The sequence below is a fragment of the Tauraco erythrolophus genome, chromosome 31 (assembly GCF_009769465.1).
Source record: "Tauraco erythrolophus isolate bTauEry1 chromosome 31, bTauEry1.pri, whole genome shotgun sequence".
Taxonomy (NCBI): domain Eukaryota; kingdom Metazoa; phylum Chordata; class Aves; order Musophagiformes; family Musophagidae; genus Tauraco; species Tauraco erythrolophus.
In genome coordinates, this window is record NC_141495.1 from 365,868 (window position 1) to 495,702 (window position 129,835).

General features: G+C 51.6%; 7 protein-coding genes across 24 annotated transcripts; 5 read left to right on the top strand and 2 right to left on the bottom strand.

Annotated features, from left to right (window-relative positions):
• The first annotated feature begins 6,649 nt into the window (after positions 1-6,649).
• ASIC1 (acid sensing ion channel subunit 1) lies at positions 6,650-23,588 on the top strand. 3 transcript variants are annotated; one of them, XM_086628479.1, is made up of 11 exons: positions 6,650-7,014; positions 8,060-8,255; positions 21,083-21,233; positions 21,678-21,805; positions 22,001-22,151; positions 22,238-22,294; positions 22,374-22,527; positions 22,616-22,707; positions 22,965-23,044; positions 23,161-23,265; positions 23,484-23,588. In XM_086628479.1, the coding sequence occupies exons 1-11, from the start codon at positions 6,650-6,652 to the stop codon at positions 23,586-23,588; spliced, it is 1,584 nt and encodes a 527-aa protein (XP_086484605.1). The 3 variants fall into 3 exon arrangements, with proteins under 3 accessions (XP_086484605.1, XP_086484603.1, XP_086484604.1); XM_086628477.1 differs by having other exon boundaries at positions 6,653-7,014; positions 22,616-22,809; XM_086628478.1 differs by lacking the exons at positions 6,650-7,014; positions 8,060-8,255 and adding an exon at positions 19,718-20,341.
• A 5,770-nt stretch (positions 23,589-29,358) lies between these two features.
• Positions 29,359-35,573, top strand: SMARCD1 (SWI/SNF related BAF chromatin remodeling complex subunit D1). Of its 5 annotated transcripts, none has more exons than XM_086628471.1 (13): positions 29,359-29,526; positions 29,638-29,825; positions 31,073-31,115; positions 31,212-31,334; positions 31,588-31,710; positions 32,200-32,316; positions 32,646-32,747; positions 32,831-32,992; positions 33,094-33,191; positions 33,624-33,759; positions 34,762-34,914; positions 35,155-35,256; positions 35,481-35,573. In XM_086628471.1, exons 1-13 carry the CDS (start codon positions 29,359-29,361, stop codon positions 35,532-35,534), a joined length of 1,569 nt encoding a protein of 522 aa, XP_086484597.1. In that variant the 3' UTR covers positions 35,535-35,573. The 5 variants fall into 5 exon arrangements, with proteins under 5 accessions (XP_086484597.1, XP_086484599.1, XP_086484601.1 ...); XM_086628473.1 differs by having other exon boundaries at positions 34,792-34,914; XM_086628475.1 differs by lacking the exon at positions 34,762-34,914.
• Positions 35,574-38,117: 2,544 nt separating this feature from the next.
• GPD1 (glycerol-3-phosphate dehydrogenase 1) lies at positions 38,118-43,298 on the top strand. 2 transcript variants are annotated; one of them, XM_086628517.1, is made up of 8 exons: positions 38,118-38,158; positions 38,322-38,499; positions 39,082-39,222; positions 39,571-39,709; positions 40,587-40,699; positions 41,011-41,244; positions 41,424-41,530; positions 41,804-43,298. In XM_086628517.1, the coding sequence occupies exons 1-8, from the start codon at positions 38,118-38,120 to the stop codon at positions 41,898-41,900; spliced, it is 1,050 nt and encodes a 349-aa protein (XP_086484643.1). In that variant the 3' UTR covers positions 41,901-43,298. The 2 variants fall into 2 exon arrangements, with proteins under 2 accessions (XP_086484643.1, XP_086484644.1); XM_086628518.1 differs by having other exon boundaries at positions 39,151-39,222.
• A 2,259-nt stretch (positions 43,299-45,557) lies between these two features.
• Positions 45,558-46,264, top strand: COX14 (cytochrome c oxidase assembly factor COX14). Its single transcript, XM_086628496.1, has 2 exons — positions 45,558-45,583; positions 46,098-46,264. Exon 2 carries the CDS (start codon positions 46,106-46,108, stop codon positions 46,262-46,264), a length of 159 nt encoding a protein of 52 aa, XP_086484622.1. The 5' UTR covers positions 45,558-45,583; positions 46,098-46,105.
• Positions 46,265-46,554: 290 nt separating this feature from the next.
• CERS5 (ceramide synthase 5) lies at positions 46,555-65,431 on the bottom strand. 2 transcript variants are annotated; one of them, XM_086628520.1, is made up of 11 exons: positions 65,232-65,431; positions 59,425-59,530; positions 57,191-57,321; positions 56,142-56,199; positions 55,496-55,546; positions 54,704-54,796; positions 53,241-53,369; positions 52,849-52,955; positions 50,807-50,963; positions 49,491-49,520; positions 46,555-47,819 (listed from the first exon to the last, which is right to left on the bottom strand). In XM_086628520.1, exons 1-11 carry the CDS (start codon positions 65,429-65,431, stop codon positions 47,667-47,669), a joined length of 1,215 nt encoding a protein of 404 aa, XP_086484646.1. In that variant the 3' UTR covers positions 46,555-47,666. The 2 variants fall into 2 exon arrangements, with proteins under 2 accessions (XP_086484646.1, XP_086484645.1); XM_086628519.1 differs by lacking the exon at positions 49,491-49,520.
• A 3,184-nt stretch (positions 65,432-68,615) lies between these two features.
• LIMA1 (LIM domain and actin binding 1) lies at positions 68,616-94,697 on the bottom strand. Of its 7 annotated transcripts, none has more exons than XM_009982788.2 (11): positions 94,687-94,697; positions 91,771-91,890; positions 89,091-89,136; positions 86,606-87,064; positions 80,189-80,297; positions 78,670-78,794; positions 76,242-76,349; positions 73,925-73,982; positions 73,084-73,199; positions 70,010-70,143; positions 68,616-69,615 (listed from the first exon to the last, which is right to left on the bottom strand). In XM_009982788.2, the coding sequence occupies exons 2-11, from the start codon at positions 91,887-91,889 to the stop codon at positions 68,616-68,618; spliced, it is 2,274 nt and encodes a 757-aa protein (XP_009981090.2). In that variant the 5' UTR covers position 91,890; positions 94,687-94,697. The 7 variants fall into 7 exon arrangements, with proteins under 7 accessions (XP_009981090.2, XP_086484656.1, XP_009981066.2 ...); XM_086628530.1 differs by lacking the exon at positions 94,687-94,697 and having other exon boundaries at positions 73,084-73,182; positions 73,911-73,982; positions 78,670-78,841; ... (3 more) ...; positions 89,093-89,136; positions 91,771-91,889; XM_009982764.2 differs by lacking the exon at positions 94,687-94,697 and adding an exon at positions 73,501-73,517 and having other exon boundaries at positions 73,084-73,176; positions 78,670-78,818; positions 80,198-80,297; positions 91,771-91,889.
• Positions 94,698-107,203: 12,506 nt separating this feature from the next.
• On the top strand, positions 107,204-126,205 carry LARP4 (La ribonucleoprotein 4). 4 transcript variants are annotated; one of them, XM_086628640.1, is made up of 16 exons: positions 107,204-107,248; positions 112,499-112,640; positions 114,190-114,348; positions 114,704-114,779; positions 115,432-115,568; positions 116,292-116,395; positions 117,434-117,544; positions 117,931-117,984; positions 118,611-118,820; positions 119,315-119,418; positions 123,017-123,250; positions 123,993-124,041; positions 124,528-124,686; positions 125,019-125,140; positions 125,419-125,587; positions 125,799-126,205. In XM_086628640.1, exons 1-16 carry the CDS (start codon positions 107,231-107,233, stop codon positions 126,135-126,137), a joined length of 2,187 nt encoding a protein of 728 aa, XP_086484766.1. In that variant the 5' UTR covers positions 107,204-107,230; the 3' UTR covers positions 126,138-126,205. The 4 variants fall into 4 exon arrangements, with proteins under 4 accessions (XP_086484766.1, XP_086484765.1, XP_086484768.1 ...); XM_086628639.1 differs by lacking the exon at positions 107,204-107,248 and adding an exon at positions 112,141-112,307; XM_086628642.1 differs by lacking the exons at positions 107,204-107,248; positions 112,499-112,640 and adding an exon at positions 113,601-113,736.
• Positions 126,206-129,835: the final 3,630 nt, after the last annotated feature.

The window sequence follows — 129,835 nt, forward strand, 5'->3', positions numbered from 1 at the left end:
ACGGGCTCTGTGGCAGTGACAAGGACATGGGGACGCGCAGCCATTAGCGAAGCCGGGGCGGCGTGAGCACGGAAGTGGTATCGGACGAGCGGGACAGCACGAGGGGACGGGCTGGATCCGCACCCAGGGAGGAGCTGGGGGGGATCCTGTTGCCCTGCGCATCCCAGCATCTCACCTCCGCGTCCTCGCGCGCGACGCCGGTACCCGCACACGGCCTGGCACCGTAGTGAGGGGGTTGCCTTTGCCGGGCACGCTGCAGGAACGCCAGCGTGGGGCATTTTTCCTTACAGCTTCTGATCCAGATATCAGAGCAGCAAAGAGAGCACGGAGCCAGGAGGGATGGCCTCGGGCAGCGCTGCAGGACCGCTGGCAACCCCACAGATCCCGGCTTGACCTGGCCACGGGTCAGTGTCCTGTGAAATGAGTTTGTTTGGCCTCTGCCCCACGCTTCCAGATATGGGTCCTGTCCAGCCTGAGCATCTTCAGAGCCTCCAGACCAGGGCACAGCCCCTGGGCTGTGCGTGTCCCAGATGAGAGGGGTTTTCTGGACACAGGGTGAAACAAGTGAGGACAGCAGGAGGCAGCCAGGGTGGTTTCCATGAGGAAAGTGCTTCAGGACAGTCACTGAGCAGTAGCCAGTGGTTTTGCATTGCCTCACGCTAATTGCTGGAGCTAATGAAGCCGCACGCTCAGCTCAGTGGCTTTCCGCAGAGTTTTCATCCACCTTCCGTTTGCACTGTGCCATTCACAACTCTGGAAAACCACAGCTGATCAATGGCGAGATTTCCAGGGTGGCAAAAGAGCAGAGACAGCCCCGAAGGGCTGCAAAAAACGCAGCAGCCTCGAAGCAGGTGAGGGGCACCCAGATCCGAGGGTGATGAGCAGCAAGAGGAGGAAACCCCAGATATTCAGACCCGGGAGCGCAGTGTCGGTGCGGCGCAGATGCAGCGGTATGGTTCTTCCCAAGGCTGCCGGTGAGGCAGTGCGCCTGCCCTCCTGCAGAAGATGGGATTGGGGGAGTTTATCTCCTGGTCCATGGGGACAGCTCCCACTGCCAAAACCCCAGGAGATCCTGAGCCACCTTCCTCATGGCTCCCCATGTCTCCAGGTCGCCTGTGCCAGCCCTGCAAGGTGCCTGGTTGTTAAGCGACTCAGCCTCCTTTTTATCCCGAGCTCAGTTCTGAAGGTTTAAATAGAAAGATATCAAAATAAAAGATAATTGTTGGGAAAGATGAATAGTGGGGAGGGAAAAAAAAAAAAAACCAACAAAAAACAACAAACCACATCAGCATGGAGGAACTCTTGTCTAATTTCTCACCCACGCAGAGCACAGCGATATTAGTGCCTTCAACTCCGGTTCGTAAAAGCTTTCATGGCTTTATTACAGCTCCCCGAACAGCTTGTCCTTTTAATAAGCCAAGGCCTCCAGATAGCGTATCTGCCCACGGGAGATCCCATCAGGACGTGGTTAATCCGGGCAGAAATAGCACAGAGCATCATCGCACTCACCTGACCAAGGCAGCCCTCGTCTGAGGCAGGAAAAGGTTAAAAACCACCCCAAAACGCAAAGGGGAGAGAGGAGCCGAGTCTCCGCCGTGGCGGTGGCACCCGATGAATCGGTGCTGCCGGGTGTCCTCGCCTTCCTCGGCAGCCCTGCTCTCCGCAGCCGCTGGCTCTGGCCACGGAGGCCTTTAATTATCCAAACTGCTGCCCCTCACAAAATTAAATGCCGCTGAGGATGACTCAGTGTTTAATGGACTGGCTGCTCCTCGCGCCGGGAGAGCCAAGCGGGTGCAAGCGGGAGCACGGCACAACACGGCATAAATCAGGCAGAGACGCTCTGCGCCGGGGCGAGCGACCCGGCAGCTGGGAGCGGGGAGGAAAGCGAACTGCTCATTTCCAACAGTCGCGTTTTCCACTCGGGATAACCCCGGTGGTGAGTCCTGCGGCTCGACCCTCCGCCCAGGCTGTCTTTGACCCTTGGGCATCGCCGTCACTTGAGCGACGGGGTTGTGCTTGAGTTAGAAGTTCCACAGCATCGCCGCGCCGGTCACGCTGGGGTGTCTTTTCTCAGGGTTTTGATATGGTGGTTTCCTTCAGAAAGGTCTTGGAAATGGTCAGGAATGGTTTAAACAGCAAGAGCAAAGAGGAGCCAAAAGATGCAACACAAGGCTTGTCTCTTCCTCCGTTTGCCAACCGAGAACGGCAACGTGCCCCGGGCCAGCCAGAGCCAGCCATGGCAAGAGGCAGCTCTGCTAATAGCCTCGTTAGTCTCACCAAGATGCTGAAGCTTTGGCTTCCATCATCAATGATGTGCCCATGAATTAGGAAGCCCTGGACCTCTACCAGGACCTACGTGGAGGCAACAGAGCTGCTCTTGGTTCAGAGCTGGAGCAAAGCAGTGCCTTGAGGAGCTGCCCAGAGCTATGGGGACGGCCAACCGGGACCGGCCCTCGGGACTGGGAGCAGCGAGCGGTACCAGCCCCATGTGGTGCCACAGCCCCACAATGCTGGAGCCACCCCACCAGCAAGGAAGGCAGACGTAACAAGTCCTAGTAAGGCCCCACAGTTCCTCATTTGAATACAATTTACTGTTGCTAATGATGCTGATGGTTATTTCCCCAAGCTAGGAAGTGTTTGGCCCCAAAATGGGCTCCTGGAAGCAATTTCAGATGAGCAATCTGTAATACCGGAGCTGATGGAAGCAATTTGCAACCCATTAGCAGAGATCGACTGTGAAGATATTTAACATGTCACTCAGCCCAGGTTCGAGGGGGGCTTGAATTTTTCCCCTTCTCCCCTGGGATTTCTGGCTGGCATGGCATGGCATGGAATGGCATGGCATGGCAGGAAGGGATGCAAGGCTGGACACTGCACCAGCCTTGCAAAACCCACCAACACCAAGGGTTAGAGCAACACCTGGCACGGGGCAAACAACAGCACCGTCCCCCGACTGAGCAGCTGAACACCAAAACCACGTTGGTGACCTTTTAATTAAAACCCTCACCTTAAACACACGATGCAAATCCTGGAGATTGCAGGGCCAGTCACCCCCAGAGCCGTCACACCCTGCGAAGGGAAGCGTTGGCGCCCGGCGCCTCCAGCACCCACAGCACTTAATAGACCATTATGAATTAAATTGCCTCCCAGCAGCAGCTGGGCTGCGGGTGCAGATAAAGAAGCAATTTGCAAACCACGGCTGCCTCGATGGAGGGAGCGATAGCAGGGCACGACCCCGAAAAAGCATGGAAAAGCATCGCTTACCTGTCCTTGCAAACCCATCCTTACCCTGGGGACGCTCTTCCAAGAAGCAGGTTGGGAGTTTGTTTCCAGAACAGGGGTGTTTGTGGTGGAACAGGGACAAACACTGCTCGGAAGGTGAGAAAACCAGCCCAGGGCTTGAGCTGCCCCTCGGCTCCGGCTCCGAGGTGATCCCGAGACCCGCTGGTGCCTGTCTGCGTGCTGGAGCCTGCGCTGGGAGCCTCAGCACTGCAGCACCTTTCTCTTAATTACCTTTTTCATGCTAATTAAATCTGTAGGCATGCCTGAGGGGAGCTGGAGCTGAGTCGGGACTGAGCACCCCTCTTGCACAGGAAGGATACGGCCACAGCCGCTCACCTCCTCTTCCTCACACCCCACTGCCCATCACTCAGGTCCCAGCCCACCCCGTGGCTACTGGCCTTTAAGCCTTCGTGCCTGGTGTCTTGCTGTTATCAATTATCACCTGGGGTTAATTGCTAGCTCCTTACCCATCCCTCAGCCCTCTGCCGGCCCCGCTGCCTCTCCCAGCAGGAATTAACACAACCCTCACGCGGCTCCACCAAAAAATAACACGGAAACGCTGGCACTCCCCACGCTCCGCTCGCCTCCAAGGATGCAGCTGCATCCTTCCTGGCCGGGGGCCAGCACCAGGAAGTTTCCTCCGACCGCTCGCCTCCTCCCCAGCTCCTGCAGGAAAGGGTTCCAAGGCGTTTGGGTGCCCCGAGACCCCCCCAGGAAAGGTGCTTTCCAGCCAGGGTGGCTCGGAGATGCGGAACCTCTTCACTGGGGTTTTCCACTGGGTGGAACGTGTGGGCTTGTGAGTACGTCCACGTGCGCATCCGCTCCGGCCTGAAACCCCATCCCTCCCCGCGCGCAGCCCTGCCGCTGCCGCTGGATTTACTGTCAATAAAACCACTGCGGAGAATGACTTGTCATCTGGGAGGGAAAAAAGGAAAAAGAGGGTGGGGGAGGAAAAAAACAACCTGTTTTTAAATGTTCTTATCTTTTATCCAAGCAGCACATCCTCTCCGGGCTTCTCTCGGGAGCCCTGGCGGAGGGACGGGAATCAGCGGGCGGTTGTCGTCCAGGCAAGGACTCGCTGCGGAGTGGAGCGGGGAAGGGAAAGGCAGAGCTGGTGCCAACTGGAAACACCTCCTCTACTCTCCCGGCCTTGCAGCCACTTTTCCAAGCGCTGGCAGGGTCGTCCCTGTGCCCAGCAGTGAGAAATGGGGGCCACTGGCTCACGGGGGTGTCCCTGGGCCCCATCTGCCCCCACGTCCCCCAGCAGGTCGCACTGCAAGACCCTGGGCGCCTGCTCCGACGAGGAATGGGTGAGGACCCGCTTTGGGAGAGGATGCTCCAGGAAAGGACCGAACCAAGCGTGTCCAAGACACAGGAGCAGGGGACGAGGCACACGTGCCTGACCCCGCTGTGCCCCCCAAACTGCCCATGCTGCTGTTAGCCACAGCTGAGGCAGGGATGCACGTGCTGGGATGGCACCTTTGGGCAGGGACACGGCTTGTGGGAACGCCCCCGGGCTCTGGCTGTCCATTCCCAACACCACACTTGTACAGGACGTTGAAATGCTCTTTTCCATCTGACTGGAGCTGCCTCAGCAGGAGCAGCGGGCAGGTACTGGGCAGGTGCCCGCTGCTGGTGCCACAGCTGGGCGAAGGGCTGCAGCGGGGTGCACATTCCCTGGCTTGGCTCGGGTGAGGAGGGCACCCCACAGTCCGAGGCACTTGTGGGGAGCAGGTGGAGGAGAAGCAGGGCTGGAGATGCAGTGGTGCTGGGGCGAGCTGGGCAGAACTGTGCAACCCTCGTGCTCTGCCCTGGGAGGAGGAGAGCACCCAGCACCAGAGCACCCCAGGGACGCTGGCGCCTTTCCGATGACTCTGTGAATGGCAGAAGGCGAGTAGTGGGACAGGGGCGACACGTCTTGTGCGGGGCAGGAGCACAGGGTCTTGTCTCCATCGTGGTGACCATCACGGTGGGGACCATGCTGCAGGAAGCAGGGCTGCACCTGGCAAGCCCGTGGCACCATGGTGCCCCACTGCCGCCTTCGGTCCTCCCGAAAGGGACCAACCCGAGTGTGTCTGAGCACCCACCCGTGGGTGCAGCCTGCGAGGGCGATGGGGGCCGTGGCAGGGGGAGCCGGGTCAGGGCTGCGTGGGGGGGCCGGGGGGGCTCCGGCGGAGCGAGGAGCCGGAGCATCAGCGGCAGGCGCTGGGGGATGGGAGCGGCACACGCACGCACACGCACACACACATTACCCACATGCACACGGCAGCAGCACCAACAGCCCCTGCCAGCAGCCTGCAATCGCTGGAGCGCCCCGCTCCTCCGCCTCTCCCTCCTCCTCCTCCTCCTCCTCCTCCTCCTTCTCCTTCTCCTTCTCCTCCTCCCCGCTGCCCACCGGCCTGCGGCACCCCTCCGCACCCCTCCGCGGCCTCCGGCCCCACGGGCGCACAGACAATGACTTCATGCGGATTATGCATCTGAAGAACCCACCAGCTCCCAGATAGCCACAGGGGGAGGTATCCATGTGGTTGGCAGGGAAGCAGCCTCCCGCTCGCCTGCCTTCTCCTCCTCCTTCCTCCTCGCACCCGGCAGCTGCCTCCTCTCCGGCGATGGTCGCCTCCGGTCCCCCCGCCCGGCGCTGAGCGAGGCCCCGGCGCATCCCCGCTCCCACGCTTGCACCAAGGTACCATCCAGGCTATTTTTATTCCCCCCTCCCTTCTTTTCCGGTTCGCCCGCCGCTGCCGGGCTCGGTGCTTCTCGCACCCTCCGTGCCCGCACGTCTCCCGGTCCCCGTTTTCCCACCCAGCAGCGAGAGGTGGAGGGAGGCTCGTCCCAGCCCCGGCACCCGCGTCGCAGCGGCAGCCGCCGTCGCGGAGCGGAACGAACCCGGCTCCGGCCCCGGCTGCCGGCCCTGATTCCAGGTTTGCATCCTCGATTCCTTCATCCGCTTCGCGATGCGCCGGTGCCATTTGGAGGAGGTGGATGAGGAGCGAGGAGGAGGGGGAAGGTGGGAGGGGAAGGGAGGGGTAGATACTGTGGGGTGCTGGGGGGACATGGCACCCCGGACCTGCCACGGGATGAGGAGGGCAGAGAGGGGGTGGGAGGGAAGGAAATGCAAGAGGCTGCACCCAAATAAATAAATATATATATATACATGTATGTGTGTGTATATATATAGGGTTGTGGGGAAGAGCAGGGCACAGCAAAGCACCTGCCCTGTGCCAGGGCTGCCAGGGGCACCCCGAGCATCCCTTCACGGGGGTGCCACGGGCCAGGCAGCGGCAGCACCCACCACGCCGCCGCAGCACCGGGCACCCACGAGCTCCCTTCTCAGCAGAGTGGCCACCCCGGGGTGCCGGCGCGGACCATGATGGACCTGAAGGTGGACGAGGAGGAGGTGGACAGCGGGCAGCCGGTGAGCATCCAGGCCTTCGCCAGCAGCTCCACCCTCCACGGGCTCTCGCACATCTTCTCGTACGAGCGGCTGTCGCTGAAGCGCGTGGTCTGGGCGCTGTGCTTCCTGGGCTCGCTGGCCCTGCTCGCCCTCGTCTGCACCAACCGCATCCAGTACTACTTCCTCTACCCCCACGTCACCAAGCTGGATGAAGTGGCGGCCACCAGGCTCACCTTCCCCGCCGTCACCTTCTGCAACCTCAACGAGTTTCGGTTCAGCCGGGTCACCAAGAACGACCTGTACCACGCCGGCGAGCTCCTTGCCCTGCTCAATAACAGGTAGGTGCTGGTGCGTTGAGGTGGCCCCAGGTCATGGGCAGGGAGCACTGGAGTGGTGCACGCCGTGACCGGCGCGGGCAGCATCTCCCTGGTCTCCATGAGGAAGTGGATCCTGAGTTAGTTCAGCTCCAGCAACACCGGCAGCTGAGAGTGAGGAGCTGCCGGGTCCTGCTACTGCTCCTGGGCACGCTGGCACGCTGGCACCTTCTCGCTCCCAACTCTGGTGCCCAGCACACACTGTGAGGCCAGGGTGACCCTGGGATGCCTGTGTGCCAGATCCAGCACGTGCCACTCCAGCACCATATCGGGGTGCCCGCACACGCAGTAAGGCCAGGGATGCCTCAGGTGAAGCTGTCAAGCATCACCCACGCACCAGGACCGCAGATCGGTGCCATCCCTTGAGCCGTGGGACCCTGCGGTGGCAGAGTTCACGGGGAAGCCCCTTGCCCACCCTCCCCAGGCCATCCTCATGGCCATAGGGGCTCCTCAGTGCTGCTGAGCCACTGCCACGAGCCCAGTGCCAGCAGCGAGATGCTCTCCTCACTCGTGCCCTTTGCCAAGGGGCTTCACCGCCGCCTCCGCTCGTGCCCCAGGGTCTGACATTCCTGCAGAGCGGAGGGGTCCGCAGCCACCAGGGGCTGGAGATGGTGCGAGAGCTGAGAGGTAGTGCACTCAGCCCATGTCCTGGCCAGGCCACTGCCTGCAGCCGTGCCACCACGGCCAGCCCGCCACCAACGGCACGGGGCACGCGGCTGAGCCGGGCCGGTGCTGCGGGACCAATGCTGGGCTTGCAGCCGGGTTTGGTTCGTGGCCATGCTCAGCTTCCCCTCCTTGCCCATCCTCCCGTGGCCTCTCGCGTGCCTCTGGGCCACTTTGTGCTGTTGGATGTTCTGAAAATGCCACGTGCAAAGTGCCCGGGACTTTCCTGAGCCCACCCCGGGGTCGGGGCCGGGCAGAAGCAGCTCGTGTGAAGCCCAAATGGCTTTCGCCAGCGGGAGCAGCTGCCATGGTCAGGCCTGAGCTCCTGCCTGCTCTTTCCCCTAAGATACGAGATCCCAGACACCCAGACGGCCGACGAGAAGCAGCTGGAAATCCTGCAGGACAAGGCGAACTTCCGAAACTTCAAGCCCAAACCTTTCAACATGCTGGAGTTTTACGACCGGGCTGGCCACGACATCCGGGAGATGCTGCTGTCCTGCTTCTTCCGCGGGGAGCTCTGCACCCCCGAAGACTTCAAAGTGGTGAGTGCCCCCGCGGCCCCGAATCCATGAACCCCCTGTGCCAGGAGGGTGTTCGACTGCCCGTAGCCGCTCCTGCCTCCTTTCAGTTTGGAAAGGACTGGCATCGGTGTCATTAAGGGGATGCCAGGGGGTGCCGCTGGGTTTTAGAGGTGCGGGTTCTCCCCAGGAGCGGGTGCTGCTCGGTGTGGCTGCACGGGGTGCTCCCGCGTGGGCGAAGCTCCCCGGGATCACCGGGGCTCTGCACAGCAGGGTCACGCACGCCGGGCTGGAAACCACCAGCGGCAAAGCAGGGAGAGCGGCGGCGATGGCCGGCTGGGACCCAGGGGACCCCCGCGATCCCTCGGGGAAGGCAGCTCCCGGTGGCGCGGCGCAGCGTCGTGCCGAGGTTGCGTCTCGCGCCGGTGCGCGGACCCGGCGCACAATAAAGCCTTTATCCCGCCGCGGCTGCCTCTCCCCCATCCAGCTGGGAACGACACAGTGCCGGCTATTCGGGTGCTGCCTAAGAAATTCAGCAGCCGGGGTGGCCGTTTGCGCGCCGGCTCCATGCTGCTCGGGATCTCATCCGCCTCCCCGGCCCGAGGGTGTCCCGCTCGCATCCCGTGCGGAGCGAGGGTGAAGCCAAGGTGCCAGCTGGGTGCCCGCGGAGCTGCTGCCCAGATCCCAGCACCGTCATCTGCACTAAATTCCCGTGACAGGCTCCGTACACGGAGCGGTTCCTGCTGTCAACCGTCGGGTGTTTTATTTGTTAAATGGAGGCGAGTGGGAGCCCAGAGGGGGCTGGGTGCTCTGCGGCGGGGCTGGGAGCGGGGTCGGGTCCCAGCCTGCGCGTGGCTCCAACGCTGGGCTCTTCCCGGTGCACGGTCGTGTTTTCTGCGCCGAAGCATCCTCAGGGACCCGTCTCTCTTCCTTCATCCATCGGGGTCCAAATATTCTGCTTTCTGCATCTCCTCTGACCAGCAAAAGCAAAATAGACTCGCAGCTGGTTTGTTATTCCTGCCTGGGTTGCTCCTTGCGAGGTTGGGATGATTTAATGGATTTGATTAGAAAAAGCTGGCTCGGAGCTGTGTTTATGCTGCTCTCCGGGTTCCCCTTGCAGCCTTGCACAGGCAGCTCCGGGGACGGTGCTGCCAACACGCGGGGTCCCGGCAGCCGCCCCGTCCTGCTGAGCTGTTTAGGACCTTTGCCCCATCCCTGCCCAGGGTCTCGGGGTTGGCAGAAGCTTTTCGAGGGGTTTGTTTGACAGGTTAATTCCCACCGCCTCCCTCCTCCCAGCTCGGACCACATCCGCCCGAGCTGAGCCGGGCGCGGTGCTGCTCTGCGCCCCGTGGCACTGGTCACGGCTGGTGGGTGCTGGGGAAGGTCACCCGGGATGCACCGTTGTCCCCCAGCCCGCGCCGCCTCCATGGGGTTGATGGGGACAACCGCGGCCGCGCGGGCGATGCCGGCTGCATGCTGATGCCGGCCGGCGCAGGAGGCGCCGGGAAGGACCGTGGCTCTGCCGCCAGCGCCGTGGCCCCGACACGCCGCGGCTGCCGCGTTATCTGTCTCCGGCAGAAGGGAGGGCTCGGGGGAGCCGCGGCGAATGCAAATAAGGGGCTGCGTAAGCGAAAGATCCGGGGTGGCAATAAGGTGGCAGGAGCTGCCTCCTGCCCTTGTGCCCCCTGGCGTTGCCGGACGGTGGGAGAGCATGGCCGGGGGGGGCAGCTGCAGCAGCCCAGCGTTCCCCCAGTGCTGGGAGCACTGTCCATGTGCCCCTCCATGATGCACCCACCCAGGAGCGTCCCAGGGGGGCTGTGGGCTGCGGATCAGCCCCCACCCCCCCAGCACAGCATCGCCCTGCAGCTGGGACAGGATTCCCCGGCACACAGGGCACGTGTTGGACACCCACCATGGGGAAGCCCATCCTGGGATTCTATGGGATTTTCCCACCTCCTCTTTCACCCTGCGTCATCACCAGGCCACAGCAGGGGGTCCCTGGCATTGTTCATCTCTCTCCATCTCCCCCCAGCCTGGCTGGCACACCGCAGGGGCTGGGTGCTCCCCAGCAGCATCCCTGTGCAGGGATGCTCCAGGGACCAGGGTGGGGCTGATGGGGCTCAGACTCATCCCATATCAGGAACTGATAGAAGACCCAGGGGGAAATAATTGGCCCACCCCAACTCTGCCCTGGCTCTTCACAGCCCCTCCAGCACCATGGGGGTGTCTGGCATCCACCAGAGCCCCCCCCTCTGCAGCAGTCCAGGACAGGGAGGAGGATGGACAGGGATGAGGATGCAAAAGGAGGTGCAGCCATCTCCTCCCCCCAGCCTCAAAATCCTGGCACGGCCTTAAAGCCCAGAGGGACAAACATGAGGCTGGGGGGCAAGTCCTGGCCCCCCTCAGGGTATGGCCTTGCCAGCCTTGAGGGACACGGGCTGAGGATGTCCCTGTCACCGGGGCTGTCCCACGGCCACGTGTGTGACGGGCTGGGGGCAGCTGCCCTGGTCCTCTCTGTGGGGAAGGGGGAATCGCCCTCCCTGTCGCCTCCGTTTCGGGACCGCGCTCCCGACGTGCTCGTTAGCGGCAGAGATCAATGTTTCACACTTGCTACTTCATTATTTATAAGTTCGAGCCCTCGCTCCGCTGCGGGAACGCGCAGCCCCGCCGGCTCCCAGCCTGCGCTTCCTCTCCCTCTGCACATGGCAAAGGGCCCCTGGAGTCTTCCTCGCTCCCTGCGGATCTGCTCCTCGCCCAGCATGGGAAAGGCCCAGGAGTCCTGTCTCCGGGCTCTAAACCCCGACAATTTTCTTTCCATCCCAGGGAAAAAGGAGTAACCCAAAGGATAAGCTTCCCCTCCACACCCCAGTACAGCCCGTGGGATGGGAATTGGGGCTGCCCCGTGTAAAACCGGCATTAAACGTTGGGACGGTGCCCCACGGGCATGAAACCCCTTCTCAGGGGTCAGTGCAGCCCAGGGTGCCACGAGCAGCCGTGCCCGGCGTGGTGCCATGTGCCTCTGCAGCTTTCCCTTTTCCTACGCTGCTCCTTGTCACCATCCTGCTCCCGGGCACGGAGGCTGAGCCTGGCACCGGAGCCAGGAGCCCCGGGGCAGAGCGCACGGGACAGCCTCCATAAACTGCAGAGGATTAAGACCTCTGGAGCGTTTCCATGAGGCTCCGGGGCTGAGCTGGCACTCGGGAGAATTGAGTTTGACATGGAGATCATGCCGCTGCCTTTTGCATTGGATTCTGCATCCTCTGCCCTGGAAATACCGAGTGCACAGAGGAAGAGCAAAGGGCGGGACAGGAAAGGTCTGGAGCAACCCCAGCACACCCCAAGCACAGTCTTCCTCGCCTCCTTCCTCCCGTCTCTGGAGCAATGCAGGAGCTGCTGTGATGGAGAATGGACTCAGTGGCAGCTCGCTGTACCCCATGGCACCCCATCGCACCCCGCTGAGCCTCCCCACCATCCCTCCGAACCCCACTGAGCCTTGGTGAACCCCACTGGACTCCACCACATCCCGCTGTGCCCCCTGGACCCTGCTAAACCCCAACACATGCCCCTCTGCACCCCCAAAGCCTCCCTGCACCCCCCGTGCTCCCTGCGCAGCCCCCAGCCCACCTCACTCCAGCCGGTGGGCTTTGGGGGGCAGCTCCTGCCACCTCAACAACACCGTAGCTTTCCCTCCCTGGAAAAAAAAAATCCCTGGTGTCATTCAAACCTGCTCCATTGGTGGGTGCCGGGGTGTCCTCCTGCACCCATGGGAGCTCAGAGGGAGGGTGCAAGGGGCACGCTCGGGCTGCTGCTCTCAGGGCACTCAACCAAGGGATGCTGCTGGTCTCCCCGCTCCACCTCGACCCTCAGCACCACGGGACCCACATCCTAGCACCCATCGGGGGACCCAGGCGTCCATCCCATGGCCCCGCCAGGAGCTGCGGCAGTCACGAGCCCGGGAGCCCCGCGGCGATCAGAGCTCCCCTGCGGCGCAGCCTCAGTGGGTAATCATGGAGCCGGAGCGAAAAGCATCTCCAGCACAGCTGGAGAGACCTGGCACGGGAATTACTGATACCCAGATATTTCCTGGAGCTTTACACAGTTCATAAACAAACCCCATGGGCCCGTCTGGCTCTGGAAAAACAACCTGGGGACCACACTGGTCACTGGTCCTGAATAGCATCATCCCCCCGGCTTGGTCCCAGTCTCTGGCAGCGCACGGAGCCGCGGCAGCTCCCGCCGCGGTGCCCGGCAGAGCCGGTGTGTTTATAAATTCTGTAAGACATTCAAGTGATTTATGTAAATCACTTTTTAAAGCGGCACACGGGCTCCTAAATAACTCATAAGCGTTGGAAGCTCCTCGCACGTACCCGTTATTTCCCAGCAGCGGTTCACCTCCGGCATCCCGGCGCTTCTCCCCGGGGCCCGGCCGTGCCGTTCCCACCTGTGTTATCCGCAAACTCCCGGCCGGGCTCACCCGGAGCATCGGCCTCTCTCTGCTGTCGAACAGCAGCATCGTTTGACCCCAGAGGATGCATCATTTTCCAGATGAGCAAAGCAAACCCAGCGGGACGTGGGCTGCCTGGTGCAAAATAATTGGAGGTGATGGAGCAGAGGAGCAGCCGCGGACGGGACCGCAGCCGTTCGCTGGTGGTGACTGGGCTCTCCTGGGACGCGCGGCAGACTGGGAGCACCCCGGCTCTGTCGGCTCAGCGGCAGCTCAGGGGCTTTCAAGTATCACAGTATTTTTGCTCAAAGCAAAACAGCCAGGAAGCAGCCGGGAGCCGTTTAGCCCTCAGGCGCGGAGCAGAGATGCCGGAGCGGAGCGGTGCTCCTCGGCTGCCTCCTTTCCCCAGCCTCATCCAAGCTTTTCAAGATGCGGGAAGAGAATCAGGGATCCCTCGGCCGCTGCGCCGACACCAAGGCAGCGACTCTCGTTGGAAGCCAGCTGCAGGATGGCGATTCCTGCATGGAAGCGGTGCCACCAAACCCGCCGCGATCCCGGCTGAGCCGGTGCAGAAAAGGGTCGGGACATCGGCACGGCGGGAGGCCGCCACGTGCCTGTGCCTCGCGGCCGCTTCGTTAGCAGCTCTGCAACAGAGCAGGTAAATCATTGGGCGCCTCGAAGCTCTGAGCAGCGTCACTCCCACCCACCCTGGGAAGCGATGAGCAAAGGAGAGAGGAGGACACGGACCATCAGGATCAGACCCAGCCGGGGGTCGTTTAGTCTCTGTCCAGCCCTGAGCCGTCCCGGAGCCACAGCACACACCGGCGCAGGAGCACCGTGCACACCCGGAGGGGTCGTGCACACCCAAAGCACTTTGCACACTCGGATATACCGCACACACCTGGAGGCGGCACACACGCACACGGAGCACTTTGCACACCCGGGCACACCGGGCACACCCGGAGGTGTCGTGCCAAGAGCTCGGAGCGGCTCGGATGCACCTCAGGCCATTCCTGCTCCTCTCGTGATGCCTTTGCACATAAAGAATCATTAACAAATAAATTATTAATTATTATTAATAAGGTTTAATGGCATCTGTGGCTGCTGGAAGAGATGAGGAGCCTTCTGAGTGCTATCCAGCCGCAGTGGGGCTGCGGACGGGGTACCCCGGGCACATGTGCCCCTGCAGGAGCCACAGGCTGGAAACAGCCCCAGAACCCCTCCAGCACATGGGATTTTCCCAAATTTTTCCCCCTTAATCTCCCTTCAGACGCTATCCGAGCCCCAGCCAGGCATGCAGCACCTTCCCCCACTGCGGGTATTCCAAAATCTGCCCAGGAAACCTCCTGGTGCCCTTTTCGCTCTCTGCCCCTGATGTCAAGCGAGGAGAAGCTGGGATGGAGCAGAGCGGGTCCCCGGAGCGTGCGGAGCCACACAGGAGGCAGAGGTGTCCCCAGGGAGATGCGGAAAATTAACCATCTCAAGGCCTTTTGCCTCGGTTTTAATTTATCTGCCTTTTTAAGATGCCTTTGTTTTGTCACCCGCAGAGGTTTTGGCCGGAGCCGGGGCTCTCTAAGCAGCCAGCACCACTGCAATTCCCGAAACCACCATGACTCAAGGAGCTCCTCACCATCTCAGGCTCTTATTTATTTATACAAGCCCCAACACTTGGATATTATAACCTTTTATTTATTTTTTGAGCCTGTTTTTTTGGCTGCCCAGAGAATTCAGTGCATTTGCATCCAGGCTCTTACCGTAAGGACAGAGACGGAGCACGGGACAGCACTGGGGCAGGATGCATCCCACGCCCTCCGGTTTATCAGGGATTGTAAGCCCCCTTCTCCGTGCTCTCCCGGCAGCACCGTAGCCTGGTAAAGCGTCGAGGAGACCCATCCGGAGCAGCTGCACGCCGGGGCTGCGTAACCACCCTGCTTGGATTAGATTAGATTTGAAAACCGTGATGTGCGCAGAGCCAGAGCGAGCGAACGCAGCAAGAAAAACCAGATAGGAATACAATTATTTTTTTCCCCCCCACACCAATCCAACCGTCGGCTTGAATCTGCCTGCACAAACTGCCTAAGCAATCGTGAAGGATGTCGGAAAAAATCCCAACCTGCTTATGGGTAATTCGTGATGGGCAGAAAACATGGAAAGGCGTCGGGATAAGTGTCTGCACAGAATAATCCCATCCTGGTACCCAGGAATCATCGGCACCTCAGCAGCATCCTCCGCATGCCAGCGGGGCGGGAGCTGGCACAGCCCCGGTGACCCCTCCGTGGCACAACGCGACACCGCCGACGGGTGAATCACCCGGAAAGCTCTCAGCGTTACAAACTGTTTCAATTACAGGAGCGTAAATAGATCCCTGGGAAAAGGACAAGGTGGCCGTGGGAGATGCACAGCGAAGGGCCCGGCTGTGGGTACACGCTCCATCACCCACGGAGCTGCGAGGGGTCCCGGCTGAGTCCCACGGAGACCCCGAGCCGGCGGGGCTGCAGGTGGCCCCTGCACCCAGGGCAGCAGCACCAGTACCCAGCTGGGCGGCACTCACCCAGGGAAGCTTTGAAAGATTAATGGAGTTTAAATGGAAGCGTTTGGAGAGGAGATAAGGCTCGTCTGATATGAAATCATACGGAACAACGGGAGCCAGGGAGGCCCCGGGTCCGTAATGAAGTCCACTTAGCGCATTACTCACCATAATGTGCTTTTTATTAAAGTCCTGCGCTGCAGATGCCGGGTCTGCAGCTGATAACCCGAGGCAGGATGGCACAGGGACCCGGAGCACCCAGCCCCTCCGCCAAAACCAGCCAGGACAGAGCACGCCAGCCCTGCACAGCCCCAAAAAGGGCCATTTGGTTGCCCACCCCCCGTGCAAGCAAAGGACAGGGCTCCCGCAGCGCCACAGCATCACTGGTCCCTGGGGCTGGGCTGCCTGGGCCCACGGGGATGGGGTGGAGAGGAGGCGGAGGTGGGGAATAATACAGAGGAAAAACTCCTTTTTAATCATCAATTTTTCTGCATTAGAATGTGACATGCTAATCCACTGTGAAGCATCTAATCTGGGGGATAAAGGGCCGGATAACACAGGCTGCGGCTGGCTTGGCTGGCGGAGCGAGCCCAGGCAAGGTGGCAGCATCTGATAAGGGGCAGCAGGATTAGTCCCGGCAGAGATGCCGCCTGCCCGGGCAATCCCACCTTGCTTGGCTGCCCCGACTCCGCTCTCGCCAGGGTCAGGGAGGGGATGTGCAGCCCCGGAGCCACCCCGAATGGGCTCACCCTGCCCAGAGCAGCGCTGGAGGCACCGCCGGTGCCACCATCACCACCATCTCGGCAGCTCTGGGAGCTGCAAAGCACATTCGTGGGCCAGGGCACGTTGCAAACCTGATTTTTCTCCCCTGCGATGCAATACAGGAGCAGGACAGCCCGGCTGCGGGGTGCCCATCTACCCCATTGAGCATCCAGCCCCCGAATCCTGCTCCCAGTCGCACCCCATCTCATCCTTCCCCTCCGCTCAGCTCCGACACCTGGGTACCCCCAGGGATGACGCAGGCAGCTCGGGCACTCCTTGGCAGGGATGGGCAGCACCCGGTTAGGAGAACTGAGCGGGTCCAGCTCCCGGGGTGCTTTCTGCGCCGTCCCCCCCCGGGGCTGGGCTGCTGCTCGCGGGCGCGGGATAACAGAGCTTGCAATGTTGTTTTCTCCTCGCCTCCTCGGGGATTGGTTTATCTCTATGAATAACTCCATTCCGGCTTTGATCTCTCCTGCCATTAAAGCGTGACAGGCTGTGAAATGTGCTGCTGCTGCCGTCAAATCCCCCTCCCGCTTCCACCCCCCCCACCACCACCGCCGCCGCCTCCGTGCTCCCCAGCTCCCGGGAACCTCCTTTCCCAGGCCCGTGACGAGCTGCAGAGCAGCGAGCGGGGCCGAACCGCCCCGGGACAGCGGCCAAACATTATGCTGGAGCCAGGAAAAACCAGTTCCTTCCACCATGCTGCGGCCCTCGCTGCAGTGGGGAGGATGGCATGGAGCATCCCTGGCATGGAGCATCCCCGGTGCCCCGCGGTGGGTCGGGGTGCGGCGGCATCATCCCGGCACGCGTCGCCACAGGAGCTGATGTCACAGCTAATTATAGCATCCCCCGTCCCTCTCCCCCGCCAAAGCGTTACCTGCGAGAGGGTAAAAATAACTCCTGGCGAGGGAGGAGCTGGAACGAGCCCAAGGACTCCTCCAGCATCTCCAAAACTTACACAAACTGGGACGGCACCCCTCTCACCTGCAAAGCGGGGACGTGGCCACGGCTTGTCCCCAGTTACGGAGTCAGGACACACGTCCCTAAGTGCCGGTGCCACCGTGATTCTGGCTGTGACCATCCTTGGTCACCTTCACCCTGGCTCGAGTGTCGGCTCCGGTAACCGGAGCCGGAGCAGTGCCCGTCCTTGCCACCCTGCGTGGCTGCCGGGAACCAGCCCGGTGCTCTCCGCAGGCTGTTTAAGCCCAGCGAGGCGGGTTAATGGCCCCAGGTGATGATGGAGTGTTTTCATGACAGCACCTCCCTCTCCCTCCTGGGATCGCTCCCCAGAAGGCACACCAACCCCCCCCACCCCCCAGGGATCAGCCCCTTGCTCGCCCCATCAGGGACCGACCCGTGGGCAGCACCGCTCGCCCGCTGCTGCCCTGCCAGAGCTAAACATGCCCCTTCAGGCTTCTCCTCCATTTTCCTTCTCCTCTCCCTCCTACAGACATCCCACAGAAAATCCCTGTCCCAGAGCCAGGAAACACCAGAAATCCCACCCCGATCTCAGGCAGCTCAGACCTGCTCGCTCCCTGCCAAAAGCATCCTCCAGCACCAGTTTGGGTGTGATCCTGGTGTGATCCCAGCAGGCTGACCCAGCCCAACACTCCGGACCCCCTCCCAGGTGCAGCCCTGGTGCCTTTATAGCCTGGCACTGCCCGTGGCGCAGCTGCAGCTCGTCTCCATCAAAGGCAAAGGGTCGGGATGTGCCCTGATCCCCACGACATGGTGACTCCCAGCCTCCCAATCCACCTCCCCGGCCCGGTTTCCCAGGATGAGTTTCAAGCTCAGATTCTCTCAGTTGCTTCCCCAAAGGTGTGACCTTGCTCTCAGCTTTATGAAATTTCATCCTGTGGCTCTGGCGCTCGTCCCCAAGGTCACCCCCCCCTTTCTCCTCGGTGCTGACAGCATCCCCAGCTCTGTGGCAACCGCCAGCGTCCCTCTTACACAAGGAACTGGTTGGGAATACTGAGCTTTGGGAGCCCCAGGATGGACCCTTGAGGGACAACTTGCTGTCACATCATCGGTCATAACCTCTCGATGTGCCAGCTGAGCCTGCCCTGGCAGGGATCCCCAGCACATGCCCTGCCCTTCACACTGGCATCACTTGCTTGGGAAGAGCAGATAACTTTGCACCACTATCAGATCAGAGTCGTACAAGTTTTCTGGTCGTGTTTGTCCACCCGGTTTGGTGGTGCCCACGTCCACGAGCTGGGATGTGCTGAGGGACTGGGGGCCCTGGGGTGCATGCGGGAAGGAGGTACAACAGCCGAACCAGTGGGCTGGGATGTGCTCACGGCACCCGGGCATCAGCCAAAACCTCCCGTCCAGCTCTTGCACAACAAAGTGCTGCCATATTTAGATGCTCCCCTTCCCCTCGGGCTGGCGACGGTGGCTGCGGTGCTGGGATGGGGCTGGAGATTGCTCTGTGGTCGCGTCGGATGCTTTTATGAAGTGCTGAGTGCAGGAAAAAAGCAAACCGCGAGAAGGGGCTGTGCTGCGGCAGGGCTGCAGGGAGGAGACGCCTTTGCTCCGGGCAGCCAGCCCGGCTGCCGGCTCCATCCCACCACCCCACACCGGGGCTGCCTCCCCGGGACCCCCGGTCCCAGCCGGCTCAGCAGCACGAGCCCAGGACACCGTCCCCCGGGGGAAGCGATGGACAATGCCCGTGGGGATCCAGAGCAGGAGGCGATGCTCTGTGTGCCAGCTGGGCTTTGCAGGAGGGATCGTCATCCAAAGCATGGCAGCACCCAAATCCTGCCAAAACCAGCCCTGGCTTGGAGGAGGACAGACCTCACATCACTCAGGACATCGCCTTCGCCAGGTGCCCCTGCGCACACGCCGCTGCCCCATGGCACGGGGAGATGAGCCCGCAGGGACGGGAGCTGCCAGGGCAGGATGAGCACCGTGAGAGCTTGGGGACACCATGGCACCCTTCTGCTCCTGTTGGCACCACCTGGGCAGCACTGCAGCAGGACGGTGTCACAGGCATTTTGGGAAAACCTCTGGCTCCAGCTGCCCTGATGAAGAACCCGGAGAGTCTGGCATATGGCAGCTCCGGAACAGCCTGGCAGCCGGTGGGAAGGACCTGGCGGAGCAGTCGGTCGGGCTGCCAGGGCCGTGCTGTCCCGCAGTGAGGATGGAGGATGCGGTGTGGGTACGCAGCATGGCGGGCACCTGCACACGCACCCCTGTGCACCCGTGTTCGCCGCACCGGGCAGCCCCTCTGGCCCCCCGGGCAGCACCAGGAGCTCCCAAATTGTTGGTGCTTCTGGAGCCGGCGACGTCTCTGCACTGTCCTGCCAGCCGCAGCCGGCCGCTCCCGGGGGACCTGGGGAGCCCGCAGAACCGCCCCTCGCTCCTCCTCTCCTCCTCCCCAGTCCTGATATACCCTCCTCTCTCCGTCCCCTCGGAGCATCCCTCTGCTCCTCTCCCTCACTCCCGTGCACCTCTCGCTCCTTTTCCCTTCTCCGTTTCTCCTCCCTGAACTTTCTTCTTCCTCCTTCCCTGCTCTCCCCCAGCCCCTCTCACCCACACTCTGAGGAACCGACCCACCCTCGCAGACCCCCAGGCTGTGGCAGGGCAGGGGCCAGGACCCCCACACCGGAGCCAGGACCCCCACGCCGGAGCCAGGACCCCCACATCAGAGCAGAGACCCCCACACTGAAGCAGAGGCCCCCACGCCAGAGCAGAGGCCCCCACGCCAGAGCAGAGACCCCCACGCCAGAGCAGAGACCCCCACGCTGGACAATGCCTCTCCAGATATTCTGCACCATCTCCTTCTCCAACGAGGAAGGACCAGGAGACACTGCAGCCACTGGGAGGGGAGAGGATGGAGCAGACGAGTTCCTGTATGGGCAGGAGGAGGATGAAGAGGAGGAGGAGGATGCGGGGGCAGCCACAGACTTCGTGGCCTTTGCCAGCAGCTGCACGTTGCACGGACTGAACCACATCTTCGTGGAGGGCAGCCTGGGCGCTCGGCAGGCACTCTGGGCACTGGCCTTCCTCCTCTCCCTCTCCGTCTTCCTCTACCAGGTGGCCGACCGCATCGTCTACTACCTGGAGTACCACCACGTCACGCTGCTCAGCGAAGAAGACAGCCCCGAGATGACTTTCCCCGCCGTCACCTTCTGCAACATCAACCGTGTGCGGGTCTCGCAGCTCAGCCACGAGGACCTGCTCTACCTGGCCCCCCTGGTGGACTACGAGCCCGGGATGGAGCTGGGCTTCTCCCCGGCTCAGCCTGGCCCCGGGGATGAGGATGAGCCCCTAAATTTGTTCGGGTTTTTTAACCGTACTTGCCACCAGCTGGAGGACATGCTGCTGAGCTGCAGCTACCGGGGCGAGCGGTGTGGCCCCGGCGACTTCGCGGCGGTGAGTAGCCCCAGATCTGCCTGGCACGGATCGGGCACGGTGGGCAGTGCTGTCCTTGCCAGCTCGCTCAGGGACGGGCTGATATTTCAGCCTCATCCACCAGCACCTGGGCGTCTCGCTGGAGTCAGGGACGGCACCGGCTGCGGAGACCCGCTGGTGGGACGTGGAGAGCAGCCCCAGGGCTGTGCTTGCAGAGGTGCCTGGCACCTCCCTGGCATCACCACCACCACCCGTGGGGCACCATGCGGTCTGCAACCCACTGGCCTCGCGTGCCCCTTGCCCAGGCTGGCAGCAGCTCAGCAGCGTGGAGACGTGCCGGCTGCCGGAGGTGTTAGCTGGAACGGCCGAGGAGGGACGGGGGGTCCGGGATCCTGCCCAGCCCTGTCCTCTGCAGGGGCTGAGGAGGGCTTGGAGGCGGCGCTGGTGCAGGTGTGGGGCTGAGCGCCGCCGTCGCGGGGAGCCGGGGCTGCCGTGGGTCGTCTGCGGGGTTGAGGTGCCATAAATCTGCAAAGTGTCTCCCCCGAGCCCGTGCCATCCCTGCGCCTCCGTGGAGAGCATCGCCTCCTGCACCAGGGCAAAGACGGGCAGTTCCAACAGTGAGAGGCACCCCGCAGGGCAGGAGCCTGGCTCCCATCACAGCCCCGGGCAGGGGAGGGCTGTTTCGGGCTGGTGATGCCCTCCCTGCTCCAGTATGGTGCTGGTAGAGGGGCCCCAGCCTCAGCCCCACGTCCTCTCCTGCAGGTCTTCACCCGCTACGGGAAGTGCTACACCTTCAACGCGGGGCAGGACGGGAAGCCGCGGCGCATCACCATGAAGGGGGGCACCGGCAACGGCCTGGAGATCATGCTGGACATTCAGCAGGACGAGTACCTGCCAGTGTGGGGGGAAACAGGTAACCCACCGCCCCCGCAGCTCTGCCAGCAGGTCCGCTCGGTCACTGGCAGCTCCTGGGATGATTCCCAGCCCCTTCCCAGCTTCCCACCCCACTCCACGTCCATCAGGCTCCCTCCTCTTCCTCCCTTCCATTTTTCATCACTTTGGGTCCTTTTCTTTTCCCTTTCCTCCTTGTCTTCTCTCCTCGCCATGGCAACTCCCCATGGGTTTAGAGGAGCAGCCATCACTTGTTTATAAATAGAGGCAAACACTTTCCCTGCTGCTCTCCCCGGGTGCTGGAGCAGGAGGGTCAGAGGCGGAGGGGACAAGGACACGGTGTAGCAAACAGATGGACAGATGGACGGACATGTGAACGAATGAATTTGCCCAGGGGAAGGGTGGGAGACAGGAGAAGTTCTGGACCCCCTTGCCGCAGGGCTCACCCCGCTTCTCTCTGCCACAGACGAGACCTCGTTCGAAGCCGGGATCAAGGTGCAGATCCACAGCCAGGACGAGCCCCCGCTGATCGACCAGCTGGGCTTCGGGGTGGCTCCCGGCTTCCAGACCTTCGTGTCCTGCCAGGAGCAGCGGGTAGGAACTGGGGGGGGGGGGGGCTGGGATGCTGCCTCCCACCCCGGGCTGTGGGTTAGACCTGCTGTGGGACGCTGAGCCCCCGTCCCCCACTCCCATGTCAGATGGAGAGGGTGACCCGGCCCTGGGGACCGATGCAGTGGGGGGCTGGTGGGCTGGGGGCTGTCCTCACTCCTGGCATCTGCCCTCTCCCAGCTCATCTACCTGCCACCTCCCTGGGGCGACTGCAAGGCCGTGGCGGGCGACTCGGAGTTCTACGACACCTACAGCATCACCGCCTGCCGCATCGACTGCGAGACCCGCTACCTGGTGGAGAACTGCAACTGCCGCATGGTGCACATGCCCGGTGAGCCCCGCGCCGCGGTCCAGCCCCCGCCGGGCTCAGCCCACCAGCACGGTCCCACGGGAACCCCTGCTTTCTGTCTCCTCCAGGCGATGCCCCTTACTGCACCCCGGAGCAGTACAAGGAGTGCGCGGACCCGGCCCTAGGTGAGGCTGCCCGGCCCCGCGGGATGAGCTGCGGGTGTTGGGTTTCTCCATCTCTCCATCTCCTTCTCTTCCTGCTCAGATTTTCTGGTGGAGAAGGACAACGACTACTGCGTCTGCGAGATGCCCTGCAACATGACGCGCTACGGCAAAGAGCTCTCCATGGTGAAGATCCCCAGCAAAGCCTCCGCCAAGTACCTGGCCAAGAAATACAACAAGTCGGAGCAGTACATCGGGTAACAACGCGCTGCAGCCGCGGGGACGGGGCGGCGTCTCGTCCCTCCATCCCAAACCTCATCCTGACGCTGCTTCTGCCCTGTGCAGGGAGAACATCCTGGTGCTGGATATCTTCTTTGAAGCCCTGAACTACGAGACGATCGAGCAGAAGAAGGCGTACGAGGTGGCCGGCTTGCTGGGTGAGTGCTGCGGGTCGGTGATGGTGTTGGGGACCCCCTGGCAGCACCCAGCCAACAAGGTGGTCTCGTGTTGGCATCGTGCACCACGGCCCTGCTGCCGAGGCACTGGGATGTGCAACAGCGTGGATGCAGAGCCGGGCGCCACGCTGCCATGGCCAGGCACCGGCCACAGCGGTGATGAGTTCTGCCCTTTCTCTGCTCCTTCTGCCAGTGGGCACTGGACTGTGCCACCCTGATGGCTTCGCTTTCCTCTGCAGGTGACATTGGAGGGCAGATGGGGCTGTTCATTGGGGCCAGTATCCTCACAGTACTGGAGATCTTCGACTACGCCTACGAGGTGAGCGTCTCCGCCGTCCCACAGCTGCCAAGCGGCCCAGGTTACCCTGGAGCACTGAGATGCTCGTGCAGGACGTGGGGCAGAGCCCCCACGGGGCTGAAATCCGGCTCTCACAGGTGATAAAGCACCGGCTGTGCCGGCGGGGCAAGTGCCACAAGGGCCACAAGAGGAACAACACGGACAAGGGCGTCGCGCTCAGCATGGACGACGTGAAACGCCACGTAAGTGCCAGGGACGCCGCAGCAGCCGCCGCTCCCCTCTCGCAGCTGAAGGCTGCCCCAGATGTGCTGTGGGGTGGGGGCGGCCCCCTTTTTGGGGAACACTTGGGAACGGAGCGGAGGCATCAGGCAGAGGTGCTGTGGGGGGACGGGACTTGCTCTCTGCAGTGATCCGGGCGAAACCGGTGCCCGCAGCATCGTGCCCGTCCTCTGCTCCGCAGAATCCCTGTGAAAGCATACGGAGCCACCCGGCAGGCATGACGTACGCAGCCAACATCCTACCTCACCACCCGGCCCGGGGCACCTTTGAGGACTTCACCTGCTAACCGACGTCTGGATGTACCACCTGAGCTACCAAAGCCCTCCGCAGAGCTGCCCTTCTCCCTGCGAGCGCCAGCGGAGAGACACACCACGGGCACCTTGCTCCTCGCCGCGGCGGGACACGGACACGAGCGACGGCCTCGGATTTCGGGGCGGGCGGTCGGGTCGGGTGATGCTGGAACCCGGCGCGCAGCCCCCGCTGGGTCAGAGACTCGAGGACGCTCCCGCCCGGCCATCCTGGCGGCGCGGGGAGCGACACGCACAGCGGGCTGGGGCACGGGGCTGCCCCGTCTCCTCCCCTCGGCTCCCCTCGGCCTTTTTAACTAGAAACCCAGAAGCCAAGAAGAAGCAGCCGTTTGGCCGCAGAGTCTCCATCCACAGCCCTGTCCGTCTGTCCGTCCATTGTCTCCATGCCCATCCTGCTCCTACGTCTTGGCCGGCGCTTGCTGGGACCCCCGTGCCTGGCAGGAGGGATCACCAAGGAGCCTCGTGGCGTGCCCGGCGGGCATGGCAGAGAGTTCGGCAGTGCTGTCCCCTGGGATCGTGGTGGCCCACAGCCCGTCCTCGCCCGGGCACTCCTGGCCACTCCATGCGGCAGACGGGCCACCTCCACCTCTCCGAAACGTCTTCCTCGACACCCTGCCCCAGGAACGGCGGTGCCCAGCCACCGAGCTCGCTGGCCAGCTGCCAGCACCCGAGGGGTCTCGGCTGGGGGGTGCCACCCTGGCACTGAAGACCCCACTGCCTGGGTGCTCTCACCCGGCTGTGTCGGGTCGGGCGATGGTGCGGTCTCCCTGCCCATCTCACCCGGGTTCCACGCAGCCTGGCTGGTCCCAGGGGTGCCCTGCAGTCCCTCCTGTCCCCGGGGAACCTGGGGCTACGCCGTGTGACCCCAAAAACAGCCATCCTCGGGGAGAAAGGCAGAAGGGAAACTCCTGCCCCCCCATCTCAGCTGCGGCCGCTGGCCCGGCTCGGCCAGGGGCACCACAAGGGACAGCCCCTTGGCACCGCGTTGGCCAGGTGGGCACTGGAGCCCTGACACCGAAACGGTTCATAGGTTGAGGGACACCCTGTGGCACAGGGTGCTGTGGTTGGCAGAACCGTGGGCTCCCACCCCGCTGAACCCCCCAACAGCAGCTGCCCCCGGGCACCGCGAGCCCTGGGCATCTCCGCTGTGCCCACCGGCTCGCTGCCCTGGGACCACCGCTGCTCCTCCCGTCGCTGCCCTCTCCCTGGCACGTGGAGACCCTCCCCGGCAGCCGGGGTCCGGCCGTCCGGCACTGGCCGAGTCTCTGCTGCCCGCGCCCACCAGTGCCCCACCATTTCGCTCCAGGGTGGGTGGAAATTGGCCTCCCCCAGCCCCTGCCAGCCCCTGCCAGCCCCTGCCAGCCCCCACACGTCAAGCCAGAGCCCTCCCAGGGCTGAAGTGCTACTTATCTTTAAGAGCTTCTGCAATAATTTAGTAATTATTATTTCTAAACTGCAGTTTTGGTTTTGTTATTGTTGTTATTATTATTATTAATTATTTGCTTCCTGACCAAAATTAGGAACTGGGGGTCAGTCCTTTCTATCCAGCGATCGCCCAAAGATGACGAGTCGGCCACATCCATAAATTTTCTTATGGATTTTTCCTAATGTTTCATTGCGTTTCATTTATTTATTTTCTTTTCTTTCTCTTTCCCATGAAAGCTTTTAAAGATGGGGCTGGGCTTCGACCTTGACGCTCACCTGTTGAAGCATACACTTTTTTGTTTGTTTCTATCGTGTCATCCGCATTTTCTATTTCTTATATATAATATATATGACTATATATATATGTGTACATATATATATATCTCTATATGCATCATATCAGTGTAGATACCCATCTAGGAGCATTTAGGCCTTGTTCTTGTGCCATTTTTTTTTCCGTTACTGATCTCTGAATGCCTTCAAGTGTATAAAGTGTTGAATTCTCTCTGGTATCTGTACTATGTACACACATTTTCATAGGAAGCACAATGAGATGACAGATGCATTGTACATCAATACCTGCTACTCTTGACGATGATATAAAGAATGATATAACTCCTGAACACTGAGCCTTTCTCTCTCTGAGCTGCTGGAAATGCTCCCCAAGGAGGCAGGTGGGGATGGCATCATCCCAGGATGTTCTTGAAGGCATCACCAAGATCCTGGAGCCAAGACCAGAAGGAAGGGGGGGGAGGATAAAGCTTTGGCCCAGACTTCCAGTACTGGCTTTAAAAGTGCAGGTGGACACCACCAGCAGCATCAGGTCTGATGTTGAACGTGAAAACATCCCCTTGCCAAGCACTGTGTTAACGTGGGGGTGGCTCTGGGTACCCCAGTGAGCTCCAGCACCACTGCCCGGCCCTGCTGCCATGTGAACACGCCCCACGGGACACTCAGGACTGGAGGATGGGAACTGCTTTTTGCTCCCAAGCAGGGGGAAGGAGAATTAACACATGCACAGCTGCTAAACGTGGACACCTCTGGCAGCGCTGTGGTTTGCGACAGACACCTGAGCTTCAGCAGAAATGAGTCACGAGCTCGGCTGTCACCTGGGTTTAATTTAACCAAGTTAGTCGTAGCACGAGCCATACGTAAACACACTCCTTGTCCTCAAAATTTCCAGCTACAACGGGCGAAAGTAACATGCCAGATCCAACGCTGGGCATCCCAGAAAGCCCTCAGGACCTCATGGAGACTGAGTAACAGTGAGTGGGCAACGGGCAGGGAATACTGAAATGCCAAACTCCCCGCGGTCACTTGGCTCTGACCATGTCCCTGTTGCTCCTGGAAATGGCAGCCGGGTGCTTTGCATTTAAACTGGAACGGTCCTGCTGCTATTCTGGTCCTTCTCTGCCAGGGCTGGTGCTGCAAAGGCCACAGGGTGGGCTTTGAGCAGGAGCAAGATAATACAGCAAAGCCCAGAAGGGAGTTAATGAACCTAAATTAATTGCAGTACTAGCCAGAGCAGCTGACCATGCCTGCTCCCTCCAGAGTGGCATTCACAGCAGGTCCTGTTGCAGGGGCCAGACGGTGACCCTCCCTCTGCAAGCTGCACTCTTTTCCACAGCTCCCCAGTAACCTGCTGGGAGCAGCTCACCCCATCCATCTGCCGCAGCCTCACGCTGCACAGGCGCATCCTCATCCTCAGCACGGCTGCCTGAGGGTCCTGCTGCCGCTGGACACGATGTCTGGGAGCCACAGCCTGGAACGGGCTTGTCGAGGAGGTCCCTGGACCCCAGAGGCAGCACAGCCGAGGCAGGTCCCACGGGAGCACAGCGGGGAGCAGACAGGGCACCGACACGAGCAGTTCTCAGACAGGAAGCGGAAAAGCTGCACGTTTCCAGGCTCGAGGACGTACCGTGCACACCCGGGCAGCGCGCGTGGGCCGGGGACCTGCGCCCCTTGGGATGGGCGCTGCGCGGGGCACGGCGCAGCGTGTGCATCCACGTCTGGCACTCGGCGGCGCGGGACTCGCGCTGTGCACCAGGCGAGGAGTTAATTACACCTCGCTGGCAGCACCTTCGACGACGCACACGAGGATGAGATGCTGGGAAGCACCTGCTTGCACGCCGCCGTGTTTACCTTGCGGACTGGTGGCTGCTGGAACCCTACAGAGCGAGGATTAATCATGCAACACGCGCAGAACCACGGCAGAGACGGCATCACCTCTTCTCCCTGGCAATAATTCCCAGTTACCGCTCGCTCACTGCTGAAGCTGCCAGCAGAAACAGGCGCTGAGATATAATTACACAGTCCTGGATGCTGCTGGGAGCCTGAGCCATACTGGTTGAGGAAGGAGGTTTCGGAGGAGCTGCCCTGTGCCAGCGGGCGCAGGAGAATGAGGGTGGATGGGGTAGTGTTTCGCAAACTGTTTCCATCGAGAGATGAGAACCAACCAAACCCCGAGGGAACAGGAAAGGAGGAAGGACAAGTGTAAGGAAACACTGAGCCAGGGAAGCTGGGGTTATTTTTTCTCCCTGTGTTTACGAAACACAGCTGGTATCAGGGGACTGGTGAGACAGCCCCCTGGGACAGAGGGCTGGGGTCGCTCCCGGCTCAGTTCATCCAGTCTGGGGTCTCTCAAGCCCCTGAAGCCCACCTGCTCCCTGCGTCAAGCTGAGCAGCTCTTTCAGTTCCACGTCCCTCTCCCTGCTTCTTAGATCAGCCCTTGCGTTCTCCCGCTCTGCGTGTCCCTCCCAGGAGAGCCAGGCAGCTTTCCAGCCTCCCAAAAGGCTCCCGTCAGGCTTTCAGTCTCGGCCGAAGTCGCATCCGAACAATACGGAGCAGATAAGTTCCACTGCTTTTCCTCCCCATGAATATTTCATCAGGCTGCTGGGCGCCAAGCCTGGCGGAGGTGGCATTAAATTAACTGCCCGGACACACGGGCGCTGAGACAACAGTTGTGCTCAAAGCTTCGTGCTCCTCACCGAGGGTGGGAAATGCTGTATCCGGCAGGAAAGGTGCCGACACGTCCCCACTTCTTCGCTCGGTCAACAACGCCAGGCACTGTGCACGACAGCCTCCAAAATGGCCCGTGATCGCCGTTAATTGCTTAATTATTACTTGCGGTGTGACTGCTCGCTTGGCTTTTTTTCACGGATTAATGATGGGGGTTCGTGTCCCTTTTTCTCTCCGAGCAGCTGCGAGGGTAGGTGCTCCAGGGAACGGGGAATTTAATGCAAATACTTGCAGAAAGTGGCCTTTAACTCAAACGTCGTGCTTCCTGCAGCAGCCCAAGTCCCTGTCAAGGGAGACAGGAACCCTTTTCCAGGGTGCTCAGCCTGAACCTGGACAAACGGACCCCGTTGGTGTCCATCTGCACCCCCATGAGCTCCCTTCTTGGGGTGTCACGGACAGGTCTGTGAGAGGTGTCACCACCATGTCTGCACACTGGAGTGCTCCATCCCTGGGGCGGGCAAAGCCGCCTTCTTCCCAGCACATCCCAGAGCAAGGGAGGCTCCAGCACCAGCATCTCCTGCAACAGGCGCATGTTTGTAACAGTGAGTGCCGCAGTCGTGGCGTGGCGAGCGCGGGGCTGACACCCCAACCCTCGACTGCAGCGCAGCTCTGACCGTAACAGCTCTGGGGGCTGCAGTGGAAACCAAGGAGAGGTCAGAACAAGTGCGATGTCAGCTGAAGTCCTTTCCAGGACCCGCTCCTGCACCCCTCACACCCTGTACCCTGCCAGGACCCGCTCCAGCACCCCTCACACCCCGCACCCTGCCAGGACCTGCTCCAGCACCCCTCACACCCCGCACCCTGCCAGGACCCGGCTCCAGCACCCCTCACACCCCGCACCCTGCCAGGACCCGGCTCCAGCACCCCTCACACCCTGTACCCTGCCAGGACCCGCTCCAGCACCCCTCACACCCCTCACCCTGCCAGGACCCGCTCCAGCACCCCTCACACCCCTCACCCTGCCAGGACCCGCTCCAGCACCCCTCACACCCCTCACCCTGCCAGGACCCGCTCCAGCACCCCTCACACCCCTCACCCTGCCAGGACCCGCTCCAGCACCCCTCACACCCCTCACCCTGCCAGGACCCGCTCCAGCACCCCTCACACCCCGCACCCTGCCAGGACCCGGCTCCAGCACCCTTCACCCTGCCAGGACCCCGCGCCCGCACGGCCCCCGCCCCTCGGCCGGGCCTCCAGCCAGCAGGGGGCGCCAGTTGCGGGCGGCGCCTCTCTAGCGCGCCCCCGCGCGCCGTCTCTATGACGGGCGTCCGGTTCCGGCCCGCTCCCCTTTGTGCTGGAGAGAAGATGGCGGCGCGGGCGGGATTCCAGTCGGTGACTCCCAGCGGCGGCGGCGGTGGGGCCGCTGCCGGGGCCGGCGCGCTGGGCCCGGGCACGCCGGGCGGGCCGGTCCGCATGGGCCCGGCTCCCGGACAGGGCCTGTACCGCTCGCCGCTGCCGGGAGCCGCCTACCCGGTGAGGCGGGGGAGGGGCCGGCGGGGGCGCGCGGGGCGGGGCGGGAGGGAGCGGGGCCGGCGAGACCGGCCGCTGCTGGTGGGCGCTGGACCGGTTTTCTTCTCTCCGCAGCGCCCCGGAATGTTACCGGGCAGCCGGCTGGCGCCGCAGGGCCCCTCCATGGGGCCTCCCGGTTACGGCGGGAGCCCGGCGGTGCGGCCCGGGATGGCGCAGGCCGGCCTGGATCAGGCCCGCAAGAGGCCGGCGCCGCAGCAGCTCCAGCAGGTGCAGCCGCAGGCGGTGCCCAACCGCAACCACAAGTAAGGGCCGCAGCCCCGGGCGGGGGCAGCCCCGGGGTGGCGGGGGCGGCCCGGGGCATCTCAGGGCATCCTGGGGCGGCGGGGCCATCCCGGGGCATCCTCGGGGTGGCGGGGGCGGCCCGGGGCATCTCAGGGCATCCCCGGGGCGGTGGGGCCATCCCGGGGCATCCCCGGGGTGGTGGAGGCGTCCCGGGGCGTCTCAGGGCATCCTCGGGAGGCAGGGCCATCCCGGGGTATCACAGGATGGGGACATCCCAGGGCATCCCCGGGGCGGTGGGGACACCCTGGAGCATCCTGGGATGGCAGGGGCATCCCAGGGCACCCTCGGGCATCGAGGCGTCTTGGAGCACCCCCAGGGCGGAGGTGCTGCCTCTCTCCCCAGACGCCCCCCAGGGAACCCCCAAAACCGGAATCCCCACCACAGGGGGGGCCGTGTGGGCGCAGGGCAGCGGAAAGCAGCAGCCGCTGCCCGGGTGGAACCAGACGGCCGCGCTCAGCAGCACAGAGCTGCTCCGGGCAGCGGCGCCCGGGGCGCTCCGCCTTCGTGCCGCACTCGGGCTTCTCTGGGCTTGTGGGGTGGCTGGAAGGGACATCGGTGTCCTGGGCGTCCTTGTGCGGCTCTGCTGGGAGAGGGAGGCTGCGAGGGGATGAGTAACGTGCAGCTGCTGGGCAAGAGCAGGTTTATGTTTCTGGCAGCATAACGTGGTGCCTCAGTGACGTTGGTGATTCATTCCTTGATTTAAAATGCACCTCGTGGAAAAGCCACCCTAAAGTCACCCTGAGAAGTCACCCTAATTGAGGCTAAAGAATCATTTTGATTAGGCTAAACCAGAGAATGAGCCGTCCTTTCCCTACAGGAAAGATAGGGAGGGACTTTTTACAAGGGCATGGAGTGACAGGACACGGGGCAATGGCTTTAAACTGGAAAAGGGGAGATTTTGATGCGATCTAAGGAAGAAATTTTTCCCTCTGAGGGTGCTGAGGCACTGGCACAGGTTGCCCAGAGAAGCTGTGGCTGCCCCATCCCTGGAAGTGGTCAAGGCCAGGTTGGATGGGGCTTTGGGCAACCTGGTGTAGTGGAGGGTGTCCCTGCCCATGGCAGGGGGGTTGGAACTGGATGATCTTTGAGGTCCCTTCCAACCCAAACCATTCCATGATTCTATCTCGCTCCCTCCATGAATGCCTACGGCTAATTTGCAGAGCAACTGCCGTTTTAATGCCTGCCTGTGCATCTTCTTCCTTCCCAGCGCTAAAAAGAAGAAGATGGCTGACAAAATCCTACCTCAGAGGGTGAGTGGCACGGGCGGTTGCAGCCCCTGTTGGCACGAAGTAGGCCGGAGGAGGGCAGGTGAGCTGACAGTGGTTTGTGTTCTTCGTTGGCTGCAGATCCGTGAGCTCGTACCTGAGTCTCAGGCCTACATGGACCTGCTGGCCTTTGAAAGGAAACTGGACCAGACCATCATGAGGAAACGCCTGGATATCCAGGAGGCTTTGAAGCGACCCATCAAGGTAGGGGAGGGCTGCTGCCCGTGGTGATCACGGGAGGGCACTAAACAGGGTCGTGTCCCTGTAAGCGTGTCGGGAATCCTAATAGTCCGGGCATAACCGAGGAGCGGAACCGGGAATGCCTCTTTGCTGCCTGCCCCGGGAGAGGGGGAGTAGGAGGCAGCTGTAAACATTAAGCTTAGTTTCAGCAAGACGTAAGCAAGATGGTCAGCCCTTTATTGCAGGATTAACGCTGAGCTGATGCTTTTTCTCCCAGCAAAAACGAAAGCTGCGTATTTTTATCTCCAATACCTTCAATCCAGCCAAGTCAGATGCGGAGGATGGTGAAGGAACAGTCGCCTCCTGGGAACTTCGGGTGGAAGGACGGCTGCTGGAAGATGTAAGTGTGAAATACCAAACCACAGGGCTCACTATGGATCTGGAATTGGCGATGAAACCAGTTTCTTAGTGTCTGAGAGTGTAGCTAGGGGCTTGATTATCCTCCTTCATCTCTGTTTTCCAAGGAGTCTGATGGTGAAGAGACCGAGAGCCCAACTTGGAGACCGATGGGTATCCCCGTGGCAGGACATGAGTTGTACAAAGTTCTTGTAGCTATGAGAAGTGATGGTGAGAGCAGACCAGTGGCACCCATGTACCCTGGCTCTGAGAACCAGGGCGCTTGCACTGTGTGTAACTGCTGAGTGATTTAATTCCTGCAAGCTCATCTTTAACTCCAGTCTGTCACTTTCTGACTCGGAACTTGATTTGCAAGCACATGTTGGATGAGTTTAGGTGGTCAGAACTCAAAGGAACGCTGTTGTGCACGGTGGCTGTGCTTGACTGCCGAGACTTGCTGTCCTAACGCTTTTCCCTCCTGTGTTGCTTGCAGTCTGCTTTGTCCAAATACGATGCCACCAAGCAGAAAAGAAAGTTCTCATCCTTCTTTAAATCTCTGGTCATTGAACTCGATAAAGACCTGTATGGCCCTGACAATCACCTGGTAGAGGTGAGCTTCTTTTCGCTGCGTTACCTCTAAAAATGGGTTGGTGTTTCAGCACAGGGGGTTAGTATCTCGTGTGTAACTGGAGAGGTGGGGACGCTTAAGGCTTGAACAAGTGGCTGGGAGCCAGGAGCTTGTGAATTCTTGTCTTAGCTCTTCCTTTGACTTGCTGAGGCTCTGAACAAATGTATTAACTCTTATTTCAAGCTGTAAATGGGAGTAAGGTGAACTCTCTCTAGGTGGGTTGGATTTACTGGCAAGCTTGTTGAGTGCCAAGCAGCAGGAGCAAAGAGAACCAAGCACGTGGGTGCTTCTAAATGCCCTCTCCCGTTCAGTGGCACAGGACTGCGACAACTCAGGAGACGGACGGCTTCCAGGTGAAGAGGCCGGGAGACGTAAACGTGCGCTGCACTGTCCTGCTGATGCTGGATTACCAGGTGGGAGGTGGGGAGTGACGGCGCAGGGCAGGTGCCGTTGGCTGTTTCCGCGGCCACCTCACCGTCCCGCGCTCTGCGTTCAGCCTCCGCAGTTCAAACTGGATCCCCGCTTGGCTCGTCTCTTGGGGATTCACACCCAGACCCGGCCGGTGATCATCCAGGCCCTGTGGCAGTACATCAAGACCCACAAGCTGCAGGACCCCCACGAGCGGGAGTATGTCATCTGTGACAAATACCTCCAGCAGGTAACTGGAACCAGCGACCGCTTCGGCGTTTCTCTGTCAGCAGCCAGCGACGCTGGCACCGAGCTCCCAGTCCTTTCCTCAGCCCTGTGTTTCTGCCGCAGATCTTCGAATCTCAGCGGATGAAGTTCTCCGAAATCCCACAGAGACTTCACGCGCTGCTGATGCCCCCCGAACCGATCATCATTAACCACGTGATCAGGTGAGACTGGTCCACTCGACTTCATGTTCCTAGGAAGAGTGGGAGGGAGGGATGAGGCAGGCACAGGAAGACGATGTTAACACGTTCTGATTTTCAGCAGCGGTTCCCATGTTGCCTGTCATTGTTTCTTCACACAAGAACAGCCGCCTCTTTCCGTTCACCACATCCCTCTTTTCCACAAGGCAGCTCCCACGTTCATTCTGTCCTTTGCGTTCCACTTTTGGAGACAGAAATCTGCTTGGAACAATTGCTGGCTCCTCGTGCTGCAGAGCCATCAGTGGAGCTTTGCTGCCTGGTGGTAGAGTGGAAGCTGACACTGGCGTGGCTCGTCCCTGCCTGTAGCTCCGCTGCACCGTCCTAGAGGAGCTACAACTCGGTGCTTTCTTGAGCTACTCACTTATTTTGTTGTATTTTTCTTGTGGATGCCCCTAGTGTTGACCCAAATGACCAGAAGAAAACAGCTTGCTATGACATTGATGTGGAGGTGGATGATACCTTGAAAACTCAGATGAATTCCTTCCTGCTGTCCACAGCCAGTCAACAGGAAATTGCTGCTCTGGATAACAAGGTAGGAAGATCTCTGTCTCCGATTAGCCAGTATCCAGAGCTAAACAACAGCCACCTGTTCTGTTACCCAGTGACCCCTCCCCATTCCAGAAGAGGAATTGAGAAAAGGAAGGCTCATGGGTAGGGATAAGAACTATTTAATAAATTGAAATAAAATGGAAAATAATAATGATGATGATGATGATGATGATAGATACAGACAAGTGATGCACAGTACAGTTGCTCACCACCCCTTGACCAATGTCCAGCCCATTCCTGGCTGGTGATCCCAGAGCAGGAAAATCCTGAAAACCGCAGTCCCAGAAGAAGGAGAGTAGGTCTTGGGAGCAGATGACAGGCAAGACCCTCCAGGGATTGTGACCACTGAGAAAGAGAGAGTGTCCCCAACAAACTTCCCAGTTTATAGTCAGCATGACGTCACATGGTGTAGAATACCCGTTTGCCACTTTAAGCATCCATCGCCCTGGCTGCTCCTGCTGGGTTCTTGGAGTCTGGATCCTTAGGAAAAACAAGTTGAAAAGTCCTTGATCACTATGGATACCTGCATACCACGGCAGGCTACAAACTAGAACAAAATGTCTTATCAACTCTGTTCTCACCGCGTCGGGTGCTGCATTCTTCTTAAAAATGCAGCTTACTTCAGAAACGTAGCTTTTTCTGGACAGAAAATTGGTTCTGCGATTCTATCCCAGCAAAACCAGGACAATCTCCTTCAGGTCTGCCCTCCTCGTTGTTCAGGGGTGGGCCCTGAACTGAACAGGAGTGCAGCTTTGCTCTGCTGTGCACTTGGAGGCTGGAGCGGGGTCAGCCACGCTTACAAACAGGTGGTTTACCTGGAAGTGTCGTTTTAAAGCAGATGGTCAGTGGGAAGATTGGTAGTTCCTTAGAGAGGAAACTGGGAACTGAAAATCCTGTCTGATAGGTGTAAGTCAGCCCAGGAGTGCAGGAATTCACCTTGATGTGTTGGGTCTCCATGTTTCTGTCTGACTTTTCCCCTGTTCAGCAGTTTAGTTGCTGTGCTTGTCTCCTTCAGATCCATGAAACCATCGAGACAATTAACCAGCTGAAGACCCAGCGGGAGTTCATGCTGAGCTTTGCCCGAGATCCTCAGGGCTTCATCAACGACTGGCTGCAGTCCCAGTGCCGAGATTTAAAGGTAAAAGCCTTGGCTTGTGTGGAAGGTGGATCCAGTGGCACGCTTCCCTCATCTACCCAGCTCCCACGGAGAGAGAGGCAATTTCCTGCCCAGAAAGCAAGACGAGGATTGGAGTCAAGCGCGAGAACGTGACCTGACTGCGCTGAAATGGCTTTGAGGACCGGGGAGGGGGTGTGGGATGGCTCAGCACAGCCAGAGCCGTTGCACTCCCCGAACCGTGTTGTTCTTTGTGCTCCCCAGACGATGACTGATGTTGTTGGGAATCCTGAAGAGGAGCGTAGAGCCGAGTTCTACTTCCAGCCGTGGGCTCAGGAAGCTGTGTGCAGATACTTCTACTCCAAGGTGAGCGTCCCCGAGCAGGGATCCCTCTCCGCACCCGGTGGCTCAGAGTAGCTGTCACTCCTTGCTGAGGGTGGAGAGAGGCAGTGCTAAGCTTCTCTGGTAGATGCTGCTGATGCATCCTGGTCCCAGTTTGAGTTCACCCTGTTCCAGCTGGGTCTTGTGTTACTCGGATGCTGTGGTGCTTCACTGTAAGTATGTTAATGCTGCGATTCTGGCTTTTCCAGGTGCAGCAAAGACGGCAGGAATTGGAGCAGGCTCTGGGAATCCGTAACACATAGACTGCTCCACGCCTCCCCGACCAGAAGGCATCACAGCTATTTGTGGAGACAGAGCTCTGCAGAGTTCACTGTTAAAGCTTATATAATCCCACTCCGGCAGCGAGGCCCGCCTCATTATTCATCCTGGCATTGTCCCTGTGGGGGCAACTCCAGAACACCCGCGGTCTTCTGCGGTGTGGTGAGCAGACAGGCTCCAATGAACACACATTTCTACCTGGTTTTCTTTCTGACTGTTGCCTTGTCAGTCCCAAGGCTTCCGAGAGCGTCCCCTTGACTCCGCACTGCCTGTAGCATCCCCAGTAGCCAGTACGACTGCTGACTCGGAGCCTTTCTCAAGTTCAGAAACCACAGCCCGTTCCTCCCCAACTAGCATCTAGTTGTGGCGCGCAAGACCTGGGTCTGGGAAGCCTGGATCTGCTGTAAGGGTGGAGTTCTGTGGCTGGTCTGTTCCCTGCCTCATTTCCTAGCAAGGTACCAGGAGACGTAGTGGACAGGATGCCATGAGCTGACATACCTCCCTGCCCTTACTCCCTCGCTCCGAGGGTGCTGCTGCACTGGGCTGCCTCACAGGTCACTCTCCTCCTTGAGGAAGTTCCTGGACTGTGTAGAGAATTGCTTCTCCCCTTGTTCCTTTTGCCCTTCCCTGTTCCCTTCGTGTTCTCCGACGGACTGTGCTAGGCCGGGATCACGAGGCGTTGGCTTCCTGCAGGGATGTGAAAGCTTCGGAGCGGTGAGACTTCTCTGCACTTCGGAAGACCTACACTTGCGGTTCCAGCAAACCATCTGGCTGCTTGTTTGCCCTGCAGCAGGGAGAGGGGATGCAGCAACTCCCTGGTGGAATTGTCCAGGAGTGCAGTGTTGCAGGCTCTTGCCTTTGGGACAGCTATCCCGTGTCACTCGCTGTGGGGACCAGTCTCCTTCGTGTGGATCCTCATGAGGGTGCAACGGGACAGTCCTTGGGAGCGGACGTGGCTCCAAGCATATGTGAGTTAGCAGGTGCTTCCATGCTGAAGCTCCTGTGATTTTTAGTGAAGTTTTAGGTTCTGGGGCTGCCATAAGGCCCAGCATGGTTCAGGAATGTACGAGTAGATTTTCTCTACTGTGGGGAGTAGCAGCCCAGATGCTTCTTCATGGAATGAGTTACTGGTGAGCTAGTGGTCAAGTGTAAGAGAATGACTTCTCTTAACTGGGATCTCAGTGTTTCTGCTCGGGACTGTCATGCAAATGGACTTGCAAGTTGGTCATATTTTCTTGGAATAGCTGCAAAACATCACTGACAAACAGCCCCCCCTCATCCCCACCCCCGTGTGGCTGGGAAGGCGGCTCTGAACTGGGAGCCTGGGTGGCCCTACTCCTCGTGTCTGTGTTACTACATGTCTGTGAGTAATAGACTCTCCACTTCCCTCCTCCTGTGCCCCATTGTGAAACGGCTCCTCCGTGGTACCGGGGTGAAGGTCTTGGTGCTGGTCAAGCAGCCCCCTGACTGCTCAGGGTGGTCACGCGCGAGGGATGCCGAGTACTGCGTAGGCAAACGTAGCTGTTGCAGCGTAACTGCTTTTCTTAACTGAATATTACGTTTTTTTCCATGGACCAAATTTTTTTTTTTTTTTGTACTGTATCCTTGTAGACGTCACCCAGTTTTAATAAAAGCCTCCTGTGAAGGAAGCTGTCCTCCCTCCTTCTGTGCTGGCAGCTGCCTCGCTGGATGACACTTGATGTACTTGCCTGGAAAGGGACGGGATTATCTCTGCTTTGCTTTCTGCTGCTTCTTTTTAAAACCAAACCCAACTGGGTTAAGAGACTGGAGAGAAAAATGTTCTTCGTGTTTTGGCCTTTTATAGAGCCTTTCATGTGAGGATCTCCTGGCTTGCAGAGGCTGCTGCGCCTTGGCAAAGGGCTTTTGTGGTAAAGTAAGGAGCAAAACTGGGAATCCAGTGGCCAAGCGGCTGATAAAACCTTAAGACGGGCCAGTTTGCACCCTCTGCTGCCTGGCGGAATCGTGACGGCCCGTTACAAGCCCCAGGGCAGCCAGGCATAATTTTGAGGAACCCGTATTATGCATCCAAGGGTTTAAAGCCGTGCAAAAGGGGCATCGCCCCCTTCACCTGCCTCCTTTATAAAACTGGGAATGTAATTAAAACTGGGAATGTAATGCTTGAAAAAAACCCCTGTAAGCCCCTGTTGGGAGGGAAGGAGACCCACTGGGAGAGCGAGTGCTGCTGCGTAGGGCTGCAGTGAGATTAGGCAGGAGCTGCAGCTGCTGGTTCATGTTTCTTCCCAGGGGGGACCCAGCGCTTCTTGGGAAGGGGGAGATAAACCACGGAGAAAGCAGGGAGAGAGGCTCTGCGCTGAGATTTGGGATCTGAGCTGTTCCACCGTTGCTTCCGTGGAGCGGTTTGCACCGGGAGCACCGGCTGTGCCTGGGGAAGCACGGCTCTGGCACTGGCACCCCTGGGCACGGGTGCACCGTTCCCCCCCGGGGTGAGGCGGGGCTGGAGGCGGGACGGGGCCGCCCCCACGGCGGGCAGCCTTGAAATACCAGCGGCGGGCTCAGCGCTGGGCAATGCCCCGGCTCCCCGCGCCATGGGTGGCAAGAAAGTCTGCGTCGTGGGCTCTGGCAACTGGTGAGTGTCTGCCCTGTGGGCACGCACGTCCTCCCCAGTGCCCCGTGGTCCCCAGTGCCCGCTGTCCCCGTTTCACCAGGACCCCTGTGCCAGCTGCCCGCGGTGCACCGGGCTCGCTGGTATCGGCGGCCTCGGTGCCCACAGCTCCGCTCTGCCCACGCAGGGGCTCGGCCATCGCCAAGATCGCTGGCAGCAATGCGGCACGGCTGGGCACCTTCGAGAACAAGGTGAACATGTGGGTGCTGGAGGAGGAGGTGGGTGGCCGGCGGCTCACCGACATCATCAACACGGAGCACGAAAACGTCAAGTACCTGCCGGGGCACAAGCTGCCCCCCAACGTGGTGAGTGTGGCCTGCTGAGTGCAAGGTCCGGTGCTGCCAGCTGGGCTCTCTGTCGAGAGGTAATAAATAGCTCCCCTGGGAGCTGCTGGAGCCCTGGTGTCCCGGGCACCGGGTGTGCAAAGGTAGGGGATGCACGGGACTCAGCTGCTCCCTCCCGGTGACCTTGCTCTGTGCTTGGACGAGCTGCAGCCCTGGCTGCTCTTGCTGCCCACCTTTGCCCCCGCTCTGGCATCCCACAGGCTGGGCATGAGGCCACGCGGCTGCCGCCGAGCTGGCATGGGCAGCGTGCGGAGAGCCCGCGGGACCTGCTGCCCCACGGCTGCACGCTCAGCCCCTTGGCACTGAGGTTCCCAGAATGACCCCAGCTCTTTGCAACCACCGTCGTGGCATCAGCTCGGGCTGCTTCCACCCTTCTCTGCTGCGGCCCCTCTGCCCTGCCAGCACTGGAAGGAGACCTCAGGGCACCGACTTTGTGCCCTTCCTTCCCTTACAACGAAGCTCCTGCTTCCCTTGTCCTGGGTTCAGGACACGCTCACTGCAAAACTACAAAGACAAGTCCCTGATGACAGTCCCACTCCTCAGGTGGCAGAGCCAGACCTGCTGAAAGCCTGCGCCGGGGCTGACATCCTCCTGTTTGTGGTGCCCCACCAGTTTGTCGGCAAAGTCTGCGACCAGCTCAAGGGTCACGTGAAGAAAGATGCTATCGGGGTGTCGCTCATCAAGGTGGGAGCGGGAGCAGCGCTGCCGGGCGGCTCGCTGGGGCACTGGGAGAGGGGGCTTAGCTGGAAGCAGCCTGGCTCGGTGGGGCTGCAAAGGGAATGCCGGGGTTTGGGAGCAGGAACTCAACGCCGGGGTTATGGGAGGGTGTGGGGAGAGTGGGAAGTGGGGAAGAGTCTTCGTGGGGATTTGGAGGTGTGTTGGTGGAGGAGAAGGGTGAGGGCACTGTGAGAAGGGAGGGCTGTTGGGATGGGAGTTGGAGCGTTGCAGCACAGGGAATGACAGGATTGGGGCAAGGGGGGCCAGGTCTTCTGGGGGGGCACATGCTCATCTCTGTCCCTGTTTGTCTCCCAGGGGGTGGACGAAGGACCAGATGGGCTGAGGCTGATCTCAGACATTATCCATGAAAAACTGGGAATAGAGATGAGTGTCCTCATGGGGGCCAACATTGCTAATGAAGTGGCAGAAGAGAAGTTCTGTGAAACAACCATCGGTAAGGAGCCAAGGTCCCCCCTCGTTAGCACCCTTTGTTTCTGACAGGAGGAGGCAAAGGGGTGAGCATGGTGCAGCTCCAACTCCTGCTGCCTGGGGGGAGCCGGCCCTTTTTCCCTGTGGAGGCAGCCAGGCTCCACAGGAGCTGTGTGAACTCATTCACAGGGTTTACGATGTGATTGCTCCCTCCAGTAAAACCAGTTGTGTGTCTAAAAGCTCCTGCCAGCACAGACTCTGAGCATCAGGTCGCCTGCTTGGTGCAAATGGAAGAGGTTAAGAGGTCCTTTAGGAAACAGAATTCCTGCCTTCATTTCCTTGGGCTTCAAGGGACGTTCACCTCGATCTCGTGTTGAAAGTTCATCTGCTGACTGTTCCTGACGTCGTCCACGCTGTTTGCGAGTCATGTGCGGCAGCCAAAACCAACAGACCAGTTTGCTGGGATAGAAGTTACGGGGTTCCAAGTGTGTTTTAGACAAAAGCAAACAGGCTGAGCAGGAAGCTGCAGGGATCGGGGAGGTACGAGCGGAGCGCGCTGTCGCTGCGAGCACACAAACGCGCTCGCACTGGGAGAACGGCAGGGTCCGAACCCAAACCTGCAGCTTTCGAAGATGCCTTTAGTCCACTGGGCATGTCATTTCCATCTTGCTTGACACAGCAGCAGGGATTGTCCCCATCTTCTGGGAATTCCAAGGTTGAACCTTGCTTATCCGCTTGGCACTCTGCAGACCTGCAAACGTTTAGCAACGTCCATCAGTTGCGTGCCAGGTTCCTCTCGCTGCAAAGGCTGTGCTGCAGGAACGTGCCAGTGAGCGGGAGAGCAGCAGCCTTACCTTAGGGTCTCCCCCATCATCTTCCTCCTCCTCCCTTTGTCTCATCAGGCTGCAAGAACGCGCAGCACGGGCAGACGCTGAAGGAGCTGATGCAGACCCCGAACTTCAGGGTGACGGTGGTGCAGGAAGCTGACACCGTGGAGATCTGCGGGGCTCTCAAGGTGGGTGAGAGCTGCTCACCGGGGTTTGCAGGTCGTGGTTAGCAGAGTCTGTGGTTCCCTGGGCCCTGGGGCAGGGGGCTGCCAGCTGAACGAACCCCACTGCGTGTTGCTCTGGGGCTCACTGAGACCGCTGGGTCAAAAGCCAGACTTTGGAAGGAACTGTGGATGTGTCCTCTTCAGCTGGTTGGAGGGATGATGATCCCTGGCATAGGCAGGAGCCTGTGCTTGGGATCACACAGGCAGCTCGCGGACACAGCAAAGCCCTGAGCTCCTTTGGGAACGGATCCCTCCACGCTGCTGCTGTTTTCCAGAACGTTGTGGCTGTAGGAGCTGGTTTCTGTGATGGACTCGGCTATGGAGACAACACAAAGGCTGCTGTGATCCGTCTGGGACTGATGGAGATGATTGCCTTCGCCAAACTCTTCTGCAAGGGCCCTGTCACCTCCAGCACCTTCCTGGAGAGCTGCGGGGTGGCTGACCTCATCACTACCTGCTACGGTGGCCGCAACCGCAAAGTAGCTGAGGCTTTTGCCAAGACGGGGAAGGTGAGCAGAGCAGGGAGCGGGCAACACTGGCATCTGTGTCAACCTGCTGAGCTGGCAGCAGGAGGGACCCAGTTAGAACCGTGGCAACCTGCCGAGCGCCAAGCCTGGCTCCAGGGAAGGAAGGCAGGGGAGCAGATGGGGTTGCAGGGTCCAGCCCCCTCACCGTTGGGTTGTTTCAGTCTATTGAGCAGCTGGAGAAGGAGCTGTTGAATGGGCAGAAGCTGCAGGGTCCCCAGACGTCTGCTGAGCTGCATCACATCCTTAAAAGCAAGAACATAGTGGAGAAGTGAGTGCTCCCATCTCCCTGTCTGCTCTTTTGGGGTGGGGCTGGGATCTTTCCTGCAGCTGTGGGAGGGGAAACCCACCGGTAGTGTCCTCAGGTCAATCTCTGCAGTGCCCGCATGGAAGCAGCTGGGCAGCAATGGGCTGTTGGATGAGGCACCATGCCCCTGTCCCACCCGCTCCTGCTCAGTGGCCCTGCATGTCGCCATGTCGAGGTGCTCTGACTCTGCCAGCTCTGGTGACAGTGCAGGGGGTGACTTTGTTCATCTGCTCGCAGGTTCCCCCTCTTCACAGCTGTGTATCAGATCTGCTACGAGGGCAAACCTGTTACCGATGTCATCAAGTGTCTCCAGAACCACCCTGAGCACATGTAAGCGGGCTCTGCCTGCAAAACCACTGATCCTGCTGAGATGAGCGGAGGGCTCCTGCCCGCACCAACTTGCTGCTGCTACAGCTTTGTAAGGAGCCTGGATTTCCTGGGAGCCTTTGCAGAGTGCTGGAAGGGCAGAGCTTCCCTTTCTCAACCCTGGACACTGCCAGCCTGAGCCTGGCATCTGCACAGAGGTACCTGCTGATCTCCCTCTCTCCTTGAAGTGCTCATTTAGCTTCTGCTGCTGTCTAGGGTCTGCCCTGAGCAGGGCTGAGCATCTTCCTCCTTTCACTTTCTCTTGCCGTGATGGATTCAGTTCTCAGGAGGACTCTGACGGGTCACCGTGATCGAGACAGGCTGTGTAGGTGGCACTGCTGCGCTGCCTGGGAGGACAAGCTTTGCTGTTAGCCCCATGGGGCCACTTGGCACCATCAGCCCTCTCCTGCTTGCTGCTGTTGCTTTTGGCTTAACTGTCTTGTGGAGGGGGCACGGTTCCCTGCCAGGCTCTACCAGGGCAAGCGAAGCTCCTAAGGACTTTCAAAGGGGCTGGGAACCACTCTTCTTTCTAAGAAGCACCAGCACAGGAATTGGCATTCTTTGCCGCCCTGCCACGTGCTGCTTCCCCAGCCAGCGCCAGCTGCTCGTGCCGAACGGTGTGGCCAGTGCTCCGCCTGGGAGGGCAGCCCCAGAGTGGGACTTCAGAGCTTCTTTCTTTACGTTTTTTCCTCTCACAATCAAACCCAGCCCCTGCACCCGGGGAGCTCCTTTGTTGTCACAGGTTTGCCTGTGCCAGTCCCATGCCCACCAGCTGCCCCTGGAAAGCCTTTCTCCCTCGTATCGGTTTGTCCTCTGGCTGGCTTTGGCAATGCAGGGACCAACTGCCCTAAAGTCTCTCGGAGCAGCTGGCAGGCTGTGTAACCCTTGGCAGTGTACCCAAGAAAGCAGCTGGGTCGTGTTGCTTTTAGATGAATGATCCACAGGAGCTTTTTGCCTTCTCTCTGCGCCTCAGCCTCATCTTTGCTTCTACGCACGGCTTTGTAGGAGCTGAGGAAGCAGCTCCACGCTTTCCTCGCTGCCCTTCCAGGGTGCTGGAAACCGCCCGCTAGCACAAGGGGCAGCAATGGACGTGTGATCCACCAGAGGTACAAGGAGACCTCCAACATCACCGGAGGGGACAGAGGTCTCCTGCCTCATGCTGTGCCTTTGAAACTCGCCCCTTGCCCGCCCGGGTGCCGCGTGCCTCTCCAGTCCTCTGGAGCTGGTTCACGTCACTGGTGTTTGCTCAGGCCAGTGTGTCCAGCGGTTCACTGATCCCTGGCTGGCTGGCAAGCCAGAGCTGCTGTAGGTCTCGCTGTCCACCCCTGTTCCGGGCCCTAGTGCCACTGGGTCAATGACTCACAGTGTCCTGACAAATGTTTAAAATCATAATAAACTTGGAGGGGAGACACTCTGCTCTGTGGCTCCAGTGCATCATTGTCTTTGGACTGGTGCCTGCTGGACTTGCTGAGCGTGGAACAGGGCGCCGCCAGTTCCCTCCCGGCTCTGCACCATCCTGTGCCATCCCAGAAACAGCAAGAATGCCCCTGCAGTCACAACACGACACAGTGTCCCTCTTTTTCTCAGCAGTGGTTCCAGTGTCAAACTTGGGCTGTAGGACCAAAGAGGGTTGACATTGCAATGCCAAACTGGGTACAGAATCCTAACTCTTCCACCTGGGGGGCCTGCAGGAGCCGGGCCAAGACCCCGCTGTGCCCCACGCACCCCAGGCCTCCCCTTCTCTGCTGCCTTGGCTTCTTGAGACGTGCTGTGTTGCTTTATTCATCTCTTCCCAACTGCTTTTCCCAGACTTGCCTCGTCCCAGTCTTTCTTTGAAACGCATCTCATTCCGAGTGACCTTTCCAGGACCGTTAGCCCTCTGCTCAGCCCCTTGCCGAGGGAATTTAATCTGCTGGCACTGCAGTTGTTTCTGTGCCTTTTATTAGACACGCTTCTCACTGGGCACCCTGCGACCTTTAAATTCGACTGCGCTGTCGTATGTAACGGAGCCAGCGCCGGCTTCCTCGAGCGAGGAGCTTTGTTGAGGTTGGAGGGAGGATAAAGGAAGCCCGGCATGTTCCTGCAGGGCTGGCACAACTTCCAGCTGCCTTTGTCTTGAAGGGCTTCAGGAATGGCAGCGCAAGGGTTTGGACACGGGGCTCTCATGGGGTGTCTGAGCCTTCCTCCCTCGGCACCTTGGCTTGCTGAACTCCTGCCAGCTCCCACCTGGAGCAGCAGCAGGATCCGGAATTGCGTTTTGGACTTCCATTTAGCTGTCAGCTCCTCTGCCATGGAAGCGCTTTGCGTGTCTCTCCCAGCGTGGGTTCCTGGGGCAGTGCCCGAGTCCCTGCCATCCTCACCTGGGGCAAGTCAGCCTCTTGCCTTTGGCCGCCCCACGCCCTGCGCTCGTGCCGGAGTGCACGAGCTATAAAAAGTCTTCCCTTTGCCATTTGGAGTTATGTTCCGCCGCCTCAGCACATCCCAGTGCCGCAGGACTCCGCAGCCCCAGGAGCTGCTGCTGGGGGAACAGGCGGGAGGGGGGGGCGGCCATGACAGAGCCCGCGGAGCAGAGCGCTGCCACCACAGCCGTGTTTCGGTGCGGGCAAGGAGCCCGGGAGGGCAGCGGTGCCACCACAGCCGTGTTTCGGTGCGGGCAAGGAGCCCGGGAGGGCAGCGGTGCCACCACACCGGGCAGCAGTGCTGCCACAGCCGTGTTTCGGTGTGGGCAAGGAGCCCAGGAGGGCAGCGGTGCCACCACAGCCGTGTTTCGGTGCGGGCAAGGAGCCCCGGGAGGGCAGTGGTGCCACCACACCGGGCAGCAGTGCTGCCACAGCTGTATTTCAGTGTGGGCAAGGAGGCCAGGAGGGCAGCGGTGCCACCACACCGGGCAGCAGTGCTGCCACAGCCGTGTTTCGGTGTGGGCAAGGAGCCCAGGAGGGCAGCAGTGCCTCCACAGCTATATTTCGGTGCAGGCAAGGAACCCGGGAGGGCAGCGGTGCCACCACACCAGGCAGCAGTGCCTCCACAGCTGTATTTCGGTGCAGGCGAGGAGCCCGGGAGGGCAGCGGTGCCACCACAGCCGTGTTTCAGTGCAGGCAAGGAGCCCCGGGAGGGCAGTGGTGCCACCACACCGGGCAGCAGTGCCGCCACAGCTGTATTTCAGTGTGGGCAAGGAGCCCGGGAGGGCAGCGGTGCCACCACAGCCATGTTTTGGTGTGGGCAAGGAGCCCGGGAGGGCAGCGGTGCCACCACAGCCATGTTTTGGTGTGGGCAAGGAGCCCAGGAGGGCAGCGGTGCCACCACACCGGGCAGCAGTGCTGCCACAGCCGTGCTTCGGTGCGAACAAGGAGCCCGGGAGGGCTGTGGCGGAGCGCAGCCGCCGGCACCCGGCCCTGCGGCTGCGGGCACGGGCCGGGCCCGGGGCCGGGGTGAGGCCTCGCGGCACCGGGGCGGCGGGAGGTGACAGCGGCGCCGCCGCCGCCGCCCGCGAGAGGGCGCTGCACGCGCCCCGCCCCGGCGGCCCGCGCCTCCCGGCGGGCAGCGCGGCGGCCCCGCCCACACCCCCCCACGTGACCGGCGGGGGCGGGGCGTGGGGCGGAAGCGCGCTGCGGAGGGGGCCCGCGCCGGTGGGAGCGGTGCGCGAGCGGGCAGGTGCGGGCGGGGCGATCCCGGCGGGATGCGGGGGAGGGGGATAAGGAGCGCTCCCGGCGGGATGGGGGGGAGAAGGAGCGCTCCCGGCGGGATGGGCGGGATAAGGAGCGCTCCCGGCGGGATGGGGCGGAATAAGGAGCGCTCCCGGCGGGATGCGGCGGGATAAGGAGCGCTCCCGGCGGGATGGGGCGGAATAAGGAGCGCTCCCGGCGGGATGGGGCGGGATAAGGAGCGCTCCCGGCGGGATGGGGCGGGATAAGGAGCGCTCCCGGCGGGTTGGGGGGGATAAGGAGCGCTCCTGGCGGGATGCGGCGGGAGAAGGAGCGCTCCCGGCGGGATGGGGGGGAGAAGGAGCGCTCCCGGCGGGATGCGGTGGGAGAAGGAGCGCTCCCGGCGGGATGGGGGGGAGAAGGAGCGCTCCCGGCGGGATGCGGTGGGAGAAGGAGCGCTCCCGGCGGGATGCGGCGGGAGAAGGAGCGCTCCCGGCCGCGCTGACCGCCGCCCCGTGTTGCAGGCGCGGCCATGGTGTCCGGCAAGCAGCTGGCCGACTTCGGCTACAAGGCCTTCTCCGGTTCCATGGTGCTGCTGACGCTCTACGGCGGGTACCTGTGCGGTGTCCGCGCCTACCGCCTCCTGCAGCGCCGCCGGGAGCGGCAAGCGGCCGCCGGCCCCGACCGCTGACGGCAGCCCCGGACCCCGCGCCGGGACACGGCCCCACGGCCCCCTCGGGCTGGAGGAGAAGGAGCCCAATAAAAATAAAAACTGTGTGAAAAAGCTGAAGTGTGGTGCTGCGTCGTGCCTGCCCGAACCAGCTCCCGGTGATGTTAAAAAGGTGCTTCTGACATCAGCACCGGGGCTCAGCATCAGAGCTGCTCAGAATCACCGAAAAGGGGCATCACACCCTCCATCTTATCTCCTCAAGATGAAACATGTCAGTTAAGTTTCTGAAGCATCTTTTAATCGGAGATAAGAGTAAACAATGGTATAAAACGGTAACAACTCAAGAAGTTTCCACATTGACACACAGGTCTTCCATTGCCCCCAGGTACCATTGAGTAAAAAAAACAAAAAAAAAAAACCGAAAAAAAAAAGCAAAGCCTATGGTGTGGCTGCCTTTCCAGCCCCGTGATTCCTCCGCCCAGTTGCAAAATCAGAGCAGCAACATTCACTTCTGTCTTGGAGTACAGACAAGCAGGACTGAAACATCTTATTCTGTGGGAAGTTAAACACAGCCCCCACCAGTACTGGTTTGCCCTCAAGTCCTGGTTTAGCCAACTTGATCCAGTCTTCAAGACCACAACTTGCAACAGAAAAAAACTTTAAAAAGGCATGTATTGTGATAGTTGTCTCAGGGGCAATAAACCACCCCCCTCCCCCATTTCAGAAGGCTGTAGTCAAGACTTCAGAGGGGCTTGCAGCACCAAAATAGGCAGCAAACGCTGGCCTGGTCCCTCGTGACAGCAGAGAGAGGAGCTAGAACTTCCTCAGCGTGTAGCACCCCGACGGCAAGTTGGAACAACGCTCCTGGTGTCGCACGGTCCCATTCACAGCTCGGCTGTAGTGCAGAGCGCTGGCAGCAGGACTGAGAAAAAAGAGTCTCTGCTACAGCCAGGGCAGCTCGGGCACGGAGCCACGGGGCCCTGCGTTCTCCGTGCTCTTACGTGGCTTTGGGAGTGCTTCAAGGAGATGGCTGAACCTGCACTGGAGCAAACCGTCGCTGCAACGGCACCGTAACCCTCCCGCGGTCGGCAGCCAGCCCAGTCCCAACTTGTTCCACCTTGAGTTGATCCTAGTAAAAACCACTTTGCCACCAACAGAGATACCTCTGCAAATATTGGTGGGACTAAGATTTAAGTATAAAATGGCTTAAAGTGAAATCTGCAGCTTTGTTTTTGCCCTAGTCATCGGCTTTATCCCTTCTGGTGTGCAAAGCCTCTGACTGGTCTGGATTGTGCCCATTTCGGATTTACTGGAGGTTTCTGGGGAAGGGGTATCTTGATTAAAGATCACTTGGGAACGTGGAGCTCAACACATCTAGATATTTAAAGATAAGTTCGTGTTTGCTCAAGGCCAATCCACAGCCTTACTCCTCTTCTGTCCACTGGCCACTAGCCACGTGGCCATTAATGCGGTTGGAACCGTTACTCGAAGTGCTGAAAACTCCTTTTGTGCTGTTGGAAGTCACATCCTCCTCTTCAGAGCTGCTCTCTACATCACTGCGGTCATCTTTTGATACCTAAACATTTCAAACGAAATTTGTAGTGTAAGGGGGAGAAGGGAAGTGGAAAAATTCACAGAAAACAGCAGTCAGAAGGTTGTGTCCATGTGATTAACCAGTTACCTCCCACATTTGATCCTGAATCACTTCAAACTCACAAGGAGGAACCTGTCATCACACACAGAGTGCAAGACAAAGACACTGACACTTTGGAACTACGAGTTCCATTTTCCAAATACTCTGTACATCTGGGAGAGCACCACACTTTTTTTGCTCTCACCAGACCAGAGGACACTATAGATCTTTGGTTGTTCTTGCCTTCCAAGAGCTGCATTCTCGATTGGTTAAAGACTGCTTTTCCAAACGAGTTTGGTTGAATCAAAAAACTTCCCACACCATTACCATCCGTGGGTATGATGACCAAAAAACCCATGTATATCTCAGCTTTAGAGAGAACGTTTTGCCCTACTGGGAGCAGCTTTGATATTTTAACAACTAACAAGCTGTATTTATGACAGCTCGTTATACTGTTTGCACAAAGTGCCTCCTGTTTTCCCAGCTTGTAGGTCACACATCCGAACTCATTTACAAGCAAAAGCCTGTTTGGACAGTGGGCTGCAGAACAAAGACAACTACCTAACCCAGCAAACACCTGGTCAGGAACAGCAGGAGCATCTCAGCCCAGAGACCTGGATCTGCTTTACATGTTATGCCTTTAGCTAGACTGACTGCAAATCCAGCTGAATTTGCTTTGGAACCTTCCGGAGCAGATCCAGGTGCCACTTTGCTGCCAGCTTTCTGAGTGCCACGGGAGGGCACTGCACCAGCACTGCACCAGAAGGTGAAGGGAAGAGCTCACAAACCCAGCCCGAACTGCAAACAAGCACCTTGGGTTGGTGGCGAGGTGCCAGAGCCATAAACTCACCCGGTGCCGAGCGGAGGCTGCGGAACGGCCCGTGCTTGGCATACGCCAAGGCAGCTCTCCAGCTCCTGCCTCTGCAACTCACAGCCCTCATTTACCTAACGAGCGAGCGCTCTGCGGCTACCACCTTCCCAAGGGTTTCATTCTGCTCTGCTCGCCTCCAGTCAGGGTTAGGGCTTTCCAACAGCACCAGGCAGGGAGTTTTTGAACTCAAGGGAAGATCTGGCAGAAAGCCAGGTAAAGTTAATGATCTCCAGGATCGGTTTTGACTGGCCTGTTGGATGTACTGGCTTCTGTCTGTTGCCAGAACTTTTGATAGCTTTCCCCACTCTCCTGCTACGCTCGAAGTTCAAAGGGTCACTGGAAGGAAGCAGAAACCCCTCGAAATTTTTCCCATTCTTTGGGGACTGTTCTCTTTTTTGCAAAAAGCGCTGCGTTCCTCCTGTCCTCTTCCACTTAGCAGCACGTTAATGAGCACTAAGGACAGATATCAGAGTCTCTGTGGGCGTATAAAAGCAGAAAGATGAAGGTCATGCAACCAGCTGACAGCAGATAAGAACAAACCCCAGGACACTGCTTTGACCTTTGGAAAAACCTGCGTTTTAGCATACTGTGAGAACCAGCAGTGCATCAACCAGGGAGAGAAACATTTTAAGAAAAGGCACCAGCCACCTAAAGCCCCACAACCACAGCTTTGCTTTTGTCTTAGCCTCGAAACAGCCACAGATGTGTTTCAGTGAACGAACAGAAGCACAGATCACACTTACATGCAAAGGATGAAACTGTCCAGCTCCAATCTGGCACAGAGAAAAGGAGTGAGAAAAGAATGAAGAAGACAGAGCTTAGAGTCCTTTCTCTGGCTAGGTCACCTGGACAGGAGAGAACCAAGGAAAGGATAAAGATGTAGACCTCAGGATACAGCAACAGCTGCCAAGACAGTAAATAAGACATTTGCAGTAGCAGCTGTGGGGAACAGAGGAAAGGATCATGTGCATAACTCTGAAACAGGTCTTCCCGTGACAGTCACTGCTGCAGACAACTACCATATAAACATTTTTCAAGGTTACACTCCATGTGTAGGGGCAGCTACGTCGTCAAACACAAAATAAGGTAGAGCCATGAGAGAAACTCAGATCAGAATACCAAATACCGGATAAAAACACACATTTGTGCTATGAAATCATCTGTTGCGCTCTGTAGCTGTGAAGAAAGTGGCTTCTCTTGATGAGCTGGCCAGGTGTCAAATTAGTTCCTCCATTGGCTTGCCCTGTCTCATGCTACTTCAGTTGAGCTGCACCTTCTTGCTTAGCAACGGAGGTTGCAGCTGGAAGTCAGCTTTGCTCACTCTTAGGACAACACGTGCTGCTAAACAGCTGCCGTAGCTTCACCCTCCCTCTCCCTAAGGCTCCCAACACAAATGGAAATTAGAATACACAGGACTGAAGCTAGACTGCACCCCATTACCCCAGTGACAATCAGTAAGCTCCACCACATTTCTGATAGCCCTTTCTCCTCTGCATGCTGCAGCTCAATGCCTGGCCTGCACTGACAGCCAGACGCCTGTGTTAATGATAACAAGCAGAAGATGCATGACCCTGAGCAACCTGATCTAGTTGGAGATATCCCTGTTCCTTGCAGGGGGGTTGGACTAGATGACCTTTGAGGGTCCCTTCCAGCCCTAACCATTCTATGATTCTATGACCCTCATCACACCCCAAGAACCAGCTGAAGTTGGAAAGCTGGAAAACATCCTATATGATTGTTCAAAAGAGTTTACTTCCAACTACAAGCAAAGTACCTAAGTCTGTCCATCATCACTATTATGGCAGTATCTGAACGAACTGGAAAACGGTGTTATTTCCTTGTACGACCAGAACAGAGGAAAGCATCCCTGACCCCTGTATGCACCTGGCAACTCGAGTCTGCAGAGCAACCAAGGTAAAAAACCTGCTGTTCTACAAAGCAATCCTGATGCAAGTTCCTCGAGAACTAGAACGAGCCCTCGCTGAAGGGCCCAGTTTCTCATGATTGCTCAAGAGGGCTTGTAGGAAAGAGAACCCAAACCAGTCACCAGCAATCTTACCTTTCCCCGCACGAGGGCCTTGTAGGCAGTGCGAACGATGAGATAAGACCAGATGATGTGCAAGATCTGCAAGGTTACCAAAAGCCCATTGAATAGCCACCAGGAAGGGTAAGGACCGATCAACTCCCAGCTTTCAAATAGGGTTGTGTTCAAAATCCTAAAAGAGATCCAGAAACACATTACAGATGGGCTGTGCTGGCAGCACGGCTTCCAGCTCTGAATTAAGCTGACTGGCCAGATGCACAACGGTTTGTAGCTCATTTAAGCATCAGTTGCTTTGCTCCTGTCAGAGTGGTGATGCAGCCGGTCTGCTGCCAGAGTCAGGAGGCAGACTAAAGCTAATCAGAAACATTTGGACTGAGCAAGGAACAGGAGGAGATGTCAGTGTCCTGCAACTCGTTTACACACACAGATCTGCTGCCAATTCCCTTCTCAAAAGCTCGAGCATTTGTAACAACTTTACGGGAAGTGATGTCGAGCCGCACTGATGATCAAAACAACTGTTAACACGCTCGTACTTGGGCAGTCTTCACTCATATTTAAAGACCAGGAAGGAATTTTGTTCCCAGTAGGCCCCTCTCTCTGTGTGCTTTTCTCTTCCCTCAGATTTTTGTAGATTCCTCCTGCCAAGCTGGAGGACTAGAAACTGCTTTCTGAAAAAAGCTTTGTGCTTTCTTTCATTACTGGTTTGCTGTTCTTGTCGCTGGGAGTTATTGCCAGTGCTTAAGTAATTTAATAAACACTTTAGATTTTATGAAGTAGAGAGGTATGGAGAGACCTTGAAAGACGTCATTAATTTCACACAGCTTTTAGAATTTTACAAGAAAAGAAAAACAAGCCTTTTAAAGGAGAACTCAAGTGCCCCAAAACGCAGCTCCAGAAATGTCTATCTCACAGCCAGTTTATGGATGAACTGAGTGCAGTTCCAGAGGTCTGATGATGTTTTACACTACTGATTAGGGAAGGGAGTATGCGTGAAGTGAAATAGCACAAGGTCTGCAATACTGGTGCAAGCTTGCCAGATTTCTCTACAAAGTTGAGGAATTACATTACAGCCAGTGGAAAACACATTAAAGATTTACAGGGCTGCTGAGCAATAGCATGATGCAAGAGCATCACCTCATGACAGACAACAGCAATAAAAACAACGACAACTATCTCATCTGTCACTGGAAGGAGCCTATGAAGACATAAGAATTAAAGCTCTTCTTTATCCAGACTCCTTTGATGCATTTACTGGAAAACAAGGAAAAGATTTAATTGCAACCCTGACACCAAAGCATGAGTATTGTTTTCATCTACTGTCAAGGCACCCAAAAAGAACGGGAATGCAGGCTGCCCATTGCCTAGGAAACAAATATATGCAGTAAAACTGAAATAAACTGAGTAATAATCAGGTGTAATCAAATCTTCACCACACTCATTCAATAGAAACAAGAAGTGGATAACAGCTCAGCAACAGAAGAACCTCACCAAGCCTGACCTACTGAGGCAAGAGGGAATCTCGTTATAGGATGACGAGCCATAAGCCATTTAAGCCGGGGTTTTACCTCCCAAGAAACCCAAGACCTAATTCAGGCTCAGAACAGTCACGACACAAGGACAGGACACGAGTGCCACAAGAAATCAGAAACTGCAGCGATGACTAAGCCAGATCCTCAAAAACCCAAATTTACCTCAAGAGACCATGCCTCATCTGTAACTATTTCCAAAACTGCTCAAGAGAAGCAAACAGCCCTTCGAGTCTGTCAGATTCCGGCTGACTTCGCACCCACAAATCAGCACTGTCAGCACTTTGCAGCAGGAGAAGAGGGGCCAGCTGTGCATTAGGATTCCAGGCACTTTTTGTGCTGCCTCCGATGACTGTTGAGAGGTTTCTTCACGTGCCCACTTGAACGTACTGCTCCAAACAGCACTTGGGTTGTCTGCAACTTCAGGTTGCCTCGAGGGGCAAGCTGGAATTCTTGCAAGAAGTCTAAATACAAAGGCTTTGCTTACAGGACTGGAAGAACAAACAAGACCTTACAGCTCGAGGTGCTTACCAGAAAGGATAAATGCCCAACCGTGTAACAATGAACACGACACCAAAGAGCATGAAGAAAGCATCACATAGACGTTGGTACTTGGCATAATTGGCTAGCTTGGCAGCCTAAAAGAGACAAGAAACACGAGAATATTATTCCCTTTGTGCGCTCATGTAATTACCAGGCTGCAGAGCTTCAAAAACCCTCAAGCCATCGCATTTGTAAGGAGTTTGGAACATTTAGGGATTATTCTCAGCACTAAAGCAGTTATGAGGAAAAGCTGACAAGGCAGGATCAGCAGCACGAGTCTTATGGCACACTTAATGCAGTTCATCGAGAACGGGAATGTCAGCTTGCTCCCCTGAGACCATACTAGCATTAGGCATGCAAAGATCTGAAGGGAAACTCACCTCTAAAAGGAAATCCGATGCATCATGGAGGCACAGCACCAGAGTTCCGACCCGCACCATATTATTCATATAAGAGAATGTAATGAGTCCAATTGTAGCCAAATGATGGACGAACATGATCAGGAAGTCCTGGAAACAGAAAAAAATAAACAAAGACTCTTTGGCTGTCAAACAAATATGAAGGTTTGGAATAGAGCCACAGAAGTGACTATCTGGGGTCATAGCATTACTTCAGTTCAGACTCCGACCCCATTTTATATAAAACACAGCTTATCACACAACATCAACCATCATCACCAAAGGTTCCAGAAAGGTCTCTCCCAGCATTTGTGCTCCTGTGAAGTCACAGCTCCGCACACACAGACACAGCACAGTCTCTGGCACACACATGCCAGGTGAAGACACCTATCTGTCTGCAGACCTCACTGAAAAGACTGATGGGACAACACACGGCCCTTATTTTTGGCCCTGTTTGGTTTTACAATCATATTTTTAGTCCTCTCAGCTCCTGGCACCCATATTAACTACGCTGCTGGTGGTGTTGTCAGTGTGCAAAAGCCTGCCAGAGCACAGCAGGCATAGAACACCAGATAACCAAACAGCAAGAATGAGGCCACTTCATTCAAAAAAACCCAACTGAAAAACGTTTACAACGCACATACATTCAGGGCTGTTTCCCAGTTTAGCCCCCTGGGTACAGCACTTCATGTCAATGTACCTCATCACGCTTGCAGTAGGGGATGTAATCCGTTTGGTTGAAGTCAGAGTACAAAACTAAACATCATAAACAGTGTCACAGATGCAACCAGTCACTCCCTTTCCTGCAGCTCCAAGATATTCTGTAGTGCCTCACCTGCTACTATTTCAATACAGAAAAAAAACCCAGGCAAACTTTTCTTTTTGAACAGTCAACAGAAGAATTGGGATAATTTGCTGCTTTGCAGTTTGTGTAACAGAAAGAATAAACTGATTTACTGCAAACCGTTTTCCAACAGCAACAAAAAGCCAAATCCTAGAACGCAGCGCAACAGAACTGGATCCGGCAATCGCGACCAGTCATCATTCTGCTCCGCACGCAGACGAAAAGTTACTTTCAAAACCACTTTTATTATTGCTTCAGCATTTGCCATTTTCTCGCCCAGCTCAGCAAGGCACTGCTTTGAGCATCTCATTTTCGTATTTTCTTGCAAGCCTTCTAATTACATCTATTTTTAGGTAATGATTCGGTAACTTTTTATTAGGAGGTATTGAGTGATTGTGTTCTTTCCTCTGGAAGGTGAAAGGGACTTTTCCCCACGACTGGGCAGTGATTACAGAAGGAGGCAGGCTACACAAAGATGTGAATGAGGGAGAAAATACAGTTATTACTACGCTTTAGCTTTACTGGCCAGGTACCATCACATTTTTGGGGGTTAGTCCTGTCTATTTAGCAAAGTGGTTAGTGCAATTCTGGTTAATCTCACCTTCCGTTTAATGTCTGTAAACTGAGAAAACATGAGAGACCAATAGAAGGCCAGCTCCAAGATATAGTAATAATAAAGCCTGGATGTTAGAGGCTGGAAAACAAACAAAGATAGCACAGTTAGAAGACAAAGTACTTTAAAATTTACATTAAAATCGACTTGTTCCATCCTTCCTTCCCATCCCACTCTGTTCCTCCAGAATGCTGAGGCATAAGTTAAAAGATCCAGAATTAAGGTTTAGTAAAAACAAGCTTAAGCAACAGACATCTCACTCTAGGCTCAGTCACACAAACATACTTGTCTGTTTGAGCTTTATTCAAAAGGAGTAAGATTCCCTTGTCCATATCTACAACTCATACTGCAGCCTCTTGGATTAGGAAAACCAGGCACAAGCAGACTGGTTGGCCTCTACACAATCACACTTGCTGCATAACAGAAACAACACTCTAAATAAGTTACCAGTATAATTTTAGGCATATTTTTTCTTTCACTTTTAACAATCTCAGCAGCAAGTAAACATAAAATGAATAAGAACTGAGTCAGTCCTATCTGAGGAAGCACTGCTGCTGACAAACCTAACCAGGATCTGAAGACACAAAGGGTAAATGCCATCTCTGTGCCTTCCAAAAGGGATGGCCATTCACTCACGAGGAAGCTTACCAGACTGCAGCACCCATCCCACAGAATAAGGAGAAGCACTCAAGTCTACTGAGTTTCAATCTGCTATCATTAACGAAAATAAAAACCAAAATTGTGCAAAAAGCTGCAATCTAGTAAGTGTTTATCTCCTACCTGAAAAGGATAGTTGTACCAGCACTGTCGTGTGTCCCAAAACCAGGGTGCCTAGAGGGAAAACCAGAAGTTATTATTCCGCAAGGTTTTTTTCTTTCCCATCATCTAAGGCAGCTGACCACTACAGAACAGTTTCACTGAATTTTTATCTTGATTCTGCCATTTGAGTAAAATTTATTGTAAAACATCCTAGTGATTTAAAATATTCTTTCTGTAGTCAAAGGTACGTTATACTGCAATGGAAATTCAAAGAATAATCATACAGCTCTAATAATAATAAAGACCCAAAGGGATGAATCTGTATCCCTTCAAGAGGGAGATGAGAAAACATAAGCAGCTCTCCATAGCCAAAAAAACTACTTCTGTCTCATTCTGGAGTAACAGGACAAATTCTTATATTTCCATAATGACAGATCTTTATAGGAGCTTTCTTATAGTGTAAAGCAGGTCCTTAAACAGAAATCTCAGGCTCTCGAATAGGGGAACATAAAGATGACTACCACCACTAAAGCCCCCTCGTTTTAAGCTGGGTGCAAGCACTGATGAAGCAACACAGGTAGTCAAAGCCCCTGTATTTCAGCAGGACAGCCATCACCCAGCTGCACGCCACGCAGAACAAGGAGTGGGACATGACAGACCAACTCACCGTCCAGAGAAACCTGATTCCATAAAAAAATATACTTAAATAAAATGTAAATCTCCACCTGGAAAAAGAAGCAAAAATTAAACTTAGGAGAGAAATAGCTTCTGGCTAGCATTTGTAACAAAAACTGGAACAATTGTGAAAAAAAAGCCCAAACAGTTCTGACACCTGAAAAGTTTTCACCCACCAAAAGGTCATCCCTCATTTGTAAACATTTCATGTAAGGATAAACCTATTTTAGAGTTTTCACACCACACACAAGTTTGCATCAACAGCTACGTTTCAAATAAAGTTCAGAGTGAACATGCATCACTCATATGCTTTAATATACAACAGCAAGGTAACGACAAGATTAGTCATTGTTATCCAGAAGGTATCCTAATATAGATGTTTGTCCCTCTTACCTTGAGGCTTTAAGTAGACAAAACCATACTGGGGGGAAGAATTAATATGAAGAAAGTTACTGGAAAGGAAAGAAACCAGCACAGAAGAAATAACAAGTCAGGAAAAAATATTCAGATGCTACTACACTACTAGAGGTAACCACAAGCATTCAGAAAGAAACAAAGAACAAAAGAATGCACTGGAATGAAAAGAACAGGAATCCAAGAAGGGTCTGTATAAAAGTATACACATAAGGTCATTCTGGCTGGGAGCAAGCGCTGGTCTACAACATAACTGTGCAGACAGCAGTCTTGTCTTTAGCATAATTACTCAAGTTTTGCACATGCACGTACGCACACACGCGTACACTGAAGTGCTACGTTTGCATTAAGGACCTGGTCCACTACCTAAAGCTGCTCATCATTGACAGGAATAATTCCTGTGCACGTGCTCTGGTCTCTCACATGTATTTACACAATATTTCACAATACTGAATGCCAAAAACAGCTCCTAACTTCTTTCATTTGCTTCTGTGAGAATTTATCTTCCACCAGGCAACCCCAAGACAGTAGTTCAAATTAACATCTGACCACAGTTTCAGTTAGAAAAGAGAACACACAGCTGGAGCTTTAAGGTGAAGCCACATCTTGGCCTCTGCACAAACATACATGCTCTCACAAAATTTAGTGAGGGTGGTGGGTTTGTCCTGGTTCCTCCGATGACGAAACCAGCGCTGGATCTTTCGAACATCCCAGTCTAGCTGCTTTGACAAGCCTTCTAACCTTTTTCCATCTGGAGACTGAAGGAAAACGAAACAAGTGTCATTTCTCCTACTTCTCGACCTACTCGCAGTCTGAGATCCCCTCTGTACTACGATAAAAACGATGCACAGATAACAAAACACACACTGGGAAGGCATTACGTAGAGACGAGAAGCAGGAACCCGTTGCCACAAATGTTCATTCAAGTTTAACTTTCATGAGCCACTAATTACCTAATTATTCAGAATGCTTTCGGTTTAACGTTTCCTCATCTGTTTCATCATTTGACAGCACATTATGACAAAGAATGCAGTTGTTCTGTTTCTTAATTTGGGGGGAGGAGCTTTTAAAACGTCCTGTGCTACCTGTTAAAACTTGTGCATCAATTCAAACAGTCCAGGACTCAGCAAGATCAAAGCTGAATGCATTTAAGGGTCACTACTCACTGCAAGTTTAGGGGAACTTTAAATTAAGAGTCGGTTTAACACACTAGATATTTGTATATTTCAAAAGAGCATCACAGAGATTCTGTTATCAAAGTTTACAAATAAAACTAAATTTGAAAACTGAAATAATTGTATGATAAAGAAGGTATCACTGTTCTCTGACTGAAAACTCTGCCAGTTTATTTGTTTGTATAATAACATAAATGGATTTATAAGAGACAAAGTGAACAAAACCTGATAACTACCTCTAAAATGGCCCAGTGGTGAGATAAGTCACATTAGTTTCAGACCAGTGTCCTTTTAACAAGCTCTGCCAGGGAGCTCTTACAACTGAAAGATGATAAACACATTTTACTACTTGAGTTACATACAAATCCAAAAAACTATAGAGATGCTGATTTAATACAGAGTCGCCAGACTGTTGAACTGAAAAGCAAAATCCTCTGTCATTTGATTTTCAGTACTGAGACCACGACTTTCCTGTAATTCCATCACAGCCAGATCCCTCAGCACTTTACTAGGCTTTAATGGTTCGGGCTACCTGATGCTTCTGCATTGGAAGTAAACCTACCTCCAAGGAGAATTTACAGAGCTCCGCTTTCAGAACTGCAATGACATCCTTCCCCTGCATCAGTGCCACCCTACATTCTGATTCTCCGGATCCAACAGCAGACACAAGCCTACTGGTACAGTTAAGGGCAGCTCTGCTTTCAAAAGCTAGATAAATTTTGCACAGCATGAGTCCCCACGGGTTTCCTGAACATTAATTTCAAGGACATCCCCTACATAAAAGTCCTCCCCACAAACGACATCAAATCATAGGGACTTTTCAGTTCACACGTCATTCCAAGTACCTCAAAATTTTAATGTTCCCATGAGCCGAGTTTTAGTGAGGTTTTTATAGAGTTTCCCTCCCATTCACTGAGCCCTTCATCTGCTCCACTCAGAACGACATTCAGCATCACCGAATCACAACATAAAACTTCCCATTTTGTTATCTTTAAGGAAAACCTATCATGCTGTCTGCGTGGATTTCAACGTCAGCATTCAACAGAGTACAGACAGTGTGGAATTCTGGAATTCTGAACCAAAGGAGCACCATCAGCTGACGTGTAAGAAAGGCCACGAAACAATCAAAAGAAACACCTACTGTCAACAATAAATGTCCTACCCTTTCTCACGGCACGCTTCCATTGATCGAACGCTTTCCTTAAATAACTGACTGCCACTGTGACAGCTGTTGTCCAATTCCACAGTAGATGGCAAAAATAAGAGGAAAGCATTCACACATCTGGCCAATAAACCAGCAAAGGGACCATTCTCAAGGAAGAGAGCAGTGCTTTTCCAACAGCAAGTGAAAGATACTGAGGAATTTCTTGTTAAACCGAGAATTACCACCTGTTACAGCAGTCACAACTTGGACAAAGGTGGGGAATTAAAGGGAAAACCTCGTATCTTTCTAAAAAAGGGAACATTTGTTTTGTTCAAAAAGGTTCTTCTGTACACGAAAGCTGTAAACACAGTTTGCTTAGCTACAAGGACATGCCAGAGGCAAAGTAAAACAAGAAAGCGCTCTCATCGTGCATGCATAGTGTGAAATGCATTTCTCTGAACTGGAAAAGCAGAAGCAAAAAGTCCCCCCTGTACTCTTACTTATAAGCCTCCATTTCTAACAGAATTTAAAGCATGACTCACCTTAGTGATGGATGTAAACACTTTCTCTAAAATTGCATTGGGCTGGGCTCTGTGAGGTCCACTGTCTTGAATGCCAAGGTTTATGGCACACGGCTTGGCAATAAACCTGAAAGAGTTCCGAAGAAAGAGTTAGGTCAAAATGAGATATCTGTGTCCCTCCTCTACCTACATCACAAGGACTCCGACTTGTCTCCAACTGCAAAACCTAGCCAAAAAGCTTTTGAAGATCTCCACTCGCTTTACTTCACCCGTGAAGTTTCTTTAAGGAACATCTTTTATTAGTCCAAATGGTAATTGCAGACAGCACATACAGTACACGTATCTAAAATGAGAAATTAAATCTTAACATCCTTGGCTTGTAAGGACGAGAACGTGTTCCCTCACAGTGAACCTCATTACTCAAATCAAATAATAATCACTGATAGGAGTCCTCTACGAACATAAATGCTAGAGCCCTTGCAGCCCCATAAACCCAATCCCTTATTTCCAGCATGCACCTTGGCTCAGAATAAAAGGCAAGTTCAAGTGACACTGTTCCTAAAAGATATACAGTTTTTTGTTTGGTTGGTTGGTTTTGGTCTTTGGGAAAAATAAAGTGTCTCGTTTCCTTCAGGAGGGCGAGGAAGATGCGAGAAGCCACTCAGTCTGAAAGCCTCCAGATCTCCGTATCTCAGCTCTGTAGGTATGCTGAAAGCTGATCTACCACTTTGTGAATTTTATAGCACGGGCACTCTGGAAATAAGCCTGGTTTTGCAACTAAAATGAATATACACATGTTCAAAAATGGTTAGGTCTTGCTGCACCTTTGCGTGGAAATGGGCACAGGATTCTGAGTGCAATGTGTGTGTCACTGGAACACACGAACGGTTCTCTCTCCTGTTGGTGGGCAAGAGAGGGGGGTTTCAAGGAGCAGGTTTTATTATATTTTTAATCAATTATTTAGAGAGAAAAGAACCCCTTTCTCAAAACCGATTTTGAAAAGGACGCAATGTTTGCATCATTAAATCCATTTTGCTTCGAAACAGAGACTGTTTCAGAGACAATTTACCCACATGTATTCCATTGAGCAGGCTCAAGAGTGCCATTGAGCAGAAAATGCTGCTTTTTCCAACCCCTACATGTGCCACCACTTCTCACTGTGTTTAAAATGAGAGATCAAAAGCCAGGAGAATCACGACTGTAAGTATTCCAACAGCAATCATTCTTGGGAGTACATCGTTAGTACTTCAGTAACACATGCATAGCTGTGACCTGTTAAAAACAGACACAGGTTGGGGGGTTTTCCCTTGAGGAATTACAGACCAGCTCATGACTAACCCTAAAGGAACTCCCCTGCTCTCAGAAAATACTAAACAAGCAATAAATGCTGGGTTTCACTGTCCTGCCCCATTTCTTCATACGTCCTGCTCATTTCAACAGTCATAGCTTTAAAAAAAAAAAAAAAAAACAACACAAAAAAAAAAACAAAAAGGAAAGGGTGATTTCCTTTTAGCTTGGCTCAAAAGGCTCACTGCTTCCTCTACGACATAGACCACCAGCCAGAAATCATGTTCTGATGGTATGAAACATTTGGCTGGGCCCCCGTAAAAGCGTACACCTTCATGCTCTTCTCCTACAGGATACACCGCGGCAACAGCAAAGTACACATGGGCAATTACAGGATGACAAATATTTTTATTTCATTTTCTAGGACACACTGCTTACAGCTCCATTTAAAAAAAAAAAACTTGTCCTGAAGATACTTTGTTGGGGTCAGTTTCCTCACGTAAGAGAGGAAACCTGAACAATCTAAAAACTGCACATTGAATTAATTTATTATTCAGGAGAGTCTTCTTTTGTGTTAAGAATAAGTAAAGAAGAGAATGACTGGTTAAAGCTCAGAGTGATCCATACAAAATTTGGCATTATTGTAGAACTCAAAACCTGAAGCATCAAGGAAAGAAGAAATAGCATCTCATCAGAAAAAAAAAAAAGATGCAGAAATAATTCACTCTGGGAACTAAAGATTGCAAAACAAAAACCTAAAGAAACTCAAAACTTTGCATGAAACTATTCCTGAGCAGTAGGCTTCCTCCACCAGAAGGCTTAAGGCAAAAATACAGATTTTTTTCCAGAAATGGAGGGGGGAGAAATCAAGAGGGATACGGATACAGCACAGGACTCGAGTTACTCGGTCAAGCATGTGGGTGACCACAGCCCAACCAAAAAACCCCACGAGCATTTCAAGGTGCACAGCAGCGGCCAGCCAGACATCAGCACGAGCAAACAGACAAGTGACAACCATGGAGCCAGTCCCAGAAACAGGAAGGAAAAAGGATGGCAGCAATGAATTTCATTACTTTTCAGGAAGTCTAACCCCATGCCTAACGCAGCTGCTCTAACTCCACCAAAGGAACGGCTCCGTGCAACGGAATGGCAGATGCCCACGGTCCAGCCACGCGCCATGCCGGGACTGGGCACGGGTGGCTCACGCTCCCGGGTCCACTCAACAGCCAACGGTCCAGCTGCTTCCACCAGTTACTCCCCTGCAGGGGGAACACGAAGCGAACGATCAAGATGAGATGCTATTTTCGTCAGGTGTCCATTACGGAAAACTCACACTTAAAACCTCTGTGGGGTTTTGTGGTTTTGGCCCCAGAGAAAAAAATCTGCATGGCAATAGCAGTTAAGCATCAAAAAAAAAAAAAAAGGTTGCCCAGATAATAGGATTTCCATTCTTGGGGATACTCACCCTGAAGAGCATAAGACAATGAGCGACCTGACTTGACTAAAACATTGGCCTTGCTTTGAAGAGAGGGTTGGACAGGGTGACCTCCCAAAGTCCCTTTTAATCTAAATTATTTTATGATTCCACATGAATCTTAACTGCAGCAACTATTCCCAAGGTCACCCTACTGCCACACCTTTCCAGCAAGGAATTACCATCACTTAAATGCTTATATTACACTTTCCTGAACGGGCACAAGCCACACCTACCAAGCTACCTTTTTCACACTAGTTATTAAGACAGATTGATTTTGAAACCAACACAAATTTTCAAGTACACAGACTCATACATTACAACATATTTTTCAGTCATGTTGTACTTCACAAACCCAAAGGCAGAATCCTTCTTTATGGAACATTCAGGTTTAACAGGTGACTCCCTATTACAGCTCTGAAAAGGAAGAACAATCTGCAAAATACTAAGTTTTATAAAGTGTGCACTCAAAGAAAGGCTTTGTCTTTCCATGACTCTCAGCTTCACTGTGTTGAGATTAAACCACCTCACTCCACAACTGTTCCTGGTTTTCCAGACAGACTTGATGAAGTAACATCTAAAAATCACTTTTTTTTTTCTCCCCCTCCAGCTTCAGCACAAGCTGCATCCTTCCTCAGACCTGCAGAGCAACAAGCATATGTGTTACTGAAGAGTATTCCAGTATAATTATAAACACATTATATCATTAACAGGCGCCAGGTTTTCACAGACACCTGGGAATTTTTTTTTTGTGCCTGCAGTACGATAAGATGTGTAAGGAGAAATAACAGCAGGTATAACCAAGACAAAAAAAAAAAACACACCCAAACACAAACTTGTGGGCAGAAGTCCTTTTATCTTGCCTGCACAAGAATCCGTTCCCCTACCAGAGTCAGGACCTTACCTTCCTCTTCAGGTCTTGCCTCATCTCTACAGTCACACACTTCCCACAGCCAGCCAGCCTAACGGATATTTTACCAACACAGCGATGCAAAGGTTAATTTATAGGAGCATTGCTAACAGAAACACGCATCCACGCTACAAGTGTCAGTGTCACAAAAGCACTTCCTCACGCTGAAGACCTACAGCGAAAGGAAACAAAATAAAGAAATGAAGAGAAGCTAAAGCAAAAGAGAGACACGAGTACATAATTCAAGTTCTGAGTCAACGAGCCCAACTGCCAAACACACGTCAAGGAAGACGTTTGACACAAGCATCCCCGAAGCCTCAACCAGGGTATGCCCACCACAGGGTTTTATTAAGACAAATCTGAATTTTCATGACACGTTCAAAGCGGCAGGAGGAAAAAGAAAAGCGTTTCTGAAAAAAAATACGGTCTTTTAAAATAAACACACCAGAAACGGCCCTGCACGTTGCTCTCACAATCTGCTTTCGCTTCACCACCACTGAGACACACTAGAGCAAAGCCACAGCTGAAAAAAGCAACAACCCTCTCGGAAGCCGGGCCATAGCCTCCAGGTTTTACTTAATTTGTCGTTTGACTCCTCCCTATGTTAATGCTGCAAAAGAAATTTCACAAACCAAGCAGACGTTATCAGGATAAAGTAATTGCTACCAGGAGAGGAGGTGTGGTAGGACACACGGTATCTCTCCCAACATCTCAAACTGCAGGGAAAAGGGAATCTTCTGCACTTCTTCCCCAGACTAAGACACCTGGACTAAACGGGGCTTAGAAAGCGAGGAAAACTTCCTACGCGTCGTGGTTTACCCCTTTCGGGGTATCGTTCTGTCTCACAACTTCCTTCCTTTGTCTGCTGGCAAGTGAGAAAGTTTGGCTCACACTAGCAGCAGCATGCCAAGCTGAGATGAGATTGTGGCACTGCCACACGTGTTCCTGGGTCCTCTACACTGGTTTGAGCTGCCAGTAGTTTTCAGATTTTTTTTTGTTTGTTTTTGGAAGGCAGAAAGGTAAAATAGAGGAAAAAAAAGAGCTTCTCAAGTTTCTCTCCTACTCTGCTGACCGGCTTCATTTTTCTCCACAGTTCGCCTATCTTTTTACTTCACCCCAGTCCCCTCTTCTTGCTTAACTCCTGAAAGCTCAAGAAAATTCACAGTTCTTACAGAAAACCCACAAACCAAAACCAACTCGATACCCACTCGCTTTAGTCATGCAGCCCTTTTCCACGCTTAGAAATCCTTCTGCCCTTTCAGTGTAGAAATTCAAGATTGACTCAATCTTTAACGAACTACTTGAACAGGAAGAATCCAAGGTGCCTTGCTCCGCTTCACCTAACGGTCTTCCTAAATAAGCCGCTTTCCTAATTAGTATCTGTGTCACCCACACAGCCTGCCCTGCGCGTGGCTGTAAGAGATACACGCTGCGGAAAGGAGAAACCTCTGCCCCAGGGAAGAGTTAACACCAGATGTTTGTGGATACTCGAGCAAACGAGGAACGCCGCGTTACACCTGTTTATGGGCAGAAATGATGATCTCCGTGCACTTCCGTCACACCCGAGATGCAGGAGACCCGCGAATTGTTTAATAATACACCAGGCCATGGGAACGAGTCCTATTTCCTCATCCAGGAACGCACAGGGAAAACACAATGAAGGCAGCGACCAGCAACACCAGCAAAAGCAACAGCCGGTTGTCTCCGCTCGCCCGGCCGAGGTTCTCCTGGACAGGAGGAGGAATAAAAGGGAATTCCCACGACTTTTTTCTGGCGCTACCTCAGCGGAAGGTACCGCCAGCGCTGGAGGAGTCCCTCGGGATCCAAAGCCACGGGAGAGAGGGGCCCTACGGGCCGGTGTATGTCGCGACAGACACAGAGCGGCTCCCGAGACGGGTTTTCCAGGGTTACACGATATTCCACGCAAGAAGCGCCTCGGGAGCCCACCACGGCCTCCGCGCTGCCCGCGAGGCGAACGGGGAGCCCAGCCGAGCCGCCCGCGGGGCCCGTCCCGCCGCGCCTCCCCTCCGGCCCGCCGCCGGGGCCGCCCGCCGCTCCGCAGCCCGTTGCTAAGAGACACCGGCGGCCTCGCCGCGCTCCTGGCCCTGCCGGCAGCCTCGGGCCCCGCCGCCCCGGTTGCGCCGGCCCCGCGCTCACCTCTCGAAGAGCAGCCGCACGGCGAAGATGCCGAGCGCCAGCGGGAAGGCGGACAGGACGTGGCCCGCCCGCGGGTACTGCAGCCCGCTGCCCGGCGGGCCCGGCTCCCCGGCCAGGTCCGCCCACGTCACGTTGTGCGGCAGCCAGAACCGCTCGTTCCAGAACCAGGCCCGCAGCGCCGCCGCCGCGGCCGCCGCCATCTTCTGCCGCCTCCCGCCCGGCGGCCGCAGCCCAGGCGGCCACCGCAGCCGACGGCGGGGCGGTGCCTCGCGCCGGCAACGCCCCCCGCCCCGCCCTGTGGCGAGGGCGCATGCGCAAAGCGCACGAGACGGGGCGGGGCTTATCTGGCCACGCCCCCTTCCCGCGGCGGGCCGTTGGCGGCGCTCGGCGGGCTCGGGGCCGAGGAGGGGCAGTGCGCGCGCGCGCCCTCTCGGCGCCTCAGCGCTCTCTGAGGGGACGCGGCGCCTCAGCGGCCGGTGCTGCGCTTCCCGGCCCTCGGGCGCTTTTCTGGGAACAGAACCGCGTTGTTCTGACTGGAAAAAGTCCTCGGGACAGTCTTTTAATAAGAGGAGTCCGGGGTTTTGCCCCGGCGGAGCTCTGTGGAGGCGGCCGCTGCTCGACTCCGGTGGATAAAGCGCCTCGCTTCCCCCCCGAGGGGCGGGATTCCTCAGAGGAGCCGCTTCCCTCGCCTCTGAGGGGAAGGGCCCGGAGCTCCAAGCAGCAGCACAGTGCAGCTCCTCCCGTGAAGAGTTTATGGTAAAATACCAAGGATCAGTTTTACTAACATCAACAGCCATGTGGGTTAAGCACGAAACAAGAGAGCTAGAGGTGGTACGCTGGTTGGCAAAGTTTAAAACATTCCTGACAGCTTTTAAAACATTGGGAAAGAATTGCGTTTTCAGCTCGACAGGCCCGGCATGAGGGTTACCACACAAAGCGCAGCCTTTGCCAACCTGTTCAATCCGGTCGGCAAACACCACGAAGGTGGTCGGCGTCCGCTTCCTCGTGGCAAATGACCCATCTTTCAGTAGAACAGCTCTTCTGGCATCTGTCCAGCTGAGAGCAAATTAAATGGCCCATTAAGCACTCAAATACTGCCATAACTAATAGATTCAAGGACAGGCTAGTTCATGATCTGTTCACTTTTTTTATTTAAAAGTAGCACTTGGGCTAATTTCTCCTTGAAGATGTTCAGCCAGTCTGAGTGAACAGTAAGGGTCCTCAGATCTCAGAGACTCACGGATGCCTCAGATTTTACTGGAACTAATGATGTGTAAATTAAAGTCTCTGGTAACTGCTGCCAGTACTGCTTTAGTATCACAGAACTGAGGATGCGATGTAAAATTCAATTGCGTTTCCTAAGAAACAAGCAGTAGGCACATTCAATAATTCCAAGCCCACAACAAATATTCTCCCCTTCCTTTTCAAATACACTTAGCGTAATTTCCAGTCAGAAAGATCTCCAGTTGCTTAGTAATTTGAGAAAAATCTGATACTAAATGGATTTTGTTAGGAAGCAGTAAAGGTTATAGAAAGCAGCATGTGCCTGCACTTCGGCTTTCTTAGTTTTGCAATACCTCTTATTTGTACAAATCGAGTCTTCTCCCTTAAAAAGAAAAAAATAGCAGTAGGTTGTACACCTCATGATGTGCAACTAGGCAGCAGGCTGCTTTTCCCTTCTCCCTCCCTCCTTCTCCCACCTACATGCCATACATGTGTATCTTCTCAGGCTGCTGCAGGACACTTAACTGCATTTCTTCTAGGTCTTACCCCCTGTCTATCCCAACCAAACCCACCTCTTAAGCAAAGATAAGTGCAGCACAAAGCAGCTTATAGGAAGGGGGAGAAAAAAACCCTTAGTTGTCCTCAGCTACCATGTCCAAGAACCACCTGAAGCCAGGAATGGAAGCCTAAAATACCTGCACGTCCTTATTTATTTTGCCCGTCCTGTTCTAATCCCTCTTCCACACCTTTTTGAGTGTGAGCACACTCTGCCCATTTAACTGTCAACCACAAAAAAAAGTGGACACACAGTGTCACCTAGTGGCACCAGAAAAATCACTTGTCTGGTCTCCAGCTTCCAGTCAGAATACCGGTTATTTCACCCATCTTTTCCCACGGTCTTTTTAAAATGCTGCCTCTTCGTGAAACAAGGATGAATCCAGTCTTCAGACTTAGATTTTAATGTAAATGACCGAACTTTATTGAAAGTTTTGTAGTTAGCAGAACTGTTAAGAAAGCAGAATATTTTACACCTCAAGTAGAGTTAAGAGCTAATTCTCATGAGAATACAGTACAAATAAAAGCTAACATAAAAGGGCATCCTCCTTCCATGGGTCAATATTTCATTATTTGTAAAATAAATGAAGTTTAAAAGGGTACTAAGCTTCAATGCTAGCAATCAGAAGAGTTCACTGTTCAGATGGTTTTATTCCAGAGATTTTTGCAATGCAGCATAATTTCACAGCCATAATGAAGAGACTTATGGCAGCTTGATACAGGTAGGATTTCAAAGTTGTCAAAAGGCCTTACAAACATTACCTGCAGTTTAAAATGAATGATGATGATGAACTCCAAGTAAAAAAAAAAAACAAAAAAAACACTTCAAATGCATATGAAATGCAAAAGTAATGCCCTGCAGGCTACTGCAAGCGTTGACTTGTCCTCAAAGAGATCTGTCAGTCAGCACAGCTTCTGGATAAGCACTAAAATACGTATGTTCCAGCAATGGGCACACCATTCCAGTTGCACAGAGAAAAATGGAGAGAGTAGGGAGTCTTCTATTGATCACAGGCAGTTTTGAGAAGGAAAAATCACATTGCACTCAGTTTAAGATGCTTTAGTTGTTGGATACTAAACACATAAATGTTTGTATTATTAAAAAAAAAAATCCCAGTTGTGCCCCTTACGTGTATTAAAGTGCATTAAGTTACCATTTTTAAAGCAGGCCAGAAAGTCCCTTTGAAATTGGTCCCTAAGCACGGCAGTAGCATTTGTAGTGGTAAAAGTAGTGTATTACAGAAAGGCTGTTTCATGCCACCGCTGTAAGCACAGTGAAATTCCAAAAATCCTTAGTGAAGTACAGATTGAAGCTTGAAAAGGCTAAGACAGGAGGAGCACAGAGCAGCTCTGTTCTCATGCTGTGGGCAGAAATTACCTGTTGAAGCTATCCCACAGCCAGATGCTGGTTCCCGTGCACCTAAAGATGCTCTTTGCAGCTTCCAGAGGACTTTTCCAGTTGAGAGAATTTGTGTGTAGGATTCCCTTAATGTCCACGTGCAGTATAGCATCGCTTTCGTGGAGGACAGCTGTTTGGTAAAGCTAAAAACACCGATTTAAAAAAGGCCCAGCACCTTGCAGCAAGTTTTCTAGTAAAAGGCCAATTTATTCTTCATCATCATCTTCATAGTAACGATTCCTTTTGATCTGTTCTTCCACAGACAGATCTTCCATATCTTCACCCTCCCAGAAACCGACATCTTGGGATTTGCGATTCTGGTTAGATGATTCCTTAGCAGTCAGAACATTGGCTAAGCTGGCATGTTTAGGAGAATTTGGTTCAAGGAATTCTTCATTTGGAATTTCTTGCTCTTCCATAGCGTGTTCTTCCTCATCTGTCTCTGCATTCACCTGGCCATTTTCTACAAAGTTATGCTCTACTGTTTTGACACCAGACAATTCCCATTCTTCCTCTTCATTTTTCTCTTCAGCACGCTGGATGTTCCTATTCTCAACCTTCTTCTCCTTTTGCTTTTTGTCTGCCACGACCTCTCTCTCCAGTTCCTCACTTCTTTTCAACACGTCTCTCTCTGCCTTAGAAGGCGATGATGAATTCTCTGCTTTGTGGCCTTTAACAGATACTGTTCTAAACGAGGCCGCTACGGTAAAGGGACGACTTCTTTCCTTCAGTGAGGACGATCTTCTTAACTTTTTGAGATCCAGATCCACATCCTCCAGCACATCTGGCTTGGAAGCCTCTTCTTCTGGGGGCCACTTGGGTTTGGATACTTTGATGCCCTCATCTAAGGCACTTCCTTGAATACTTTGGTCAGATGGAGGCGGCCAGGCAATCCTGAGCTTTTTTGTTTCTGCGGGTCGCTCTTCTCTTTCAGGCAAAGCTGAAGCTTTTGCTTCCATACTTGCTGCCAGAACTCCTACTTTTGCAATGGGGGCATCCTCTACTCCCGGGCTTTGCGGACTTTCTGTTGCAGCTACACCATGGACAGTTTTCTCCAGGGATTCTTCACACTCAGTTTTGCCTGCCCATAATTCCTTATGTTGTTTGTGTCCAAAGCCTTCATCATAATTGCCTTTAGATTTGAAGAGCTGGTTGAAGTGAGGCTTGCAGTAAATATTCCCACGCAGAGATGCGTATGTCCCAAGACTGTTCAGGAAAACAGGAAGTTAAACGTTAGCATTCTGTGTCTCAGGCCCCGAGACAGGTGTATATTTTAGTTATGTTACTGAAGAGACTCAATTTCAGTTTTCCAACACGTTTAGAAAAGATAAGCTCACAGCTTTCATGAGTTTGCATGGCTCTCTTCTCAAATGCCAGGAGTTCATTACAAAGTCGGACAAAGTTTTCCACACATGGAATTACATTAAGAGTTTAAAACTGGACTGCATCACGTACAAAAGCCACTGACGATTGCAGTACCACTCCTATGCTCCTCTCCAATTTGCTGGATGATGGTTGCCTTCAGCTCAGCTAAGCCTGAGGAGCATCTCACTGGGAAGCTATGCTTCCAGACAGCAGCCAAAGGGAGCAGTGTGCTTACCTGAGTTTACTGTTGCAGTAGGAGCAGCGGAAACAGCTGATGTGGAACACCTGCTGGTTAGCAAAGAGCCTTTCCATGGGGTACACAGTCTTCTGACACCCAACACAGGTTTCCTTCACTGGCAACTGGAATTTCTACAGGAAGAAGAGAAAGCCTGTTAACTGGAAAATGAATCAACTGCTAGAGGACTTGGCTTGAGTTCATGCACGGCTTCCAAAGCTCTCAGAAAAATTGCAGCAATGCACTTTCTGCATCTCAGTGCTAGTTATGGCAGAGTGGGTTCTGGTGGGCAAGGAGTGAGGAAGAGGCTGTGGCAGGCCCATGGGATTGCTGTGGCTTGACTGTGAGCCAAGACTTTTGCCCCAGTGAATTCCACAGCTGAAGCATCACAAGTTGAGCAATGGTTGAGAAAGAACAATGAAAATACTAGAACTCAGTTGTAATTTTGACTGAGCCAGTTCCCAAAAAGCTGTCTAATCTATTTCTGCAACCTCCATTTTTCTTCATAGGAAAATGATGAAGAAACATTCAGGTAGATCAAGTTAGCATGAGACCAAAATAAAAAAAAACAGTGCAGAAAAAGAGCTGAAATAATTTCAGAATAAAAGGCAGAGGGTGGGAGGGGAAAGGAATGGAACAGGCTGCTCAACGATTTGAAGTGATCCAGTTTTGCTAAATGCTTTCCTCTAAAACAGGAGGAAACACAGATGCAGCCAGCAGGAAACACTTCTGACTTCATTTGTGAGTAACTCCAGTTCCATCGCAAAGAAACCGAACTCGGGTTTCAGGACACGCAGCTCAAACTTGCTCAAGACTTGAAGCGAGCAGGGCTTTGGGGTTAAACTGCTAAAATTGTTTATGTGCTCACTAAGAGAATTTCCTGAGAGTTTAGTGCAAGGGTAAACACCAAGAAGTCGAGTGTCGCTGCTGTGCTGTACGGCAACCATTTCAGGTTCTGTTTTATGACAGCATCAAGGAAGCAAGTACATTGTCCATGAAAAAAAGGTCACTTGATGCCATTCGCTTCCTGGAATCCATTAAGGTTGGCCAACAGGTTAAACACTTTACAGGAAAAATTAAATCCCTTACAGCTGAAAAATTAGCAGTCTCAGGCTGCGTGTTGTACTTGAGCAGCAGCGCAAGGGAGTGCCTACGCTCCACACCGCGGGTCTGCACAGACACGCTGACGTTGTAGCTTTTCTTTGACAAATAATTAACCTGCTACAAACTCACTAAAAAGCTTTAAGGAAAAATTTGATGGCTAAAGAAAAAAAACAGGAAGGTCACAGGAAGACATAATCACAGCAATTTATTTATAACAGACTAAAAACAATGGTTAGGCAATGAAAGTTGATACGTGAGGGACACATTGCTGAAGACAGAGCCAGCTGAAGTCAGTTTGCCACAATCATAAAGCCTGCTGCCAATTTAATTCCAGTTTAATACATATTTCATTTTTTTTAAGGCATTGCTTGAAGTTATAGTAGATTAAAGTTCTAATTATGATGACAGCTTGACCAACAGAAGTTCAGAGTTCCTTTTCAAAAACAATCCACAATTTCTAGGTTCTGCCAAAACTGCATGAGTTCTGAATTTTGAGTCACTAAATGAAATCTCAAAAAAAATGAGAGTTTACCAATGCAAACAAAAATCTCGTTGTGCATGCTTGCCACAGGGAGGAAGGCAGCAACAGCCTGCTTGCCCATGGAAAAGTAACTCTCCCTGAAAGCTGCTTTGCAAGATGACATGACGGCGCTGGCCTGTGCTTCTGCAACACACATCCCGATCCAAGAAGAGGAACTTACTTGTTATACAAGAGCCCTATGTCTGATGGAGAGGCGTTTTGGGGTGTGAAGAGAAAGAAATTCCTTCCCAGGCATACTACAAATAGGAGCTACAGGAGGAAGGTGAGGCCCAATAAATAGAAGAAAAACTTGAGAGAAAGCTGAGAGTTGAGCTCACGGTAGGAGGGAAGCAGAATGCAGGAGTAGAGGTTAGGAACCAAGAACAGGAAACAGAAGCTGGAAGAGACAAATAGGAACCTCACATGAATAAACAGCATCTGGGTTTCTATCTCGGTGGCACAGCATCTAAAGCAGTGACAGGGCAGAGGACTAAAATGGTTCTAAGAATACAAAGAGAGAGCACAGAGGACCAAGACACACAGGTTACGCGTATCTTTTGTGCTGCAACAGGGTGAGATTATGAAAACGTTACAGGCAGCTCTGATTTCGCATACTGGCATTCATACTCCAGAACACGAGGAAGCCACATCTCACTGGTCTTCATGAGGTCAGTGCTGTTCCTCTCGAAGATGGGGAAACAACAAAAGCACAGTTGTTTCCTCAGGAGCGAGCCAGGAAGTCTGTGGCAGCCCGGGGAATAGGCATCCTAACTCCAGACAGCACACGTGACAAGAAAGTCCAGTGTGATCAAAATGTTCAAACTGCTGTTTGTGTGTCTAATAAGATTAGCAAACACATTCCTATCCAAGGAGCTCTCCATCTGCTTTAGAGCTCCCACTGAAGAACACGAAACATTAAGCACTTGCTATTCAGAATTCCAAATTCAGTCTCTGTGGAGTCAGTCACCCCAGTGCCCTTACTATAAAGTTGCTACCAGTTGCAGTTACCTTGGGAGCTGCTGTAAGATGAGAGTGGAAAGCCACGTCCCAGTCTACTAAGGGCTCTGAAGAGCAGTAGTAGGACCTCAGTGCCAGTCTCCAGAACCCTGACTTTACAAAGGGCACAGACCAGCCCCAGTACAAGCCCCTGCTCAAAGCCCTTTTCCCACACTGAAGAGAAACTGCCTCTGTCACACGGGCACGCTGTTGTAACAGCAGTGGAGCAACTCCCAGCAAGCAACTCAAACTCAGTCTGTGAAGAAAAACTGACAGTTTTGAGATGCTTTTTCATCTGAATTAAAGTTGCCTCACGAACACGACAGATCAGATATTGGTGATTACTGCCAGACCCTTTGTGACCCCACTGGTTGCATTCAGGCTTTCAGTATTAAACAGAGAAGTGAGTTGGTTTTAACCATCACCAATGTCTGAGAAAAAATAGCTGTTTTACCTTCACAGCTTTTGGCACAGATGCATCTGTCTGGCCTCCTGCTTTAGAACCAAAGTTTTGCTGCTTCGTGCTGACAGGTTTCTGAACTTCTGTCTCACTCTCCAAGTTCTGTCCAACTGAGGGAGCAGAGGAGCAAGAAAAGGCAATTACAATGACTTCAAAACCATGGAAAGCTTACAAGATTGAACAGCAATCCTACCAGCTAGGGGCTAGCACATTTTTTTCTTCAACATTTGCTATTAAACCTTTAGATCTAGTATTTAAACATGATCATTCTACTTCTCTGATTTACCAGGAAAGTTTAAGTCGATACGTAAAGGAAACTAATACATGGGCATCCAACATGTAATTTCCAGAAACTGTTCTTCATTTCTGCAAAGTGCCCACGTGTGGGCTTGAATTCAGACATAAAGCCACGGCAACACGAGAACGTGCTCACGTACTGTGCTGAAGAGGAACTACCTCTGGGCAACACCAAAGACACTGGTAATTATCCTGCAATAATAAGTACTCCAGCCCACTGACTGATGGAGCAGTTGCCAGGGCTACTAGTCCCAACAGTGAGGAAGCTGCACTTAAATGTGCTCAATCAGAGGAAAGCGATCAGAGAGTTACAGATGTCACAGGATTGCAATTACAAATGAACTTCTGAACCTGCAGGAAGTTCTTACAAAGTCTGAGTTAGGCACAGGATAGATTTTTATATAAGACAGGTTTTTCTTGGGTCAAATTCATCATTAGACAGGACTGATCTGAAGTATCCCAGACACAACCGGGCAGTTAGTGCTCTTCCTCAGCCACGTGCTTGCCTCTTGTCGAGGCAGAACAAACGAGTGCCTACCATTGCCATCCTCTAGAAGGCCAGAGTGGAAAGACAAGTTGTTCTCACCTCCAGAAACCTGCAAGAGAAAATTAGACAGTGAGCATCTTTGAGCTTCTGAAGCCTGAATCATGGCGGCCTGAGCAACACAACAGGCAATCTGACACTGTGAGTCCTTGAACAGGAGGAGACTGGCCACACTGGGGTGCGCACGAAGCTACTTCTTGTTTTGTAAGGCACAAGGCAGAGCCCAGCTCACTGCCAAGGATGTTAGTCTTCACTACAAAGTAGACATCCTCCTAATTTTCCAGCTCTTACAATATTCAGATCATCTGCCATAGTGTTCACACACACACATACATAGTATTTTCGTTTTCCCAAACACCTGCAGCTTGTACGCCTTTATCTATTAGTCTTCAGAAATCCTTATGGATTTCGTTGATGTACCTCCCAGGTTTTCTTACTTAGAAATCCCTTGACACCAAGCAGTCCAACATCTGACAAATCTGTGACATTTAAACAGGTGCTTTTGAGAAAAAAAAAAAAAAAAAAAAGACCTGAAGAAGAGCGGAATTTTAAAAAAAGCTTTTGCAGAACTAGGAGTCTGCTGTTCCCAGGTTGGAACACACATGCCTGGACCTAACCTGTTCATCCTCCTTCAGGAACAGATTCTTATTTTTAAAAAAGAAAACCCACCTTCTTAGAAAAGGTGGATACAAACCAGTTTCAGATACTAAACATGTTACAGATAAAGTTTTGATGTATAATTCTTTATTGAACTTGGCACTATTGCTATTAAATCAAATAACTCTAAGTAGCTATACTGAGAAACTAAAGTACTGTAACAAGATTAACTGCAAATCATCTTTAATTCACTTTAATGATTGAAAGGTCCATTGCGAGCAACTGAAGTTGGCAAATTAATGAGGTAATGAGGAGGCAAATTACACATATTAACACACTCTGCTCTACTGCCATAACAACTATAACAGCAGTATACTGGGAAGTGCACCAGCACGTTCTGTGGCTGTCAGTCACACATGTCTGGCTACTAAATCTGCCAGGGATTGAGTGTGAAAAATGACAGAGAAGGCTAGCAAGTTTCTTCTGTTGTTCTTTTTCTTTTTGCCAGAGGCTCCTCATTTCTGACATTTACTGCTAGTAGTTGTAATTAGGCTCATTTCCAAAGTTTGTCATTTCAAAAGGACAATCCTGGCTCGCAAACAATGTTCTATTCAGTTTTTTTATTGCACCTGGACACCTCAACAAGTAACTTCACAATTACAGCTGAACACAAGAAATTTTATTCAAATCTCCCACTCAATCCCAGGCTGTATTCTGATTTAACAGGTGTTCTTTTAGTTCACTCACCTTTTAGCAAAAGGCAGCCTGGCCCAGTGGAACGTGAAGCTGCTCAGCTGTCGGTGAGGAACAGCTGAAAGCAGCATCTGGCCCCGTGCCCCAGGAAGGCTGGAAAGCTCTAAAAGCCCTCCTGGCATTAGGCTGCCACGTGCTCAGAGTGGCTGGAATACACAGTACCCCAATTATTAGTCAGCTACTTTTATCCTGGCCCCCAGTTTAGTACACAAATGCTTGAGTGTGCTTTATTGTCTCTAACTCACAGAGTAATTTACTCTCAATTTACAGCTGAAGCTCAAAACCAGGAACAAACCCAAACTGCCATTCTGGTACCTTAATCAAAATTCAGCCACTAAATGCAGAAGAAATGGTGATAAACTCCTTTTACTTGCGTCATTCAAAGCTTCTCATGATTTGGGGTTTTTTTTTTTTTTTTTTGGTGTGGTTTATTTTTTGTTTCATAAATACCTAGCTGTGAATCATCTTTTTACAGTTAGGGAACACGACACACAAAAGTTTAGGTGGCTTCATCAGAATAATCAAAATTAAATGGCAGAGTAAAAAAACCTACCCAAAACCAAACAAAAAAACCCTACCAGAACAAAAAACCCCACAAAACCATCAGAGGTTTCAGTCTCAGTCAGGTACTGAAGCCATCAGAAAATATCTAAGTACAATATTGAAGGATTCTGCCTCACTAGTTCTGTCATTACTGAGAAGACAGGGGAACTCTCCAAGAAAACTTCAATTTATCTTCAGATATTCCTTAAAAGTCTTCCCAGAGACTTGCTAGCTTATAATTCAGATACAGTAAAAAAAAAAAATAAAAAATCAGGAATTCTGCAGCATGTAAATAATCTGCATCAGCTGCTCATATTCAGTTTCTAGATCGCACGTGGCACAAGTATAGCAGCTGTGCTTCTACAACGAGTTCCACTTAAAGCGAAGTCCTTGATCTTCACCGGCAGGAGCATCTTACCTTCTCCCCATCCTGACAGGGAATGGAGTCCTCACGACTTGGTGGCATATTCTCCTTCTGCTCAGATTTGTAATTCTTGACTTCACTTGCACTGGCTTGAATCTCATTCTATAGAACAAAGCACTTGAAAGTTGACAGTTCTTTTCCCCTAGGAAAGTACTTGCTTTCTATTTTTCTTAAAATCTCTTTTCACGGTTTTCCTAGTATATACAGTGGTAATTAAAGGAAGGGGCATAAAAATCTACACCAACTTGGTAAGTGATATATTCTAATGAAGAAAAAAAAAGATGGGGCTGTAGAATTTTACTATACTCTGTGGAGGTAATGCCAGCATTTTTCTAAATAACCCCTTTTCTCTAACTTTCAGATGCCTGTTTGAAATAAACTCTCACTTCCTCTCCTCAATCCACATCTTCCTTTACCAGAAATGTTAACTTTTCGTTTGGAATTAAGAGCATTTCAAGACAAGTACTGTGTAACTGAAATATACAACTCAACATAAAAGCAAATCCTACCCTTGCTTCAATGCCAGTCAAAAACCTAATTCTCTTATTTTACTGATATTTTTTTTCTTGACAAACTGACTTAAGATTTTCACAAAAGAATCTTTCAGACTTAAAAAAAAACAATCCAGTGAAACCTCGTGTTTCTTTCATTGCCACAGGATACAAGATAATTGGAGAGAGACTCGTGCCTTTCACAAGGCATCTTCTCTGCAACATGAAAGAGCAACAGCCAAATGCCAGCACCAGCATCTTACTGGATTTTGTAAACAAGTCTGCACGAAACCAACCATGTCTAACAGGTATGTAATTGAGTGTTAGAATGCCAATGTACAGATCTCTAAACATGCTGTCCATCATCCCTCCCTCCCCTTCCTGCATGGAAACGATTGCTTCCCACTCTTACTCCAACCAACTGTAAAAGCGTCTTTCAATTTTCACCAAGGCCTAATTACACCGCAATGCCCCCAAAATAGTTGTTCCCCAGACAGATCCTGGCTTTCCTTTCTAGCACGGATGTGACACATGTTAAGAGAAGGGAAGTACAAATACCACTCTACCATTTCAAAAGAGCCCTAGTTGCTGTGTCAGCAGGGAAGGAGAATATCCAAGAGTTATGGCTGCTCTTGGAACACACAAGTACTGCAAACACTGGCCTCAGAAACCCGTGTTTGCTCCATCTTATGTGCTGCCCTTGTTGATGTGCCAGGCCAAAACCGAATGAGATTCTGCCAAATGGGACGTCCCAAAGAGCACCAGGCTGCACGGACACTCAAACCGAGAGCACTGAGGATTTGCAAACAAGGGGCTCAAGAGACATCTATGGTGAATCTCTTGGACCAGCTACCACGCCGAGCCACAAACTGGAAAAGGCAATCTAGCAAACTGAACCCCGGCAAGAAACAGGAAGCAGAAATCAGCAATTAGCAGTTAATCTGATTTGTTGCACTGGCTGCGATTCCTTTCCATTCGTGCGGTGAAGTTTACCCAGTTTTCCTCCCAAGGACTGGAGAAGCAGACCCACACTGCATATGACATTCAGAAATCATTTCAGCTGAGTAGAGACTTTTGCCTCTCTATAAAGGTACCCAGGGAGCATGCACTTTTCCAGAGCTTAGAACCATCATTTTTGGCTTCTATTTCCAGTGCAAGTTTCCTAACTTAAAAGGGCCTATCCTCTTAAAATTTATTACTCTGGTTAATAAAAGTCATACTCAAGCAATAAAAGTTCCCATCATTAAGCAAAAGTATCAGATAGTTCCAGCAATTGTACTTAAGCACTTTTTAACAAAAGCTTAGATTCTTGCAGTCTCTTCAGCTGAAATACTTTACTGTGATCCATTAATTACTCATTTCCTGATCAAATATCTGCAAAATTGGCACAAGTTCTAATTGGATTCAGATAATGAGTGAGAAGACTCAAAGGGAGGTGAAAAACAAAAGGGAGAAAAACTGCCTGGAGATCCCAAAGCTGCAGTCCAAGAGAACCATGAGTTTTGTGCACTGTATGACACTCAAAGTCACTCCATCTTACTGTGCCTCAGTTTCCCCTAGCTTATAGCTAATGTATAACACAGACTTGAGTTTGGGTTGAAACAAAAACACACACAACAACAAACATGCAGAGAGCTACAGATGTACAGAAAGAAAAAGAATGCCAGCCATGTTCCAGAAGCACCTCAGTCAGGGTGCCAGCAATTAATTCCTTGGAAAACTTTCAAGATTACTCCAGGTAGATGCAAATACTTATTTCTTCCTGCACTACGTCGAGGCAACTCTTCATGAGAAATGACTCCTATCAGCACAAAGTTAATTTCAAAGGAAGATGGCATTGTCTTCAAAAAGCCTGGTTTTCCTAAGATCTTCTTTCTAGTCCCATGTTGGGACAAAAATCCCCTTCTCCACAAGGCAAAGAACAGACTTACCATAGTAGTGAGGCCTGTGGAACTGCCCTGCTTGGACACAGCTGCCTGGTACTTCGCCAGCCTATCCTTTATGGAAGTTTCCGTTAAGCGAGGCATCTCCAGGCTCCTCTTGGTCTCTGCCTTACCTGGGCTGAGTGCGGGACTAGTATCTACAAGATACCAAGAAAAAGAACTACATGAATAAAGGGAACTTTCAGGAGCACCACTAGACCTGTCTACAGAAAGATGCACAAATCCCATCCCTTCACCACTCCCAAGATCACAGAAATTCCAGATCCAAAGAGCACAGAAACGCTTCAGTCGAAGGTTTAGGCTCCAAGTCTCGTAATTAATCCAGCCAGTTTCAGAAGTGACACATTCACCAGACGCAGCATCCAGCCAGTGGGCTCAGAGTAAGGAGAGCAAACAGTTTTACCATGGAAGATTGGTTTGCTGTTACTGTCAAGTGAAAGCTGCTGCTACAGTGGCTAAATGGAAATATACATCATTCCTGTAGTGGAACAGTTGTCAAAGTCTTCTGGGGAAAACATGGAAAGTGAGGAAGGAAGTCTCACCCGCCAGTGTCCACCTTTTCCATGAAAATAATTTATCACATGATGTTACAGATGAGGATCACGAGAACAAACATATTATGAAATAATTCAGTTTAGTTTCTTGACGCATTTGGTTTTATCTCAAGAGGAAAGAAACATTTGGAAGCTTAAGTCTTTGCACAGGTGCAGATCTCCTGACTCCCAGAACCATGCCCCGTTACATGCCGTCCCTCTTTCGTTTTTGCTGTCAGATGTTAGCCAGACAGGACTAAAAAACCAGCTCCTGTGACTGCTTTGCTATCCAGCTTCCTTGTATAATGGTCAGGTCTTCAGTAATAGCTTAATTGTTCAATAAGGAATGATAAAATAACGACCTTTCGCTAGCTAGCGGCACTGAATGACTAAAAAGTTGTATGAATTATTAAGGTCCCTCTTGGGGACAACAAACACGTGTAAGTAGTTCTTGTCATTCTCTCCAGTGTTGCTCAAGTAAGGACACAACCTGCATCACTAAGTAGTGAGACACAATATTAGCTACGGGCTGAAAACACAGGATTGTAAATGCTTTGGTAGAAAAGAGTCTCCAAACACACGAAAAACACCTAATTTTGCTCAAGGCGTAAGGCGAGCTGTAGTTCCCTGTGTCTGGACAAGAATTAAAGCAAGAAGGAAGAGGCGTATTGTCTTATCCGTCTGTTCACTGCTTTCTAAATTAGTTTGACTATTAAAAGTAGTTCTAGGACTGTCCTAGGGTAAAGACACAGGGGAAAATGGGATCCATCCCTTGACTTGCTAGTTATCTCCTGTGCTTATGGGTATAACAGTTTAAAATTCACAGCAAGGCTTCATTCATTATGTGCGATGCTCACAGGGACTTTACGGACGGAAGATGGCTGCACCTCCATTTCTGAAAGGCAAAAGTTGTTTCCATTCTATTGTATAAAGTAATTTTATTTTGCAAAACACGAACGATGAGGTTTACTGACCTGATGTACTATGGCTCTTCTCTCCTTGGCCAACATCGAAGTCCTCCGAAGAGAGGCTGTTTTCCGAAATCCTCCTCCCGACTGCTGTCTTCCTCTGGTCTCTAGAGACCTGCTAGAGACAAGACCCACCTATCAGCTGCCTGGACAAACAGAGACTGCTGCGTATAATCCTTTAAGATGCACAGGTGTCACTAGCAAATCTGCTTTACTGGAATAAACAAGTCTAGCAGGTGACATCTTATTTAACCAACATAAAGTTTGATCACAGAATACCTGACCCTCTGCCACCTGGAAAACGCTCTCTTGAAGAGGTCAGAAGATGCTCTTTGACTGGTTATCTTTGTTGGAAAGTCAGAGAACCACAAAGATCAGGTTTTTAGGCATTTACCACTGCAAATACAAAACTTCACCTAGATTTTTTGCATTTCATACAATTTCTTTTGAAACTAATGTTCAAGGTCATTTTATGAAGATTTAAAATCAGAAAAAGGATGAAAGGAGCGAGCTATCAAAAATTCACATTGATTTTCAGCAACACAAAGACAAATAAATACTATTGTACTAAAAGCTATCTAAAGTTACTTGTTTTGATTTGGATAGATTATGCATTTGGTACTAAATAATTCCCTAATTAGGTCTGATAAGGCTGAAGCTTAAGCAGGAGAGTGTCAGAGATAAATATTCTCAGATATCCAGGATAATCACCACTGGCAAGGCTGCAGTGCCGGACAGGGTGTTTGTAGCACTGCTACACAGATGCTCTGGGTGCCTCAGTCAGATCTGATATTCAGTCATTGTGATCAACTCCTCCAAATCTAATGCTTGGGAAAAGAAATTGGGAAAAGAAATTGGGAAAAGAAATTGGGAAAAGAAATTGGGAAAAGAAATTGGGAAAAGAAATTGGGAAAAGAAATTGGGAAAAGAAATTGGGAAAAGAAATTGGGAAAAGAAATTGGGAAAAGAAATTGGGAAAAGAAATTGGGAAAAGAAATTGGGAAAGAAATTGGGAAAAGAAATTGGGAAAAGAAATTGGGAAAAGAAATTGGGAAAGAAATTGGGAAAAGAAATTGGAAAAGAAATTGGGAAAAGAATTGGGAAAGAAATTGGGAAAAGAAATTGGGAAAAGAAATTGGGAAAAGAAATTGGGAAAAGAAATTGGGAAAAGAAATTGGGAAAAGAAATTGGGAAAAGAAATTGGGAAAAGAAATTGGGAAAAGAAATTGGGAAAAGAAATTGGGAAAAGAAATTGGGAAAAGAAATGGGGAAAAGAAATTGGGAAAAGAAATTGGGAAAAAGAAATTGGGAAAGAAATTGGGAAAAGAAATTGGGAAAAGAAATTGGGAAAAGAAATTGGAAAAGAAATTGGGAAAAGAAATTGGGAAAAGAAATTGGGAAAAGAAATTGGGAAAAGAAATTGGGAAAAGAAATTGGGAAAAGAAATTGGGAAAAGAAATTGGGAAAAGAAATTGGGAAAAGAAATTGGGAAAAGAAATTGGGAAAAGAAATTGGGAAAAGAAATTGGGAAAAGAAATTGGGAAAAGAAATTGGGAAAAGAAATTGGGAAAAGAAATTGGGAAAAGAAATTGGGAAAGAAATTGGGAAAAGAAATTGGGAAAGAAATTGGGAAAAGAAATTGGGAAAGAAATTGGGAAAAGAAATTGGGAAAAGAAATTGGGAAAAGAAATTGGGAAAAGAAATTGGGAAAAGAAATTGGGAAAAGAAATTGGGAAAAGAAATTGCAGCAGCTTTGATAAATGCTCATGACGTGCAGACTTTAATTTGACTTCACCAAGACAGGAAGTTTTCACAGCTGAAAGTCAACCGATGGAACACTGAAGGTGATGGAGCCTTGTTCCCTCCCCAGGAAGAGTTAAATCACAGAGCCAGCTGGAAATTAAGATTGAGGATAACGCAGAGAAAAAGGCAGGTTTGGCAAGATGCTCCAACCACACACTCCCCCCCCCACCTCGCAACTTCTAACAAGTTTCTTATTTGCTAGTCACCAAACTGAAGGAAATTCCAGAGTTTTATTTTAACAGAACTGTGCTGTAAGATAATCACTGTGAAAAATCAGGCTGCTCTGACAAGCCAGCAACTTTACCAGGAAAGGAAAACGCAGCTGGAAAACCTCTTTTTCCATTAGCATGGGAAATATTTTCTATTTCTGTGGTTTAAGACTTTGGTAACTTTTCTTACTGGAAAGGAGCTCAGCTATGACAAGACTTTTCCTTCCATTGAGCGTGTTGCTAGGTCAGTTCGGGAGTGCCTGCACGCGTGTAGGGACGTGCGGATTCCTCAGGCTGTGCACACCATCCCGAGGTGATTCTTACTCAGCCTGTGTCTGCTTTCATGTCACCTTCAGCCCACAAGCCTGAAGTTCTTCCAGCTCAGGAATTTGTCCTTCAAAGGGCCTGGCTTTTGACCAGCACTCACCTGAAGACAAGATTCTTTGAGAACGCACAAGACAGAATATGTTTCTTAGCCCACATGAAACCCCTGACTATTTTATCGCTGTCCTGGGTTTGGGTTGATTTTTTTGGTTGGGTGTTTTTGTTGTTTGTTTGGGTTTTTTTTAATAATATGGCACCACACACATTTTCGTGCACACAGCAGGAGTGACAAAGCTACAAATGAAAAAACAAGTTTGGAAAAAAAAAACACACACATGGAAGTTTCACTGGCAGCAGAGTGCATAAGGAAGTTTGCACCACTAGGGAACAAAGGTCTTAATTCAGGTAATTTAGATTTGGTAATTTAAACTTAGGAATTTAGATCCAGCATCCAGGTTGGATGGGGCTTTAGGCAACCTGGTCTAGCAGAAGGTGTCCCTGCCCACGGCAGGGCGTTGGAACTAGAGCATCTTTAGGGTCTCTTCCAACTCAAACCTTTCTATGATTCTATCTGGGATTCTATGATTCCAGCCTCACTGAAAGAAACCGTCAGCACTTTTCAGGAGAAAAAGACAGAAATTAAGACTGGAAACTTGTCTGGGTTGCCTCTTCTCTGTCCTTTGTTTCAGAATCTCATTTCCATTTATTGTCACTGTCGTCTCTCTCCAGCAACAAACATCATGCTGAACTGCCCTCATGCTGAGAAGACAAAGAATTCTCAATTATCACTGAAATTAATTATTAAACAAATTAAATCTCTACATAAGAGTTAGCAAAGGGCCAATGTGTTGTCAAACAGTTATGACAAGTGTTCAGACAATGCCCACCAACAGGAATTCTGGATCAGGGTCTAAGACCTCATCTAGATGCACACACAAAACCAAGGTTTTCTTCCAAGCAATCAAAAACCTCCATATTTTTACCAACAGCAAAGGATTCAATATTCATCAGAAACAGGCTCTTCTGCTTGACTCTGTAGGACCTTCACGAAGCTGATGAGTTCTGACTTAAGAGCAAAGAGCTTTCCCCTCATTGTGCCACCTCGCTGTGGAATCCACTGCAGCAGGAAAAGCTCAGTTATCAGTGGCAGCCATCTCATGACCAGCTAAAACAGAGTTAATGAGAACTCCAACTGTCAACTGAGTCACCTCCAGAGTCCTGCCAGCTCCTCCCTGCCACCTCAGACATCTACAGGTTTTAACAATTTCACCTGAAGAACTTTTCTGTAGGTGAGTTGTATAACACAGCCTAGGTCTCGAGAGTAAAGATCCAAAACACCAGAATACAAAAGCTTTAGTTAGAGTTCAGAGATATTTCTGTACATGTCCTAGTACTAAAACCTGCAAGTATAAAGTCAATGTTGTGTAGATTTTATATCAACAGTTTTATACGTGGGAAAAAAAAGCAGAGTGATAGGAAAAAAAAAAGTTTAACAAAGGGAAGATGAGGGACTTTCCTCGTTACAGCCAACACACTGCCCAGCCACACGTAATTAGGGTGATTATGGCTCATGGAAGGCAACAGCTTTTGCTGGGCCACAATTCCCATGCCACAGCTTCTGCTACTTGCAAAATAAGAGAAAATATTCCTGGTGTCTGGAAAGCCTCAAGGTTCTAACAGGAAAGAGGCGAGTGCAGAGGTGCCACAGTCAGAGGTAACAGCGTTTCGCCCGGGGCACAAGGAGTTGCTGGGCAAGAGACCAAACCAAAGTTACACCTATTTCATTACATATTAACTGTGTCAAATGTGACCCTGCATGGAAGGGCAGCTGCACCAGACAGTAACTTTTGGGTTTAAAGGAAAAACACAAACCAACTTGAAGACATCTTTTGAAGAAGGATTGCAGATCTGCTTGCTCTTTCTTTGCTTCTGATCTCCCTTGTGTACACTTTCGCTATCACTTACAGGAAGAATTCCTTGGAATTGATAAGAGACCTGATGTTCAGTCTTTGCTTAGTGCTAAACCAATCTAGACCGACACGCCTACCGCTAACGTGGTTACAGCATTTTTTTTTTTCCATAAAGATGCAATAAAAAAAGATCTGCCTTGTATCTAAATGGCAGAAGACAGAGCAAGATCTGAATGAAACAATGAATAAACTAGGAGGTTTCACTTATAACCCCGAAAATGAGAATAGGTTTGTTTAGAGTGGGTGACTGGGTCAGGAAATCCAGGCTCTAATCTGGATTCTTGCCACAGGCTTGCCCAGCAACCAGGCAAATTGTATTTTCTTTCCTGTCATGAAGTTACGGCCACGTTGCTGCTTACTTTATCCAGATGTTTTGTCAGCAAAGCTCTGACAGTGCTTATCCCTTAAGGCTGAAGTAAATACCAAGGAAAACTGCCATCTCTCAGCCAAAGCCTTGCTTGCACTTAAACCAGGGGTTTATCAATGGGCAGAGTTCGGGAAAAAAAGCATAAAAGGAAGAGGCAATTGCAGAGCCTGCAGTTAGCCAAGCCTACACCAGTGCTGGAGTTGCTTTCCACCTTAGTGAAAGAGATCCGTGTCCCCAGAGCGCCCGTCTTCCTTGTACCTGACTGCCTGACATCATCCTCCAGTCCTCAGATCAATTCCCAGAGCCAGAAATCTTAAAATAGTGCTTTCTAATTACCAAGACACCCCCTCCCACCCATACATTTCAACTTCAGAGCACTTTGGGCCTTTTCCCTTCTAAAATTAGGAAGTAACCAGATCAACGGGGAACAGGAACATGACGTGAACCTCACCTGGATATTTTCACACCGACTGTACGGTGGTTACTGTGCTCAACTGGTTTGCAACAATATTGGAATTGCTAAGCTTGACAGAAGTATCAGTTCCAGATTTAGTCAGCTCTGAAACAATTTATTCCCCAGGCTAAGATAAAGTTACTCAAAGCCCATCTGCAAAACGGTACTTTCCTGTGGAATCCCGACTGATTAATCCTACAGCAAGAATTCAGAGCAGCACTATCGGGAGATCATCCTTTCAAGGGATGGGATAGCATGGGCAGCTCCTGCATAATGACAAAGCCTACAAAAATCCAAGTTGTGAAATCACTGTACGCAGATCCCAAACTCACTTTAACACCGAGGTGCTCCTCTGAACCCCTTAACTGTTACATAATTAAACAACGTCTGTAAAAAAAATTGTTTTACTCAATATGCAAGAAAACCACCCACAGTAAAACAAAGCCAGAAGTGTAGGAAACTGTGAGAAAACTGGAAAATCCACCAGCACCAAGGCCTCAGGACTGTGTTGCAAGTCGCTAACATATGCAACTCATTTTCTAGTTAAGCAATTCTCCCCGGGGACACACAGTCTGCAGTCCACATGCAGGATCAGATTTCATGAGCAGTTGTAGGAAAATGCGAGCCCTGTGCATTTGCAAGTCAAAACTAGTGAAGGCAGGAGCTGGGCTGGCTATCTCTGCTTCTTTTTCCCCCAGGATTTTCTTCTATAGGAAACATTTGTTAAGATAGGAAAAGATGGGAGTATTTCGCAGGACTTACAGATGTATCTATGTGCATGTGTGTGACTCACATACTGATATAATACAAAAAACCCTCCTCGCTCTGGCAGTACTTCCATCTCCGCTGGAACCGCCCAAGATTGTTGTGCTCACTTTAAACAGTTGCTTTTACTTTTTTATATGCATATATAAATATACACATATATATTTTTACACAATTCGTGTTTGCATAACTCATCTTAATCTAAAGACAGGATATAAACAATCCCAATTTGCTTTTAAAAAAGGCTCTTAATAGATTCCATACTTACTTTTCTCTGAAATTGCACCCCTTCCACAAGCAAATTTGTTTTACATCTCCAATGAGCAATCACAAACACAACTCCGAGCACTCTGCACGTACTCCTATAGCTCCAATAAGTTACTAACAGCAGCTACGTTATGTTTCAACTAAAACAATGAGTACGATTATTTGCAGAGTCAAGATTTCGGAGCCACTCCCTCCAGGGATTTTGCTGGTGCCCGAGAGGCAGAGTTTTAGCCTCTCTCGAGACGAGCAGAAACAGACCCTTACCTTGCTCTGAGCCGCTTCCCCCTTCTCAAACATCATCTTGAGCTTGTTCAGCGGAACGCTGTATTTCTCGATCTTCCCCGAGGACTCTGTGTTTTCGCCGGCTTCAGGCTTTTCCACTTCTCTGGACTCTCCCAGACAGTTTTCCATTCTCCCACTCTCCACTGAGTGGCTTTTACACTTTCCGCTGTCACCGCCGGGACGCTGCAGCTGGCCAGGGGTGCCCAAAGGGGCCTGGGCGTCAGCTGTGGCACTAGCCCCCGGAATTTGCTCCACGTCTGGGCAAGAAGCAGAGCTGCTCCCGACTCCGAGCCCGGGGCTTGCGACCTTATGCCTAACCTCAGCAGAGCTGCTTCGTAGCGTTTCCTTCCGAGACTCCCTTCCCAGCACCGGATTCTCCCACTTCTTCTTTAGCACACTCAGATTCCCCCTTCTAAAGTGAGGGGGAAGATTTTCTGTGCTCTGCAAAGAACAAGAAGTTAATTCCAGTTATACGCCTGATGAAGCATTAAAGCACTTCCTTTCTGTGCGAAAGGAAGCGAAAAGCTCGGTACTGAGCTCAGCTCTCCGCTCTTTCAGACAGCTGTGAACAGTTACAACTGTGCCGCATGGAGAAAGCATCCAGGATAGGAAAGGAAGGAGGGGGGAGAAGAAAAAAAGTCAGGAGCTAAAGCAGGAAGTGAGCAAACAGGATGGCCTTATAAGGGAAAAGGGAGTTGAGCTCTAATGAGTTAAATGACACACAAAAGGCTCGAATACACACATGAAGGAAAGGGGACCCAAATCCACACCCCAACAGTCTCTAGACTAGACCAGCAAACAATAGCAAAAGCAGCCAGGAGAGATGGGTGGGTGGTGTGCCAAACGCTGCAATGTCTTCCAGCTGGGCCAGAAGACAACCATTAGCAGGCCTTCCAAAAAGCCACAGATCAGCTTTCAGAAAACACTATTTTTCTGGAGTTACATATTTCTACTATCAGTTAACAGTTATGTTTGAGTTACAAGAGATCCGTCCTCAGTATTTCACACTGTGTAAGGCTCAAACTAAGCACTGACAACAAATGTCTTTTTGCTCCCGTTTACAAATTATAAATAATCCATACATATATGGACTTTTCCCTCTATTTCACTCAACACAGTGAAAGCTTTCAGCAGGAAACACGCACACAAGTCACAAGCGCTGCCTTACCGCTGCGAGTTAGATGGTAACGCACGGAGCACTAGTACCCCTGACGTTCAAGTGCTTTTCTAACTGGTTTTCCTTACAAGTAGTTACTTCTCCCCAGAATAACAGCCTAGCCCATGTTTAATTCCTTCAGATCCAACACCTGCCACCACTGCATTTTTGCTGTCTCTCCCTTATAGAGACCACTATGTATCAAACTCCTCGCAAGTGGAACAGGTCTGCAAGGCTTACAGGGATTAACCAGGATTAGCAGCTATATTAGGATTTAAGTCTCTCACCCTATTACTCTTCTGGTCACATTTTGAACACTGCTTTGCAAATTAACTTGAATCTACCTCGACTTCAAAAAAGACCAGCTTGCTTGCTGACTGTATTTCAATGAAAGTATTAAAGTTAAGGCAAATGTCCTCAAAATTGCACAGCAGGTTTCCATATCCTCTGGACGTGATGCCTATGGAGTCCCGGCACACTTCATAACACAAGTCATTCTTGTTTGGGACTTGCTCCCTGGTCATACAAGCAATAAGAAAATTTATGGCTGGAGAGTAATTTTTAGAATGCTTATTTTATCATACCTATATCCTGAACAGAAAAAGAACAACAACTCCCCAAGCATTAAAGAGATCAAGGCAGCACGGTCTAACAAAGACTCACCTATATATCCTGAAAACATTGCCAGTCTTTTTAAATGAAAACTAAACTGAGGATCTGCTGTATAAGACCTGTGCTCTTAGTGCCTGGTATTTCAGCCAGGGTCCCCTGACCCCAGAACAGGAAGCGCAATGGAGTTTACAGGAGAGAATATGAGGCTGTAACAGAGCCAAAAAGGATGGCTGTCCCTCATCCAGGGGCATTTTGAACCCCGAAAGGCACTTCAGAAAACATCCCCCTTAACAGATTCTCCAGCTATCAAAGATATACACGTTAGATTTCGGAGAGGAGGGCAGCTGCTTTTAAATTTAGGTAAGAGAGGAAAAGGTACCACACAACTGCCTACAGCTAAGAACAGAGAGCTGGATGCACATGTGTTGTGGTTAACTCGTTTTGCCTTCTGCTCAGGAGCCAATTGGTGATTCAACATATAGCTTTGGGCAAGACACTTGATTTTCATTCCTTTCATTCACACTGGGAAAGGGTAGGGGGAATGAGTCAAAAGCAAACACTATGTCTAAGCCAAGTTTTCTATAGGACGCATGGCAACAGCTCTGATATTCCAAAAATCAACTGTCACAGCAACACTGCACGGAGGTGATCCATTATGATTGCAGGCTGGTGCTTATTGCCCAGGAAACAAATACTTACACTTCTTTTTTTCTCAGCAGTGGCTTCTTCAGCTGCTTTCTGATACCTTTGAGAAAGAGCAAAGAGATAAAAAAACCCACAAACAATTTTTAATCAGAATATTGAATGTTCTTGAAGACAGCTGAGATTTTTTTCCCCCACCAAGGATTCTGTGCACTTCCCAGACCGTCGAATAAAACCAGAGGCTGGAAAAATAGTAGCAAATAGTAATGGAACATTGCAAAGTGACAGACACATTTTAAGTCGTTCAGTTTACAGTAATTAATATTTTTCATTACCTAAGCAGTCTGATTCCGGAATACAGACAGTTTACCTTGGAATAGCTGTATTGTTTCCACCCCCCAGCTGTCTGCTGTGCCCCCTCACAAGAATAACTCAGCTATTTATACAGCAGCTGCTGGACCGTAACAAATTACAGCCTGGCATACGCAGAAAATCTACATAAGTGCCAGTTTATTTCACTATGCCGGGATGTAAACTGCACCAATTCAGCAGTTGCTTCATGAGCAGCTGAAGCACCCCAGCAGTGGGAGCAGTAATCACAGCCCTCTGAAGATAAGCCACCCTGGATCATGAATCAAAGTCCTTTAAGAAGCTGTAGGAAACTCCCAGCAATCTGCACAGCACTCCGCTGGGCACAAGCACACCCAGCTCGGAGCACACGGACCACACTGAGCAGGGCACTGCCAAGGTGATCGTCCTTTGCTTCTGAAATGCACAAATTAGTCAGGTGTGACAGATTTTGCCATTTGTAAGTAGAGCTCTGCTTTTCAAAGAGAAACGTCACCCAGCATCTGCTTGGGCAAACGATGTTTGTGTCTTTCTTATCTGTGGAATTCTACTTTTGATATGATTCTGAACATGTTACAGGCAGTAAATGAGGCACTAATGTTACAACAGCCATCAGCTTCAGACTTTAAATAATTAGCAATTATTTAAATTGGTATCAAACCAGTAACTAATGTGTATCATGGCCTCGGTTCCTCCTAAGAAAAAAATTCTTACGTGCAGATGATGCCTGCTTTACTACTGACTTTTTCTTTATAACAATAGATTTCTTTCCCCGCTGTGAATGGTGTGCTCCAATGTAGACTTCTCCTCTTGTTACACAAGAGTGGACAAATTGCACCTTTACTAATTTCTGCTCTACAAGCTGCACCTGTTGTACAGATTGAGAGCTGCTAAAGGAGCGTAGCTGGCCCTCTTTGATCAACACAAACATCTTAACCTGTGTCTCTGTACTATACAGGTTCCAAAATTTGAACGAGACACGCTGAGAAAGTGAATTTACAGAGGAAGAGAGATCAATAGTGGAAGAAGCAACAAAGAGAGACACGGGGATGAAAATCAAGTACTACACTGGAAAACACAAGGACTGCAGAGTCCCAGGCAGCACTCCCTCTGGAAGTTAGCCACTGTTTGAGTCGCTGCTGTTGCAAATTTGCGTGTCTCTGACCTGACAAAACGGATAATCTAAACACTATATGGAATGAAAAAAATGTTTTCGGATACAAAGATTTAGGAAGCAGCAGCTTAGAAAAATGATGCTCCTCACTCTGAGTGTCAGCGTTAGAGCACAGCCAGTAAGTAGGCCTGTGTTTTTCCAAGGAACTGATACTTCTTATGTAGAGGGACCCTACTTGATTAAGGACCAGCAGTTTGGATTACTTCCAGTAAGCCCTTTTCAAAGGATTACCAACATTTAGCAAGATGACCAGGTTCTGTAATCAAGCTTCAATGAGTGAATAAATTACCTTAACAAGAGTGGGCAAAGCAAGCAGCTTCTCCCTAGGCCAGAGTACTTCAGGAGCTATGTTTTTGTAAAGTCCAGATTGCAATTATCCTTCTCCCATGGAATCCATAAAGTTTCTCCCATGCTCAGGATTTAAATACTCCAAAAGCTTGCTATGCTATTAACGCAGTAACCCAGGAGACTTGGTTGCCCAAATCCCGTTGAAAACCCAAGCTGTGGCCTATATAATTCCTTAAGGAAATAAAAGCTTTTCCAGAAAACAGGTATAGGCTTCTCAGTGTATGAAAATATTACTTTATGATTTGACTGTAAGCCATCATCCATCTCTCAAAGGGAAGGGTAATATTCCTTTTCTACTCAAGTTTTGTGAGACGTCTGGAAGAACACATCGGTGAAGAACACAGCTACTGTGAAACTGCCCCATGGAATCTTACTAGAGGGTTACATCTCTCACCATCAGTTGACAGAATCACCATTTCTAACCGGTCTCCAGTTAACTGATAATGCATTACTGCTACTTTTTGTAGTGCCAGGCAGGAAATGCCATGTTAGCAGAGAAACCTACGTAGCTCATGCTTAAGCAGTTGAAGACCATTTCTGATGAAGTAAAGCCCTAATGGCAGTAGCTGCCTACATTCCAATAATCCACTCTCAAAACCAAACTGCAATTTATAGATGGACAGAAAACTCTCTACTTCATTTTCTGACAGCAGAAAGAAGATAATACAATTCTGACTGCTGAAATGACATAACGTCAGCAACTAGAAAAACTTTTGCCCAGGGCATGTTAAAGCAGAAACTTCAAATGCCTACAGAATTACATTATTTTTAACAAGCAAAGCAGCTGCCAGTGGAGCAGTCGTTGCTCAAGGTGGCAGCTGTCAACCTACGAGCACAGCTTGTGTTCAGCAGCCTCACAGCACTTACTTGGAGAATCTCTCTGCGAGAGCTGATGACTGATTCTTGTTGACTAGAGAAAGCTCTTTCGCAGTGATTTTCAAAGACTGTGAAGTCCATTGTCTTCTGTTAAACGGCGAAGGCTCCATCCTAGCACCACAAATACCTGCTCAGGAGGAAAGTACAGCGTCAGCAACATGAATTAGGTGAGCAGAAAAGGAGTTTCATGAAGTGATTCGATACTAAGCCACCACTCAGGTGCTCCCAGTGTACCAGTGCCACTCAGTCCTGATCATTCGGGATATTGTCCATCGACTGACTTGGAAAAAGGCATCAGATTAAAACTATGGTTTCCTCTGCGGATGCCATCGAGACGGTGCCCTTGATAAAAACACTAGCCACAAGGAAAGGGTGAGAGAGAAGCCGTGAGCCAGAGCAGGAGCAAGAAGCTGTGATTGAAAAGGACCCCAATGTGAAGCTCAGAATTTCCCACACACACGGGCTCCAGAAAGCCCTAATATGCCCTCTCTTGCTCTGGTTTCTAACCCAAATGTGCTGGCATTTATGTAAGAAGGCTGGAGTTATGAAACCTAAGAGGATGTAATTCCTGTGCAAACATTTTTCATTCACCCTTGTGGCGTTCATTCTGAGCGCGGCAGCCGTTTCCTCTGAGCTGAAACAAGTCTTGTGTTCGTGGAGGCAGCCGTAACCCTGTGTTGCAACAGCTATCAGTTCCCTAAAGGAATAGTTGTAACTCCCCTGTCCTGCTGTCAACGGGAAGAGATTTTGTTCAGCTTTTCACCACAGCAGCCAACAAGACTGCATCAGATTTTTTTTTTTTTTTACATCCTTACTTTTCTTTTGTGGAGGAGGAAAGGAGGGGAGATTAATTTAAAGAGCTCTCTGATAAGACAAAAATAAAGCTTGCAGGGCAACGCCTTTCCTTTTTTCCTCTTTTCTTTTATCCCTGGTCTCATGTCGCACAATGCCTGTAGCAAGTGCACCAACTGACCCTACAATGCTAACATCGGGCAGGCTGATCCCTTTCTCATACTTCCCACCAATTTCTTTAAGCACCATTGGGTCACAGAACTCCAGAAGTCTGGGTGCAGGTCTGCGGGACCACTAGTCACACTGCAAATAGAAGCACCTTAAGACAAGTTGATACGACCAGTGAATCAAACGTAGGAAAGACCACGTTTCTCGAATCCTCACGGGCACATAAGGCAACTGCTCAAAACCGACAAGGACTCGGGATTCTGTAACGCCTCGGTCCAAAGGAATTCAGCTGCAGCAAGCAGAGTCTCACCGATCTTGTGAGCTGAAGTCTCCGCAATTTCCAGTGCTGAAAGGGGAGCTCTGGGTCTGTGAAGTGCCCAGCTGGGGCTGGCACCAGAGGAACCTCTCCAGTGCTGCACCCTGCTGCTGCCTGGAGACAGAACAGGCAGCGGATGCGCACGCTGCTGTCGTGGTGGGTACAGTCAGGAGAACGGGACTCTCTCTAACATCCTTCAGTTCACCTGATGTGATGGAGAGAATGACCCACCAGTATGTGGTTTTCCAAGACAGTGATTTAGATGGTGTTTTTAGATGGGTTGAACAATCGTGGCAAACAAGAAAAGCTACGCTGTTTTCGTGGCGATGTTGAAACACACTGACACCACTTATCGACGTTACGTTTCCAGTTGCAGCTTACTGCAGCTTCAGACCCTCATCTCCCACTTAAATGTCTCCGAAATGTACCCAGCGCCCCTTCCAACTGGCAAGAGAAGCTCAAACCGCAGAGTTCGTTTCTGAAATCCATGCTTTCTCAAAAACATTCTACATCACCAACTCACCCTCTTCGGCCGACCTGCAAACTTTTGTCCAGACTGGACTACGAGAAGGATGCTCTCCATTTGGCTGGCTTAAAATAGTTACTAGTCTTTGCCAGCTGCGCAAATGATCATCCACAAAGAAAAAGGATCTAACTAGAGCGTTACTGTGCAGAGATTACAGATAGAATTTACTCCTGGAAAATTTAAGTCAATGTTAAAAAAGAATTCTGAATTAGCCGTGCAATGCTACAGTTTCAACTCTGATTATGATTAATCTTGAGCCAAAAGGAGATCACCTGAAGCCCCACTTTGCAGTTTAAATTGCCTTTCACAAAGCAGAGTCCATTTTGCCCAGGAAACAGTAGCAGGGCATTCATTAGAAGCCTCCTTGGCAGAGATAACAGGTCGCTGATTGATGCGCACCTTCCACAGAAGGCCAGTTTCAGTAAAACGTTGAAAAAAAAATGAAATCTAGCTTAATTGTGCAGAAAATAAGCTCAGTTTTGATGCCCAAGCATTCCACTGCAGCTTGTAGTGATCCTTGCTTCTCGATGCATTCTCTCCTCCGTTGTTTTCGTGCGGTCTCCCTGTCGTTTTCTCCATTAAAGCCACAGGTACATTAGGACAATATCAGGCCTGTTTTGCAAAAATCTCCCTCTAAAGGCAGTACGTACTGTTAAGGCATTCCAATGGAAAGAAGCAGCATAGCTGGAATCCCAGTCGCTAGAAAACACATAAACCAGAGCTCTGAGATGCCCTGAAATGTGTGCTCCCACATTTTTAACGCCTTTCCACTTTCCCATATGCTTATAGTTTCATCGTGTTCAAGCATCTCTGTACATTTTTGCTGTTCCTTCCGAATAATTTATTCCAAGTCATTTTAGGAAATAGTCCTTTACTGTATTAAAATTTAAGCAAGACCATGAGCATTCTCCATATTGCAATAGAGACAAGTTATGTTGAAGCCAGCACAGAGTCCAGACTGGTAATCTGGAGTGGGGCAAGATGTCAGGGAAGGGAAGGACTGGGGAAGCCACTGTAATGTACCAAATCTACCTCCAACAACTTTAACTAAGAATTTTGCAGTAGAATACAAATCTATATACCTGAAACATCCTGAAAGAAAAACTTATTAACGCTTATAGAATCACAAAACAGTTTGGGTTGGAAGGGACTTCAAAGATCATCTAGTTCCAACACCCCTGCCATGGGCAGGGACACCCTCCACCACACCAGGTTGCTCAAAGCCCCATCCAACCTGGCCTTGAACACTTCCAGGGATGGGGCAGCCACAGCTTCTCTGGGCAACCTGTGCCAGTGCCTCAGCACCCTCAGAGGGAAGAATTTCTCCCTTAGATCCCATCAAAATCTCCCCTCTTTCAGTTTAAAGCCATCGCCCTGTGTCCTGTCACTCCATACCCTTGTCCAAAGCCCCTCTCCAGCTTTCCTGTAGCCCCTTTAGGCACTGGGAGGTGCTGGAAGGTCTCCTCAGAGCCTTCTCTTCTCCAGGCTGAACAGCCCCAACTCTCCCAGCCTGTCTCCATACAGAGGTGCTCCAGCCCTCGGATCAGCTCCGTGGCCTCCTCCGGACCCTCCCCAGCAGCTCCATGTCCTTCTTGTGTTTCCACTTTGGCTCGCCCCAGAGTGGAACTGGTTGACTTATTCTAGACGGTTAACGGCGGCAGAACGACTCGTTAGCTGAGAGCAGCGCGGGCACCGGGGCAGGACGCGCCACTGCCGACAGCGCGCCGGCAGGAGCGGAGCGGGGCGCAGGATCTGCCCGCACGGCCCCTAAAGCCCCGTTTCCCGACGGCAGCCCGCAGCGGGCTGCCAGCAGCAGCGGGGCGGCGGACGGGGCTCCTCCCGCCCCGCGCCTGAGCGGGGCACCGCGCTGCCCCGTTCCCGCGGAGGGCTGAGCAGCGCAGCTCCCGAGGTGCCGGGGCACAACGGCCAGCGCAGCCCGTGCGAGCAGACAGAGCCCCGGTGCCCGCCGCGGGCGCTGCCAGCCGGGCCGGGCACCGAGATCCGGGTCGGGGGGGGGGAGCCCGGAGGGGCGCGTTTGAGCCCGCCTCCCAGGCGGGTAACGGGCTCCAGGCACCGGCACGGCACCGGCAGCCCCCCACCACCGGGCTGCCGCGGCCCAGCGCCCGGCGGCAGCCCCCGGAGCGGGGCTCCCTGCGGGCGGCCCCGCTGGCAGAGCCCCCGCCACCCCGGCCCCGCTGACGGGGCAGCAGGGGGGGGTTCGGGGGGGGGTTCCCGGCGGTCCCGCCCCCCCTCCCCGACGCACCTGCGGCAGCCGGAGGCGGGTCCCGCGCGCGCACCTGTCGCGACTGAGGCAACGACTGCACCTCCGCGCCGGCGGCGGCGCCGGGCAGCGGCCCTGGCCACGCCCCCGGCCACGCCCCCGCCTCTGGCCACGCCCCTCGCGCGCGCGGGGAGGGGGGGGTGTCTTCCCCGACGCATGCGCACTGCTGCCCCCCGCTCAGCTTCACGGGCTCTGCGCGCGCGCGCAGAGGGCGCTTCCCGCCTTTTGCGCGGCGGCGCTGAGGGCTGTTCGCTCGATGCCGCGCTCTGCTGTGAGGAAAGGGGGATTTCCGTGGGATTTCCGTGTTCCTGGGAAAGTCTGTCCTCCCCTTCCCGGCCGCTCCTCGCGCAGGCGCGTCCTGGCGGTGGGTACGTACGGCCCCGAGCAGCACGGGGGCGGGTTGGGGCTCCGGGCTGCTCCCGAGCCTGGTGAGGGGAGGTGAGGGAGGGACGGGGGCCGCAGAGCTGCGCCCTGTCACCGCTTCCATAAGCTGCCCCGCGCGCTGGGGTCACTGGTGTGCGGAAGGTGCTGGAAGAGCTGTGTGTGGAGAGGAAGGCGTGCCCTCGCTAGGCGTCGGGGTCCCCTGTGAGTGGAGTGTGTCTGAAAACAAGAAAAAGGGTTTTGAGCAGCCCAACGAGATAACCTGCATTCCTGAGATGCTGGAAAGTCCGTGTATCTTCGTTAGCGTGACACAAGTGCTGGCTCTCCAGCACAGCACCTCCTCAAGGTGTTTATCTGAGCAATGTACTTGCACGAATAGCTTCAGGTGTTTCTTTTTCTTTCCACGTTATTCTTCATAACTTTTCCCTGGCAGTGTCCCAGGCCAGGCTGGATGGGGCTTGGAGCAACCTGGTGTGGTGGAGGGTGTCCCTGCCCATGGCAGGGGGGTTGGAACTGGGTGATCTTTGAGGTCCCTTCCAACCCAAACCATTCTATGATTCTATAATGTGTAAAGTACTGAATTCCTGAGTTGGAAAACCGCACGCAATCAGTGCTATAGCTTAGACTCTCTGCTGCTGTTAGTCCGGCCAAGAGTTCAACATGGCCTTTGTCGTGCTGTTGTGGTTTAACCCCAGTCAGCAATAAGCCCCACACAGCCGCTCGCTCGCTCCCCCCAGGTGGGATGGGGGAGAGCATCAGAAAAGTAAAAGTGAGAAAATTCGTGGGTTGAGTTAAAGGCAGTTTAACAGGTGAAGCAAAAAAGGGAGTTATTTCACCATTTCCCATCAGCAGGCAGGTGTTCAGCCGTCTCTGGGAAGGCAGGGCTTTATCATCTGGAACTGTTTCTTGGAAAGATAAATGCTGCCACTCTGAATGTCTCCCCCTTCCTCCTCCTTCTTCCCCCAGCTCTATATGATGAGCACGACACCATAGGGTCTGGAATATCCCTTTGGGGTCAGCTGTGTCCCCTCCCAGCTGCTTGTGCACACTCAGCCTACGCTCTGGTGAGGTAAGAAGCAGAAAAGGCCTTGACTTTGTGTAAGCACAGCTTAGCAACAACTGAAACATCTCAGTGTCATCAACGCTGTTTTCAGCAGGAATACAAAACATAGCCACGTGCTAGCTACTGTGAAGAAAATTAACTCTGTCCCAGCCAAAACCAGCACACAACCCCACAGCTCACATCTACTTTGAGCTGTCCCGAATTTCCAGCTGCCTTCTGTGCTTGCGGAGCGCTCAGGAGCCTCCACCAGATCGCTGACCATTAACACAAGAAATGACCAATTAAAAGGAATATGCTGGTGTTGCTTTTAGGGCAATCTCAGCATTGACATGTAAAGTTTACTCGTTCTAGTAAAAAGCCTGAATGATGACCCAGAGAATACATACACTTAGTAAATTACAGGCTGCTTAGCTAAAACAAATGGCATAGCAGTCTGTGTTCCGGAGGGTTGCAGGTGGAGCAGATGTGATGCTGTTATTGGAACGTGTCAGATAACCTTACAAGTGCTGTTATTAATCCATGACTCGGACAGGAAACGGCGTGTTTATCTGGGTTGTGTGAGCAGGGCATTTCGAGCGCGATTCGTTGCCCAAGCCGAGGTACCTGCTGCCCTTCCAGACACCCTCCGCTGTCTGAGGCACCAGCACGGTGCTGGTCAGTGCAACACAGGACCGCTACGGGCTTGCACCTCTTAGGGCTGGCTTCTCCCCTTTTTCTGGTGATGGGAGCACCATGGGGGATCTCAGATGATGCCAGGTGCCAATGTTGGGGCACCTTTAGCAAGGTATTCCCGCTTCACCCATGTGCAGCCTCATCCGTAGCAATGCTGTAGTGGTTTGTTTTGACTCAGGGTTATACAGAAAATGTTATTTCAATAGATTTTTGGTGAGAAATTGTGATCTTTATGAATATATACTTTCAGAAGTGATCGTTGTGAGAGTATATATGATGGTATAATTATCTGGAAACTTTGAGAATATAAAATATACTGCAGTGGCTCGTGTAAGTTTAATTATGGAAGTACCAAGGATAAAATGATGCATTTCACTACTTACGGACACTACAGCAGCTCACAGGTTGCTAATCAAAATCAGTGACTAATAACAGGAAAAAAAAATCAAACTAGATCATATTCCTGAAGTATTCCCTTTTAAACTTGTTGATACTGTCTCCACGGTCTTCTATGACACCAAGTTCCAGACTTGTGTCAAAACCCACTTTCTTCTGTTTTAAACTTAATCTGGTAGTTTCAAAGGGTGCCTCCTCGTGCTTCTGTGGCAGGATTCTCTGAATATCAAGCCTGCATTCACTCGTTCTGCTGCCTTCATGACTTTGTAAACCTCAGTGGGATCCTTCTCAGACACCTTCTCTCTTAATTGAGGAGTCCCAGCCTTTCTGGTTGCTCTGGATGAAGGCAGCTCATCCCTCCTCTCCTCTGGACCCTCCATAACTCCATCACGTTCTTCTTGAGCAGTAGAGGCCAGAACTGCACTGGGATTTCCTATAACAGCAAATGGAGGGCTTTGGCCTCACCTCAGTGTCCTTCCTGGAAGCAGCCAACGTTCAGCTCTTCTGGCTGCGTTGCACCCTGAGCCAGCGGCTTCAGAGAATCATGGAATCATCTGGTTGGAAGAGGCCCTCAAGATCATCGAGTCCAACTGTTCCCCCTGCACTGTCAGGGTCCCTAAACCACGTTCCTCAACACCAAATCCACACGGTTTTTAAACACCTCCAGGGGTGGGGACTCCATCACCTCCCTGGGCAGCCTGTTCCAATACTTCACAACCCTCTCTGGAAAGAAATTTTTCCTGATATCCAACCTAAATTTCCCGTGGCGTAACTTGAGGCCATTCCCTCTCGTCCTGTCATTGAACTGTCAGTGGCAGTGCCACGAGCTCTGTCCTGGGTGCAGCTGACAGCTCCGAGCTCAGCATCGATTTGAAATGTGTTTTCTGCTGTTCAGGCGGTTCATTAAGAGGTTGTTGTGAGTTGTGGGTGTAAAGGGTGACGAGTCAGTAAGATATGAACAACCTGTTCCGGGAAAATAATGTGGGGTGTAATTAATCATTAACTTGTTTGTGGAGCGTGTTTCTTTCAAGGGACGGCATCTTTCCTAGTGTGACTCTTGGAGCAGCAGAATGCAACTCTGCTAGTAGGTTTACACCAGAGAGGAAAATCCAGATAAATATTTTCTGTCTTCTCAGCCCTCCCTTTTTGGTATTTCATCTAAGAGTCTCACTTTTGCTGCAGCAACGTTTCCTGAGGGAGCCTGCGTTCTCTGAGAGCTGTTGGGGCTGCTGAACTTCCAACCTAAGAGGCCCAGCGGTACCAGACAGGGAAAGGCAGCTGCTGAAGGAACCCTCACTGGTGTGGACAGTGCTCTAACACCCACATGGCTCTCTTTTTTTTTTTTTTTTTGAGATCTCCACCCAGCCAGTGAACTTCATGTGACCGCTCCCAACAGCACCACTGGTTTGTTTAATCAGTGATTCAACTGGAATTTTACTTCCATTTCCAAACATGCTCTGTTGGTCCTTACATTCCCTTTCTGTTTTTTAATAATGCCAAGGCAACAGAAGAACACAATAGTCGTTAAAGCACCGTGGCATATCTTTGCCAAGGAGGCATCACACACCTGTGTTGGATGTGGTGACTTTGGGGTTGAAGAACAGAAGCTTTAAGCGCTATGAAAAGCCACTATCCCAGGAGGTGAGGAGATGGGACCTCGTAGCTCTTAAACCTGAGTTCCTCTACAAGTGCCCCGTCAGGTCCTGGAGCCCTTTTTGAAGTTCCCATTTGGGCAGACAGTTTAGGACTCCAGAAATGCTTCTTCCAAAAGCGCCTGTGTCACCTCGACCAAGGCACACAAACCTTAACGCTGAGAGTGAAGCACAGTAACAAAATCTGGGATGGTGTCCTACAAGATCAGCACAGGTTTTTCAGTGCAGGTTTTTTCCATATTGTGTTCTTTTGAAAAAACATTTCTGTTTTTCTGACCGTCAGCATGCACAGAGTGGAGTGCTCCATAATGATTCCACGAGCTCTTTCTTGAGTGGGAATAGCTGACTCGGGCCCCGTCGTTGCGGATCTATGGTTGGGCTTGCTTTGCCCCGGTGTCTTTGGATTCATTAGTGTTTTGTTTGGGCAGCACTTTGAACACCCCAGTACTTGGTGTCGTGAGGTCCTTCTCTAGCTCTTCCCAGTCCGTTTGGATATCCCGAATAATTTCGTTACCAGCAGCAAGCTCTGTCACTTCATTGTTTACCTTTTTTCCATGACTGTCGTGCACAATTCACGTCTCGGCACGGATTCACGCTTTGTTATCGCGGAACACATCGGAGGCTTGTGAAGCAAAAGCTGCTGCTACTTCATGATGGAAGAATCCCACCCTCTCTCCAGTTCAGCAGCACTGTTTTCTTAGTGGTACCAGCAGGACGACGTGATCTCTCCCCAGTGTTTTGCAAACCCCTTTTTGTCCGCAGGTAACTCTAACCACGCTGTTGCTGACTGTGAGCTCTTTCATCCTCAGAGTCGCTTCTTTTTCTTGAATTACAGAATTTCTTCTCACTCAGCCCTCTTGGGGACTGAGAAAGACATTAGATCTGCCCGATGAACACAGTTATGGATTTCTTCCCTTTTGTACACATTTCAGGTTATTGCAAAGCCAACAAATAGAAGGGATGAATAGATTCCCTGCAGGATGCATGTTCTCTGTGGGACAAAGCCAGAACTGCTGAATAATTCTTGCAGAGCCCTTTCCTGGCAGCTCATGGCTGTTCTTGGAATCAGTAGTTGGAGCTCCAGCCTTTGCAGCATGTTCCCACCCGAGAGGCTCCACTAAGCAGTCCTCTAACACGTGAGTATTTCGCAGCCACTAATCTAGTGGTTTGTTTTGGGCTCTTCCTAATTAGCACTCATTAGGTGACTCTTGCTTTAGTAGAAGTTCAGGAAGCACCATCCCCATTTTACAATGGCCAAAGTGAGGAACAGGAATCTGAGATGGCTGGTGAGTAACCAGTACCAGAGCTGGGATGAAAGTCTGGGGTTCCAGCCTTACTCTCTGCAGTGCTCCTTGGGAGATCATTGATAACATTTCCCAAACAACTAATGAGCTTTTCCTGATTTGTGGTGTCAGCCCTGAGTTGGTGTTCTCAGCAAAGTGCAGGGCTGTGGAGATGAACTGATTAATGCCATTGGTTTTATCCATCTCTTTCCTGGAGCTTATCAGATGTTGTGAGGCCCTTTGGACCTAATTATCTTTTGAAAGGCACAATTGCTGACCTGACTGCTAAGGTGCTGTCACCAGCACAGCTCCTGGCAAAGCAAAATGTCTCCTGCCAGAAGCCAACGAGTCTCAGGTGCCTTTTGCTAGATAGTGCACTTTTGGTGGAATTAAACATTAACGTCCTTCACAGCTCCCATCTGCTCAAGGTTCAAGAGGGAGGCCACGCTGAGTCAGCCTGGCAGCTCTATTTCCTGCTCCAGCTCTCTCCTCCTTCCGCATGATTCACTCTCTCCTCTCTGCCAGGAAGTCTTACTCCTGGCTAACACAACAAGAAGGCAGAGGGGTACATCAGCTATCCTGCACCGTGTCCTTGGGGATCAGCTCCTGCTAACTTGATACACCTGGCTGGCCTACAAGTAATCTTGGTGCAACAAGAAGGGAATCTCTTGGTCCCAAAAGACCCTCCTGAGCTGCAGAGCATTTCCTTCAGCTGTTGGCAACGCCACGCTCCTGCCAGGCAGCAGGGCTGTGCTCCTTCCAGCCTCCCATGGGCTGTGAATCCGTTCTTGTCTTGCTGTTCCCTGCGTGGATTGCTTTGATATGGGGCACTAAATGAAAAAGTAAATCCTTTCAAGTGAGGCAGGTTCAAGAGAGTGGCCGGTAGCAGGGAAGGAGGGTAAGCAGATGAGGAGAGCTGTTTTATTTAATGTTATTGCCACAGTTATACGCTCCAGCACTGCCAAGTCTCTGGGCGTAGCCAGAGTCTGACGTGGGAAGTGGATTGTTGGGTGCTGTTGCCTGGCTGCCCCTTGGAGCTGGAGCTCTGTGCTCTTTGCCTCGTGCCGAAGCGTGTTGGAGTTGAGACCCAGTGACTGCTGTTCCTCAGCTCAGAGGCTGCCCGAGGCACCTGTCCCACGCTGGTGGGACTTGGTTTTGCCTGGAAAGCAAATAATTTACTTCAGCGTCGGTGGAGGTTTGTGAAAACGCAACTGCACAATCTCTGCTGAGCTCAGACCTCAAAACAGAGCCAAGAGTCTCGCTGGCTTTGGATAAAACTTCCCTGTGGTTACAGGCAGCGTGGGATCATGTGATGGTGCAGCTGATCTTTCCAACATCCACGTTCTGACTTCAGGCCTCTTCTGCTGCACAGTAACGCATCTAGAGTCCAAAACATCATCTCCTTGCTAATCATCGTTGATTGATACCAGAGTGATCAGTCAAGACTTGGTGAGGAAACTCCTCTGCTTATGTTCCTGATTCTCCCAGGCTTCTTCCCAGCATGCCAGCCCATCCACAAAGCCTTCAGCATCCTCAGTGAAGGGATTTCTAAACAGACACAGCTTCTCCCTTCGGCACAAAGGCTTTCTCTCTGCCACTCCAGACAGCACGCCACGTCTCTGTGTTCCTCAAGCGCCTGGCTTCTCAGGCCAGTGAATTAAGGGGGAAATCAGGTCTGAGCTGGACTCTGAGCCCCTCTGAGACATGCTGACAGAGAAATAGATGCCTTGAAACAACTTGAAAAGAACTCCAGGGAGGGAGAAGAGCCAGAAAGTGTCAGCTATGAGCTGCCACCCTCTCCTGAGATCTCTCCTCCTGCGACGAGCACGGCCCTGGCTCTTCTGTGACCTCGTTCTTCCTGCAGGATAATGGCAGGCAGAAAGTCAGCTGCTCTGCCACAGGGTTAGTCCTCCGGATAGATGAAAGGAAAATGGTTTGGTGTCCAAATGAGTGTTGTGGCTTTAAAGAAGAATTAAAGCCAGATGTTTCCAGCAGGCCTGCTGAGACCCGCCTTTTCTGACATATTTCCCGAGCCACCAAGGAGGCGCAGGCAGTGCCGGCAGAGCTCCGTGTTGGGAACACCCTGCGATCCCAAAGGCTCCGCCGCAGTGGCTGGAGGCACCCTGGCTGTGGAAAGATGGCACACAGGAGCTGAGGCAGGGATAGTGCCGCCAGCTCATTCTTTATTCAGTGTTTGATAATGCTTATTCCTCGCTGATAACGGTGGAAGTGGCAGGGATATGTCAACCAGACTAAATTCAGCACCTTTGGACAAAATGCTGAGGCCCAGAGGTGGTCTGGATTTCAGCTGGGGGCTTGCAGGCACAGTATCGTGGGTAACCGAGTCCAGAACGTCATCCCTGCCCCAGGGACTGACCTCAGGCCCCCTCGGACAGGCCAGCGTTCAGTCTTAACAGACAGGTAAAGCTTTTGCTGCGCAGAGACTTCATCAGAACCAGGGAGAATGCGTTTTTTTCTTGCATCATGCACGTGGTGGTTGTATTCAGCTGGGACTGAAGCTGACGGCCATGCCAGTGTGGGTAGAACAGAGGTAAAATACTAGGAAAAGGGAGGCTGAATCCTCAGCACCATCAGGGAGGGAGCAGCGTTTCCCACTCTGTGAGGGAGTAACCCAAACCTCAGCACTGCTGGGTGTGCGGTTCCAGCTCACACCCAGGAGTAATTAATCTTTTTGCCAGTGTAGCTGCTCCAGGCTCCTGACTGCAATAGGTGTTGCTCTTTTGTATTCAGCAGCCTGCCTGGTGGTTATAACATTCAGCTCCTGGCCCCTTGAGGACAAATTCCTGGTGCTGTGCCCTCGGCGCTACCTCGAGGTGGAGTTTCCTCTTGCGAAACAGCGGGTGCTGAAAATGTCCTCTTGGCTCTGGTGACTGGGAAAGGCTTTGCTCTCTGTTTCAGATGTACATGTCGTGGTCCTCATCTTCCTCCTGCCTTGTCCTGACTGCTTGGATTCTGCTGCTCTAGGATAGCAGGTAAGGTGCCGTTGAGATCCAGCATGCTGCTGGGTCACTGTCTTCTGCTGGGGAATAAATGATAAACTCAGAAGGTGCACCCGAAGCAAGCAAAACTGGATAGTGCCGAGGAAAGTTAGGTGGCAGGAAATCCCAGCTTTTACTGGCACCCGCTCATATCAGGGAATTTGACCTGTAACAAAAAATAAATCCCTCTGTAGTCCAGTTCCACACAGCTGGGCAAAGGACTGCCGTGAAAAAAGCAGCTCTCTGCCGTGCCCTCCGTTCGTTCTCACAACGTGACATCTCATTTCAGGGCGTATCGCTTTGTTCCGCGCTGTGATGCCACGGGCAGAGGGCACGGTTGGTCTTACTGTGATTCCAAAACCAGCCTTGAGAGAAGCCTTTGGGAGCAGAGCAGTGACCAGACAGCGAGCTCCCTGGCCACGCTGGGTGGAGTTGGAGGAAAATCGTGTGCCTCGCCACCCTCCTGTGAGTTACCAGCAGGTGGTGACTAACAGGAAAGAAACTTCCCCGTGGTAGAAGGTTTTTTTTTGCCAAAACGTTGGTATTTGCCTTCCAGACAGGTGTTACCTTGTCTGATGGTTGCATGTTCTGCTGCTTGAGTTGTGTCGCTTCGGCATCGCTCCCTGAGAAGACAGGGAATTACTGTTACAAAGCAGGAATTATTTCCTAGCTCTGCGAGGTGGTGTGTGTGTACGGACTCTGCCCAGTCCGTGGCACTGGCACTTCAGCTGGGCATTTCGGTAGGATCTTGCGGGACCGAGGTGGAACCAGTTTCAGGAATATGATCTAATTTGAGCATCAGCCATCATTTACACCCTGTCAAGGCCCAGTTTCGGAATGCTGGGCTGCTGGGGGATGTCCAGGTACGCAGCAGGTTTGAAATGAGGCTCAGAAGTGTTTTGTGCTGCCATTTCTCTGTTGCTTTGATAACTCCGTGTAAAGCGATGGGCACGCTAAAAATCCCTGAGCAGATTTGGAGATAGAGAGGTCTGTAAAACAGGGATAATGCTTAACTGCCTCACAGGGGGCATAAGGATTAATGAGTTCGTGTTTGCAAAGTGCTTTGAAGATGACAAGTGCTACGTCTGGTGACATCTGGTGGAGGAAGTAGATGAGAATGAAGAAGAGGTTCTCCATTCCGTACTGTAAGGTACCAGGAACGAGGTCTGGCTGGGCACCGTAATTCAGAAATAACCATCTGAAGGTGGTTTGCTCTCCTGCTGCCCCTGGCAGCTCGCAGTCGGGCAGCCCCTGGCAGCAGATACGTTTCCAGAACGGATTCTGAACTCTGTGTATGGTCACTTCTCATTTATTCTGCTCCAAGTCACTTGGTTTCTTCTACTTGAGTTTGTTTTTTTTTCATTCCCATGTGTCTCGGAGGCGCTGCCCAGTGAAGCACCTGCAGAACCTGCCAGCTGGGCCACCAATTAGCTTGTGCTGTTGTTTCTAATCTCGTCAGTGGGCCCGGGTTATTTCGGGGGCTCTGACCGAAACCCCCCCCAGTTTGTGGGACCGCGGCGGCAAGTTGCAGCATTGAGCAGGCTCCGGGTTCCCTGTCAGGGCAAGAGATCCATGGCAGCATCCTCCTGACAGGGACCCTGGGGGCTGAAAATCCTTCACCCAGACCAGATGTGCCACAGAACGCGTTAATTCTTTAACTGACTAATTGCTGATCGCCCGGAATCCCCCAAACAGCCCGTGTCCCCTAAACGTGCCGGTTTGTGCATCTTTCCCTGGTGCTCTAAAGCAAAACGCTTTCCAAGCTTTTTTTCCTTGCAGGAATCCCTGCGTGGATCTGCGTAATGCCAGCGAGATGGGGCACACAGGGCGAGATTTTCAGTAGGTGAGATTTAACCCTTCCTCTGCCCATCTGACACTGGAGATTTAACCCTTTCTCTGTCCATCTGACACGGATCTCAAATACGATGTCTCCGCAAGGTGAATATTAAATGCGGAACGCATGGAATAAACGATTCGGGCTCCAGTGGGCTTGAGTGAGTCCTTCCCACAGAGAACTGGTTTTGCAGCCTGGCCTTGCAGAGCTGCTGTCTGGAGGAAATCCTGCGTCCTGCGACGTTTTTCACCGGAGCCAAGGCTTCTCTCCTCTTCCCTGGCTGCTGCTGGTGGTGGAAGGCCTGGCAGCTGCCCCGGTGCGTTCCCTGGCACTGCAGACGTGTGGTCTATACGGAAGCTGGGGGTGAAAGGCGTGCTGTGACTGCCGGAGCGGGACAGCCCTGCCCAGGATGTGCTCCAGGGGGCTCATCCGTGGAAATCTGCCCTGGCCTTGCCTCGCCCGCTCAGCCTCACCGAGCACAGGCTGTGGGCCGTGTCCGTGGGCACAGCCAGGGCGCGGAAAGGGAGGCGGGAGGTGCGGGAGCGTCGTGAGGAACACGTGTTGGCCTGGTCAGCAGTGGCCTCTGCGGGCTGTCGGGGGACAGAACCGAAAAGAGGGAAAATTGGTGAAAAACCCCACTGGTGCAGCGGGTGCGAAGCCCGGGAGGGCGGGAAGGCACTGGGCAGCGGCAGGCTGTGCTGCGGAGAGCCAGCCCCGTGCCGGGCGGCGCTCCGCCTTCGTTTTGTGGGGAAAAAAAGAGCATTTTGGGTTCTTTGGTTTTAAAAAAAAAACACCCAATCCCCGAACGCTGGGAGTCGGGATAACCCGACGCGGAGCCGCTGCCCTCCCGCCCGCCAGGGGGCGCCACTTCCCGCGCGCAGCGCTGCGGCCGCTCCGCCCGCGCCCCGGAAGCGCTCGGCGCGCTCCGGAAGAGGCGGAGGGCGGGAGGGAGGGCGGGAGGGGGCCGGGCCGCGGCGGCAGCAGCCGGAGGCGGAGCCCGAGTGTCCTTATCGCTGGCGCGGCCGCCGGCGGGCAGCGGGGAGCGCGGCGGGGCTCTCGGGCCCGCCGGGCTGGGCGCGGGCGGCGGGATGCTGCTGTTCGTGGAGGTGAGGCGCGGCCGCGATGAGGCGGCCATGTGGCGAGAGGCCGCGCACGCCGCTCCGCGCCGCGCCGGGGGGAGGGGACGGGGCTGACACAGCAAATCCGGGGGCGGCGGCCGCGGGCCTGGAGGGCGGGGGGGGAGGGGGGGGGGCTTGGTGCTCTGGAAGGTTCCGCCGGTGCCGGGGCCTCCGCGTGGGGGCGGCGGGAGGGGGGGTGAAAGGCACCGCGGTGACCTTCCGGGGGAGCCGCCGCGCCGCGGCCTGCCGTGAAGGTTACGCGGGACCCGGGGGCGCCGTACCGGCCCCGCGCGGCGGCGGGCGGGCCTCGCGGCGCCTCGTGCAGCCGGCGGGGAGCGGGAGCGGGCCCCGCACCGGCCCGGCGCCCCGCGGGGCTGCACGTCGGCGCTCTCGGGTGGGCCCGGGCGCGGCGTGTGCGTTAAGGACGTTAATGAAATACCCGGCGGTGATGGGAGGGGTGTGGGGGGGATGATTTGTGGCGGCGGGAGCGGCCCTGCCGTTTCTAAACGGACGGGGAGGTCACCCGGGGGGGCGGGGGTCCCTTCGCGGGGTGGGGGGCCCAGGCCTGGGCCCGCTGGCGCTTCACCCGTTTGCAGCGTTTCAGAGGATCCGGTGAAGCAGTTCCAGCGTTTGCCGGGCAAACCCAGGCAACTGCGCTGCTGCTGCTGCTCTAAACTTTGCAGCCAGTTGTGTCTGAGCAGCGTGCGAAGCAAACAGCTGCTGGGTTCCTCAAGAAATGGCTGAGGAAGGCCAGTGGGTTGCTGGTGGTGGGTTCTGTCCAAGTGTAGTGGTCTTTCACAGGAATACCAACGCGTATTCCGCAGTTCAGAACTTCTAAATAAAAAGATTTGGGAAACACCTTCTTTTTCTTAAACTAAGTGCCTCGGTTCTGAACTGAACGTTACTTGACTGGCGCTGAGAGGAAAAAAAGATGTCGTGAGCACAGAGCGACGGGTCTGAAGAGTTTGGTTTTACAGCATTTGGCTGGCAGGGGAACCCTCAAGCTAACCGGAGCGGCGAGCAGCCAGCCCGATCCTAGGCCACGCGTGGCGGCGAGGAGCTGAGCCCGCGGGACGGAGGTGGCCCCTCCAGGCAGGTTCTGGAGCCGCAGTGGCACGGTTGTGCTGCGGATGGGGCTGGGGCTGGGGCTGCTCAGAGGGAGCTGGAGCAGATGAGGAGCGTGCAGAGCCGGGTGGCACACAGCCGGGTGCTTGGTGAACCCTTTTAAAGCACAAACTTGGCTTCCTTGGGCTGCTTTGATCTCCTCCTTTCTCTTTTGCCAACAGTGTTGCGAGTTAAGTTTCTGTGACCTTCATTCAGGAGCATCCATAACGTTGAATTTTGAGTTCCTGGGACGATCTGGACTTTCTGAAGGTGCCTTTTCACTGCCAGGGCAGGGAACTGGAGCTCCTGACCAGGTGTTGTGAGACACTGTGGTCAGATGTTTGAAAGCAGGCAGCAGCTTTTCACTCAGCATGTTTGGGGCTGCCTGAAAAATAAGGTGCAGGACTGGATCGTGTTAGAAGTCGTGAAGCTGTCGGGAGGATTAGCTGACGTGCTTTGTATTTTAGACTTAAAAATATAACGTGCATGTAGTGATTGGGAATTGATCGCTCCACAGCGTGCATGGTGGAGTTCTGTTTTCCTTTTAGCTCAAAAAACTGGCTGCAGTGGGGGAGTGGTGAAAGGCTCGTGCTACTTTTCGTTTAATTTTCATTAATGTTTGGTGTAGGTCTTGTTCTTCCCTGGCAGCCAAGGCCGGCGTGCTGCTAACAGTCAGTAATTAAGGTGCGTTGGCCATTAGTGTTATTAGCTGCATTGTGAAAAATGTAATTGGGAACGACTTGCTGTGCCCGCTTTGGGTGTTGGTCAGGTGGGTACACGTTCCTGATACAATGTGTTAGTAATTTACTGGGAAAACCGAGATCTGTGCATTTCAGGTGGGTGAAACACTGCTCTAGCTGTCACTAGTGATGTCCCCTAGCCAGAAAACCAGGACTGGCGAAGCACTGAGTATTGTTGGCACTTTTTTAGCAGGTGAGGCTTCCTCCTTCCCTCTAGGTGACAAACCCCCTAAACTGTCCTTGTTCATGCAGAGCGATGGACACCATCAATGCAGGTGAGGGTGGTACTGTGCTCGCTTCACCGAGGGGCAAAGGAGGCACTCCTGGTCCTGGGGTGCGTGTACTGGCTGCCTTCAGTGAAGTGACTCTCTCATGACCGTGAAAGTCAATGTGTGTTTTGAGAATCACCTGGGATGTTCAGAGCACCCAAGTGTTGTTACGTGGTACCCTGCAGTCGGCTCCAGAGGAGTTCCACATGTTGGTTTTCTCAGCTTTCTCTCTTTTTTGGTTTGCTTGGCTTTGCCTCACAGCCCCAGTGAGCCTGGAGAAGGTGACGGGTGACTCTGCTGGCGTGGTCTGAGGCCACTGCGGATGCGTTTCCCTACCTGTGTGCCCCTCACCAGCACAAGGCTTCTCTCTGCCAGCCTCCTGTAGGTTTGCTGACCTTCCCTTTTTTCCCTCTGCTTACATTTCCACTTCTGGAAAACATTCAGATTCTCACCTCACAGGTTTTATTAAATTCTCTTCTAGAGTTTTCACTTGGATTCCTCCCGAGAGAGTCAGTCTGCTCTGAGAAACCCGTCACAAGCTCGGTGTTAAGGTTTTGGTTGCGGGATAATTTGAGTTGCTATGAAAATAGAATATTTTAAAAGAAGCTCTAGAGCGCTTTAATTTTTGTTGGCTTAATTGAATCTATTAAATGTAATTAGACTGTTACAATAAGAAAAATATGCTTTACCATCCTTTTAAAATGAGACAAATGCTTCGGCGGTCAATTTTGAGGAATTGCTGGAGGAGAATCTTCGATCTGCACTTGCCAGAAAGTCGTGTAAACTAGAGGGGAGCTCTGCCGAGGAGGACAGCTTTGTCAGCGCGCGGATGCCAGCGAGTGTTCCCAACCTTTGTAACTCTGTAAAGCTTTGACCTCCTCACGAAAGTTCCCGATAGCAGCTGGGAGGATCGTTCTGCAGCCAATCAGACGGGCTGGGTGGCTGTTTGCCTCGGTTAAATAAGCAAAAATTTATATTTTGGCCTTGCTGGGGCACAGCACGCTGTGCTTTCGAAAAGCTCATGGAAATTAGGGACTGTTCATCCTCTCGGAGCCCGTGGTGTCTTGCTGTTGGGATGCACGACGTCAGGGCTGGGTCTTGCCGAGTTGCATTCCGTGTCGTGAAGTGTTTCCAGGGCAAAGAGGAAGTGGCCCGCGCTCCCGTTCCAGCGGTGTGTTTCAGCCGCTGCTTTGATAGGTCCATTCCTCGCTTCATCAGCCCGGATCGTGTTGGTTCCTGAGCATTTTTCACTTGGGCCTGTGACTTCTGAGTTTCCAGGGTGTTTGTAAAGTGGGTGACATCATCTGTCATACTCAGAGTTGCACTTTACTACTGGTCACCTCCAGAAGCGTAGTGATCTCCCTGAAGTGTTTCAATTTCACTTTATCCTACTTATTCCTCAAAATTACTTTAAGCTTGAGCTCAACGCTCACCTCAAAGACGTATGGTAGGGAGGCAGTGTTTATTTTTATGAAATAACGAATCATCTCCTGGATGTTTTTACTTTGAGGAAAAGTAGATCCGAGGAAGTGGGACCTGCTGGTGTTGGATCGTGCCCACGCTGACGGGCTGCTGCGGTGCGGCAGTGACCAGCAGTTGAGCTGAGTCGAGTTTTGAACTTGCTGAACTGCATCGCCCTAACTGTCTTTTTCTCCTTTCTGCTTCCAGCTATATTCTTCTGCTAAGAAAGGGGGAAAGCTCCACTGCTGTGTGGATGAAATCAGTTGTGCGTGGGGGATTTTGAATCTCGGAGGGCCTCGCAAAAATTATCTTTGTTTCGCCTTCTGTCATGATTGTCTCGAACTTCTCCAGTGTTTGAAGGCTTTTTGTTACTGGATTTGGGCTTGTCCTTGTAGCAGATAGCTTTGGAACTAGATGTGACCTTGGCAGAGGAATTATCTCTAAACCTATTGCAACTGCTTCCTTATCCTTTTGCTTTCTGTTTGAGGCCTGGTAGTAAGCCACTCCTTCATTTCAGAATCCAGGAGCCTGGCCTCTGAAATATCAAGCTTCCTTATTTGCGAATTTTTCAGATATAAGCTAGGATTAATGGCTTTTGACTTTTTAATTTAAGCAAATGATGTGAGTGAAGTAGACTGTCATTCAATGTCTGAAGGAACCTGTTTTGAGGAAACTGTATTAGTAGCTTGTAGGGTGTTGGGAATTCTTGGGAGGAGAAGTTTTGCAAAAGCATAATTTTCCTGTCTGTTTAGAAGGAGTTAGTTTTATCACGGCAGAGCAAAAGCCATTGCGATGCTTCTCCTCTGTGCTGTTGCTGGATGGTTGGACCCCTTACCCAAATGCCTCTGAGCTTGTGAGCAGCTCTCAGAAAGGGGCCATGAAGGCACCATCTTCTGCTGTAGGGATGTTTGTGCCAGGTTCCAGGCTGGAATCCAGCATTTCTCTTGGTCGTCTCGCTCTTTACCCTCCTACTCTGATTATGGTCCGTGTTGCCCAGTCTCAGAGTGAGACAGGCCTGCTGCCCCTCTCCCAGCATGCCGTGGTGGTGTCTGTGTTCATCTTGGCACTTCAGAAACTTCAACGGCCGAGGTTTTTGTAATCCTACAGTTTAGGGAAATCCTGGGTGTACGTCGATGTGTAGGAGATGTAGGTGAATTCGTGGGGAAATCAGGTGGTGCTCCGGTGAGTTCCTGAGGAATCCTGGCATAGCATAAGTGATGCTGGGTCAGTACAGATGTCACTAATTCAGTAAGTCGTTAGTTTCTTCTCCTTGAAATGTGTTTTTTTACCTTCCTTTCTAGGAAGGGGTCTGGAGGAGGGAAAATTTCTCTTTCTGGTGAAAGGGGACTGGAGCGTTATGACAGTCAAGTCTTTAAAAGCTTGAGTTCCCAGAGTCCCTGACGGCTAGCCGCTTCCTCTGCGATGTTGTCGGATGCCAGTAAAGAGAGGTTGGAGGCAACACTTCTAATGGAGGTAGAAACGAAATACTTGGAAAATACCAAGGATTCTCCTGTTTTAATTAATGAAAAATCACATAGGTGCTTAATAGCTGGTTAGACACTTGAGATGTGGAACTCTAATCACTAAATTCACCTGTATTGTCTGGCTTGCTCTAAAGAATCTTTGGATTGTTTTTCCTAATAAAAACGTTTTGGTCTCTTTAGCAGGTAACGTCGAAAGGTGCTGGCTTGAACCCTAATGCCAAAGTGTGGCAAGAAGTACCCCAGGGGAGCGGCGAGGCTGTGCCACCCACAAATGGCGCAGAGCACTCGTGGCAGGAACCAGCGGCTGCGCCAGGGCCCGAGGGTGAGATGTGGCGGGTGGAGCGCGCGCCGCGCCGTGTCCCTTGCCGGGCGGCGCCGAGGGAGCTCAGCGCCGGGAAGCAGCCTCTTGCTCTTGTCCTCGAGGTCGGCAGTGCTGAGGTAGCAACAAGTACGAAATGAGCGTGAGGAGGCTGTAGACAGCTTACTGAGATCGTAGGTCCGACCTACTCCGGTTTCGGGATTCAGGAAGGCGGCCGGAGCCGCGCTGGGGCAGGCCACTTCAGCAGGTGGCAGGATCCGAGGGGCCCAGTGATGACTGAGTAACGCGCTAAGAGGGAGACGGGGTGCTAAATGTGCAGAAACGGGTCCGTTCACCGTCGCTGCACTTCAGCATGCACTTGACCCTGTGAACAGGAAGATGAGATCTGAGGGCCACCTGCGATCCTGGTAGATCACTGGGGTGCTGCTGAGAACCGTTAGGCAGCAGCGTTTGTACTGGAGTGGCAACTGCAAAGCATCTCTGGCGAGCTCCTGCCAGTTTAGTCTGTTCCGTTTCAGTCCCTGTTTTCCATCGTTACCCTATGGTCGGTCCTGGTGTCCAGAACTAAATTTCCAAATGGTTCAACTCTTCTGGTTTGACTTAGGCTTGGTATGGAGCCAGTTGTAAAGCTGGAGTTACTCAGAGTACAGCAGAGGCCTGTGAATTAGGAAGCAGAAGATTCTCGGGAAAACAGGAGATAAAGAAGGGAGGATTCAGTTTGTGTAGCCCTGTCAGAAGTTTCTGGTAAGTCAGCAGAAGTGGAGAGAGAGAGAACTGAGTTAGTGCGTTGGCTGAGAGAAGCTGCTTTGTCTCTTGGTGACAATGTGCAGCCATCGTGGCAGAGTTACGCCGCTGGAAAAGTACAGGCCATTTTTCCATATTGCTTGCTTTTATGCAATTTCCAATGTAAATAGTTGAATATTATCTCGTCTCAAAGTGTGTTTTTTAGTGGATTGATCAGTAGTGTGGGAAAGATCCAGCAGAGCAGCGGATTTTTTGGAACAATCTCCTTTGCCTGACAGTCAGATTGAACTGAAGTTGTGCCTGGTTCTGTCTCAAGCAGCTGCAGTTCTGTGTCCTGAAGAAGAGAGTGGCCGATGTCAGTGTCCTCTCACTGTGGTTTATAACAGTTGCTCGGTGCTCCTGAGCCCTTTGCGCACACAAGAATTACGTAATGTCTGGAAGAAGTGATGTAAACTGTTTTAGCACTTTGTTTTTAGGAACCTCATTTAAATATTTTAAATTTCAGATGGAAAGCCTGTTTTTCGCATCCTCTACCACTTTTGAGGATCTTACAGTTTCACTGTCTTACTGTTTGCTTATCACTGAGACCCTAGTGCAACCCAGAAGGTCTTTCTGAAATTAGAGAAGCAGAAAGCACTGCCTGATACAAAGCAGAAGCTGAAAGTCCAAGAAACAATCACTAAGTTGAGACACTTTCGGTCACAGCGTTCTTGAGTATTTGTTTTAGTGTCGGTCGTCAAAATTTTTCGAATGGAAAACATTCTGAAGCTCACAGTAGGTTTTCTGTTGGTGGTGTTTCCTGTGCCAGGTAACGTGGAGATCTCGGAGGACAGCTGCAAGCACTATGAAGTGATGTATTCTCCGCCTTGTGACGCCGCGAGAAATGGCACAGGAGTTGATGAAGCGTCTGCAAATGGAATCGTCCTCGCAGCTGAAGATCTCGGGTACCAAATCTATGAAGTCTCTGGTGAGTATTCAAGTTGGAATGCCTCTGTCAGTACCTGGAATCCTCTGAAGTCTGCTGCAGTTGTGGTGTGACTGAGTAGGAACTTGGGAACGTTTCGTGTGCGTTCAAGGGGGTTTGAGCCAGCCGTAGAGCTTGGACAAGCAGCTGAAGACCACGGGGTCGAAGTCACCCTGAGAACGTGCAGCACCGCGGTCTTTACGTATTTTGTGGCCTTTTCCTCTTGGTCTTTCCCAGAAGGATTCATTAGAATCATAGAATCATCTGGTTGGAATTCTTTTATTGTACAACGAAACACGTTCTTGCATTGTACGTTACCATGAAACTGAGCTCTGATGGTGGATGTGGTAACTTTTAGGTGACGGCAGCCCCGCGGTGTCCACGGAAGACATAAGAGAATGTTTGAGAAAACAACTTGAATTCTGCTTCTCACGGTACAGTGCAGTTAACTCGGCTTCCTACAAACCCTTTGTTAGTCGTTGACAAATTGTTCCTTTTTTAGGCTCGATATGTGCTGTCATCTGCATAAACATGTTAGCTGTGAGGGAGAGGTGGTTGCCATACGAAACAAGATTTGCTAAAATGCTGTAGAGACCCTGTGGTACCTTCCAGCTGTTCCAGTCCTATCCGTGCATCCTCATCCTTTAACGAGGATGGAGTGTGACTTCGGTGCTTCACGGCAGTGAGATGGCGAGATAATTCAGCTGTCTGGTACCAGAAGAGGTCTCTGGCAAGAGCCTTTTTGCAGCCTAACGTGCAGAGCACTGTAACTTTCGTTAAGTTCTTTATTTTCTGTAGCTTTCATTAAGTTTTTTATTTTCTGTAACTTTCGTTAAATTTTTTGTTTTGTTTTAATTTATATTTTTTTGGTTACATTTTTTATTTTAGTTATCTTATTCTGCTTTGTTTTGATCTGCTGAGACTTTTTGCAGGAGAGAAAACCTGAATATGTTTTGGCTAGAGTTAGCTGTGCATTAGTGAATATTTAAGCCTGTTTAATTAGTGAATGTTTATATCCTGTTGTTTTGAGGCTTCTGTAAATCAAGTTGAGGATTTTTATAAAATAGTGAACTTGTGTCTTTTTAGTGAGAATCTTTCCAAGGATCTCTACTTGATGTCTCAGATGGACAGTGATCAGTTTGTTCCCATATGGACGATTGCCAACATGGAAGGTATTAAGAAGCTGACGACTGATATGGACCTTATTCTTGAAGTTTTGAGATGTAAGTCTGGGTGTTGGGTGTCTGTATGAGCAGAATAAAGAATTCCTCCTTGCTCCAGAGAAACGTGTTTAGTCTCTCAGCTGGTTATAGCATGTCGTTCTGGTAAATGGTGTCGGGAACCTCATTCTGTGGAGAAGTTGGAGTAAGTGGCTGTTCCAGACACGCTTTGTGATAAACTGCCTACATGTGCCCGAGTAAGAGGCTACTCTAAGATGTTGCTAGCAGTGGAAGTCTTACTCTGGGAGTAAACCTAGTCTTGTGATTCAGTGCAAGAGCTTACTAGAGTGATAAAACTGGAAAAAGCTTATCAGAAAAAATTAGCTAGAATTCTGCTGTGCCTTCCTGTGCCGATTCTGCACGTGGCTTCTTGTGGAGACAGTTGTAAGTGAACTTTTAAAGTCTTATTCTGACTTGGTTTTCCTACTCTTATTTGAACTTTTCCTGTTAGGGCTCTGTCTGGGAATGGTGTGACATCCTCTTACTTGAGCGTGAGCTGGGGAGTGAGCTTTTCCGATACGTGAGCTGCAGATGGAGGCAGCGTGAGACAAGGAGCTAAAACGTGCAGAAAATCTGACAGACTGTAGCTGATAAACCAGTCCTTTCCCCTGAATTCAGGAAATTTAGTTTCTTAAGCAGTCCTGGGTTAACGGAGTCTCTTACTGCAGAGATGTTTTGCAGTGCACCATGTCCAATATTAAGCCAACTTTTATATTTTAATTTTAGCTTCTCCTATGGTACAAGTGGATGAGAGAGGGGAGAAGGTCAGACCAAACCACAAACGATGTATTATCATTCTCCGCGAGATCCCTGAAACGACACCTATAGAGGTAAATAAATGGAAAAGAAAGAAGGAAAAGCCTGTTGATGTTTCGGGACGTGTCTTCAACAGTGCTTTACACAGCAACAGGAAGTGTGGCTTAAAAGGTCCACCAGGATTTAATTCAATTAAACACAGATATTTTTCTTGTAAACCACATAATTTTTTCTGCCTGGCTGTACTGTCAAAAAAGTCAAAGCCAAAATTGGTTGTCGTTGTTGTCCCTTCCCAATATTTACAAATGTTTTAATATGTTCTTAAAAGTAAACTTTTTTCCATCAAAAATTGAGCTAGCTAGGCTTTTCTGCAAGGAAGTTTGTACTGGTCTCTTTTCAGATCCAAAAATGAAATCAGTCCAGGGCATAGCTTGGAATTCAGGCTGAATTTTTGTCACAGCAGTAACTTTACTTGAAGTCAGACGGTTGTTTGGCAGCAAGAAATGTTACTAAACATTTCTCATTCATTGTGACCCAGTGTGAGCCGAGCTCATTATGCTCAGAGGAGGGAGGATAATAAAATTCCTGCTGATATTTGGCTAACAGAATGATTTAGCTCTTTGTTTTTTAAAGTTGTACCGCAGGGTGTTTGTCTACTAGCATTTTTAATTAGTTCTTTCAATGCAAAAGCTGAACAGCTGCTTTGCCTTCTCTTTAAAATCTGATTATTGCCAAGCTATCAGGGTGCCTTGATTCAGAAATATTTCTTGGAATCGTTCTTGTCTAGATGACTCTTCTGATCTATAGCCACATTTTGGCTACCTTTTTCATATAGAAATATCACCAGTTCTACACTGGTCTTGATTTCCTTACCAGATGGGCCTGCTGCTTTTTATTCCGGGAGCTCAGTAGGCTGGGCTAGTACTCTTGGGTGCAGAAGCAGGTAGAGGATAATCCAGTGTCCTGCAGACCTGTCAAGGGAATAAAAGAACATCCTTGGCCAAGGGAAGGTTGCAGCTGAGAAGCTGGAGTGCAAACTTTTGTTGGTTTAATGTTCAGTTCACAGCTTGGAGCTAGGTCACCGTAACTGCCTGGTGTCTTCTCTCCCCCAGGAGGTTAAGGCTCTGTTCAAAAACGAAAACTGCCCCAAAGTGATAAGCTGTGAGTTTGCTCACAACAACAACTGGTACGTTACATTCCAGTCAGATACAGATGCACAACAGGTAAGGCTGCCTCCGACTGTTCACGACTTCTCAGTTTTATTGTTAACGCTTCCCCTGCTCCAGAGAATCACACACGTGCTTCCTGTAGCTAAAACAAATGTTTACTTACTGGTTCCCCTTCTGTTATTTTAAAAGGTTACTGGCAAATTCTAGTTCATAGAGAAAAAAGTTGAGAGGCTGTAGGGTTATAATTCCCTTGTCTGCCTCGTGCCTCAGCGCTCTCTGGCCATAACTGACATCCAGTATCCTGAATTTGAAGTGTTAATGGATTTATCTGGGCTAACAGGAGAGCACGTTGCTACACGTTCGTGTTAAATCATGTGATATCCTTTGAGAAGTACAATTTCATCAAGATATTCTAATTTTAATCTTTTTTGTATGTGCAGGCGTTTAAATACTTAAGGGAAGAAGTGAAAACCTTTCAGGGCAAGCCAGTAATGGTAAGGCTGCTTTATATGAGGCTTGTTTTAATTGAATTGTATATGAGGCTTCTGCTTTAATTGAATTATATGGTGTTTCTGTTTGATGACATGCATTTATGGGGGGAGGAACTAAGGAATTAGCAGCGGGATGGTTGGTAACACTTGCTCTGTAGGCTGTTAACGTGAATGAGGCCATGGGTAGCTTTGAAAAATTACGGTTGAGTGGCTGCTGCTTGTTCATAGTGCTGCTTCCCATGAGGTGTGGAATACATTCCTGCTTCGTCTTCCCCTCTCCGCTTTCCCCAGAATCTGGGTCTGCAGAACTCAGGAGAGGGACTCCTGCTGTCGTGAGTCTCTCGCTTGAGTTCGCCGCTCTGCGGGGAAGGCTGAGGGAAGCTGTTTGTGCTCTGACTGGGAGCCTGGGCAGATTGCCTAGCTGGAGCAGCATGTGTCTCCTCCTCCCGAGCACGCTGGAGGAATGTGATCTGGGGTACATCTTGTCGGGGTTTGTATTTGTGAGCGGTCATCAGCCGACTTCCTTTTCACATCCCTTCGGTTCTAATTTCAGTAGGCAAGAAGGATGCAGTGTCCTGCGTGTCCTTTTCTCCCAACTGAGATGTGTGATGTGGTTTGGTGTCTTGCAGGCAAGGATAAAAGCCATCAACACGTTTTTTGCTAAGAATGGTTACCGGGTGGTGGATTCCAGTGTCTATACTCAGCCAGTTCAAACCCAAGCACAGTTTGCCTCGCCACTGTTCATGCAGCCTGTATATAGCCCTCAGCAGTACTCTATTTACAGCATTGTGCCTCAGACGTGGTCTCCAAGTCCTGCACCTTACTTTGAGACACCACTGGTAAGTAACAGCTGATGAAAGTGGGGGGAGGTGGTCCAGAACATCAGTAATAGTTTGGTTAACAAGTCATCAGGGTTAGCGGGCTTTCCAGCTGGAGAACACGTAAGTTCTCTAGTCAGATCCCTCTGTTTTATGATACTCCATGTTTTGTCATGGAGCTGATAAAGCAAGACTCAGAGAGGCTGCATGTCTCACCATCGGCTGCCATTCAATGACAGAAATTTTGGTATGAAATTCCATTATCCAGAGCTACGTGTTACTGGAAGAGCTTTGTAGCTCTTCCAGGAACGGGAGGGCTCTGATGCTGAGGTGGACGTGCAGGCTGTGAAGCTGGTGGGGTTTTCTCCTCAGCAGTACGTTCACAACGTTCTGGATGCAGTAGCCCAGCGTAAAAGCACGAAGGGACTAGATGAATAACTGCCGAAGCTGATCTCATGAAACTGCAAACGTTTTTCTTTTTAGCTCAGCCATTGAGACTGTTCTGTCTGTTGCAGGCCCCCTTTCCTAACGGTGGATTTGTGAATGGCTTTAATACACCAGGATCATATAAAACAAATGCTGCTTCTTTGAGTATAGGTCGCCCATTCCATAGGAATCGGTAAGATAGCTCTGTCAGTTGTTTGCTCTCTGAGAACTTACGGTGTTGAGATCCCGAAGTGTTCCTTGCGCTTGTGAAACGCAGTGCCTTCCGATGGGACAGGTTACTTACTCTGTTTGTCAAGTGTGTGTGATGCTTTTCAACTTGATTTGTAAAATAAAATTAAAATCAAAGTGGCAGCTTAAGACCCTGAAATAATGGGCATATGTGCTGGAGAGAGCAAAGGTAACTCCTTTAAAAGCCTCAGAGGAATTTCTGCAGACAAATAAATTACTTCCTCTTAAGGTAATACTTCTGATTGTGTTTGTTACACGCAGATTATAAACTCCTGCAGCACAAACGTAAGCTTTGCCTGTTGTGTGACCCGTCTTGCAGAGAGCGTTCAGTTTATGCAGCTGAGTCGCATGCCCTGGCTGCTGTGTGCTAAAACTGCCTGATGCCGAGTCTGTTACTGCAATTTATTTGCTTTTATCCCCATCTTTCCTGATAACTGCAAAGACTCAGATATAAACACTGGGGAGGAGGAAACACTTTGTGTTTCCTGGAGCAGCGCTCCGTAAATACGCTGGAGCAGTGATCTGTTTGTGTGGGTGAAAGTTGTTTTATTTGCAAGCTCTTTCCCTGTGTTCAGCACGCGGGCTGGTGGCATGGGAATTGCTTTTTACCCCGTTGGAGACGTCGGCCGACAGCTGCCGGTGCCGTAAGTGGTTTTGGGATGCAGCTGAGGTTTGTGGCTGTCGGCAGAAGGTGGACTCGGAATGTCGTCTGCGGTGACTCAGCAGAGTTTGAATACAGGGTGAAGCTGGTAGCGTGGCTCTGCAGACAGGGCAGCTGGTTCAGGCACAGCTGCTCAGTTCCCAGCAAAGGTCTTTCGCCTTAAATTGTGCCCAAACTTAAAGCCCGTAGAGCTCTCACGTGTGGAACCTGCCACGAGTGTGGATGCTGAAACTGCACAAGAATTGTGCGTACCCAGATGTTAACACCCCGAGGTGACCACACGTTCACTGCTGCCGTGTAGGTCACACCTATGGAGTCCTTAAGCTTTTAAAACTCCTCTGCTTGTGTGAAGACTTTTCATTTGTAAAACTTCAGTCGCTGTGAAGTTACAGCTTGACGTGTACAGGTTCTGCTGGTCTGGCTTGGTTGTCTTATCTTTCCTGCCAATCTTGCTCAGCTTCGTGCTAGTACCAAGCTCTGGTTTTGCAGTAATAAATGTTCATGTTCTGGAAGCAGACACGTGTTCCGCTTCCACAGGATTCCTTTCAGGCAGGAGCCTCCACGGCAGCGGTGAGCACAGCCTCCAAGGTTTGGCCCAGTGATGATCAAGTATCGCGCTAAGAGAGAACAGGTCCAACAGTCGCTGTCTGGGCAGCCTGCACCTCACGCTTCTCCTTCTTTTTGCTCTCTGACATCATCTCTCCTTCTCTCTGCTTTTTTTCCTTCCTTATCTTTCCTTGTCTTTTCTGCTTTGCTCTTCTGCCCAGACAAGATTGTGGCCTTCTCAATGACGGGTAAGATTATGAGATCTGAGGGCTGAGTAATGACTCGAGATTCCATTTTAAGAACAAATTGAACAAAATGGAAGGATTTTAGTTAGCTTGCCTCCTCATCCCTACCGTCTTTGATGTTGGAAAACTGACCTTATTGAGGCCTTAAAACTGGTTCTTAATGCTTCTTGAAGCTGTGAAGTATGAATTAATCTTTGTTCAGCCTGTCTTCTTTTGAACTGCAGCAGAGTTCATTTGGAGAGGTGCATCCAGGTGCTGCTTGTGAGTTTCTGTCCTGGCTCGTTAAGTGTGATTTGTTTTGTCACACAGGCAGTTAATAGTTAAGTATTGGATTTTTCTCTGTAGCTAAACGTTTGTTTAACCCCGTTGTATTTATTTCGCCCTGATTTGTTAGAACATCCTGGTGGGAAAGGAAGACTGAGTCTTTGTAACAGAGAATCCTCAGTGCCAATATTGGTTAAATTGGTATTTTTCTATCCAGCCATCCAAAAGGTAACTTGAAATGTGTTGGGTAAAGCAGATCAATCTGACCACTCAAAACTGGGCTGTTAGAAGGTGACTTTCGTTCTGCTTTCTGGCTACATCTGAAATGCTGCAAAACTTCCCACTGTTAATCACAAGCCTATGGAGAAGCCCATCAGATAGTGGTGGAGTTGATTTTTGAAATACCACAGGATGACAGCTGAGCAGAGGGAGGAGTCTGCTGCTGCTTCAGCCACATCACGTCCTGCTGTTGTGATCTAGTGCTAACAAACGATAATTTGTCATTTGCTGAATTGTCCCATTTTACTTTCTCTTCTCCCAACTTAAATTCTCTGGCCGAGTGGGAGAGAGCAAGTTTATGGGTGCAAGCTGGAAGGAAACTACCTCTTTGTTAGGCAGTCTGGGGACTGTGGCATCCACAACGTGCCTTTCCGTATTTGCTTAGCGTAGGGAAACCCAAATCTGCCTGATTTATGGTCTGTTGAAAGAAAGGACCCTTTTTCAGGCTGCTCCTTGATTACTCTGTAAGAGATCAAGCAGTCAAGTTAACTTCTCCTCCTGGACAGGAATCGTACTTCAGCTGGCAGTGGGAGAGTTTCTTCCGCTTGCATGGAAAGTTTTCATGAGATTGTTTAAAGACAATAAGCACGCAAAATCCTCCTTCTGTCCTTAAACTGAGGTGCACAGTGTTGACCAGAGGAGGCAGATGCAGTTTAAGGTGCTTGCTGAAGCTGGTTGGTGCTGCGTGGAAAAGACAGCGAGGTGCAGAAGTGGAAAATAGTCTGAGCACCTGAAGGCTGCTCCAGGAAAGTGTTCCATGTTTTGGTAGCTCAGAGTTTTTCTGGATAATTCTGGGTTTAAGACTCGGAGCCGTAACTCACAGAAGCACAGAGCGTGCACAGCTGCATCTGTGTTCAGAGGAAGCGCGGCTCCCACGCTGGGTAATCCATCGCTGGGAAAAACGTCGGGGTGTTGGGAACTGCAGAGTCAGTGCTGTGGCCGTTCATACCGGGAACAGGGAGACTGAGATCCCGGCTTGTCAGGGGGAGGTGGGCTCCCCGCCACCCTGGCCTGACCTCCCTGTTCTCTTTGGCCTGTTTAGTCGCCATCTGCTCCTGGCTTCTTGTTTCAGTTCGCCTTTTTGCTCATGGCCAGATAAGTTTGTTCCTCAGGCTTGGCTTAGTTCTCCAGATGACTTTCCAGTACTCTGTGCCCGTGCTGCAGGCCCAGGCAAATAAAGAAATCCCTCTTTGGGTTCTTCTGACTCTTTGAACACCTCTAGATTTTGGGGTTTTTTGTTGGTTAGTTTGGGTTTTGGTGTGAGTTCCACCCCCCACCCCATTTTGGTGTCTGGTGAGCCGTGAGTGCGATGTTTTCTTCAAATGACAGGAGGGGAGGTTGCAAGAAAACTGTAGCAAAAGAAATAGATGGAGGTAAGGAAGAACAATTTCTTTGTTCTTGACAAATGTATGTGGGAAACAACTCCTCTGATGGAGTTCCAGTACTTACTGACCTCTTGTCAGCTACAAATTAGCTGTAGTTGCTGGTAGTTTTGCATCTTGTTCCTTGAACTGTGGGTGACACGGCTGCCGCTCTGTGCCCTGCAGCGTGAAGCCTCACTTCCGATCATCCGGCAGCTCGGAGCACGCTGGGGAGGGTCCCGCGGCTGTCAGCGCCATGCCGATGGGGGACGGACCACTGAGCAGAACCGGCTCACGGAATTTCGTTATGGAGCGGCAGAGCAGTACGTTAACTGGGCACCCAGACCAAGGGTTTTCCCAGAAGGATTCTCCTGCCGCGCAGATGGAGCAGAATGGAGATTACGGCATTGGCAGGGGCAGGTGAGGAACCGTGTGTGACACACCAGTGCAGTTGGGTCGTGGTGTCGGAGGTTCGAATGACGTGTGCCAGCCGAGGATCATCAGCCCTTGGCACAACAGATCTCTTTGCAAAGACTGCCCAGGAGAAAACGGACTTGAAATAAAACAGGTGTGGTAGATACTTAACTGGGAGCGTGAACATGTCCTGCCTGACTGTACAGCTGTTAGCTGTTCTGACAAACACCTTGCAGGGAGGTAGTGAAGTGCCTTCATTTCAAAATAACTGCCTGATTTGTCCCCAGAATTGATTGCTGAAATAACTTTGGTGTTTGTGTTGCTGTAAGTAATAAGTAAATCCTCAGTTAGGGGATTTGATGCTCCTAAACTTTTAAGTGTCTATGCCCTGAATTAACAGACAAAAGATAAAACCAGTCGATGGTAAAATGTTTAAGTGACTAAGACAGATATGTGAGAGATCGGATGGATAAGTTTCTTACCATAAAATTGTAGGATACTCTTCTATAATGTGGTCTAATTGTCAGTGTGCTGGTTCAGACGCAATGCTCCACGGGAGAGAAAAGAGAAATAGTTTCCCATATTGGCTGTGTTCCAAGAGTGTAAGAGCTTTGACCCCTCCTGAAGATGGAGAACGTCCCAGAACTGTATCTCGAGGAACATCAGGAGGCTACTGTGAATCCCTGTGTGCCGATGAGCGCACTTCGGCAGGATGAAGGCACTGACTGACTTTTCTTTGCCTTTCCAGGAGGAACGTGTTCAGAGGGCGGAGGAGACGAGAAGATGACCGCGTTTCAGTAAGTTCCACTTCCCTTATTGCCAGGAGTTGCAACGTGGTGGCTTTGCGTTTATTACATGCCCTTTTACAAGCGGGGGTAGTGATAGGACAAGGGGCACTGGATTTAAACTGAAAGAGGGAAGATTTCGATGGGATCTAAGGAAGAAATTTTTCAGTCAGAGGGTGCTGAGGCACTGGCACAGGTTGCCCAGAGAAGCTGTGGCTGCCCCATCCCTGGAAGTGTTCCAGGCCAGGTTGGATGGGGCTTTGGGCAACCTGGTCTAGCGGAGGGTGTCCCTGCCCACGGCAGGGGGGTTGGAACTGGATGTCTTTGAGGTCCCTTCCAACCCAAACCATTCCATGATTCTATTGAAGGGGTGGCACAGTCCGTAAATTCTTGGGTTACATTGTGGATACTCGGTGTTTCTAGGAAACTCCCTGACCCTTGCCCAGTGTTTTAATGCTGGGTGTTACGGCTCTATTAACGGGTATTTTGCTTCTCTAGAGACCTCAGCCTTCAGCAGAAACAAAGACTCAGACACCAAAGTTTGACTTGCTAGCATCAAATTTCCCACCTTTGCCTGGCAGCACCGCAAAAGCAGCGGGAGAGCCCGTGCTGGAGAGCAGGATGTCCGATGTGGTTAAAGGAGTCTGCAGAGAAAAGGTACCCGCTCTGGCCTCTGGCACGCACACCTGGGTACGACGTGCCGTCTGTGTCCCTCCTCCCCTGCTTAAAGAACCGGTTTATGTAGGAGCTGCACATCAGAATGCTTTTAGCCCAAACACTGCACTATGTTTGTTAATATCCCTGCGTTTTCTGTCTTCTCTTCTCGGATTTCTGTGGCTTTTTGCGGGCGTTTAGCTGAAGCTGTTGTAATATTCCTGTAATCAGGACTTGAGCAGCCTTTGGAAATATCCCACTTCTCAGATGTCTTGAGCTGACGTATTGAAGAGCAATTTGAGCATGTCTGCCATCTTTCCCTGTTTTCTGTACAGGAAAGCAGAGATTTGCTGCCCAGCTCTCCAGCTCCCGCTCAGGAAGACCAGACGCACAGCACTGTCCAGCAGCCTGTGGCAGGTGTGAGCTCACCAAGCCAGGCCGAAGCTGTGGCGCTGAGGTACGCAGACGCTTGAATCGAGAAATATTTGCGTGTCCGAGCAAAGACTCCAGCTGGATTCCAGCAAAGTGACAACAAATGTGTGGTGTTTCTTCTCCGTCTGTGGCGGGCTGCTTCTCTAGAGGCCACTCGATGGAAATAACCCATCGTGGGGGTGATGGCTGTGCCATCCCGTTCTGCAAAAAACGCAGTTGTGACTTCAGAGGAAGAAAATACTTTCTCAAACATCGATTTCTGTGTGAGTGGGTTTTCATGTTAAATTTTTCTTGATGTAACAGCACAGTTCAGCCAGACAGCAAACCAGAAGAAGTGTCCACTCAGAAAGATGTGACAAGCCACGCTTCCCCGCCGGCGTCCGTCTCTCCTGCCACCGCTGCAAAGCCACCACGGACAAACACCACTTCACCTTCTGCTAACGCAAGTGCAGCTCCTGCTTCGTCGGTGCAGGTAAGGCCCAGAGCAGGGAGTGGGTGGGGAATGTTGGGAGCTCTCTCTTGGATGTGCTGATGTAGCACTTGGGACCTTCTCTCGTGCAGTTTGCCACCGCCGTGGTGCCATCGCTCGCTGTGCGGGTTCTGCTGTGCCTGGGGTGGGCTGGAGGAGCGTGGCCTGGGTTGGGCTGGGGTGTAAACCTTGCTCTTCTCCCTTGGTCCCGAAGGAGCCACGCAAGCTGAGTTATGCTGAAGTGTGCCAGAAGCCCCCAAAGGAGCCGCCTCCTCCAGTTGCTGTTCAGCCTCTGAGGGAACATCGCACCAACATAGTTCCCCCTGCCAAACCCGAAGAAAACGGCGCACCCGAGAAGGCTCCGGAGAAGGCTCACGACAGGGTCGAAGGTCGAATGAAGGATTATCCCGGGTTCCGAGGCAGCGGGCCTCCCAGGGGAGCTGCTGGGAAAATCAGGGAACAGAGGCGCCAGTTTGGCCGCAGATCATCGCCTCAGGGAGCACCGCGACGTGTCGGCAAGGAGCAGTACGTGCCGCCCCGCTCACCAAAGTAGCGCTCGTCCAGCCAACTGTTCTCTGTTGGATTTGAGCTGTGGGCTGGCAAGCAGCAAAGGAGACTGGGAGAAAGGAGTTTTCGTGAAGGGGAGTGCTGAACTGGAGCGTGGCTTGTATGGAGGAGTTGTGGAGGGTCCCAAAATTCATCTCTAAAAGTGATTTCGCAAATGCTGGAGGATTCCAATCAATATAAATATAGAGATTATAATTTTTGTATTTTTGTTTTTAATTTGCAGAGGGTTTCCTGCTTGAAATCAGTTTTGGGGTTGTGAAACTAGCGTTTTGACAAAGTGAAAGAGTATGAATTGACAAATTAACCTGTCCCTCAGCGTAGGAGGAAAAGGATAAGAGAAGATTATTTTTTGAAAAATGAGCGTTTCTGTAAAATTAGAACTTTTTTTAACCTATTTAACATTTGGCTTGTGGGCTGGTGTGTCTGCCGTGGGTGGCCCTGCCCTGCGGAGCGCGTCCGCAGCGGAGGCGCTCGGCCGGCGTGTGAGAGGAGTGCGTGCAGCCAGAGACTGGTGTCGTGACGTAGTCACCGATGAGAAAAACCGAATGTACTACTGTAGTAAACGTCGTGTTTCCAGCTTGGAGTAGAGTCTCTTGACCTTACTAACAGTTCATTCAGCAAGCTTCTCAAACTATGATTTTTACAGGATGCTGGATTGTAGGTCAGAGCACACGGACAGCAAATGTCTCCTAGACGCAGTTGGAAGGAGGCAGAAGGGAGCGCGTCAGGATTTTTGATTTGCCGTTTTCCCTCGCCTCCTTTGAGGGCAACTTCTTAGGTTTGCTTTGTTTTGTTTTCTTCTTGCTTGTTACTTTCTCTAATCTCTTCATCACAGACTTCCGTGCGTTTATCTTGGTATGTTTTCCTGAGGTAGGCCCGGTGTAGGATGGATGGGTGGCTCCGCAGTACGTGGCGTTAGCTTCCCAGAGCCTGGAATTCCAGTTGCCAGTGTGGCATTCTGCCTTGCAGGTGGGAACTCTGCGAGTCAGAGATGCAGCTGGGTTTTCTATGTCCTGACCTGTCTTTGTGTTCTGGAGCAGGGTGGTGGATGCTGTAAACTGGAAATCAGGGGTTGGATCTACTGGGAACTCGTCGTTTACAGCTGCTGTAGTAGCAACTGACTCTTTAAAACTGCTTCAAGTGGAGCTGAAGGCAAAGAATGAAGCAAAACCCCTCTTGGTCAGGGAAGCTGCTCGAAAGGCAGCGTCTCGCCTCGCTGGATGCTGAGTTTGCAACACTATCGTGTAGTAAGGGGTTAAGTTTAAAGGTGATTACCATAATGCCCGGAATAGGAAAATTCAGCCTATTAATCTGCCAAAATCAGCATGCCAGGGTTCAAAGTTCTGCAGAAAGTGTTAGGGAAAAGTAGCTTCCAGCAGTAAGAATCACACCTTTTCTTTTTTTTTTTCTTTCTTTTTTTTTTTTTTAGTGACTAGCAATTGTACAAATTTCAAGTCGTAAGTTGTGAACACTGGAAAACTCAATCGTGATATATACCGTAACCATCTTAGTAATATATGCTCGTGTTGCCATTAGAGTGAGTGTCAGTGGCAGTTAAAATAACTGTGAAAATCGTCACCTTTGGATTTCTTAGCCAGGTAACCCTTGGCCCTTCTTACTCAGTAGGGATTCTCTACCGACTGCTTGGAGAACACTCATGTCTATTTTTATAAATATATATATAAAGCCAGAGTTGTCATTTCTCTAACTTATTATTCAGCTTGGCAAGCGCTTTGGTTTGGTTCATAACACAATATGATGTATTTATGCAGTTAACTGTTCATTTCTACGCATGTTATATATATAGACATATATATAAAAAAAAAACCCAAAATCGTTATTCACTTTTAAACTACCTGTACTGGGTTTGGGAGTTTTTTTTTTTTTAATTTAGTAAAAAAAAAAATCATCGATCACATCTAGGGTTTAGGGATGCTTGCAGAGCCCTTCTCCCTCCGTTTTGATAACGCCGCATTTGTTGGAATGAGAGGGAAGTTTCAATATTTAAAAGTGTTGGTGAATTCCGAGTTAGTTTTTAATCATTTTAAAGGCTGTAAACAATTACTGCAAACTGGAAAAACCGAGCCCGTGTGACAGTCACGGATGTTTGGGATAGATGCGTGCTGTCACCGAGAGGTTGGCAGGCGTCGGGATGCCGATCGCTGCCCGGAGCTTTCGCTGGTGGGAGGAAGAGTTCGGAGGAAGAGTTCCTTGGGAAGAGGCTGTCGGGCCGCTGCGGTGATGGCGAGTGCTGGTCCCGATCCGTGCAGTGCTGGGATAACCTCACAGTGTCCGAGTTGGGATGCAGAACTCCATTTATTGAACGTGGAAGGAAAAATAACAGCAGTTGGGTCTTGGGCGGCGACTGGGAAGCATGGCTGCGGGGAGGACGCTCCGCTTGTCCCGAGCGTGTGTTTTCCAGCAGCAGGTTGTGGCTCTTGCACAAAGTGTGCCAATCAGTCTGTGAACTTGGCTTTTTCCAGCATGTTCAAACGTTTATCAGACCAGAGCGCTCGGAATTATTTATTTCATACCTGCGTGCGAGGATTTAACCCTCAGCGTTCCCCTTCTCCCCCTTGCCCCGCTGCCAGTTATGACTGTGGGTTTGGAGGTTTTTTTTTTTTTTTTTCCTTTCTATTCTGGAGTGAACCCAATGGCTGTGGAAACCCTCATTCTGTGTGCAAGTTCTGCAGTGCTCGTACCGCGTGGCTAACGGTAACGCGGGCGGGCAGCCGCGGCGTCCCCCTCCCCAGACAGCCTGTGCCCCCCGAGCCCGCCTGTGCCCACGGGCACGACGGGGGTGACGGGGTGGTTTGGGAGCCAGGCCGGCTCCTGGAATGTGGAATGCTCCCGGGTTCCGTTTGAGCTGCACCATCAGCAGAGCTGAACTGTCTCTTGTCCCGCGGCGACATCCGGCCTGCGCTCGGAGTGGCAGATCAGTTCTCCGTGGTTGGATGTAAGGACAAATATTCCTGCTCTGCTGACACTGAATCCCAGAGGTGCAAATCACACGAAACTCTCAGTTTTAGGAACTGTGACTTGTTTCCAGAGTTGTTGACTTTCGTTAGCTACAGAAGTATGCTTCCCCAGTTAAGTTCTTTTCCGAATTATTGTGCGTGGAAAAGATCGGGCCACTCTCTTGTACTTCTGCTGGGGGGTGAAAAGAGAAATAATTATTTGCATGTGATAGTAAAATTAAAAGTGCAAAACGTTTTTTTCTTTTGATTTCTAAAATTAAGTTAGTTTTATAGTATCTTACATTCCTGCTATCTTTGTGTTTGTTTTTTTTTTTTAAAAAAAAAAAAAAGTTAGCCTGGCACAGTATGATGGTGCAGTTTTAGTGATAGGTTTTAAAAAAAAAAAAAAAGTTAAAAAAAAAAGTAACCCACTCTATTAACCAGAAGAGAAAGATGATACTGTGGCAGATCAGTAGCAAATAAGTGACTTAATCAATGCTTTACTGTAGTTAATAGCTATGGCCTTACTACTTTGTCAATATCCGCTTAATTGTCTGGAAAACGTCGGCTATTTTTACTGTCGCCCACGTGATGGTTCACCCGGGGCAAAATATCTGGTGTGTACAGATAATATTTTAAATTTGTAAAACGCGCCATTGTGTTACAGACGATGCAACAAGAAATGCACTTCGGGGGGAAACGGCTTCGGATAAGTTTTTTTGTAAAT

Coding starts and splice junctions, on each gene's coding strand:
- ASIC1 (XM_086628477.1), top strand. CDS start 6,653: ATGGACCTGAAGGTGGACGAGGAGGAGGTGGACAGCGGGCAGCCGGTG. Junction 8,256..21,082: donor CCCCCGAAGACTTCAAAGTG/GTGAGTGCCCCC, acceptor CCTCTCCTGCAG/GTCTTCACCCGCTACGGGAA. Junction 23,045..23,160: donor TCTTCGACTACGCCTACGAG/GTGAGCGTCTCC, acceptor CGGCTCTCACAG/GTGATAAAGCACCGGCTGTG.
- COX14 (XM_086628496.1), top strand. CDS start 46,106: ATGGTGTCCGGCAAGCAGCTGGCCGACTTCGGCTACAAGGCCTTCTCC.
- GPD1 (XM_086628517.1), top strand. CDS start 38,118: ATGGGTGGCAAGAAAGTCTGCGTCGTGGGCTCTGGCAACTG. Junction 38,159..38,321: donor GTCGTGGGCTCTGGCAACTG/GTGAGTGTCTGC, acceptor CTGCCCACGCAG/GGGCTCGGCCATCGCCAAGA. Junction 41,531..41,803: donor AGCAAGAACATAGTGGAGAA/GTGAGTGCTCCC, acceptor ATCTGCTCGCAG/GTTCCCCCTCTTCACAGCTG.
- CERS5 (XM_086628520.1), bottom strand. CDS start 65,431: ATGGCGGCGGCCGCGGCGGCGGCGCTGCGGGCCTGGTTCTGGAACGAG. Junction 53,370..54,703: donor TTACAGACATTAAACGGAAG/GTGAGATTAACC, acceptor TTCTGTTTCCAG/GACTTCCTGATCATGTTCGT. Junction 50,964..52,848: donor TTGGGCATTTATCCTTTCTG/GTAAGCACCTCG, acceptor GATCTCTTTTAG/GATTTTGAACACAACCCTAT.
- LIMA1 (XM_086628526.1), bottom strand. CDS start 91,889: ATGGAGCCTTCGCCGTTTAACAGAAGACAATGGACTTCACAGTCTTTG. Junction 89,137..91,770: donor CTCGCAGAGAGATTCTCCAA/GTAAGTGCTGTG, acceptor TCTTTCTCAAAG/GTATCAGAAAGCAGCTGAAG. Junction 73,200..73,924: donor CCTTCTAGAGGATGGCAATG/GTAGGCACTCGT, acceptor CTGCTCCCTCAG/TTGGACAGAACTTGGAGAGT.
- LARP4 (XM_086628639.1), top strand. CDS start 112,257: ATGTTGTCGGATGCCAGTAAAGAGAGGTTGGAGGCAACACTTCTAATG. Junction 112,641..114,189: donor GGCTGCGCCAGGGCCCGAGG/GTGAGATGTGGC, acceptor TTCCTGTGCCAG/GTAACGTGGAGATCTCGGAG. Junction 116,396..117,433: donor CTGAAACGACACCTATAGAG/GTAAATAAATGG, acceptor TCTCTCCCCCAG/GAGGTTAAGGCTCTGTTCAA.
- SMARCD1 (XM_086628471.1), top strand. CDS start 29,359: ATGGCGGCGCGGGCGGGATTCCAGTCGGTGACTCCCAGCGGCGGCGGC. Junction 29,826..31,072: donor GTGCCCAACCGCAACCACAA/GTAAGGGCCGCA, acceptor CTTCCTTCCCAG/CGCTAAAAAGAAGAAGATGG. Junction 31,711..32,199: donor AAGGACGGCTGCTGGAAGAT/GTAAGTGTGAAA, acceptor TGTTGCTTGCAG/TCTGCTTTGTCCAAATACGA.